The sequence below is a fragment of the Podarcis muralis genome, chromosome 1, assembly GCF_964188315.1.
Source record: "Podarcis muralis chromosome 1, rPodMur119.hap1.1, whole genome shotgun sequence".
Lineage (NCBI taxonomy): Eukaryota > Metazoa > Chordata > Lepidosauria > Squamata > Lacertidae > Podarcis > Podarcis muralis.
The window spans coordinates 64,806,907-64,950,048 of record NC_135655.1 but is presented as its reverse complement, the minus strand read 5'-3'; the positions used below and the strand labels follow the sequence as shown (position 1 = coordinate 64,950,048).

At 42.2% G+C, this 143,142-nt stretch overlaps 5 protein-coding genes and 1 non-coding gene across 13 annotated transcripts in view; 1 reads left to right on the top strand and 5 right to left on the bottom strand.

Annotated features, from left to right (window-relative positions):
• Positions 1-31,317, top strand: part of CSTF3 (cleavage stimulation factor subunit 3) — a 54,488-nt gene extending 23,171 nt beyond the window's left edge. Inside the window, exons 1-19 of one of the 2 annotated variants that reach the window (XM_028730422.2) lie at positions 1,058-1,741; positions 14,787-14,819; positions 17,042-17,139; positions 18,686-18,752; positions 18,849-18,883; positions 18,989-19,115; positions 20,826-20,903; positions 21,089-21,251; positions 21,889-21,998; positions 22,586-22,702; positions 22,874-22,948; positions 23,770-23,913; positions 23,999-24,101; positions 25,494-25,563; positions 26,992-27,187; positions 28,459-28,612; positions 28,924-29,018; positions 29,166-29,226; positions 30,600-31,317. In XM_028730422.2, the coding sequence (XP_028586255.1) occupies positions 1,694-1,741; positions 14,787-14,819; positions 17,042-17,139; positions 18,686-18,752; positions 18,849-18,883; positions 18,989-19,115; positions 20,826-20,903; positions 21,089-21,251; positions 21,889-21,998; positions 22,586-22,702; positions 22,874-22,948; positions 23,770-23,913; positions 23,999-24,101; positions 25,494-25,563; positions 26,992-27,187; positions 28,459-28,612; positions 28,924-29,018; positions 29,166-29,226; positions 30,600-30,802 (1,977 nt within the window). In that variant the 5' untranslated portion in view covers positions 1,058-1,693 and the 3' untranslated portion in view covers positions 30,803-31,317. Of the gene's footprint in view, positions 1-1,057; positions 1,742-14,786; positions 14,820-17,041; positions 17,140-18,685; positions 18,753-18,848; positions 18,884-18,988; positions 19,116-20,825; positions 20,904-21,088; positions 21,252-21,888; positions 21,999-22,585; positions 22,703-22,873; positions 22,949-23,769; positions 23,914-23,998; positions 24,102-25,493; positions 25,564-26,991; positions 27,188-28,458; positions 28,613-28,923; positions 29,019-29,165; positions 29,227-30,599 lie in introns of those variants that run through there. The other variant, XM_028730413.2, reaches the window with a different exon arrangement.
• A 1,991-nt stretch (positions 31,318-33,308) lies between these two features.
• On the bottom strand, positions 33,309-55,332 carry TCP11L1 (t-complex 11 like 1). Of its 4 annotated transcripts, none has more exons than XM_028730381.2 (12): positions 54,837-55,332; positions 53,958-54,005; positions 50,388-50,506; positions 48,293-48,452; positions 46,787-46,919; positions 45,844-45,964; positions 44,000-44,220; positions 42,826-42,962; positions 41,833-42,020; positions 40,898-41,079; positions 40,086-40,258; positions 33,309-39,424 (listed from the first exon to the last, which is right to left on the bottom strand). In XM_028730381.2, the coding sequence occupies exons 4-12, from the start codon at positions 48,444-48,446 to the stop codon at positions 39,213-39,215; spliced, it is 1,521 nt and encodes a 506-aa protein (XP_028586214.2). In that variant the 5' UTR covers positions 48,447-48,452; positions 50,388-50,506; positions 53,958-54,005; positions 54,837-55,332; the 3' UTR covers positions 33,309-39,212. The 4 variants fall into 4 exon arrangements, with proteins under 4 accessions (XP_028586214.2, XP_028586222.2, XP_028586196.2 ...); XM_028730389.2 differs by having other exon boundaries at positions 50,388-50,479; XM_028730363.2 differs by lacking the exon at positions 53,958-54,005 and having other exon boundaries at positions 50,388-50,479.
• A 4,419-nt stretch (positions 55,333-59,751) lies between these two features.
• On the bottom strand, positions 59,752-71,085 carry DEPDC7 (DEP domain containing 7). 2 transcript variants are annotated; one of them, XM_028730330.2, is made up of 9 exons: positions 70,956-71,085; positions 68,423-68,816; positions 64,591-64,721; positions 63,119-63,308; positions 62,521-62,735; positions 62,144-62,286; positions 61,196-61,321; positions 61,022-61,100; positions 59,752-60,131 (listed from the first exon to the last, which is right to left on the bottom strand). In XM_028730330.2, exons 1-9 carry the CDS (start codon positions 71,026-71,028, stop codon positions 59,911-59,913), a joined length of 1,572 nt encoding a protein of 523 aa, XP_028586163.2. In that variant the 5' UTR covers positions 71,029-71,085; the 3' UTR covers positions 59,752-59,910. The 2 variants fall into 2 exon arrangements, with proteins under 2 accessions (XP_028586163.2, XP_028586172.2); XM_028730339.2 differs by lacking the exon at positions 61,022-61,100.
• A 6,420-nt stretch (positions 71,086-77,505) lies between these two features.
• Positions 77,506-124,209, bottom strand: QSER1 (glutamine and serine rich 1). Its single transcript, XM_028730306.2, has 13 exons — positions 122,990-124,209; positions 105,683-105,786; positions 104,785-104,946; positions 98,732-102,370; positions 97,278-97,549; positions 95,915-96,031; positions 94,292-94,425; positions 87,590-87,792; positions 86,251-86,388; positions 85,608-85,705; positions 85,025-85,177; positions 83,357-83,452; positions 77,506-81,884 (listed from the first exon to the last, which is right to left on the bottom strand). The coding sequence occupies exons 1-13, from the start codon at positions 123,754-123,756 to the stop codon at positions 81,744-81,746; spliced, it is 6,024 nt and encodes a 2,007-aa protein (XP_028586139.2). The 5' UTR covers positions 123,757-124,209; the 3' UTR covers positions 77,506-81,743.
• A 328-nt stretch (positions 124,210-124,537) lies between these two features.
• On the bottom strand, positions 124,538-137,295 carry PRRG4 (proline rich and Gla domain 4). 3 transcript variants are annotated; one of them, XM_077930070.1, is made up of 6 exons: positions 137,128-137,295; positions 135,516-135,625; positions 130,905-131,113; positions 128,012-128,060; positions 126,578-126,713; positions 124,538-125,320 (listed from the first exon to the last, which is right to left on the bottom strand). In XM_077930070.1, the coding sequence occupies exons 1-6, from the start codon at positions 137,250-137,252 to the stop codon at positions 125,104-125,106; spliced, it is 846 nt and encodes a 281-aa protein (XP_077786196.1). In that variant the 5' UTR covers positions 137,253-137,295; the 3' UTR covers positions 124,538-125,103. The 3 variants fall into 3 exon arrangements, with proteins under 3 accessions (XP_077786196.1, XP_077786198.1, XP_077786200.1); XM_077930072.1 differs by having other exon boundaries at positions 130,950-131,113; positions 137,128-137,293; XM_077930074.1 differs by having other exon boundaries at positions 136,995-137,292.
• On the bottom strand, positions 133,952-134,101 carry LOC114585752 (U12 minor spliceosomal RNA). The gene has a single exon (XR_003703979.2). It is a non-coding gene; the product is annotated as a U12 minor spliceosomal RNA (small nuclear RNA).
• Positions 137,296-143,142: the final 5,847 nt, after the last annotated feature.

The window sequence follows — 143,142 nt, the reverse complement described above, 5'->3', positions numbered from 1 at the left end:
GCTTTTCTTTTTCTTTTTTTAAAAAAGATGTTTATTGTTAGTATTGCTAATAATTGGTCTCCGTATTTGAGGACTAGAAACTGCTCGATCTTGGCAGCAATTTATTTTGGTTAGATGATCAGCAATTCCACATTTGGATTCTTTTAAGAATTCTTGGCGTAGAACTTCATTTCTTGCCATCACATTCCTCAGTTCTTTAGACAAACAGCTATCTGCCCAACATGTTCTGTAGCGAAAGTAGATGCAAATAATTCATTCAGTTTCTCTGCAGTCGTCTTTTCCTCCTTTAGTACATGCTCGGCCCACGTTTCTTCAGCCCTATTATCGCAGCTGGTAAAACTAGATTAGCAGGCTTTTGAAACAATACAAAATCTGCTTAATGGAGTGAAAGTGGGATGTGTGTATTTGTTATTCTATAAACTTGACTTCAGTAAATTTTACCTGGGTGGTTTGCAAGATTATAAAAACAAATCAATGATAAAAGCAAAATAATAAGAACAATAATAATTATTATTAATAAAGTAATAATAAAATGGCATAAGCAGCAAATTCATCTTTTACACTGCATTCACATGGGGGGAGGAAAGTTGTTTTTTTCTCCTCTTAATGTTTTGAACTTAAAGCAGGTTGCAGTAAGAAGTGTGGACAGAAGAGAGGGCAACAATATAAGATATATATGATATCTTTATTGTCATTGTCCCTTGCAGAACAATGAAATTGAAAAACTACATAAAACATTCAAAAACCCCTAAAAACTCTGAACCCCATTTTAAAATACACTATACTATAAAGACCCCTTATGCTGCGTTTAGAACCAGAATTGCATTTGCGTAGAAACTGTTTCTCAGGCGGCTAGTCCTGGCCTTTATAACCCTATACCTTCTTCCAGAAGGCAGAAGCTGAAAGAGATAATTTCCGGGGTGCGTACTATCCTGCGCTATCTCTAACAGAGTTATAAAGAGGAGATTTTACAGACTTGGGACAGTGGTATAGCATAAGGCACAGGAATTGTAATGGCAGGGGAGAGATCTGATATTTGATGAAAACTACAGCAGAAAAGTAATGTGCATGAGGAAGAATCCACAAACAGGTGTAGCCTAGTTCAGAAGGGTAGATAAAGTTAAATATAAGAACAATAAACTTGGAATTTGTGTGGAGCGTGTACCCAGAAGAGAAGGAGAAGGCCAGAAATGGGAGAAGGGAAGGCTAGCTCGGAAAGGGATCTAGCCATCAAAATAATACTATTTTCAGAAGCCAGGTGGTTTAACTTGTTTTGCATAATGCCCAAATGTGAAGTTGCTTTAGTTCAGGAGTACAGCTGTACTTTGAAATGGGGAGAGAAATTCAGCATAGTGCTATGGCAATCCTGTCAGCCCAAGATTTTCAGCTTGCAGATGGAACATCCACCCTCCCCCTTTCCCCCTGTACGCTGTTCTGGAGATTCGCCCAATTCTTCCCCTCCTCCCCTGCAAATTTCAGGGCACACAGGAAGAAGAGAAAGAGAAAAAAGCCCGTTGTGCTGGTCGAAGTCTTTGCACAGAATTTTGCTGATGGGACTAGTTAGTTGAATCCCAGCCACATTGAAAAGAGGACATTACATTTAAAACACTTGCAGGAAATGGAGACTGCAATTTTGCAAAGTTCTATATTGTATGTCCAACTGAAAATCAGTGGGACATAACCAACTGTGCATATGTGTAATATTTCAGGGAAGAAGCAGGACCCAAAGAACTGCTTACAGGTGAGTGCAAGGGTTTGCACACACTGGTGGATATATATTTTTAAGAGTACTCCCACTCCCCCAAGTGGCAAATTACAAATTGCTTTGGGAAGGCCCCTTGGTACTTAAAACTCATTCACCATGGAGCATGCAGGCTGCTGTTTTCAGAAAGCATATGCACAAAGCGCATTAGCTACAGAGAATTAGTTGCATGGTTTGTTAGTCTGGCCAAACTCTATTGCAGGGGTCAGCAACCTTTTTCAGCCGTTGCCGGACTATATTTTGAAAAAATAAATGAACGAATTCCTATGCCCCATAAATAACCCAGAGACGCATTTTAAATAAAAGCACACATTCCACTCTTGTAAAAACACCAGGCAGGCCCCACATATAACCCAGAGATGCATTTTAAATAAAAGGACACATTCTACTCATGTAAAAACACGCTGATTCCCGGACCATCTGCAGGCCGGATTGAGAAGGTGATTGGGCCACATCCGGCCCCTGGGCCTTAGGTTGCCTACCCCTGCTGTATTGCTTTTCTGAATAGCCAAGTCGATAGAGGCAAATATTTATTTGTGCAAAAGCAGAAATGTGATTTTTAAAAGATAAGGTTTTTAGAAGTCAATGAAATTTCAACAGCATAACTTTTTAAAGTGCAAACACAAAAAAGCTTTTTAACTCATTTTGTTTTTATAGTATTAAGTAATTATTCCTCAAATAGAGAGGGGGGTGTCCTGCTGTAGGACTTAGAAACTAAGAAGACACAAGGGAAAGGGATTGCAGGGACAAGGTACAGGAGGAAAAGCACTTCTTCAAGGCCAATGCAAAGTGGTGAGCAGCAAGCATTTATTTCCATTGTGTTTATTTGGCTGTAGTAAAAGCTCAAGAGTGGTTTCCAAAAATAATACATTTCATAGTTCTGTAAAAGCCCCACACCCATAGCAGCTTGAGGATGATGATGATGATGATATAATAAAAAATTACACTCCACCCATCAGACTGGAGTGCTCCAGACTGGGTGGCTTCCAACATAATATAAAAACAGTGAGACATCAAACATTAACAATTCCTGCTACATGACTGCCTTCAGATGTCTTCAGAAAGTTGTGTAATTGTTTATCAGTTTGACATCTGATGGGAGGATGCTCTACGGAGTGGACACAACTACCAAGAAGGCCCTCTTCCTGGTTCCCTGTAACTTCTCGCAGTGAGGGAGCTGCTAGAAGGCCCTCGGAACTGGACCTCGGTGTCTGAGCCGAACGATGGGGGTGGAGATTCTCCTTCAGATATAAAAGTTTGATAGAAGACTGGGGAGTGGGAGCAGTGAATTTCTGATAAAAGTCCAGAATCCTTAATATACAAATGAAAGTTGGGTGGGGTTTAGTCCCTATGTCCTATGACGTTTTTTGGAAAAGGTAGAAACCTAGTTCTATTGGTGCTTTCAAATGGAGAAAGGATCATTTTCAGTATACAGAAAGGCATCCAAAAGGGGAAAGGATTGGGGAGGGTGTATGGGGAAATGTGATACAGACCCCTAAAGTGTAAATTGATCATTACTTCTTCTGACCCAGTAATAAAATAGGCTGTATATGTGAAGCTGTTTACCAAGCTTCATTGCTGTGCTTAAAGCTGCTTCATTTCCAAGCATGTTGAAGGCTTCTGTTTCCTTTGGTTTAATATCTGCTTGTCTTCCTAAGATTTTCCTGATTGAATACCCCCTTTGTGTACCTCTGAATTCTAGGGTATGTCTTCACCTGGGAGAGGTATTCTATACCAATAGCAAGCTCTAAATACACACACTGAGAGCCACAATAGACTTCTGTTTCTACTGAACTTGTTCTCTCCCTGACTCCCAACATCTCACTTCTCCATCTGCTTTTGGTCCTTCTCTCAAAAGCGTTTTGAATCTTCTTTGATCTCTTTGTGAAAGATATAGAGCATGTTTGCGTCTTTTGCTCCTGTGCCCCAAAGACAAATTTCTACTGAATTTCTGTTCACCTTGAACTGCTTGTAGCTATAGCACTTCACAAATAATAGCATATATCTAATCAGCACACTACCTGCCTGGTGCCCGGATATGTTGATTTCTACCATATTCTTAACATACCCTCTAAAAATGTGTTTTGCCTATGTGAGGTGCATTGTTAACCACTACAGGTAGGTAGTAACCTCATCCTTTTGCCCATTTCATAAGAGAAACAAAACTAATATAAAAGAACAAATGTTCAGTGTGCCTTTCAATGTTTGCTCAAATTATTGTCTCTCTGTGTTGAATTAGTGGAACCTTTGACCAGTGTTGACAGATGGGTTCCAAGCTTCTCATTTAGAAGACATTTCTGATCTTCCATGCCATGGCTAACACATGGCTCATCCACACATCCCAAGTAATTTTGAGTAGTCCAGAAAAGTCACCAATAACCTGGCTGCAGTTTTAAAAAAGTAAATGGGTGGTGCTGTTCTCTCCCCCCCCCCAATTGCGGAGAAAGGTGGCACCTCTATCTTTTTACTAAAGGGCCCCTTCTGCCCCCTGGGATGGCACTGTTCTTAAAAGGTTGTCGCCATTGTTAGGTCTTAGAAGGCTAGAAAACAGGAAGAAGACCTAACAGTGGTGTCACACCAAAGAAGGGGCCTTTCTCCAATGGCAAGAAGAGGCAGGAAAGTGCTGGGGCAGGGAGAGCAAGAGCACTGCTAAGTGAATGTGTGTTTTTGTCTGCTGCTGAGTCCACCCTTCCCCTGCTCTGTGTGCACCTGTGTGCAGGCTGTCTATCTCCTGTTGAGTGGATGAATATGTAAGTGGCATGCCTGCCTTCCCTGGCTGCTGAGGGTACGTATATGTGCCTCTGAATCGGGCTTGGGTTGGCAGCCCCCTAGTCTTCTGCTGAATTACCACAGGAGGACTAAACACATGTAACAATTTCCCCACCAGTCTGTAAACCTGCATATACATCACACATGCAGAGCCTAAGCATAAATAGCTTTTATGTTGGTAAACAGTTTTACTTGTGCTGAACTCACATAGTTTGGAATACAACTACACAGTTCCCTCAAAATAAATAGCATGTCATTCTTGGTGTCATTTTGCTTTTTGTTGCATTTAGAGTTTACAAACAAATCTTGGTTAATTTTTACATTTCCACAAGGGTCAAAGTAGGTTTTAAAACTCTAGGTGTGTAAAACTTACCCTTCACTTTTCTCCCTTGGCCAGTATTCCTGACTGGGTTATCGCCAGCCTATAACTCCTTAAATGGCAGACTATTTTTTGGATGCTTTTGAAAATGAGTATCTATAAGAAGCTCAGACCCTCTAAATTATAATATTGCTTACAGTGAGTGCTAAATTGCCTGAAAACAGAGTCTTGTGTGGGAAATCTTCAGATCATAACGATAAGCATTCTCTCCCCCCCTCTCGTCAAGCCTCTCTCTTACTGTTTGAGATGACTATTGCCATCAGACTAAAGTCCTTAAATGGTCTTCCCAATATACATTATTCTTTAGATAATCATTCTCTTGTTTCCTGAAAGGGACACATTCTGCTGTGAAATTTATACAGATTCATACACTAATCTCCGTCATCCTTTTCGATTGACTAGTTCGTAAGATGACGTTGGATTCTATTTGTAGTGACAGAATTCTTAAATTTATGCCTGCACAATGTGGTGTTGAACACTGCCAAAGGAAGAGAAGACCTAGAAAGTTAACTGGCCTGGCTCCAAAAAACGGCTCCAGCAAAAATAGAGAATGCCAGAAAATAACAGTCAGCCACTTCAAAAATGTCCAAATTTACATGATGTCAAGCTCTTGAGTTGGGACACCTTTAAGATAAGTGTTCCATGCAAACAGAGAGATTGAAGTTGATGCTGTTCTCAGGTAGATAGAAGGGCAAGCCATCTGACTATATCGCAATTCTGTAGACTTGATTTTTAAAAATGGATGGAGTTTCCATTATAGAATTAATCTCCATGGTTCAGTAAAAGAAAAAGAAAAGGTTGTTGTGTTTTTTGTTTTTTGCTTGTTTTGGATGCTGCAAAGAAAATGACGTTTGCATTAAAACTGAAGAGATAACATGCACAGTTTGGAAGGAAATCCAAGTCAAGATGCTATGTAGGTGAAGTTATAGTAAGAAAACCATGTTCTTATTACGGAAAAGTGTCCTAAATTGGCAGGATGAATAGAAGGTTGCATTAAGAAACAAGGAAAACTTAAAAGATCACACAGAAATACAGTATTGGCAATGAAAATGCTTCTGAGAAGACTTTTCCAAAACAGCCAAACCGTAACTTATAACCATTACTCTACCATAATGTAGAGAATGCAGAATAACAGTTGTTTGCCAAGTTCATAAACAAGTGTGCTATGTTAGTTGCATAATTTTTTGGTGGTTTTTCTTTTTAAAACTTGCAGTAGAGAAAATTATTGGTTTTCATTAACTCTCCATAAAGTACTTAGAAACTTGTCATAACTTTATCCTCCTACTATCCTATCTCTGTCTACTAATCATTGTTCCTTTGATAATAAGTCTATTATTCCCTGAAAGGGACACATTTTACTGTGAAATTTATGCAGATTCTCATACCAACCTATTCCCAGCTACTGAAAGACATCCAAAATTATCTGGGAGTATAGTCAGTCTAATGCTGTCCTGGATTATTTAAGACTTGACAGTAATCAGCTTGAATTGTGATTGTGCCCAAAAAGAGTAGTTCAGACACTGGAGCATTGGTGAAATGTGCTCTCGATTATCTTTCCCACACTTGAAAGCGGGCCAGAATCGTCATACACACATTGAAGAAGATAAGGAACAAAATAGGATCCTACAGTGACCATTGCAAGTGGGTTGACAGTTTTTAGTTTCTTGGTTCTTATTGAGAGGAATGAAAGAACCACTCTGCCAAATCATGGCTTGTAGCCAGCACTCTAGCCAGGCCAAATGAAGTCTCAAACTCAAGTGGCATTCATCAGTCAAATTTCAGATGGTTCTTGTCATACAGCCAAGTACATATTTTTTTACACTGTGCATGGGTGAAGAGACATCAGAGTGCTGATGTTCTTGATTTTGTACTTGAGCTGCAACTCCCAAATGAATATCAATATTACAGAAAGCTGAAAACTGCTAAGAATGAAGACATCCTGGGTCAATTAAACCATTCATCACTAAAAACAATTCAGCTGGCTTTGGAGAAGCAACAGCAATTGGGAAGGAGTTGCTGTTATCACAGCTAGTGTTATAGAGATTATTGTGCAGAGTTCTGTGCTCTTTGGTATGAATTGAGACTCAGTGGTACTCTTACTCCCATTTTCTGGCTCCAGCTCTGCGAAAATTCTAATCAGAAAATGGTGGGGAAGGACACATAGCAAAAATCATGTCAGTGGCTAATAAGCCAACTTCCTATATTGGTAGCCAATTAGGCTATTGACTGAATAGCTTTCAAAGTGGATGAGTATGTCTTCAAAGCTTTATGGGATCCTTTTGGGTTCACGAGCGCTGAGGGATTGATAGTCTTAACAAGGACAGAAAATCTATTTAGTCTATTGCCTTTGTTAGCTAAACATAGTTGGAAGTACATTGCTTTGGAAGTACTGCATCCAGTGATCTAGTGGGTTTCAAATTGCAAAGCAGTACCATGGCGAAGTTGTGGAAGACCAATAAGACTTGTGGGATTTCGTAGGTGCTAGTGAGAAAGAACCATCTCCCTCATCTGTTCAGTGGAACACAACCTTTTTGGATACTCCCCTGTCTCTTCTTATCTGTTCACTGGAAAACAAAACTGCTTATTCAGACTATCATATATCAGTCTTAAATATTCTGCTAGAAATTTATTTACATCAGCCCCCTCCCTTTCCCCCACTATGGAACTCGCCATACATGGGTTCCTACATCGTCTCCTCCTCAAGATGCTGACCAGAAGCAAACAGACTTGGCTTGAGTGAGGTTTCTGCATCATGCGCCTTCAGGTCATTGTTTTCTGACAGGGCTAGAAAGATACTCTTAAAAGGCCAAGTGCAAGCTCAGCTCTTCAGGTGGTAAAACAGTGGCCATGTTCACAGACTAGCAACAGTGCTGTGTGTTTCCTTATAGTGATGCTCTGTGCGGAACCTCCAGGTAGCACGAATGCTGGGAAAGCCAGTTTACATGGTTTTGATTTTCTGCATGGAACAACTGATACACTAGTAATACATAAGTATATTTGTGTTCTTACTCTCTTAGCCTGTGAACCAAAATGTCCTGCCATCCCAACTATCCTTCGTAAGCTGCAAGCAAGATTTTCATCAAGGATTAACTTTAAACCTTTTATTATTCCATAAAATTCATATGCCACTTGATGGTTAAAACACCTCAAAGCAGTTTCCAAAACTTCCGTTTCAAAGTTTTTTACAGATGAAGCAGAGAAAGAGCCTAACTTTTTGACATAAGCAAACAGCACAGCACAGCCAGTGGCTAACCTCTGACAAACGGTTGCAGTTGTCTTAAAATTTATGATTGCTGATTTTACCACCATATTGTTACTCTGCCACTTTTTTTGCTTGTCCAATAGGCCTGTTCTTCGTGGCCAACTGATTTCAAACTGTAAATATGACTAGATTTTCAAGAGCTTCATAGAATGCAGGTCTGCTGTTCAAAGGAAGAAGCCAAATTGTACTGGGCATATCCAAGTCTTATGGATCCTGACTTTCAGTAACACGTTAATATTTGAAAACAAAATATAGAGGCTCAATTCACCCATTTATGTAGCAGCCACTCAATGGGAAGTCAAAGCAATCCCAGCTATGTGGCAGGTGTACTTTTATGATATACACATTCACTGTATTCACAACTTACATTATTGGATTGCATTGCATTTTTTTTTAAAAAAAGATTGCACGTAGTCCTAAAGAAGTCATCTTTAATACGTCTCAGAGGCTGTTGTTGGAAGAAATGCTATATTTCCCTCAAATTTTCTGTGTATCAAAATAGACTCTCTCTGCATGTAGCCTGAAATTGATTTCCATTGATAAACTCAATGAATCTGATTGAGTGTGAATTGTCAAAAGGTGTCTAAAACTAGATCTAATAATTTATCAGAATTGCAGTTAGTTTGGAAAAAAATGCAATCAAATTTCTGAACTATTTTTTTTTTAGAATAAGGTTTTTCCCCAGAACAGATGCTTAAATGCCTGTGCCAAGAATGGATTCAGGCCACAAGGTGAACACAGTTTACATACTATCCTTATTTATTCTAGTATCAACATGAGCCTAAAGAAGAGGAACACTAGAACATTCGTTCAGCTTTTCTTGAGATGTATGCATTGTAATTGGTTCTGCGAGGCTGCTATCTTTTGCATCCTGATCTATGGGACTTGTTTCTCAATATACACATATAGACTTGCACAGGAAAACCTTGCATATTTTGAATACGTTTCAAGCAGGTCACATGGAAATACCTGCACTTATAATTAATAATATTATCCCTGGATGCAAATCATACCTGAAATGTATTTGAATTTTCTTTCTGTGGATTGACACTGCTTTCAATTTTTTCTCTGGCTGTGTTGATCATTATTAATTTATCATATTTATTTTATCGGGGCTTTTCTGTAGTACTTTGTTTCCTAGCCTGGATTAATATTAGTAAGCAATAAGAATAATTAAGAAGGTAACTCAGACTACGAGCAGGGAGCAAAGTTGGTTACATCTAGATCCACAAGTTTACCTTTAATTATAGCGTTTCATTTTTACATAAAGCAGCTTTTTAGTTGCTTCAGATACACAGTTGCTAATTCATTTTCTTTTCAAGGATCCAAATAAAACTTTCCTGACATGTTAAAATAAAATAAAATAAAAAGTATCCAAATCTCTGACGGAGGATTTTCTCTCTCCACCTTCTTCCCTAACCACTGTCATTCCACTGAAATTTGCCATGATCTCTTTAGTAATTCTTTGTTTCCTGAGATGGCAGACTTTCTATCCCAATACCTTCCTAAATATAAATAATATGTTCTTGTTTCTTACTTTTTGTGCTTCTTACTTTTCGCCACATTGACTTCTGCTCTGGGCAGCTTCAGGAACAATATGGGAGGTGGGAGGTGACAGTGCGGGAAGGAGGTACAGTATATATATTTTACAAAGCCCCAATGTGTAAGCAGAAAATGGTACAGCCATTTGAGTCCTGACCTATTTAGCTAAATATTAGAAGCCATGTCTGGCAAATCTAGCCTCAAATACATTTTTGTAGTAACAAAGAGATGGAACCAATATAATGTTGAACAAAAGGAACCTGCATCTTCTCTTTGTTAACAATGATCTATAGACTCGGTGCTAAGATACTGGTTAGTTTGTAATCAAACTCCTGCTGCCTTTAAGTTTTACAGAATAGCTTTAATAACATGGGGAGGGGGGTGTTGTTAGCAAAACAACACCTCTGTCTTCAGGGCTTAAAATAAGGTATCTAAACTAGTCAGTGAACTTTAGTCTCATATTTCTCAAACAGTAGCTTCCCATGCCTCCTGGCAGACTCTTTTAGGAGCTGAAAAGAATTTCAAAAGCAGCTTGTAATACAGGTTTTACTGTTTGGGGGTGGGGCCAAAAATCCACAAGGCAGCTGCTAGCCATTGCAAGACAGAACTGTCCTGGTCCTGTTTCTTGTTCCCAGAATCTGATAATTAGAAGACAGATAAGATGGTTCAGTTTAGTTATCATGACATTGGTAGGTGCATCCTTCATTCTTTTTTCATAAGCTGTCTGAAGTCTATCACTAACTCTAGTGATGTATTAAAAAATGAACACTAAAAAAAAAAAAAGGCTACATTTGGTTGTTCTACATTGGCTGTAATATGCAGAAATCTTTTCTCCCACACACAAAGCTTTTTAACGGTGAGCCATGATTAAATTAGGAAGTGTTCAGTGGAGCAAGCCAAGTTAAAAATTGGTTTATGATCCTGGTTTGTTCCAAAGCTGGTAACCATAGTTTCCTGTTTGGGATGAAATGGGAAGCAGTGGCTGAAGACTTCTTGATTTAATCATGGCTCACTGTAAAAGGATTGCACGTACAGGCAGAAATCTCAATCATCCAAACCAGGTCATTGTGCCACAAGTATTTTTAAACAGTGGAATGACACAGATTTCTTATTCCACTGTTTGCAACAAGATATGAGAAAGTGGAAATAGAAAAGTTTTCATATATAATGACATAAAAGCTGACATGTTTATAAAGACCAAAGGAATTCAATAGTAAAAATAGCATACCCTCATTTATGCTTCAACTAAATATTAGTGTAATATATGTTCATAAGAAATACATTTGTACTGGCCTCAGCTATGGTTGTAAAATGAAACTTTTTTGGGTGTATAAAGGTATATTGTATAATCACACTGAGGCTTACAAAGCCTGTTAGACACAAAGGGACTTCTGTAATATGAGACACTGTGTGTCTTAAAACAGTGTCTTGCTATGGTCTTGCACAATTACCATTCATGTCAATGGCCTGTTGTCTTCCACCTTGTTCCAGAGAGAGATATATAAAAAAATGGTGAATGATATCTTTTTGTGCCCCTGTAAATTGGATGCAAGAGAGTTAGAATGTATGCTTCCTTGAGTTATTTTTTCCCCTTCACATCTTAATTCAGCCTCTCTTGCTCAAGAATGAGCAAGGATTTAATTTAAAATGGACAATTGAAATCTAAGGCTTTTCTACTTTCTCTGTTGAAAACATTCAGCATGGGAAATGTCACAAGGAAAGACATGCAAGTTTGGGGCCTTTACAGCTCCTTATTTTTAGGAAGAAATGTGCAGCTGGTGATTGTGTGGTGGACAAATACTTGTTACTGGGGAAAGCCTATTCTTCCCCCAGCTAGCAATGAAATTGAGAATACAGTGTGGAAGATATTTTAACTGGTGTCATTGGTACAAAACAGTGCCTACCTGTCCAGTGAGTGATAGAAATCTCTGGTGCTGCTACATGCACCATTTTATAAACTGTTTTTAAGTTTAATTCTTTGTTTTTAAAAGATTAATGGCAGAGGATGAGTATTCTGTGGCTATATCACTATAGCAGGGAGTCATTCATCTAGCGTCTAGAACAGTGGTTCCCAACCTTTTTTTGGCCATGACCCACATAAGCACCTCTAAAATTCTTATCCCCCCCCCCCGTGACATATACTTCTTATTATTCAAAAAGTGAACTCCTATTCACGCGGAGGAAGCCTAAAAGGCCATTCACTGTTAATAACTCATTATCGAATTGCCCCCCTTAAAAATCAAATTGCCCTCCATGGGGCGTGTGACCCATGTTGGGAACCATGGGTCTAGAACATAGAACATGCAAAGTGTCACAGGATCAGTCCCCAGCATCTTCAGCGTCTTGCTACAAACATGGGAAATTAATGCCAGTCAATGTGTGGTCTGATTCTGTATAGGGTAGATGCTTGTGCTCTAATCCCCCATGCAAACTGGAGAAATCATTAAAGTTCCTCCTTCCTTCCACAGCAACACCTTTCCATTTAATGAACCTTTTGCTATTTCTCTTCTCCTTGTCTCTCAAGGATAAGCACACTTCCCTTCTGATGCTGGAGTAGACATCTACCCTTGTAAGCAATTTAGTGAACAGGGTTATGCTATGCAGCACCCCACAGTGAAGCTAAATAATTTCCTTCCATTATAAGTGGGATATTCTTACATGTGCTGGATCAGGAGCAGCAAGAGTTTAGTGTTACCTTGTAAATACCCTCTAGATTAGAAGATGGTAGCCTGCTCCCACCCCAAATTACTAGCCTACGGGAGGCTGGCAGAAAAGGTGCAGAGAGCTGTATTTCAATGCTGGACATGGATGAAGGGGCTTCCTCCTCTAGCAGCCCACTTGGCTACTATACTGAGCTCAGCGGATGAATGGAGCACTCTATGTTTCAACTGATGGACTCACCTGCATGCAGTTCCTGGTCACCTGTGGTTGCCAGGGAAGTGTTCAGATGCAATAATGGTTTAGTGCTAAGGGAGAAAAAAGTTTTGCTGTCTGGAAAGGCTCAATAGAGACTTTGCAGCCCCTCTTGGTTTTGTGCCAGCTTTGCCCGTCAGTGGTAGTACAGACAGAAGCACCCCACATGTCTGGACTATGATGATCAGAAGAACTGAAACAGTGCACCTGCTGATCCTGAATATTGCAGCCCTGTAGATGTACTTTAGAAATCAGATATGTAAAGCAATATAAACTTACCAACTCATGGGGATCTTTGCAGACTGAGTTGGAATGCAGAGACATGGGTGAAAAAATACAAGCACTTACAGTGACTTTGAACATTTCATTGCTGAACAGCAACAGGCTGCATAAGTTCCTAGTGCTTCATATTCATTTACAGCAGGGGTTGTCAACCTGGTCCCTACCACCCACTAGTGGGCTTTTCAGGATTCCAGGTGGGCGGTAGGGGGTTCTACGGCACAAGCTGAATCCTCCTTCCATAGAGCACTGGTGGGCAGTAAGGAAATTTTAACATCAAGAAAGATGCATTAGTGGGCGGTGGGTATAAAAAGGTTGACTACCCCTGATTTACAGCTGTGTTCCATCTACAATGTAGCCTTTGCTTCAGATAGTGCAGGCTTCACTGCAGAACCTTTGTTTCAGGTGTGACATTGCACAAATGCCGGAGACTTGGGCACCCTATTCTTGCCTAAGTAATATCCAAGTTGCTATTAGACTGGGTTTCAGTCCCCATGGTCTGCTTTTGAGTCCTGATTCTAAATTTTTATTATTTAATTCCTTTACAAAAGGAACTAGTGCTTGGAAGCAAATAAGGAGAGATTCCTCTCTTCCGAAGAGACAGTATTGGAATTGTGGCTAAATTGGACAGTGCATAGCAATGTGTTATTGTTCACCTGTACTGTGGAATGGAAGCCCACAACTGCAGGGTGCATGCGACCCTCACTATATATTATGTACCTTGTTTGGAAGTTTATCACTAATATGACCACAGTGTCACCTGGAGAAAAAATAAAGCACCCAAATAGTGGCTTTCAAATTTTGTTTCTTCAGGGAATCCATTCCATGTACATTTGTCTGCTAAGAAAATCCCATCTGTTGGAAACTTAACACCAGCTAGGCCTTTTAGACATCATCACAGTTGTTCTATGACCACTGAAATTATGCTCTGCAGCTGGGGAAAATCTGTAATGGAAAACCTACTTCATGGAGGAAACCATTCAGAGCAATCACACTGTTCTTTTGAAACAAAGTTTGAAAACTACTGCAGGAGGACAGAGTACTCTTGAACTCAGGTCCTACCTTCCAGCTTCCTACTGACATCTGGTTGGCCACTGTGAGAACAGGGTGCTGGACTTGATGGGCCACTGGCTTGATGCAGCAGGCTCTTGTGTTCTTACTGCCATAAATGGGTGCCCTGTAAGCTTTAGGTAAAGCATTCATTTTTGACAAGCTTCGATGGCTGCTTGTGCAAGAAGTATTGCATCAAACACATAGCTAGACATACATAAATGTTATCAAAACCAACTCCATACCGAATGAAATGCACATAAAGGGTTTTAGTATGTAAATGGTTTATGTCTTGTTTGTAAGAAGAGTTCCAGTTGTTTCAGGAAAGCAGTATTATCCTTTTAAAAAGTGGTGGTGCGGGATTCATCAAATTGAAGAATATTTTGCAGTTAATGATGAAAAGGAAGTCCTAGAGCACCAAACCTACTAAAGCTAGATCAGGGTGCAGAACCCTCACCCCAAGGACTACATTCTCATAGGCAATCTCTGGTGGTGGCAGGCCAGTCCTCGGAGGGGCAGTGGGGAGAGGCAAATGTGTGTGGGGCAACGAATGAAATTCTTAACTTGGTGCAGTAGGCTACATATCAGCCACACACAAGCCAGGAATGCATACACACGCCTAAACTATTAGTCGTAATTGAAGGACACATTCCAGGCAAAAGCACTTGAGGAGGGTTAGCTGAGCAGTGCCTGTGTGGGGAGGAGCCCAAAGGAGTCTCAAGAGACCACGAGCTGGAGGTTCCCCATCCTGACTTAAATAATAATGTAGAATGTTTTTACTTCTTTAGTGCAAGATTGACCTAACCGTTTGAGTTTTGTTTGTTTTACAGATAAAAGCAAAAAACTATGACAAAGTAGAAAAGGTGAGTGTATAAGTATGGCCTATGCTTTAAATAGATTTGGAAGGAAGAATAAATACATGGATCATCTATTCTCCCTTGTTAAGTGATGTGGAAAAGTCAGTCTTAAGCTTGCAAACAGCTAATTTATCCTAGCATTTGCCTTGGAAATTAAGTATAAAGTGTCTGCCACTTTGTGGCAAAAGGCAAGAAACTTGGAAAGAAGAAGACACACACACACACACACACACACCCCTTCCCATTTCTAACATCTGCTTGAAGACCCATTTTCCACAAGAAGGTTTTGGGGCCATGGCCTAGTGGCGGCTCCCACATGAGTACCTCAAAAAGAGATTGGGCCACCCCTAGCCTTGTGACTTCAAAACCACTTACATGCAGGTGCCATTTGTGAGAACCACATGGGGTTCTCTGCCCTCCATATGGGTGCTGTCTATGTGGCCACCACAGTTAATGCAATCTGGCAAGTCTTTTTCAAGATACTACACCAGGCATCCCCAGTCTGCAGCCCTCCAGATGTTTTGGCCTACAACTCCCATGATCCCTACTAACAGGACCAGTGGTCAGGGATGATGGGAATTGTAATCCAAAACATCTGGAGGGCTGAAGTTTGGGGGTGCCTGTACTCATGCAAATTGTAGCAACTACACAAACATTTCCCACGTGGAGATGCCAGACACTGCCTCTGTGTGTGTGATGCCAGTCTGCAAGCTAACATTCTTGTGGCACTCATAAGGGAACTACCATTAAGTATGAATTGAGTCTGTATTTTTGCCCTCGTGAAGGGAATGGACATTCCACAGTGGGGAAGCCACCTTTGAAAAGGCCATTTCATTCACTATATCACATGAGGCTGCTTCACTCACTTGGCGAGGGGCATTCTGGGAAAAGTCTCTGAAGAAGATTATAGGATCCAGGCAGGTCAGAATGGGTGGAGGGAATCCCTCAGGTAACCAGGCCCCAAGCCACTTAGGACCTCAAAGTTTTACAGCAGTGTTATGAATCAAGCCTGGAAATGGACTGGAAGCTAGTGTAGATGGCAAAGTACTGGCATAGTATGATCAGAATCACCAGTCCCAGTTTGTGATCTTGCTGCCCTATATTGGACCAGCAGAATTTTTCAAAGCAGCCTCACATATTGCAGTAATCCAAATGGGAGGTTAGCAAAGCACAGCTGTCTGTCTAGGTAAGATTGCAGTTGATATGTCACCTTCAGCAGATAAAAGGCACTCTTTGCCACTGAGGCCACCTCTGCGTTCAGTGACATGATCGATCTAGGAGCAGCCCAAACGACAAGCCTCGGAAGCTGGCTTTGGTCTGCCCTCCATGGGCCACTTTTTACAGGTAGAAGGAATGCCTACCTGTCAATCACCTGATGTTATATATGACACTGGATGATTCAGATTTCAAAGGAAGAATCAAAGCTGACTCAGAAGTGTGCTCCTGATTCTTCCCTTCTTCCTTTGCAGCCTGACTTTCACTTAAGATGGAGCTGAAAAGGATTATTCTTTCATTCCAATCCTGGTTTGAGTTCAAGATGGGGTTGTAAAGGTTTCTACCACAGGCTTTGTCTGCACTCAGAGTCAGGAGCTCTATTCTGGAGCTCACAAGTGAAGCCAATCCCAGTTGAGCTTGCATTTATTATGAAATTTTTAAAGCACCACTTACCAAAGAACAATTGGGAGCACACTTTTAAGGCTCCTGATCATTCCTTTGCAGCAGCAGTTTTACCTGCCTCAATCCCTGCTTTAGGGGGAGTGCAACTCTCTCCAGAACAGGTTTAAAACCACTCAGATAAATGGATGAACCACTTAGTAAAGTCATTCCTCCTTGTATGCTCATCTGCTGTTATGCTCATATTTCCCAGTCCCACTTAGTCCTTTCAGCTGTGATCCAAAGTTTATTTACTGCTCCTACACACAGTAATTCAGAGGTTTTCAGGGAATTTATCTGTGCTTCAATATGTGGAAAGTGGCAATGTCAAAACAAAGGTACACCACTATGCCAAACAGAGGATGCATGAATTGCAAGGTTCTCGTACTGGATGGATGCATTTCAGAGTTTTGACAGCATCCTTACCTTTACATTAAGACTTGGCTGTTATTCCTGAGACTGTGCCTGTCTGTCTTAAAAGGAATGCAGACCGAACCTTTGTTTGTTCAAGCTCCAAAGTGCCTCCTGATATCTATTCATGGATTCCTGTTGTTGTTTTTCTTCATTGTGACTAGCTGTTTCAGAGGTGCCTTATGAAAGTTTTACACATTGACTTATGGAAGTGCTACCTTTCGTATGTGCGAGAAACCAAAGGGAAGCTACCTAGTTATAAGTAAGTAAATGCTGTTTGTGTTAGCTTCTTTTTTTATTGCAATCTAATTCCTTTTTCAGTTAAGGATGAAGCAGGACCACAGTCTCCCAAGTTAGCTTCTCATTTAAAGTAATAATTAGACAACTTCTGCCTGTGTAGACCTGCCCATGTAGCAAGGTGAAGCAACCTCCACCAAGACAGGGGTTGGTAAAGGCAGGAACTGATGCCTGAAAGGTTCAGCAGGACATTTAAAAGTGTTGGCTCCAGTGGGGGGTCACGTGGGGACACCCAACATCGAATGTTGTCCTAGATGACCTAGTGCCATAAATTTGGGTCAGCACTGACTCCTACATGGTATTCTTTGTCATTGTATATATGCCTCTTGAGTCCTTCCAGTTGATATGCCGACAAAGTGGCACTTCTGAAGCAGCCTTACACAAGATATCAGAAAGATCTGTTGCTTTTTTCCACTGATCTACTAATCCAAAGAAGGCGTAATTGTCACAGCTGTTTCTGATTCCCCTCCCACTGACAAGTTTTGTTTATTTGATTTAGTTACGAAATTTCTAGACTGCTCTTCATCACACACAGCAATTGCAGGGCAAGTTCTCAAATAATATAAAATTACATCATAAACCTAAAACAGCAATAAAATACAATCACTAAGAGGCCAATTGTCAGTAAAACATAGCCAGTGCAGGATAAACCTGAGACTTTGGGTAAACTCTGCTAATTTCCTCCCAAAGCCAGGAAATACAAGTATGCTTTCACTTGGCACCAGAAACCTAAGTAAGTTCTTACCATCTGCACTTTCAGGGAGAGAATTCTATAGTCAGAGCAACACAGTGCCACAACAAACCATGCCTGGTGCCATTTTTATTTACTCTTTTAAGTATTTTTTCCAATCACATCCCATGTAAGAAGCTTAACAACAATAAGGGTTGTACAACTAAAAACAAAACCAGTTATTTAGGATCCTGTGCCAACTGCATAAACCCAGAGAAAGAACAATAAGAGCAACATTTACAGGATAGTATCCCCTCATATAAACAGGCATGTATTGCATTTCTTTCAAAATATTAAAAGGATGACAAGGAACCATTAGTGAGCTTTGGGTAAGTCAACCAGCTACAAATCCACCTAAGACTTACCTCATCCAGCCCACATTTTACCAGCTTCTCCACAAAAATATCATGGGGGACTGTCAAAATCAAGGTACATTACGTCCACAGTATTCCCCTGATCCACCAAGTGAAATGAGATTCATCTGGCATCCTTTTCTAAGTCCTCACAGACCAACCATTTTCTGTTCTAGGACCTCAAGCTGACCAGTCAGTAGTTACCTGGGTCTTCTCTCACCCCTGGAGATTTGAATTCCTCTAAAATAGCTAGATGCTCCCTTACCACCTCTTTTTTATCTTAGACTGCAGCTCCCTCCTTGCATAATTTGTTCTGTTATCACTAGGTTGAGCACTGCTTATTAAGATTGTAGTTTAAAACTGTACTTTTTGTAATTTTAATAGTAATTTTACCATGTGGCTCTAATAGTGTATGTGTTTTGCTCCAGAGAAAAAATGGCTCAGGCATATGACTTTGCTCTGGATAAAATTGGCATGGAAATAATGTCGTACCAGGTATGTTTCTTTTCTCATTAAATATTTATTTGTGTTGTTTGATTATAGCTAAAAACTAAATGTTCACTGCTCTGATTCTGTATATTTTTACATTAGATCTGGGTGGATTACATCAATTTTTTGAAAGGCGTGTAAGTACAAAAATCTGCCTGCTCTCTTAATTAATGCAGTGTTAATATTCGTACAGGTTGCAGTATGTAATTGCTGGTATGTTACTGTCTTGCCTCACAATTTAGTGAAGCAGTAGGATCCTACGCAGAAAACCAGAGGATAACTGCTGTGCGCAGGGTATATCAACGGGGCTGTGTGAACCCAATGATCAACATCGAGCAACTCTGGCGAGATTATAACAAATATGAAGAGGTAAATAAAAAGATGCCTGGTGTTCAAACAAGATTTAGCTATTTTCCTCGACCTGCAGCAGTGAGGTTACTTGAATAGCCTCTCCGCAAGCCCCTTCTATTGCAAGTGTAGACCTCTGAAAAACATTGTGAAGGGTGGACAGAAGGAGCAGGACAATAAAGTCTTCTTCTGTAAGCAGCACAAACCTGCGTCTCAAAATTGCTGGGACTTTCTGTTTGTTTGCCGGTACACTTTTGCCCCAATTCTAGGTGGATGAGGCTACTCCCATTGCCTTAAGGATGCTGGGTCCTCCAGCCATCTTTAGATTCTTCATCTGATGGCGTTCTTTGTACAGTGGGAAGGACCATCTCCCAGTGCCAGGAACAAGAGAATGAGGAGCTCCAGTGCACTGACTTGGGAGACCTGTGCCTATCATTTCATGGATACTTTAGTTGGGATTCCTGCATTGCGGGGGGTTGGGCTAGATGATCCTTGGCATCTCTTCCAACTATAAAATTCTATGATTGTATATGCTTAATACCACTGGGCTGCAGATCATAGGATTGTCTCCTACTGAAACAGCAACTTTACCCTCTTTGAGCAGGACCCTAATCCAAATGACGAAGTGTTTTCCCATTTTGTCTAGCAGAATAAAATTGTACATAACATAATAACAATAACCCCTCCACACACATTGTTGAAAAGGTTGCTTAATCAGCCAAAGGCCTGGGAGAAGAAGAATGTTTCCGGCACATGCCTAAAGATACGTAATGAAGGTGCCAGGCAAGCCTTTGTGGGGACAGCATCCCAAAAACAGGGAGCCATTGCAGAAAAAGCCTGTTCTCAAGTTCCATCCTCCAGACCTCTTGTGGAGGAAGCACACAAAGAAGGGCCTCAGGTGATGATTGCAAGGACTGGGTCAGTTCATATGGGCAGAGGCAGTCCTTGAGGTCTTCAGCCATTTAAGGCAGGCTTCCTTAAACTCGACCCTCCAGATGTTTTTTGAGACTACAATTCCCATCATCCCTGACCACTGGTCCTGCTAGCTAGGGATCATGGGAGCTGTAGGCCAAAAAACATCTGGAGGGCCAAGTTTGAGGAAGCCTGATTTAAGGCTTTATAGGTCAAAACAAGCACTTTGAATTGGGCCCAGAAACCAATTGGCAGCTAGTGTGGTCAGGCCAGGATTGGTGCTATAAATAAAAAAGCCCAAACACTTAAAAGATAAAACAATTAAAAACAATCAGAGTAAGGCCAACCCCACAGTAGACAGCATTAAGGGGGCATCCCTTGCCTTTGCTCTCCCACTGAAGTGGCTCTTCCCAAAGGGAGCCCAGCTTTTATTCCACCAGCCCAGCTAAATGCCCAGCTGGGATTGAAGTTTCAGGTGTTGCTGGGAGCTGCCAAGTCAGGGCTTCCAGAGGCAAGAAAGCTCAGGAATCCCCCTGGGCAGCAGCAGGCAGCTAGTTCCCCCTTCAATGTTCCTGGGAGTCCTCCCTTTCCCACACAGGGGTGCTGTGCATTCAGAAACCCCCACAGCAGCCCAGCTTTTATTTCACCACTTACTTGGGTATAAGTACGAAGTGACAGCTTTCCAGTGCAATTCTATGTTGATTAATGCTATCTAAGTCTCAGTGAGTTCTATGATGCTTACAATGAGGAAGCATGCATGGGATTGCAAGCCTACAGTGGTCCTGGGCAGGGCTTCACTTCTTGTTTTCTGTCTTCCAGGGAATAAACATCCACTTAGCTAAGAAAATGATTGAAGATCGCAGTAGAGATTATATGAACGCTAGACGTGTGGCTAAGGTACAAGCTCCCGGTTGTTTTGTTCCCCTTTTGTCTTGATTTAATACAGCATGAATATTTGTTGCATGCTTGAGCTGCAGCCGATTACGAAGTGGAGTTGATAAAAGGAGTAACTTTAAATATAAAGTTTTGTTTCGAAGCCCACCTTAACGAAACCTCTTCTCTGTTTCTTCCTGTCTCTACAGGAATATGAAACTGTGATGAAAGGTCTGGACCGCAATGCTCCTTCGGTCCCACCCCAAAATACTCCCCAAGAAGCTCAGCAGGTAGACATGTGGAAGAAATATATTCAGTGGGAAAAGAGCAACCCTCTACGTACTGAAGACCAAACCCTTATAACAAAGAGAGGTGACTGTACATTTTTGTTGTGCTCCTTAGAAATAGTGCAAAGATCACCATAGTAATTAAGTTGTGCTGATGTTACTTTGGGGTGCAGGACTCTTACAAAATATACAAACCTAGCTGCCTGGACTGTGTACTTAAATCCCATTGATTGCAGTGGGCTTCGTTGCACTTTGCTTTTCTCCAGAAAGAAAAGTTTATACTTAGATATTCCTAGCACTCCATAGGTAGATAATTTGCAAAAGGAACCTGTTGGTGCCTCTTGAAACAGTAGACATAAACTCTCATGGCTCAGGGTGAAAAAACATTTGAAATCTTATAAAAAGAACATCATGTTGGTCCTTTTGCCATTCAAGGGCATGTATAATGAGACTTTCCTGTGAGGAGAAAGCTCAGCGTTTTTTGACCACCAACAGTTTCAAAGTCAGCATTTTATTAGCTGGAGAGTGGTCAGGAATTATATCTCTGGAAATCTCTAAAGATGTTGATAGGGCATAGAATTGAAGAGATCATGTGGGTGGCTCTTTAAGAGACCTGCATTTTTGGTTACATTTGTGAATCATTGGTAGAAATGCATCAGTGATTCAATTTGTAAGGTTCCACCCACTAGGAATCTTAATCTTGTTTCAATGTCTTCCCATAGTGATGTTTGCATATGAACAATGCCTGTTGGTGCTGGGACATCATCCAGATATTTGGTATGAAGCTGCACAATATCTCGAGCAATCCAGCAAACTACTAGCTGAGAAAGGGGTAAGAGAAGACAGTAAGAAATCCTGCATTTTATGTACAGCATTTAAACATATCTATAGTTGGTACTAAACTAAATAAGTTGAACTTGGGTCTATTGAGATCCGTGTGAAGTTAGTCATGATTAAGTCAAGTCACAATTTCAGTGACGACTAAATGCAGCTAATTTAATCTGGATCCAGCCTATGTTTTCATTTGTTTGTTTTGTGGGACCTTGTTATTTGACAATGAAGTGGTGAATTCTATCAAAGTTGTATGGGATCATAAGCAAAAATATATCATCCCATTTTTAAATTGTGGGAGATCTTTAAAATAGAAAATAAAAATACCAAGTCCATACCAAGTAATTAAGTATTCTGAATTTACCATGTTGCTAAACTATATTCAATTTTTGCAATTAGCATGTGAAGTGAAATTGCATGTTTCTAATAAGATCCATTATTGTAGCTGCTGAGTTCTTGCTACAAGGTAACCCACTTGGGTTTACAATATTCCTGTAGAGCTGTTAATGAGCACAGAACTGAAAACTCTTTTTATTTTTCATACTAGTCCTACAGTTAGTTGATTTTCTCATATTTTCTCGATTCCAGGACATGAACAATGCTAAACTGTTTAGTGATGAAGCTGCAAATATTTATGAACGAGCAATCAGCACTTTACTAAAAAAGAACATGCTTCTTTATTTTGCATATGCAGATTATGAAGAGGTGAGTCCTTAGGTGAAATTCTTTCAATCTCCAGTTCAACCAGCTTCTTCTTTCTTGTGCATAATCTTGATTGGAGAACTTAATCTTGGCAAATTCAAATAAGCAGGTCTGGTAATAATTTTGAGCATAAACTAGTTAAACTAAACATGGGCTTTTTTTGTATTTTTTCAGAGTCGGATGAAATATGAGAAGGTGCACAGCATATATAATCGGCTCTTAGCTATTGAAGATATTGATCCCACTTTGGTATGTTTAGTCTTCATTGTTTCACCTTGTTGAGATGACTACAGTGGTACCTCGGGTTAAGTACTTAATTCTTTCCAGAGGTCCGTTCTTAACCTGAAACTGTTCTTAACCTGAAGCACCACTTTAGCTAATGGGGCCTCCCGCTGCTGCTGCGCCGCTGGAGCACAATTTCTGTTCTCATCTTGAAGCAAAGTTCTTAATCTGAGGTAATATTTCTGAGTTAGTGGAGTCTGTAACCTGAAGCGTATATAACCTGAGGTACCACTGTATAGGATAAAAAGTTGTGTATTTCTCTTTGGTCAGTTCCTAAAGTATTCCAGTTGAAAACGTATAGATAATGTCAGTCACATTTTCAATTTTTGTTATCAGTTGCCTTTTTTCTTCCAATTTTTTTTGGTACATTATTCAGCTGTTTTGCCATATCTGAGGTGTATAATTTGTGACTTGGTAAAATTTGAAAGATTTCATGTTGTAATCTGTTTCCAACCTTCCACTTAATTGAAAATAATTATGAGCAGAACTGTTGTTGACAATAAGAATGGCCTTGCTCACAAATAACAGCAAGCCAAACTTAGGAATGAGCAAGCATTCTGTTGCTTAGAGGGGGGAATGTGTGGCCTCTTTGCACCTCCGCTGGTTCTGCTGCTGTGGCCCTACTTAGAACTAACCATGGTTTGGCTTAGGGTGGTATTCAGACCTGGGCTCATGTTTTGTCTCATTTGAAACAAATCAAGAGTCACAACTATGCTTTAGAAGCCATGTCTTTAATATGGTGGTGACTTCTAAAAGGTGTTCCTACCTTTTCCACCTATATGTTTCAGGTATATATTCAGTATATGAAGTTTGCAAGGCGAGCAGAGGGCATAAAATCAGGCAGGATGATATTTAAGAAGGCACGAGAAGATGCCCGGACCCGTCATCATGTCTATGTTACGGCTGCTCTCATGGAGTATTATTGCAGCAAGGTATTATTGCAACACAGTGAATGAAACTTTTGCTTCAGCCTCTGGATTCTTCTGTCTACAACTAATAACGTTTTGAAATCTGCAGGACAAGTCAGTGGCCTTTAAGATTTTTGAGTTGGGGCTAAAGAAATATGGAGACATTCCAGAATACGTCTTGGCATATATTGATTATCTTTCTCATCTCAATGGTAAGTTTTGGGAGCTGGGATAATTCATTACACTGGACTCTGGGATTATAACTTTTTTCAAGACAAAAACCTTCTTTACCTGAAATTGAGCAGTTTGTTTGGAATGGACCTGTGAAAATTCAGAATTCGTTTACCACTGATATTGGTGGCATCCCTCCATATTATATCATCAGTGAGCAGATGGGACTTCGCTGCTCATTGTTTTGCATACTGCTTGCTTTGTCAGGTCTTTAGCCAATAATGTGTTGGGGAAAACTGACTTCAAGAGTGTGTAGATGGATGTTGATGCATCGTAATGTATAGCTTATATGTAGATAATTTGTATAGAATTGTGGCTAAGAATGTGAGCCGAGAACCTTCAATTCAAATTTCTCCCCACTCAGTAGTAATTGTAGGCAGGCTGCTATTTCCCCAGCTCTTCTCTCCATCAGTAAAATCAGGGTGATAGTGGGAGACACCCAACATTGCATGAGTGGATTTCTACTCCCCTTGCTCTCCTCTTTGCTGAAGTCCTCCACAATATCAAAATTCTCCTCTGGAGGGTTGGGTGAAATTAAAAGCAAACACCTGAGAACAGTCAAATCTCACAACTGTTCTCCAACTGGGTTAGCTTCGGACTTGTGCTGTGAGGAGTTCCACTTGCTTTTTGGGAAGGTGGCCAGGGCTTTCCTTCTTCCCTCTGCAGCCCTCTGAAAATCTGTTCTGGAGGTTTGTAGCAACCTCCAGAGGAACACAGGAGGTATGGGGCAATTGGTGAAAGGGAAAGGGGCAACTGGTGAAAATCATCACCACCACCTTTCGAGGAACATTTTGTGTATGGATGGAGTCTTGCTGTTTGCAGGCAGGAAACTCAGATCCAGTCCATAGACTGTTAATTTGAGTGAGAACTTCAGATTGAAAAATCAGCAGCCTGCAAGAACACAAAGGGGACAAAAAACCAATGGCCAGTATTGTCCTAAGCAGCTGCTTCTTGTTTAGTACTTAAGTGTGCTGCTGCTGCTGCCATCAATTTTTAAACAGAGTATTTAATTCTTATTTTATGGTTCTGATTGTTTTAATTCATTTTAGTGTTGTTTTAATTCATTTTATACCTACCTCTCAGCTGCAGTTGTAATTTGTGGGTGTGTCTTCTGCAGAGTAGAAGTGAGACTTCCGTAGCTTTTTCTAAAGCCTTTTTTCCATGTGTCTCTTCTCCCTGAGATTACTTTAGCAATAATGAAATTGGGGTCGCAAATTGGGTTTTTCATCTTTCACAGGAATTGAAATTATGTCAAGATATTGTCTCCCCCCCCCCCCCCCGTTTTTTAAAATATATATTTCCAGTTTTTAAAAAAATATATATATTTAAAGCTTGTTTTCATCTTTCTTTTTTAATACTTTTTTTTAAAATAGAGGATAATAATACAAGAGTCCTGTTTGAACGAGTATTAACCTCAGGGAGCCTCCCACCTGAGAAATCTGGGTAAGCTTCGCCAAAGCTCCATTCCAAGTCGTCTGCTTTGCTGTACGTGACAACCCTTGTACAACATAGATATTATCACAGATTAATGAGGGGATGGTTGTTGCAGCCTGTACTGCCATTTTCGTCCTAAATAAGGAGCCAGCTGCTGAGAGAGAGAAGCCAGAGATTGTAAGAATTTTCTATGGAGTTCATTCCTTGGATGCCAGAACGTGCTCTCATCTCCATTGTGAAGATAACTGCTATATGGAGTGTTGTTGGAAAGTAGATTTGGCCAATATAGAATATAGACTCAGAGCACTTGGGGCATTTTTGCTTGCATGCATACACACAGGGGCTCAGATCTATACCTCCCTCCTGCTTTCGTTCCATGTTTACCCACGGAGATCGTCTCTCTTTGGCAAATGCCCTCCACAGCCTCATAGCCAACTCTGTGCTGCCTGAAGCCTATTCCAGGAAAAGTAGAATTTGGGAATTATGTAAGTGGTAGCTAGACATTTATCCGCTGTTACCATTTTTGTTTGTCAGTATCAGGTAGTAGTTTCTCCCAGCAACGACAGCTTCCAGTTACAGTGCAGTGTCATGCGGTTTTTGCATGCAGCTTTTTTCTTTCTACATTATGCCTCTAAGGACTCTCTCTCCTGTGCCCTTGGTGCAGAGGGGGCAAGCACGCCAACTGGTTGCCTCTAGCTTTCAACCTGAAGCACCTAGTGAGCGGCACCAGCAACAGGGAACCAGTTCCTTTGCCTGGCACTCCTTGCCAGGGCTGCATGTACAATGCATACAGATGGTCTGCAGGCCCCTTTACCAATTCCCAGCTGTTTGGCACTGTAAACCACCTAGGAGTGAACCAGTGGGCTCCTTGCATAGAGTGTGTGTGTGTGACTGAGGAAGTGGGGAAGTGTGTGTGTGTGTGTGCGAGAGAGAGAGAGAGAGAGCGCGAGCAGGGAAGCGGGGAAAGATCTGTGCATGTTTCTGTGTCCATGAGTGGGGATAAGATTGGGGAGCAGGAGAGAGGGAGTCCAGACCCTACCTACTATCAGCATGCAGCTTATGAGTCGCTGGTTTGCTGCCCTGGATGTACACAGACTGGCCATTGCTGCCTTCTAGGGTGCCCTCTGGGTACAAAGCAGATGTATCTGCTATGGCTTCTGGTTGTAGAATAAAGACAAGATAGTTGACTGGCAGCTGCCCACAATTCCCTTCTCCATCAGCTAGAATGGTTTTCTTGCCAACATAGAATTGGATATCCGGGGTAGCAAGCCACTGGAAAGAGCAGATGAGGGGGTTCCTTAGTCAGTGGGCAAGCAGCTGGCTTGCAGTGGATCGGGCCTGCTGGTTGCTGTTGCAAGTGATTGCACTTATTGTAGGCCATGTCTGCTGAGCATGTTTTCTTTTGAACATTTGTTCTCTTTCTGTCTTTTCTTTCAGAGAGATATGGGCCCGATTTTTAGCTTTTGAGAGTAATATTGGTGACCTGGCTAGCATACTTAAAGTGGAGAAACGGAGGTTTACAGCCTTCAAGGAGGAATATGAGGGCAAAGAAACAGCTCTACTAGTAGACAGATACAAGTTCATGGATCTGTACCCCTGCTCTGCCAGTGAACTCAAAGCTCTTGGTTATAAGGTATGGAGATGATGACATTCCAGGATGTTTAGTTGGAGAGGGAATGCAGTTCCATAGCATTGCTACTTGCATACCTTCAGTGCCGCTTTAAAAATGTTAAAAACCCGTAACTCTCCTAAGCCTTTAGATGTCCATTCAAGCACAAGCAAAAACACCTTCTCTTTGTTTGGAATTACTATTCATTTCTGTTTCTTTTTTACTGTTTTTGTCACCATGTAGAGAACAGTTCATATTATTCCAAATTGGTGGCTATTTATAATTGATAAGCTATTTGTGGGCAGTAGCTCCCATCACAGAATCACAGAGTTGGAAGGGAGTTGGGAGATTATGCTGTCCAACCCCCTGCTCAATGATGGATATACAATGTAGGATGCAACTACCACATCCCTGACAGATGGCCATTCAGCCTCTGCTTAAATAATCTCCAGCCAAGAAGGTCCCACCACCTCCTGAAGCAGTCTGTTCCACTCTCCACATGGCAGGTGCGATTTTCTTTCTCATGTTGAGAAGAGAAAGATTGCCATTTTGGAAAATCGCATCAGCTGCATAGTATATGGTTTAACACTTCATAGCAGTGCTTGTGTGGAACAAATTAAACCACCTCCATGTGGTACTTGTAAGGTGAAGTCCAGCTCAACAGAAGATGTTAAAAAGCCAGCATTAAATCTATTCCAAGTTTTACTCCATTCAGGTTCTAGACTGCTGCCTGCTTTAAAAAGTATCACTGACCACATCCTTCCCATGTGACCCCAGCTCAAAATACTCTTAGCTAGTTGCCTGCCTACGTCTTTACATATGAAGTGCTGGTGCATTGATCTTACTGTTTCCTAGCCAAGTTCCTAAATCAATATGGAGCTAGTTTCTTGCTCTATCTGTTATGTTTCAAGTTTTTGATTCTGTAAATTGGAATTTAATAATGCATTGCCTGTATTTTTAATATTTTGCATTGTTTATTGTAAATAATTCTAGGCAAACTTTTATTACAAAGGTGGTTGATAAATTTTAAAATTATGAGCCGACGGAAAACTTCTCTTTCATAAAATTGGGCAGGGTTTGGTCTGGTGTCCATAGTTGCTTTATGCAAACAGAGATGCTACTCTGGACCAGCCTATGTTGAGCATTATGGGATCCCCTCCTGCTTGTGAGCTTCCCATAGGCACTCAGTTGGTCACACGATAAACATTATGCTGGACTATAGATCAGCCCTTGGATTGATCCAGCAGAGCTGCTCTCATGCTATTGATGCTTCTTCTCATGCTGTGAACTTCCAGGATGTGTCTCGGGCAAAGCTGTCAACCATAATTCCAGATCCTGTTGTGGCTCCTTCAATAGTGCCTGTGCTAAAAGATGAAGCGGACAGAAAACCAGAGTATCCAAAACCAGATACCCAGCAGATGATTCCATTTCAGCCAAGACATTTAGCACGTAAGCGAATATCGAGTCATGTAAATGTGAAATAGAAGTCCACCTTATTCTGATTAGCTGTTTCTTTTAAAAGCTTCAATTCATTCAGTTCATTCTCATTTGGGCACACAACTAGAATGTTTTATACCCTTCCAATTCTCTGCGAAACTGGAAAGTACAATAAACAAAAGTTTGAGGTTTTGGTTGGTTCTTGTATAGTGCTTGCAAGGTCAGTTACATCAACCAAAGGAACTCCCATCAGCATGCAGTTGACTCTCCTTAGCTGTAAGAGCCATGAAGACTTAAATGTGTTTTGTTTTATTATTTACTAGCTCCAGGTTTGCATCCAGTCCCTGGTGGTGTCTTTCCAGTCCCGCCTGCTGCTGTAGTTCTAATGAAGCTTCTCCCACCTCCCGTGTGTTTTCAGGTTGGTCATGAGATCCTGAAATGGTTTAATGACTTTGCAATCTGGTTGTGTTTTGCTTCAATGCATTAAACATTTCATTTGCTTTTGTCTCACTGGTTTTTACCATAGCGTTTCCTGTTAAATGGTCCATCTTTTTTTCTCTTGCAGGGCCCCTTTGTGCAAGTGGATGAACTCATGGAGATTATCAGGAGATGCAAACTCCCAGACAGTAAGTTGCTTTTGTCCTTTAAAATGCATGGTTGCATCACTAGACTATACTACTTCACTTAAACTCTGAAGTCTTGGGGGTGGCTATTTGAGGTATTGACAATCAACACTATTTAAGGTTAATGACATTGCTGTATGTGTGTACTCAAATTAGCCAAAATAGTATTTTTTCTAATTTTCAGGACAGTGAGTAAATATTTAGCGGCTTCTGTAACTACTGTTAATAGAGAACTCTGTCTTGAAGTCCACAGGATTAAAAGCAAAAGGAAGTGGATGTAAGACGGAAGCTGAAATTACAAAGCCATGCTTTTTTTAATATATGTGTGACTCACTGGCTATATGGTTCTAACAACCACCCCATAAAAGATAAAAGTAGGATTTTGCACCCATAATGACACAGGAATATTCTGTTGTTGAAATCAACAGAACTGAAGATATTTGTGGAATTAATTCAACACTCACTTTTGTTAACTGTGCTGTTTTTTATTTATTTTCAACAATAACCACTTCGCATTTTCAGTAGCAAATTTGTTTCTGCATGGTTGGCACCTGTTGAAGGGTGAATACTACAATTTGAAGTTGAGGCCCACATTTGTCAACACAAAATGGACACACACGCAACTTCTTGGTGCAAGTCAGTTATCCCTATAGACAGTGCTTTTTTCTGGGGGGACGCATACCCCTAAACATTTTGTGAATCTAAGTTTGGCCTCATTGAGGGGCAGTATTTCAATATGAGTAGGAAAATGAAAGTACCCCTAAACTTTTATTTTTAAAGAAAAAAAGCACTGCCTTTAGATGTGCCTTTGAGCTTTAGTGTGTAATGTCAAAGAGATGGGCATACTTTGAATAAATCAGCAAGCAAGGGCTATAGCAGATAATTATATACCACAATATTCAAATGTGTGTTTCAAGTATAGCTCTTCATCAACGCAAAATCTAATGTAAACCCGCAATATTCAATCCCCCAGTGGAATATCATTTCATAACCTAATTGGTTTGCTAGAGGATGTTGCTCTAGTTCTAATATTAAAAGATTACATCGGTACTTGGCCTTTGTAAAGAGCTGTACTTGAAAAACATGACACTTGCATAATTTGAGTATACTTATTGAAAGCACACCAGTGGCTTGTTCTTCTGTGATCTTATTTGAAACAAGAATTTCAAAATGAAATATTTTCCAAAAGCCATTCTCATCTGTTTCCTGCTAAACATTTTTTAATTGCCCTGTGAGTTATTAAATGGAGGGCTAGTATGGACAATTTAATGCACAAATAATAAAATTAATGAAGCATATAATGGTCGGCACTGTCATAATTCTTCAGCCCACATAATTCTTTCTAACAACAACTATTTTTCTTCCCTGTTCTAAAGCTGTGGATGAAGCTGTGCGAATCATTACTGGGGGACTGCCAGACTTAACAATGGAAGGGAATGGACCTTTGGAAAATAATGCCCTTCTTAATAAATCTGTAAAAAGACCAAATGAAGATTCAGATGACGATGAAGAAAAAGGATCAGTGGTTCCTCCAATTCACGACATTTACAGAGCACGACAGCAAAAGCGAATCCGATGAGACATGTTGCAGTCACAATGATGAAGGCTAAAGGACTTGTAACAATTGTTTTCCTTCTACAAAATCAAATGTTTAAAAGGGATTGAAGTTTCTAACAAGCATCTTGCAACTGAGGTTGTTTTATTACTGTGGTGCCTCTTTTTTACCAGCTGATTCTTCATCAGAAAAGAAAAGGGCAGGTGAATTTTACAACAAGCAAATTTGAGCTCCAGGTTTTGAACACAATTTGTGCAGAATGTCTGAATTGCATTTGGTTGCTCTTCACATGTGTATCCCCATCTTACCACTTGAAATCTTGCAGGGGTCCTGACAGTTTTATTTTAAAAACTGGATAGCATAAAAATTGTGAAATATTTTAAATTCACACCTCTGGAAAACGAAGTTGTTCTCAGTTTGCTCATTTAGTGTCTGTCCTGCCTTATTCTTTGTTTTTATTTATGGCAGAATGAATGGAAACTGTTTTTTGTAGTTTAAAATGGAAGAACATTCCTTTCCAATAAAGGATCTCTCCATAACGTCATGCCTCATACCACTTTATTTCTAGCACATGGGGATAGAGAGGGGTGACAGCTCTTTCCTACCTTTTTGTTTGCAGTTTGTCTTTCCTTCCCCTCCCACTATAGGCAGTAGTGGTGGGGAGTTAAGTACACCAAGCTCCAGGATTCCTCCTGTGGAGAAGGCAAAGGAACAAGGGAACCCAAAATTCCCCACACCACTGGCAGAACTTGCCCAAGATGTACCAGACAGCCTCTGACAACCTGGGTACAGTTGCTTTGATGGGGCTCCCTTCTGGATACTGGCGTACCCCTTGCAGCTGGCCTTCTAACAGCTTTATTAACTTACTGCAGTGCAATTTATTATTCAGAAAATTCGTATCAACATACATGACAAACAAAGCAAATGCCCAGGATGTCATTATTTCATGTTATAAATATTAGTAGTGGCTGATCTGCAGCAAGAGCCCTCTTTACATCTGATTCAGCTAAGGGCTGAGCCTTCATGACAGCACTGTAGTCATGGCAAATTTTATTATATGCTTTCCTAGGGTAGCTTCCATGAATTAAAATGCAGTATATGGGTTTGCCTCCTTCTAAAAGGCTATTTGATATATTGGTCTTAAATAAAATTTTCAGTGCAGTCTACAATAAAATCTACAGTAAACGAAAGAGAAACAATTAGGTAAATCATGATTTCGTTTGTCTGTGGACCAATTTCCTTGTTTTTGAAGGCTTGGCCATTTTTTAAAACATGGCAACAGTGACATTGCTCCTAAGAAGCAATATTGTTGAAACAAAGCACTCACGGCTGTTGAGATTTAGCTACAGTGAACCCCTAAATGTTCTTCCAAACTGGGAATATACTGCCTTTCTAGCAAGGTACCAAAGCCTTTTACAGTTTTAAAAACTGTCTTGGGGAGAATGGTTGTAATCCAGACAACCATGTCAGCAAGAACCGGTTTAATTCTACCGCGTGGCAATTAACACCCTGAGACAAACCGCTGCATTCAGAATGCTACAAGCAGTTGATTTTTACAAATTCCAGCTGGACCTGAACTGATCTGAATGAACCAGACTAAGGTACGTTCTGAAGCTTAGTTATCCACCAGCTTCTTGCCTTCTCAAAAAAAGCATTAGAATATATTTAAATGCAATTTTATACTGGAATTTCTAAAAGTGTAATGGATGCAGAAAGGGATGAAATTATGGGGATACATGTACTGGGGATTATTGCAAGGTCACGTGCCGTATCCAGCCACATTCAAACAGAACGCTACCCATCCTACAGGTCCTTAGACACCCAGGGGCCAGTAATAGCCAACACACAGGTGTGCTCTTGAGGTTACAAATACAGTGGTACCTCAGGGTTACAAACTTAATTTGTTCTGGAGGTCCATCCTTATCCCAAAACCGTTCTTAACCTGAGGCACGCTTTTGCTAATGGGGCCTCCCACTGACACCGTGCCACCGCCGCACAATTTCCGTTCTCATTCTGGGGCAAAGTTCTCAACCCGAGGTACTACTTCCGGGTTAGCAGAGTTTGTAACCGGAAGTGTTTGTAACCCGAGGTACCACTGTAACCACCTCCTTATGTGGCAAGTGGCACTGCTTCTCACGTAATCTACTAGCTAAAATAACTCAATGGCAATAATGCATACACAGTAACAGATGGCATGGGGGAGTCCACATCACTCACCTGCTTCTGGTTGTGTCACTGCTGCATACCAGAACAGAGGGACAAGGCAGAGGTCTCCTATCTCACTGTCCTCGCAAATCTCTTTATACCAGTATGCAGCGGCACTGCAACAGAAGGTGAGCACTGCAGTCCAACCAACCCAACCACTGCTCCGCATACCAGTAGTTCTTGTAGAATTGCACTTTAAGCTATAGCTCTTTCTTCCAGGACTTGAACACATACATAGATATTAAGGGGGAATTAAAAAGATAAAATACTTGCCTGCAACAAGTAATGAAAGGAGCAAAAACTGCATACAGACCAGAAAGAAGAATGGCGGGCAATCGCTGTTTATCTGTAACTGCAACATGTAAAGTACACACAAAAATTTATCACAGATGAGTTACAGTCTCACATTAGTGGTGCATAGATGAAGTAAACAGCAGCAACATAAAACACATAAGAAAAACAGTAACAATATCACATTAACAGCTTCAAGGAAATACAAGTCAGACAATATTAGAAGAACTTATTGTTGCAAATTATCAAGCAGCACTCTTTTCTTTAAATGGTCAGATGTGTAGGAAGCTAAGCATAAAGGAACAATGTGACTAATATAACAGAGGAATAATTATTTTACTTTGGCAATTCTAGACCCAAGAGGTACAACCTAGCCAAAGTTAAGCACAGTGAAGTCTATATCAATGGGAGAGGTGACTGTTTTTTGTTGGGTTGTAGTCAATGTTGTTCCATGTTAAGAACACTGATTTGATACTTTGTGGTAGCCCAGGGCATCTTATCTACTCATCTATCTCCTGAGTTGGAGTGAGCCTTGCCAGGTTTAGGCCTCACCAGCGTGACAAACACATTGGGAAGGAGGAGGAGGAGATCTAAGCATTCCTTAATCTGTCCTGCCTTTACTGCAAGCTGCACATGTCTTTGCTTTCTGCTTCTATGTCCTTCTATTCTGACTTTCTTCAGGCTTGTTTGTTGTTTTCCTTCTCTTTTTCTTGTCCTAAGAGAGACAGAGAGTGGCTGGCTGGCTGGCTGGCTGCTTGACCAAGCATCTGATTGCATTCAGAAGTGTCTGAGGCATTTATGGTGAGTGCCATTTGTCTCTCATCCCCAGTCGCCATATTTGTCTGCTGGAGCAATGGTTTGCATCCCAAGGGAAATGCAGGAAGTGGCCCCTGTTGACCTTCCCAATAAAAAAGCAGCTGCCAGAGGGGAAGCAGGCCCTGGACTGCTCCTTCTGGCGTTCCATGGAGGACACAGAGCAGCTCGGAATGCCCAGAAGATTGGAAGCACCTTGGCAGAGTGTCAAAAGCTGGCAGGAGAGGGGGTTCCTTTAGAATAGCTCCTGGCCTCACTTTCCCACATCCCAGAGGCAGAGAGGTTCACCCAATTCTGGATCTGCAAGGCCAAAATGCTGACCTGTCAAGGCCCATTTGGTGCAGCTGGGCTACATGGCACTGCCGCTACAAGAAGTGAGGGAACCTGCTGTGAATATTCTGAGGAACCTGAGCTGGGCAGCCTGGGGTAAACAATGGATTAAGGGCCCTGGACCAGGAGGTGGGGTGCTAATGGCTTCCCTCCTTGCTTGGGGACCATCTTGACTGAGTTCTGGAAGACCTGCTACTCAGGATACTTACAAATTCTTGGGGTGGGGTTCAGGATTTTTTGTTGGGGGGTCAAGATTTAACTTTTGAGATACTAATTTTGCTGTTTTTGATAAAGTGGCACCTCTGGTTAAGAACTTAATTCGTTCCTGAGGTCCATTCTTAACCTGAAACAGTTCTTAACCTGAGGTACCACTTTAGCTAATGGGGCCTCCTGCTGCCGCCGCCATCGCACGATTTCTGTTCTCATCCTGAATCAATGTTCTTAACCCAAGGTACTATTTCTGGGTTAGCAGAGTCTGTAACCTGAAGTGTCTGTAACCTGAAGCGTCTGTAACCCGAGGTACCACTGTACTGATTGATTATTTTTTTAAATCTTTCGATTATGTTGTGTACATTTTATTTATCACTCATGGCTACTTTTGTTATGTTTGCAGTTATGTAATTATTTTCATGTAAACTGCTTTGAGAATGGTTTTAACTATGGATAGGCAGCATACAAATAAACAATGATAATGATAAATCTAGTTGAAGTGCTGTTTGCACCTCTCACAGGTGTGACCAAGTTACCTGACCCAAAGCCAGTGACTAGATAAGTTCCAGTTCCTGTTCCATTTACATCTGTGACCAAGGATGAGTGGAACTCTCTGCTGAAGTACAAAAAATATGCTTGTTTTGGCTAACAAGTTTTATGTTCTACTTCTTGACATTACAGAACTGCTGAAAGTACCTTCCTGTTGCTAATCTACTCTGCCACACTTTACACCTGAAAGATGGTCATGCACAATTTGGAGATGCCACTGAGACATGTCTAGATTTCACCCTGTGCACCTGAGCTCCAAAAAAACAACTGGTTCATCTAGGGACACTTCTGGACACAGTAAGAGGGTTTATCCCCTCAGCATTGGACAGAGTAATCTGAATTAAAGCAGCCACCAGAAGTCCCTTAAAAGCAAAAAAAAGTGGTCATTATGCAGCTGTCCCATGCCTTTGGGTGTGCATATCAGCATCACAAGCACCACCTTGGGCAAAGCTCCATGCCAAGCCATCACAGTGGGTGCTACTGCCTTAGAAGCACTCACCAGTGACTGGTGACAGCAGAAAGACACCATCACCTCACGATTCCACATCATCTCTGCCTGGCGGACAAATAGCCACAGCTTATGTAAAGGCACTCCCCCTGAAGATCCAACTCGAGCCATCATCACACTGGATGACAGCCTGCTGGGCTGGGTCTCTGTCAACATCTTTCAATTCAGGCCCTGTGGTCTCCTGTGAAGGTAGCCTATTTTGGGGTGGGGGGGGGGTGTCAACTAGCTCAAACTCACAACAGCCTACCTGGTGATTCAGCACATCTCCCCTCAGTTTTGCCTTATTCACATCATTTTGTGCATAGACAATGCTACAGACAAATCATATTTGAACAGGCAGGGAGGCAGAACAGGGAAAGACCCGCAGTAAGAAGCATCCCTCCTTACTGCAGAGAGATTTGAGGCAGACAGATTCCCTTTTCGTGTCCTTTCAGCTGCCCACTCTGGGGCACAGGGTTTCCACATCCATCCTTGCTAGGTGGGCTAAGGCTTGCATTGTCTTTGCATACAAAATTCAAAAGATTCCAATACCAAAAAATGTGGCAGTGAATTCCACAAGGGCTGCAGCCTTTCCACCAGTGCTCCTTTAGAGCAGTGCTCCCCAACCTTGGGCCTCCAGCTGTTTTTGGACTACAATTCCCATCATCCTTGATCACTGGTCTTGCTAGCGAGGGATGATGGGAGTTGTAGTCCAAAAACAGCTGGAGGCCCAAGGTTGGGGAACACTGCTTTAGAGGATATCTGTAAAGCAGATATGAGTGTAGCCCCAAAAACCTTTTGTCAAACACTATAAAATTGACAAGTATGTCATTTAAAAGTATGTCAATTTTACAGTAAATTGACAAGCATGTCTCAGCTGAGGTTGAGGCTGTCCTTCAGCAGATCTTCCCAGATCAACTGTCAAGGTCCTGCCCAAACTGGGATTAGCCATTTTATGTCCCAACCAGACAGGCTCACTCCCGCTATGAGTGCAATTTGCACCTGCCTGAAATACAGGTCTCCATAGTGTGAGTGAGCTAGTTAAGGGCCACACCCATATTCAATGAGTGTAATAAAATTTGAGAGTTGATTGGAAGTATCACTTTGTTGGGATTAGGTTGGCTGCGTAATTATCAAGCCTTGCTTTCAAGGCAAACTTACTCCTGTTGCGGTTCTACTTTTGGGGAGGGACGATTGTATGTTTGTCCTTGTTACTGTTCTATTTCATAACCATTTGAATTTCAGTGCCTGCTTTCCACTTGTCGAGTCCATAGACTGAGGAATGCTGGGAGCTCCGCCCCCTTCCCAAGACATTTGTCTTGCCTTTGCTGCATTGGTGGGTCCTAAAACCCATCCTCACAGACTCACTCAAACCTCATAGATCTACGTTTCAGGTAGGTGCCAACCACAGTTTTTCACAGAGGAAAACCTTTTAGCCCTATACCTTTGCCGTATATCCAGACATCACGAGCATCACATTTCAAACACAATGGACCGAATAGTTAAAGAGAACCTCTTTTAAAAAAAACCCATAAACAGAGGAAGTTTCATCAAATAATGATGGGTGGGGGCTGGTCTGCTTTACAGCAATTCTATTATTCAGAGAGATTACTTAAGCACTAATGTAGAGGCTTTTATCTTTGTTCCCTTTTAAGATTAAAACAGCTACTAAACATTCAGGAAGCATACTGTGCATTGTGGCTTTTCAACCAAAAGCAATTTCAAAAGCCAATTCACAGAATTATTTTTGCCTCCCATATTTGTGACTCAACATACACATCCATGTCTCTGATGTTAGAAAACTTTTAACAAGAGAGCCGACCTAAGAAACAGTTAATGTCCTCAAGTATCCAATAAGTCACATGTTTATGAACTCCTGAAAAAAACACTTGTTTTAAAACCTAGCAGAAAGTTTTCTATAAACTCCATGGGACATTAAAGGTAGTCCACTTCCTACTATAAATTTAAAATCACTAACATTCAAATAAAAGTATTGCATCCAAGTCCAGCAAGGGGGATGCGACGGGCAGAGGGAAACTTCCTGCCTGTGGGTTGTCTGCTGGATCAGGCCTTCCAAAGGCTACTCTATGAGGTAAAAGGGTGGGGAGGAAGAATCCACCATGATCAGTGCCAGCAATCTCTCTGCAAGCACACATAGAATCATAGAATAGAATCATAGAGTTGGAATAGACCACAAGGGCCATTGAGTCCAACCCCCTGCCAAGCATGCTAAGCTGTAGGCTCATAATGTACAACTATGTACATAGAGCACTTGGATTGGGGACACAGTATTATATTACTAAGCTAGGAGCTAGCCCAACTTCTCACCTAAATCACAGGCTTTTATCATATGTAGATAAATTCCAGAATGAACTTAAATGGATACTCCATTATCCAACTTTTTCAGATATCCAAAGTTTTCCTCACCTATATTAGCATTTCATGCCTCCAGCAATACAGGAGGAAGAAATTCCCTCATCAGACTTTTTGTTTTCACTTCGAAAGGAGAAACAATATATAGAGTCTACAGAATGTGAATACTGCAGTAGAGAAGAACCAGAAAATACTCTACAAAAATATAGTTATATACGCTTTTGGTAGAATATCTGCAGTTCAGAATAAAATACTTTAGGGGGAAAAACCTGGCTGGCAGAAGGACTTAAGAGTGTTGCAGACTGCATATAAAGTGCTTTAACTACCAATATCCAAGTTTTGAGTATCTGGAAACTGAAGTTACCTATACAATTTTTGGGATGATCTTCAGAACTATTTAAAACTTTATATAGAAAGAGAAGTTTACTAGCCCCTTTTGCACCAGTGTACATGCTAATAGGATAATTTCAACATCTAACATTTTAGTCTTACCCCCAAGCCCATATTTCAAAAGTCAATACACCATCAGTTCTTACTTGCTTTGAATTAGTAAGTACTAAACTGGTGTATTTTCATGTACCTTTTACATCACCTGATGTATCCACTCACCACTCAACCATCGCTACTGTATTAGTGAAAGATTTCCAGCAAAGCTGTTGCCCAAGGATTGTAAGCTTTCTACAACACATACAGTTGACCACCCTGATCCAAATAACAGTGATCCATGTAAAGAAGCACACTTGCATACACAGCAGCCAGAAGGACCAGGATGGGATGGGAGCAGCACATCTCTGCACTAGTCCAATGGCTGACTGGCATTGGCTTCGAGCAGTTATTAAACTTGGGTGAAAGCAGGGGGAAGTGAACATTTAAATCCTGGAACTTCTCGCTCTACCTCCAACACACAAGTGCCTAAATAAAACTGTGCTGTGTTGAATTTTACTTAAGTTCCTAAACAGGACTGGTCTGTGTTTGAGGGGGTCTGGTGGGGAATAGGGGATACCAAGACAGACTGTGGGGATCCCCAGGAAACAACTGGGGTCTGAAAGAGGCCTCTGTTTCCCAACCCTCATCATTCTGACAGAAAGCATGAGTGCAACAGCCTTCTCCTGCCCTATCTTCTTTAGGGCAGCATACCAATGAGTCTGACATCTTCCCAGTTTTGCTCACAGATAGCTAAGATGAGTCTTCTTCATTCAGTATTTTGCTGAGAACTGCGTCATAGTAAGGACTGAAGACCATCTTGTTGTAGTCAACAAGGCGAACGTACTTGATAGCAATTTCCTCCAGCTCTTTCTGAATAGGGCCTAATCCACCAGGAATGGCAGGAAGAGATTTCTGATGGCCAGAAGCAAGGTAGCTCTCCAGAAACGACTGGATTCTTGAATCTTGAGAAGGGAAGTAAATTATTAGTAAGACTTACTGAAAGATCCAAAATTCTTCTTTTGGTAATACACATCAAATAGGCCCATAATGGTGCTTTATTTTCATTTTCATACAACCGTCTTATTGCAATCACAGACAGAACAAAATCTGCTCCTGCCGCTTCCCTTTACAGGATCCAGCACTTAAGCATAGTTTCCCATTACATGAAAACTTTGAAACTGGCTTTTAGCTTCCAAACAAGACAGAGTCATTCAACCAAGGTTTAATGTTGGTTTAATACCTTGGCTTGTTTTGAAGCCATTAGTCATGGTTTCAGGATATGCATATAATAAGAAGCTATGGTTCAGTCCTGGCTTGCTTTTGCAGCTCAAGAAAGGGAGGAATGAAGCAGCAAGAAAGGGGCTGCCTACAAGTGCATACTGTTCGTGCATATCCTGGCTCTTGAAACCAGGATTTTTGGCTTAGTCTTATGATGCGCACATGCAGCCAATACAATCTCTCATCTCAAAACGAGTGCATTCACCCATTTGAAGCATTACTATCCCCTTCACTTTACAAAAATAAGATATACCCATGTCCTCAAATGTTATGTTTGACTTAGACATGCAGAACAATGGATTTTGCACAAGGGAAAAGAGCAGTCATCTGATCTGCAAAGCATACCTATCAGTTTGCACACAGTGTTATTAGGCTTGGCCACAGCCTGGATCTGTCCTTTAAGCTCCGTCTCCTTCTCAAGTGTGAAAGGTGTGAATCCATGTTGGGAAAGGCAGCTATTAACTTCAGCACAAATCTTTTCACTTATGACAGCCAATGCTTCACTCAAGTTGAAGGAGCTAGAAAAAGATGATCAAAATTCTAATATGTTTTAACAGCTCATAAGCAACATGGAATTGAACTGACAGGTTAGCTAATGTATGCCAATCAAACATGAGCTATATGGGTAAAAACCTTACAGACTGAGGAAACATTACTGGAGGAATCATCACACACCAACCACTTCCTTTTTAAAGAGGGAATTTGAGTTCTCAAAGAAACAAGCGGGTGTGTCTATATTGGGGGGGGGGGTGTCAGCAATTTCCTAGACACAACTGGGAGCTACATTAAGAAAAATTCAGACTCATAACTCTTCAGAATGCATATGTTTAAATGTTCTCCACACAAGAAACTACCTATAACCCTTTCCCATTCTGTTTTATTTCTTACATGTGAGAGTATCAGGAGATTCCCACAGCCCTGTAATCTGAAGTGATATAATCAAAGGTTACTCCAAATGTGAAGATTAGAATTATCCGAAAGGCTAATTATTCTTCATAATGGAAATTCCTCATAATTTCTAAAGCCTTTTACTACTTGGAGAAGTAGAGAAGAATGTGCAAGTCTCCTTTCAAAACAGGCCCAAGATCTAGTTGAAACTGACGTCTATATCATTCTGCATCACCCTATAAAGGGCCTCAAAGGCGCACGATACTCACGGGAGGTGTAGACCTGTCAGCAGTACCCGGATAACCATTTTGAGATTGGCCGTAAATGCTGGCAAGCCTGAAAGCGCTGTGCCTGCAGCATTGAATGTTACCAGAAGAATCGCTCCAGTTAAAATAAGCTGGTCCAGTTCCAGCTGCATTTCCTGGAAGCGGCTCTGGTCCATTAGCACAGTCTGGGGGAAATTTTTTTTTAACACAACAGAGGATAGTAAATTCAGAATGCAGGGAAGAAGGCAAGATGATGTAATAGTTATACAGTGTAAGCTCTCAACGTTCATTTCCTAGTTCAAGAGACTGTCTGGTGAAGGAGACAGTGCTTCTAAAGATAACGGCAGCACCCTCACCTCAATCCTCTGGTCTAGCCAGGTGCTGTACTAAGTATCCTTGCAAGAACAGCCGATCCACCCAAGCCTCAGCAAAACATGTCAGGTTAGCCCTTTCATCCATGATAAGATTGCAGATGAGCATAGACCTCTTCCAGACTGACTAACAGCTCCACTTGACAAGAGGACTCAGTGTATAAGCGACCAGGAACTTCTGGATGAGCAGAGGGCCCAAAAAGAGCTGACAAAGACCAAACGCCAAGACCTCTAGCCCAGATGGTAGTCAGCCTCTCCATTTAAACTATGCCTCCCCGCTGCCCACAACCACTGAGGATGAGGCAGCATTATGGTAGCTGCCTGCCACACACAAGCACATCTTGACACCATCAGCCAAACGCACTGTATGCAGCATAAAGATTAGGTTCAAAGACAATAATCTAAAGACCAACAACAACAAGCACATCCCACACTACCACACAATCCCATACTCATCCCCATCCTTCGCATTCAAAGGGGCTTGCCCAAGCGAGTTCAAGTGTATGTCTGAATGCACCCTACCAATCCAAACATTGTTATAGTAACTGCAGAGAAGCAAATAGTTACCTCTGGAAAGGGCTTTTGCAGATGATCCCATTTGAGGAGCTTAAGGTATGCATGATTCTGTACAGCAACAGGACAGAGCACAGGAGCAGTACTGGTAGACGTGGCACCATGATCAATAGCAGGCACCATTCTGGATCTCAGGTCATCTGCAGCTTCTTGCAGCCACTCAGTGACGAAATCTAAGGAATCTGTTTTGAGGGAGAAACCAGACCATTTCCTCATCAACCCATTTTCCTGCCTATCCATTTGAAATATTTTTATACCGCCCTTGGTCAAAACTGATTGCACGGAATGGTTTGCGTGATATATGAACAAAATAAAAACAATCAAAACAGTTTAAAACAAAAGACATGAAAACAGCTGACAAATAAGATGAGCAGGTGCAAGATGTGAAACAATACTTAAAATGCCTAGGGGAATAGAGAGGTCTCTCATCATCACATCTAAAGTATTTCATACTTGGAGCTATGAAAAAGCCATCTCCCTACTTCGGATCAGCGTCACCTCCAATGTGAAAGAAATTTAGGGAAGGGTGTCGGTTCTTAGGGAAGATGGCCTTAAGAGTGAAGACATGTTGAATAATTCTACCCAAGGGCCTATTGTTTCTGGATTTTCAGCTGACTGAATTTTTTTAGCTGGTTAATAATTTGGCTTTAAAAACTGAAATAGATATCCAGACATTTGCACTCTGAATGTTTATTTTTATTAGCACTGCTCATTCCCCCCTAATACAGTTATGCTAAAACTGCAATATTTAAACTGCATTGCATGCTCCCATTCATGGCACTGAGAAACACCCAAAGTTTATGCAGAAGGACCTCCCATATACAGCTCATCAGACATAAGCCCCACTGAGTTCAGTAAGCTTTCTGCCGTTCATGGGGAGTTATTTTGGCATAATTATCAAATTAAGGACTGAATCAGCTTAATAAATTTGTCTTTTAATAAACAAAAAGCAGATCATTTAGCAATGCAAAATAACAAAAACCATACTTGGTTGTTTCTCATAAAGTTCCTGAAACTTCTTCCTTTCATATTCAACTGACTGCTGCATTAAATGTGGCCTTATGCTGGTGACAGCAAAATTAGCCATGTCCATTTTCATCAAGTCCAACACAGAAAAAATCTCTCTGCAAAATCAAGAAGACATTTCAAGCAGGTGTGTGTAGTTATTTAAGGACATTTATAAATCGTTTAATTTTTTTTTAAAAAAAATCAAAGCAGTGCACAGTATTTTAAAAAACGGTATCAATAAGAAATACAGCATGTCTAAATGTCTGCAGTAAATCAAATCACATGCCCTCAAAATTTGCAATATTTATCAAATGTAAAAGAAGGAGATAAAACAAATGAAAAAGTGAAGAGCTAAGGGGGCAAATCATATTTAAGTAATCTAACTGAAGAACTATGTGGGGAGAACTAGGAACAATCCCCCTTTAAAGAACAGGAAGAAATACAGTGCTTTCTAGAGAACAATTCTGTTAGCATATGTATTAAAATTACCTTGCTAACAGAAATTACCAATTCTGTTAGCATATGCTAAAAATTACCTTTAGGAGTTTTTCAGATCACTATCGCCCAATTCTTGCTTAGATGATAAGCCTGAGACAGCTTCCGACTGCAGTCGGGGCTTACATGAATTAATGCTCATCTTTACAAAAACAAAGAGCCCCCTCCCATACAGAAATTACAATGTCAGGCAGAAGGCCGGACTAGAATACTTTCCCATGCATCTGGTATCCAATGTGGAGAAAAAAATCTTTCTCCTCCTTTCCCTTCCCCTTCATCATTGAGGAACATACAAGCAAAATATGAATGCCCACCTCAGTCTGACATGTCAACTAAAGCTGTAGGGAGGGATAGACATAAATGCCACATTTTGTGTGCATTTAGGAGTATACATGGTTTTATTTACTTTCTAAACTAGCTGGGGAGGGAAAGCCCACTTGCAATGAATGCCTCTATAAAAGTAGTCTTGGGGAAAAATATTCCATATTATTCACTATTCTTGCACTTGCATTTTCACCAGTAACTTCTCCATCAAACAATCACGAACACACACATGTATTATTTCATTGCTACATGCATAATTTTTGTATTCTGCCAATGGTTATCAAAAACATTCAAAGTATTTTTCCATAGGCAGACACTGATTTAATGTGAGTACCTGAACAGGGGAACAATTTCATGAATGTCTTTCAGCTTCTTAATTTCCTCGTCTCTAGCTGGAGCACAGAGCGTTCCCATCATTCCAATAATGAACTCTGCCAACTTTGAAATGTCAAGGGCACCATTCTCTGCCTCCTGTTTTATCAGCTCCAGGTCTAGAGCTTCGGTAATCTGATTTCTTAATCTAGTATGGCCAGGCAGCAAAAAAGACAAAAGCGTCTGAAAGAAAGCAATGTTCCTTTGTTAGCTCATAGCAGTATTATGTTGCTGTATCAATCAACACTATTCCAAAGTGAATTAACAGTTGCAGCAATATTGTGTTACTAGGAAAAGTAAAATAAGGTCAAATCATTAACAGTTTTCATAGAAGTTTTCATTCACTTTGTACAGAAGAACTGTTTCGGGGTTCTATCCAATGAAGGAATCCCATGTATACAAGGATTTCTGCTTGCTCAAGAACATCCCCTTCCTCTCCTCCATCCCCCCACCAGTCTATTGCAGGGCTTTTTCCAACCCCCTGGAGCATATTTGGAGGATGGAATGTGGGGAGACGGAGGGGTAGTTCCATTCTGAAAGTGGAAGCCCTTGCACAAACAGGATGACTTTGCTGGATGCAACCCTTGGTTTCTGGAGCAGGGGGTTAACTCTGGTGCTTATGTGTGTACGCATGCATAAGCTCCAGTGTATTGAAGGGTGACAAATTCTGCTCCATTTTATATCCTTAAACTCACGTCTGATGCTTCCATTGTGCAAAGTGGTGTCAAGGAGGGACATCAGCAGGGAAACAGGGGGTGTGAGAAAGGGTACTTAACCTGTTCTTCAACTGCCACTTTGCTGAAATTTTAGAATGATTATTTCCATCACAAACATGGGTCTGAAACAGAGATGGGGTTGCAGATTGCAAGGGGGAAACTGTAAGAGAGGGTAGGATTAAGCTCTGCTTCTCTTGCTGCCGCTTCTTCCCTGCAAATCTCCTTCTACTGACCTCACTTTGCAGAGGAGAAGCAGTGTGCAGGTTCTGAAGATACGCGGAGACACAATGAGTAGTTCCAGCACAGATGTTAAAGGGGCTAGGGAAGAGGAATGAAATGCCTCAGTCAATCAAGTGGCAGACTGTGACCGATATAATTTTTCACTAGCGACAGGTTGTAAATTGGATTACGAGACAACAGAAACTGTTTGCCATACTGATTCCAGAGCACAGTGGGGCAGGGCTTAAGGCTATGAGTCATTATGGAAGCACTGCAAAGCTATCCAAAGGATTCAGGTGTTGCCTGCCACCAGTCCATGCCCTTATGAAACAGGGTCAACGCTGAAGACAGGACACTAGACTAAAGATGCCACTGGTCTAAGAAAATAGGACCTGCCTTGATAGATCAGGCCAATTAATTTATCTAGTCTTGTACATTGGCTCCAGCAGTACCCAATCAAACGCATTTGTGAAGCTCGAACAGGACATGAGGATCTCTAGTTGTCTAAATCAAAGATGCTTCTGATCATGCCTCATCATATATTTACAACTCTTTGCAGATATTAGCAGACAACATAGATGAAGTCCATCTGGAAGATAATATAATTACTTGGACTTTCAAAAAGCTTTTGACAAAGCACCTGCCAAAGGAACTTAGCAGTCGCAGGAAAGCAGGGCAGAACCTTTTTATGGGCTGGCTACTAGTTAGAAAACAGGAAGCAAAGAGAAGGAAGAAATGTACTGGGAGCAGGAAAGAGTGTAGGTCTCTGAAGACCTGTACTGGGATTCACACAGTTGCAACTACCCTTAAACAATGTAGAATCATGTATGGACAAGAAGTATGCTTATGGAAATACATTAGCCCCTCTTACCTCTTTGATCTCTCCCACAAGTTTAATTGCATGATCATATGACGGTGGATCTTCCTTTAGCTGTGTTTCCAGGCAATCCCAAAAAGCTTTGTGGACAATATCCCTTACTCTTCTTTCAAGGCTGAGAAGCAACACAACAGGAGAAGAAAACTGAAATGGTAATTCTAACACAAAGCCAAGTACAATGAGCTTGTGACGCTTCGAGGGGGGGGGGGAACCATCACTAGCAGTTAGATGGTTACTTGAAATGTCCAACATTACAGTTGATGAAAATACATTGGTAGAGAACAAGATAATTCACTGCGTCCAAGAGGAAGTTCTAGCTCAAAAGGAACATGTAAGGGAGACTCTGTCGCCAAAATGGGATGAAAAGGATAGGGGATGTAGCTGCCAGAAGGGCTGGAAGGTTTTGAGAACTCCCTCCATAGATAATATGCAAAACAGCTTCCTAAATGAGTTGTGTGGTGAATGTGGAAATTTGAATCATAGCTGATTATGTGTGTATTCTGATGTAAGCATTCTATCTCCTCCTATGGCAGGAATGCTCTTAACAGACTTTATGTAGAAACATGAACATAACGTTCCCTGACTACATATAGGATATAACACTTGAGCTAGATGTACAATGCTAACCTTCATGGCTAGATGAGCCTGTTGCTGATGGCCTCGGGGGAAAGGATGTGGTTCACAGGGTGAGGAGGATCCCATGCATTTGGTTCATGGCAAACAGAATATGGTGTATCCACTGTTAACAAGCTTATGTTCTCTTAACAAATGCCTGGCCAGCCACAAGATTTTCTGTATTTCTCACTTCCATGTAAAAACAGTGAGATGTTTTTAACTGATTTTTTGCCTACCCCTGGATCCACTAGTTGCCTTTTCGTACAGCAAAAATTATATTTTTGTTTTAAACTTTTTAGGCCTGTGACAATAGACATATTACCTGTTTTCTGGCAATTCGGCTGGCTTAATCTGGAAGCCTCCATTGACGACAATTTCATGGGCCAACACCATGTTGGTAACTCCTTTTGCCGTTTCCATTAGCTCCTCCACTGACACAAACTGAGGAGGGCTGGCTGTAAGGCAATGAAATATACTTCAGCAAAATGTCCCATTAATTTTAAAAAATGGTAAATTAACAAAGATGACTGTTCCCATCTCACTGAGCATGGCCTGTATTATTTTAAAGTTTACAGTACCTAAGAATTGATAAGGATGGACAATCGAAGATACCACTGGAAATAGTAGAAGTAAATGTCCACTATGTTTCAAGAATGTCCTCAAAAAAGATAAGCTATCTAATGGTGCATCTCAACCTTTCCCAATGTGGTGACTTCCAGATATGGTTGGCCTGCAATTCCCATCATCCCTGACTGGCTGGGGCTGATGGGAGTTGGTCCAACAAGATCTGGAGGGCACCAGGGTAGGGAAGGCTGCCATGTTCAGTCTCTAACCATCCTGTGGAGTTTGTATGCTACCATCATGTTTGAAGCTGCACAAAGAAGTGGGCTGTTTACAGGTCATTCTGTGCAATTCCGTGCCTGTAAAATTCAAAGATGAAGAGAAGGAATATGCTTCTCCTCACCAAGCCTTCTGAGAAAGGAAGGTATGGTCACAAAAAGGGGAAAGTGAAAGCTGTCAGATGGGCAGAATTTGTGCTACAATAACGTCAAAGAGGAAAATTGGAAAGGAGGGCTATTAAAGGGAAACAAAAGATATAGCCCTTCATCAATGTGTGAGGTATGTTGAATTCACGACATTGGAAGCAACCAAAAACTTTGGCATTTGAGGAAGAAACAGAAAGGAAAAGCTGCAAGATTTCCAGCTTCAGGAAATCAAAATTGAGATTGGACTACAAATAAGCATGGGGCAGTTTTCTATTAATGTGCCCCAGTAATGCTAGGATTCTCACTTGTGCAATGAGATTCCTGAAGTGCAGCCGCTTGAAATAGATGATTCTCGGGGTCCCTTACAACACTACAATTCTGTGATTCCATGACTTTCACACCCTCTCCTTGCATGTACCCTCCCCAAAACTGCTCAAGAGATTTGGGGAAACCATTAGAACAGATTTAGGGGGCATGTGGGAGTAGGACGGGATAAAACATTCAATTGCTCAAGTAGAAGTCCTTGCGTTCACAGAACATTCACGTAGCACTACTTTGGATACAACCCACAATTCTAACATTGGGTGTCAATCCAATGTCTTATTTCCTCCCCATGCATTGGAGTATGTGGTGCAATATCACAAAGTGAGGTAGAAAGCCTGGCTCAACATTACTACTTGTTTAATAAATACGTTTTATTGAATAAAAAAACATACTGTTCAGAAAATGCTCCATTTATAGTGAGAAAATTACCTTGGTGTACAGAACACAGAGAGAGAACTCCTGGAGGGTATTTTGGTTCTGAAGAGGGAAGTCAGGTTTGAATTAGTAATTTTGCTTACCTTGAGGTGTATTGCCTCTGCTGGGACTTGGCGTATTCTGTCGAATCTTTTTTCTGGAAGACTGTTCGGAGTTATCCAAGTTGTCCTGCTGATTATCTTCTGATTTACCTGATGTTCCTTCACTTGTATCTGGCCTGCCTGGGTCCTGGGACATTCTCAGCTTTTTGGATTAAGAAGAAATAAATTAAACCAATACACACACTCCCACTGAGGCCAAATTCTCTGCTAAATCCTGCATCTAATTCAGTTAGTCCAACTAGGATTCTACCTAAGAATTTTGAGGGGAAATTCTCTGAAATTGGGGGGAAGGGGAGAAATATGTACTGTACAGAAGTTACACCTATTTATTTAAAAACACTTGAATAAAATAACACTGTTTCAATATTGACAATGTTGCCTGGAGACGTTTGGGTAACAATCAACTAACAAGGATTATAGATAATCATCATCATCATCATCATAGCAGCAACTGTAATTTCAAATACAGAAAGATAGTAGCTCTGACATCATGGCATATTAAGAGCTGTGATATAGGCTGGAAAATAATCCCTTTCCCAAAGTACATGGTATTATAACCTTAATTAGTAACATAATTAATAGATATAATACCAGGCAAATAAGGCAGTTTTAAAGTTATAATTAACTTTTCTCAGGTGGCTATATTTGACGAAGCATAAATGTATATGCATATAAAATACATGCATGCGTGATAAAATTATTTGGGTCTGGTTAAAGTATGTTAACATTTTTCAACAATTTCCTGGGTTTTGTCACCTTTTTAATTTTGTGAAATGTAACCATATAAGGAAATGTATGCTACTGAACAATCACAACAAAAATACTATTCAAGTAATGCTTTTTAATTAATTTGCATGTAACATTTAAACCATATTAGAACTACATTAAGTGTACTTAATTGATTCAACCTATTCCCAATAAAATATTTGACTTCAAATAGTTATGAGTATACTGGGGGGGGGGTGGACTTTGATGTGTTCATACAGTTTTGCTTACTAAATATAAGTCATACATGCTAAGGGAGTTCCCCATCAATTTAGGGCACCAGAAAACTTTCCCAGAAATGTTTCTAGAATATTTCTGGTTTTAACTTTTCGTTTCAGAAAATGTTCTGTTTTCAGACTTTAGCAATGGCTTTTGTAAAAAACCAAAAAAAAAAAAAAACCCCAAAAAACTCTGGCCCCTATGATTACTGCTAGAACATTAATTCACCTAAAAGGCAGTAAGTGATGAAACAAGAGACCTTTGCTATCCAATGATGTGAAGATGTGCAATTGCCACCACAGATCACACACATTTACCAAACTAACATCATCTCAAACAGAACACAGACTATGGGAAGCAGTTCACACTTTCAGCATCAAGTCGCTGAGCAATGAGACAAGTGATGCTGATGGATATGAAGATCTGTCTTTCATCTCCCCAGGAAATGCTGATATGAATCAGATACTGCCTCTCATCGCTTAAGACTACAAAACAAAATCCATCCCAGTAAAGACCATCTGGGATATGCAAAGCTGGCTGATTGCCTGGTTAGCTAGTCTAGAAGGGAAGCCTCTAAATCAGCAAAATGGACAAAGGAAAGGAAGAACAAAGAAGAAATGCCTCACGCAATTCTTACTATAAATTTTTTTTAAGAAGAATTGCTCAGCGGTAGCAAATGGGATTTGAGCAGTCTGGGTGGGGCGGGAAATCTGACCTTTTGAGTCTATAATCCTATATAGGCATTCAGGATCATATTATAATTGCATGAGGCTGGAAAACACATGCCTGCCCCTTAGATGCCATTACCCCAGCCTCTCCACAATGCCATTCATGTTAGTGGAGTCACATCAGCATTCCAAATGCATGAGATGGATCTCCAAGCGCTCAAGGTTCCAGCTCATGGGGCCACTTGGAAGGGTGTCACCACCCCCCAGGAGCACCCTGCAAAACAGGGCAGGCAGGGTGACTGATCACAGTCCCACTCCCCAGCCTCATGTGATCATAGGCACATGATCCTGAGGGCATGCACTAGATGATGGTAGCCTCTTTGCCATATAAATGAATTGTCACATAAATGAACTGTCACACTTACTTCTCACTTAATGTCCTTGGACCAAGCCTTCAGGGTGTAAGAAAAGGGCAGAGAGCCAGCGAAGCAGTGGGGCGAGACTACAGCTTCAAGTTCTGCAAAGCCAAACAGAAGCAAGAGGTCTGTAAGAAAGCCATCACAACAGAGTTAGGTTCCACAGCAGCAAATACAAAACGCCAGTAACAAAGGGCAGATTTGCAAATAAGCACAGGAATCTGGCATCCCAAGCCTCCCAAATCTCTTACATGGAAGGAGGCCCTACTTGTTTAGATACAATTTATACATAAATAGGCTTGTGACTGATCACAGGAATTTAAAGGCAGGCTGTCACAGCAGTATCCTTCCCATATGACATTTTCCTGCAGTCACACTGCTATTTTCATTATACTGTACTGTCTGCTGTGTGTAGAAAAAAATCCTAGTTATTTTGTATTCACAATGCCTCTTTCGAACTCACTGGCATCATTTGAAAAGCATTTGGAATCCACTAGGCATTCTGTCAAGTTTACTTCAACACAAGTGACACTGAGTTAATTAACATTCAGAAATATATCTCATAATAACACATCAAACATTAAAATGCTTCCCTATACAGGGCTGCCTTCAGATATCTTCTAAAAGTTGAGTAGTTACTCATCTCTTTGACATTCTGATGCAAAGGAAAGTTAGAATTTTCTCAGGATTCATCTTCTTGAGTTTTGACACAAACACAAGTTTCCCAAACCCAGAAGACCCAAAGTATGTATGACTGATATAACCCAGCATCGACACCTGTTTGTATATTTAATATATTATTCACATTCTAGACAAAACTTCTAAAATAAATAGAAACATTAGAGCAGACAGAGTTTTCAATGAAGGCAGAATTGTGTCTGGACTTCTACCAGTGCTGCCTTCAGTTTTTCGAAGTAAGTGTTGGTTAATAGTTTATGGATTAAGCAAAGAGCTTCAACAAATAGAACAAAACAAGACACTTTGCTAGATTATAGTGTACCATGTTGCTATTTTCTCACCCCAGCTTTGGAAACAGATGACTGTATAGGAAATGAGGGATTTAAATAACCGGTTTTCCACTCTAATAATTAAAATTAAACATCCCTAACTATACCCATGATTTACACATATTTACGGTTTGCACTAAGCTCCCTGGTGTCATATGTAGTTTAATGGCTCGGCTGTCCATAAATTGCCAAATTAAAAAAGGAAGCAACCTACAATGCACTGGATTCTTCTGAGCGCATTCAACAGCAGAACTATGCCTGTGTGACCAACTCCAGCCAAGTAGTTCTACAGCCTCTGACATCATGGAGTCTTTTAGCATATGCTCGTGAAAAAGAATCCAAAATAGCAACATCCCCATCAAGAAGGCTGATTTCTCAGACACCGAGAGACAAGCTAGATATGAAAATGGCAGATCCAACATGGATCCTGCCAACTCCATATGAAGTGGTGGAGTGGCAACTGAATGGAAGCAGGGATATGTGGGTTGGGAAAACTAACTCCCCCTCCCAGTAAAAACTGCTGTACATCTGCTGCTTTTCTCCAGCACGATTTATTTTGGTTCAGAGTCTCACTGAGAGGAAAACAATAATGGCAGTTCATTGGACAAAAAAAAAAAGATGGGGAGAGTCACATTTACCATCCCTCTGACCACTTTTACATATGGGTTCTATGACAGTAAAGATTTGGGTAACCGAGACGGTAAAACCTGTTTGGGTTCTACCACCTCAGACTACAGACTATATGACTGAATCCTTTTCCTTACACACACACAAAAAAAGATTTCCTTCACTAAATGTCAGGGAGATGAGTTCTAGCCGAGGTTTCTTCCTAACATGCTTGCCTTTATCATGCGAAATATGCTACAGTACTTCTACAGACACTTCCATCATTTTCCTTTCCCATTCAGTTCTCATCTCAACACTTACTTCCTTTTAATCCTGATATCATTTCCCCATATGATCCTCCCCACTTGTTATCATCGCTTTCCCAGATTGCCCTCTCTTTACTTTCTTCAGAAGTTCTTTGGTGGTCCCTTTCCCCATCATTCTTAGACCCACCTCATTTTTTTCACTCAATCTTTTCTTTTCTATTTTAGCATTTCCAACTTCACTTTGGTTTTGTGTGTTTTCCTCCTTTTAATGCAGTAGCCTTTGTGCTGTAATGACCCTTAAAGGTTTATGAACCGCTTGCCAGCACAGGTGAGAAGTATTTAATCAGCGAAGTGGTTGAGTCTGCCTCTAGAAGTATGTGTTTGCACCTGCTTGTGTTTAGACTAATGAATAAACCTGATTGATGTGTGGCGGGCTTGCGCATCCTTGAGTTTATTTCACAGAACTTCTGAGAAGCAACCACCATAGCCTTCCCTAGAAACCACAGGGTTTAATTTCAGACAGGACTTCACAGCTTCAGAACCTTGGGCAGTGTGACGCTCACACTAAAAATATGCTAATCATTATAATGACTTATTCCATAACAATGAGCCTATGCAACCAGCAGATATGCATTGAAAAATGACATCCATGTCAAAAGGCTATAATTTCCAGCTAGGTTTGCACCCTGCCACCTCCCAATTAAGGGGTTTCTGAACAGAAGGCAGCAAAGGAGAATGAGAGAAACAGAGCAATACAGATCAATGAGACAGAATTCCTCTTTGATGTCTTCCAAACTTTGCAGCCAAGTTTTAACAGCACTGTTTACAGCAGGGGTGGAGTACATTGTTTCCCAAGAAAATGCTCCCCCCCCCCCCACCACCATCACACAGAAAAAAAATGGCACAGCACTGATTTAAATCAATGAAGTTCAAACCAGGTGGCTTTACAGGCATAAAAAGAAAAACTGAGGCTTCCTCCCCACTCACTTTTTCTACCATCATGCACACATCCTCATATGAATGTAGACAAGTGCTTGGAAATAAAGCAGCAAAATTTTAAAGTTTTGTATAGTCCCCATTATCAAAAAGTTTCCTTAGCACACATCAAAACAGGTTATTATAGTGTTAGAGCATGTCTTGCCCTAAAGCATATTCATAAAATGCATATATATTATCTTGTTTGGATTTTATTTACACCACAGCATGACTATGCAGTTTCCTAAAAGTCTGCATGAAACTCTAAAAAGATGACTACCCAGACAAGCATGTAATGTTGAGGTTAAGAACTAGAAAAACGGATGTGAGTAAAGTGCCAGCTATTTCAGTTAAACTATATATTTCCCAATGTGACACATAAAAAATTCTCAGTGGGCACAGACAAAGCTTTGAACAACTCAGAGAAAGTAAAAATAAGGGATATCAGAGAACTGGTGTATTTCTTTCTGGGGAGCTGCAGAGTTATGAAATAAAATATATCCATTATATTCCAAAACCAGGAAAATCTTTAGATATAGGATTAGAACAATAATATCCATTTAGCAAATGAAAGACTGTTGCTGCAATCCTGTATTTGGGGGGGGGGGCACCTCGGTCCTAGGGGGCAAATGTCATCCTCCAAGCATCCTCCAAGCATCCCTTGGGACGCTCACCACACCACACCCCCTCCCCAGGGGACCCCCACCACTGGCCCTGCTCCATACCCTTCTTTCCTGGTTGGAACGCACCCTTGAATTCTCCACCCTGCCTGGCTGGGAGAATAGAGAGAGAGGTTTATGAATGTGTGTAGAAACCAGCCGACTATACAAAGGTAAAACTGAACAGTTGTTGCTCTTGCCACTTTGTCCTCTGGCCCTGCCCACCACTTACATGCGGCCCCTGGTAGGAAGTGGCGGAGGAAGGGGGTGCGGGGGCTGCAGTCGCCCTGGGTGTCATGGGGGGGGGGTTTGACAAAATGAGTTTGAGGGAAAGGCAGAGGAGAGGCTACAAGGGTTGGAGAGGCTCGCCCCGCCCCCGAGCAGCTAGCTATGCCGCTGCTGGGAGGCTGCCCAGAAGGGAAGGCAGGCCTTGATAATGCATGCATGCCTACCTAGCAGTAAAGTCCCACTGTGCTAGTGGAGCTCATTTCCGGACAGGCGCGCATCGGGAACTGACTGGAAATCGGCTGATTTTGACAGCCCTTCAAAACAAACTCATGCTTTACGGATGTTAACCCTTGACGAATGCTTCAGGCAGGGTAGACACGGTGGAATTTCCCCGCTCTCTCCATGCATGCTGATAAGCAATGCGATCCCTTCCGATTTAATCGGGATTAATGGCCCACACAGGACAAGGGTTGTGCTCTCTCCCGCATCCCCGTCGCGACCCCGGCCCGGGACCCCGATGCAGCCGAATAACAAGCAGCGCCAGTTCTGCTGCAGCGCCCGCAGGCGCAGGGACAGGGGCAGAGTTTGCGGCTCTCTGGGGCACCAAAATCCGACCCCACCACCCCCCAGCCCTGGTGCAGACAGGGATGGCAAGGGGTGGGGAGGGGGACCGGGCTGCAGGGGGAAGAAGACCCACCATTCCGCAGCCCCGCTTACCCGAAAGGGAGGCTTCGAGCGCAGGAAGACAGCAACTTTTTTGCACCCGGTCTCCGGAAAGCGAGTCCGGGCGGCGGGGGGCGGGAAAGGGCGCGGCCCCTCAACGCCAGCGCCACTAGCGGGAACTCCTCGCAATCCCCGTCGTCGTCCTCTTCCTCCTCCTCCTCACAGGCAGCCGGGAGCCTGCAGAGGGCAGGGGGAAGCAGGCGGCTCCTCACAGGGCGCCGCCATGTCTGAGCTCTCCCTCGCTAAAGCGGCAGCGGCAGCGGCTCAAAGCAAAGCGCGAGGAGCCCTAATGGGCAGCTGCGGGAGGAGGGAGGGAGGAGCGCGCGCGTGCCTGCGATAACAATACGCACGATAGCTGTCAATCAAGAGACGAGGTTGTTGGCGGAAGGCGTGAGGGGCTAAAGGCTCTTCCCTCCCCACCCCCGGGCCTTTTTTCTGTTCCAGAACTTCCGCTGCTGCATCCAGGCTTTTCCCACTGTACGTGTGCATGGAGGGAGGGGAGCGCCGTGCCGCACAAAAGCCCCACCACCGTATGCACACATACAGAGGCAGGGCTGAGTACTATTATGACGGCTTTTATTTTAAACCGCCGATAAACCTCGAAACAATGAACTGAGAGCCTAACGCCATGCGGACGACTGGCACGGGGCGTGCTGGAAACGCCTCCCTGCAAACAGGTTTCTAAGCATGCACGCTGTTCAAGAGGCAGCCTTTGTTTGGCTCTCTCGCACAGCCGTCCTGCAAAATAGGTTGCTGGTCAATGTCCGAAAGGGATCAGTCGGGCCAGCTGGTCAGGTGCATTGCAGCCCCGGGCATGTTTACTTGGGAATGCCGTCCTGCTGTGTTAACTTGCTCCCCAAGCTCCCTAGGGTACATGGCTTGGGGGGGGGGGGACGAAGACAAAAGAATGGCGTATGCACCCCAGTCACTGAATGGTGAGAGATTTCAAGGGTGCCCGCACCTATCTCGTGTTTGGTTTCTTTAAAATAAAATTAAAGTCACCTGAGATTCTGGCGTCGTTACGATAAACGGTTTTATTTACAGGCTGGCGCTGAGCATCATTTGGACTCTCAGCATCAGAGCGCCAAATAAAACTGCTCATTAGGTTTCAGGGGGGCGGTGGCTTCACAATGCCTTAGTACTGGATCCTCCCAGAGCGCAGAATCGGGCCTCTGGGTACTTTCAGCAGCAGGTGTGGGGTGTATGGGGAGCTGAGCTCCGGTGTCTAAATGATGCCTCCTTAATAAAAGAGGGTAGTTGATCGCCCTGCCAGCGCTATCAGTTACCTCGGGAAATTATGCTGCTTCCATTAACCCTCTCCTGACCAAACTACCTACAATCAATAATTAAAGCTATGAAGGAGCCCTTTAGATGACATCATTCTAGACTAACCAATACAAATATGCAACAACAAAAGCAGATACAACAAAATGCTATATAAAAACAATAGAAATCAACAAAAGCAACATACAATGCACTCAGTAAAAGTAGGAAAATAGAAAAGAAGAGGGGGCCTTCCTGAAAGATAGCCTATAACTACCAATAATAATAATAATAAGCTAGACGACGGCAATTAAATAGCTGGGCAAAGAAATGATTTGGAGAGATATACACTGTGTCACCACAGATAAAGTTTATTCCCTAGTCACCACCTACCTAACCTCCAATTGAAAACATGAGTGAATGCTGAGTGGGAAGCAAAACAGAACACATGTGAATAAATTCACATTGTGAGAATAAATCTACATTGTTCTGCAGAGGCAACTGACAGGGATCATATCACCTTATGTTTATTCTTGGAATAATCAAACTTGGGGAGAGTGAGTAGGGAAATTATATTCTTCCCTCTATAAAATGTTTACTTCCAAGAGCACAGGTCTGTTGCTGTCATTTTGCTGGAAGGATCCTGAACGTGTTTAGGAGACATATGAAATGCATAGGAATCCTTAATCCTCAATATCACTTCTATTTTTCTAGAAAAAGAGGTGTTGGGAATCAACATGAACACCTCCCTTGTTCTCTTATAATGGCAATGGCTCTCACCTGAGAGATACCGGAACTGATTTCTGGCAATTTCTGGCTGAAAAGAGCCCTGCTCAATATGTATTTCATCTAGGTAGGAGGGTTAACATTATAAACCTTTATCAGATTCAAGTGCCTTATTTCTGTTCCCTTATAATCCCTGCAGATCTGTGACTGATGGCTCACTTCTACTTGGACAATTCCCTACAGCTCAGAATTGGTTGCCATCCAGAACAGAACATTAGTCCAGGGGGAAACAATGAGAGCTTAGACAAAACAAGTAAGATATCTTCAGAAAGTGATAGTACCTGTAAAATCAGTTTATTCTGTGCTTACCTCTGAAAAAAAACTAAGGAACATCAAATAAACCATTAAAAACATCGCCTGAAAAGGGACACATCCACAATTTTACTATTTATATAAAGAGAGATCACTTAAATCCCAGGAGGAAACAAGTCAGGAAACTGGGGGGGTGGGGGAGGAAGAGAGATAAATGTAGCTTCAGTACTACAGTACTCGCAAAGCATTATAATCAGCCATTTGAGCAAAAGGCAAAAATGGAAGCCAAAGCTGAAAATGATACCATCAGGCGAGAAAGCCAGCCATGGAAAAAAGCAGTCAGTGAAGCAGAAGACAGCACCTAGCAATAGAAACTGGATCCAGATTAGTCCAACCCAACACACCTAACTTCAGCCGCACTCTGCAGTCACTAGTCACATGAGTACCTAACCCTTGGACATATTGTCTTGTCAGGTTACTATGGGATGGTCCTATCTTGCAGCAGTGACTTGAAACCAGACAGCACTTTTATCCCTTTGATTTTTGCGCCCAATAGGTTGTTTCCCAAGCCCTTATTTTAGCAATCAGAGAGCCAACCACATAATAATGCACCACCCTGGTGTGTGCTATACTGCACGGCTCTCCTGTGCCTTGGTGTGGCTTTGTCTCTGATTGAGTCCAAGTACCATAAACCTGCTGTACCTTTCCACTCCCCCTGCCCACACTTGGAGTGGGGCTTCCATCACAGATTGCCAATGCAATCTGTTATAAGGAATTGCTCTTTGAGAAACAAAACCAAAGCATAGTTGGCCATCCAGAAACTATACATTATGAACTATATACATGAAGGCCAATGGTTAAGCATATGCCTTATTTGGAACCATTTCCAAATAAGGCAGCAGCATTTAATTTCTTATCAGCAGAAATGCATTAAAAGCAGTCTACCCCCATTTATTTTTGGTTCCTCTTTGCACTATTTATGCTCCCATGCGCAGAAAATTAGCAAGTAACTATTTAAGCCTAGAATGCCAAGTAGTATGGTAGGGCCTATACTTCAAAGCCTATCTACTGGCACAGATAAATCCAATATGCCACATTATGGTGGGAATAACACAATTAAAGGAGTGAGAAATATTAAAGCGGAGCTTTGCATTTCTTTCGGCTGCCTATTATGGAGCCAATTGCAACAGTAAATAAAAACGGGTTCAGTGGTGGTAGTCTCCTGAGGAGCGAACCTTTATGTTGGAAAGTTTTGCTCACCCTTGGCCAGTTTATTAGCTTCAGGTCCCTATTGTTCAACAGAATGGAAAACATCTACCAACGAGCATTCTTTGCACTGATACAATTCTTGTCGTGTCCATGTAAGGGCAGAAGTGGTGGTATGGCAGTAATGATGATTTACAACTGCCCTCTAAATCCAAGAAGGTTCACAGAAACCTCCATTAGGTTTCTACCACAGATTTATGTAGATGTTCCATGGACCAAGACAGTGTTTTGTTTTTTTAAAAACAACAACTGTAGATTCCAGATCACCATCAGCTGTACTTTTAGATCTATCAGCAGAGAAGGCAGTAACAGTGACTTCATGCATATCCCTAACTCTCTTGGCATCCAAGTACAAGGGTAATTTACACAACCCTGGAGTATATGATTCAGTCCTTATTTTCCAAGCAGGTACTTAATCCCTCTGGATTGTGTTGTGCCACTGACAAAGCAATCACTGGGACTCACTGCCCTGGGCATAAGCAACTTTTCAGCATGCCACTATCAAATACAATTAAGCTGAGGTGTTCGCAAGGATCATATGAACTGGCCTGTACACAAGACATGTCCTACAAAAACAAACATGCTTTTTCTAACAAGCCCTATTTTTTACGTTTACTGTGAACCCCACTGAATTCAATGGAGTTTATGCCCAAGTGGACCAACGGAAGATTGCTGCTGCTCACCTTTGTGGAGGATTATTTGTTCTTCAGAGTTCAATAAACATGAACATAAGATTAGACACAATCACAGGTATTTACACAATTGGCAAGTGACTGCCATGCACTGTTAATTCAAGACCAACTTGGCCTAAAAATATCCTTTTGAATTATATACACAATACATGGAACCTAACAAAGGGACAATATGAATTGACTCTCTATAGCAAGAAGACTGGTATTGATGAACTGGAAAAATAAAAATGCAACTCCCTTCAACAAATGGATTGAAGGTATTTATAAACTCACAACACGTGAACAAGTCACATACAAACGTAGACTTGTCATGGACAAATAACAATCTTGTAATAATTTATGGGCGTATATATACAGTGTGTGTGTGTGTGTGTGTATCTTTTACACGGGAAGACACCCGAGGACACCAAAACCTGCATATATATATATATATATATCCAACAGCCTTGTGTTACACGGAGAAACCATGTGGTTGTTATAGTCCAGTGGCAGTGAGCTCTGACAATCAGGAGCAAAAATTATATTCACCAAATAGTCTAGTTTTCAGGAGCTTCCAATAGTGTTTGAACAAAGCTAAACACTCATACACTGGCCTAAACTTTCCTCCCCACCCCAGTTGTTTTTTTAAAATCAAGAATACATCTGAACAATTAAGATTTAAATAGAAGCTTTAATTATTTTTAAATAATGTTATTACATGGGGACTCCATATTACAAAACCACTTTTATTTAAGTACAATACAAAAAAATTAAAAAGATACAAAATAAGTGCTTCCAAAAGTTATTAGTATCCTAGTATCCTTCTAGAGCTAAAGTTCGACACCTCCATCAGTACCTCTGTCATGAAAATACTGCAAAAAGATAGCTGGATTACTAGCATAGAATTGATCAAGCAACCTCTTCCGCTCTTTGGCAGAGAGGCTGGAGTCCTCATCAATAGATTTTAGCAAAGATACAAGTTCCTTTTTTGTAGTCTTCTTTGCACTGTGGTGATACTCACTTTTGTCAAGTTGCTGGCAGAAAGTATATCCTAAAAAGCAAGCATGAAAAACCATTCATAAAAGTATAGTGGTAACTCTTGTCATTGATACACAGTATTCTCATATCCATAATCAATAGAGCAGAGGCATGGGGAGCCTCTGGCCTGCCAGGGATCCTAATTTGGCTTGTGAAGGTGAAGTCATTTCCCTTCACCCATGCCCACATGGCCCCACACCTTCTGAGCTGAGCTGAGCTGATCCCTGCCACAACAGGAACACATTCTCATGTTTCCCTCATACTTAAGTTATCAGATGTAACATGACAACAGGCCACTGACAGATGGGGAGCCCTACCTACCTAGCAAAGTGACATGTGGGGGGTGAGGCCTCAGAATTTACCCCCCTCCTAAGCTGGATCCTGTTCCCCACCCTTGCCCTATATCACTCTGGAAGGTAGTCCAGTATTACCCCCATTTTACAGATAAAGGACGTAGGCTGAATATCTTGCTTAAGACCACCTAGTAATCTCATGGCTAAAGAAATTGGGACCAGGGATTTCCCACTCATGCTCTTGACCATCTCACAACTGCTTTCATCTCAGTCTACTTAATTAGCTGCATTTCATAGAACCACATTGCTGAATGGGCCCCAATGCATCACTAACCCAACCCATGCTTTACCAAGTTTCGTTATCACTATGTTCAAATAAATGGTGGAGTCAATTAAGATTTTTCCAGGTTTTGCCAGAGGTTTCTTTAGAAGTGATTCAAAAACAGGGATGTGGAAACTTGTGGCCCTCCAGATGTTGCTGTACTTCAGCTCCTATCAGTCCTAGCCAGCATGGCCAACGGTCAGGTCTGATGAGAGCTGTAGTCAGCAACAGGTAGAGGGCCACCGATTCCCCAGCCAAGGACTTAAATGTTATTAAATACATGGTTACCTGTATTCAGGTTGGAATCTTTCCCCTGCTGTATAGCCACAAGCTTGTCACTAACCATTTTATGCAACGTCCCTGGGATCTTGGAGAAAAGCAACAGCTTCTTTTAGTCATTAAAATTTAGGAAGATAATTCAGTAACAAGCCACAGCAGGGGAACAAGGTTTAAGGCACTTACCTTTAATACATCTTTCTGGTAGTCCACCAAAAACAAAATTAGAAGGTCAGTTTTTCCTTTAGATAAATTTTTATTGTTGACTATGGCTTTGGAGAAAGTTCTTTTCACAACCATCCGGTTGTCGCTCTACAAAATAGGGGGGAAATGATTAAAGGAGTGTTTCCCTGCTTACTTACTCTGTTTTCAAACACAAGTTTCCTATAGTTTGCTTTGTAAGGCTACAGAAAGTTATGTGAATGCAAGTTACTTAATTTGTGAAGAAAGCCTAATAGAGTTCAGTACAGCTTATGCATAAGTCTGCTTAAAATCATCCCAATATTATTGTTATTGGTCATTTAGGGGTTGTATCCAACACTGTGCACAGAGTTCCCATTGTGCAAGTGGACTTTTCCTTCCTCTCCTTTCCTTCCACACCTTCAGAATCTGCTCCAGGGGCTCCCTCCAGCCCTCTGGAGCAGATTTTGAGGGTGCACAGGGGACAGGAAAGGGGAAATAATATGCTAGCAGAATACTCACACTGGAAACGACCCATTATTTTTTATCATTATTAACTATTATAATTGCTTACTATTGTTATTAACCATTATTTCTTACCTACTCTGTCATAAGGTCCCAGCTCAGATTTAAAATATATAGAAAATATTAAAGTAAATTAAAACAATGTTCTGTCTGGTGGTGTAGAAACTGCTGCAGTGTGACTCTTTGATCCATTGGTCAGCAGCACCGGAAACCCAAGGTCACGTGGGAGGAACTCGTATTGTGGCTCCTTCCCACTTCAGAGCTTCAGTTTCTCAAAAGGACGGTGCCACCATGGGAAGGAATCATGGCATGGGCTCCCACCATAGCAATCTCATATTTCCAACATTAACCTAGTGGCACTGCTCTGCTCCAAAGACTGTCATGTCATTGAAGGTTACATTAGAAGGGGCCCTAAGTGATCACACTTGCCTCTGCTTGGATCTTAAGATCAGAATTCTGAGCAATAATAGCCATGAAGTAGAGTAGTCTCCTGAACTCCTCTCTTCTTGTACTATCCAGTAACTTCAAGTAGAGCTGAATCGCTTCCAAAGCTTGATCAGTTTTCCCATTAACTGGAACAAAGAAGAACGATGGAGTTTATGACTAACACCCAACATTACTGTTCTCTTTAAATACCGACAATTCCCCATCACCACAAACTTGTCAAGTTTGCCAATAAAAGCACAGTTACCATTGAGCTATACAGTACAGTATGCATTTTACAAGAGTTTTCACTCCACATGTCTGTATACATTGATAAAGAATGTAGCTAGTCATCTAGAAATTTGGAAGCCAATTGCACTTACCTAGCAGCTCTGCAATGCCCAGGTGGATTTCAGGTGCATGACTTAACAGTGGTTCCTTCTTTTGGCTATAGTATCTACCAATGGTATCAAACAGCAGCAGCTTCCCAAAATGTACTTTGTCAGGCTGTTCAGGCAAATTACGGCTCACATCAACCACCATCGGATCTGGCAGATACTCCAGACAGTCTATTGCTGCCGACAGCCATTCATCCGTCCTAGAAAATGAAAATTCCTATGTCTCTATTTTCAAAGTCATGGGCCCTACTCCAGGTAAAGTCTATCCATAACCAAGGCCCATTGAAATCATAACAGCTTAGGGCCAAAGCTAGGTGTGACCTGAGAGATGAAGGAAAGATCTTCAGTGGTGGCATTTAAGAAAAAGATCAAAGCACCTTGTGGGTGGGATGGGAGGTGAATACAGTTTAAATGGGAACTGCAGCACAGAGGCAGGAAAAGTAACCCTTCCAGCACACTATTTTCTTGGTCCAAACCCTCCCCCTTCCCCCCAAAATAAACATGCCTCTAAAGATGCTATTTGCCCTGCAGGTAAAAGTAAACTCAGCTTCTTGTGTTCCTGTTCATCAACATACATACTTACTGAGAGTCTCCGAATGCTTTCAGAATTTCCCGGTCCAGGTAGTTTCTTGTGATGTTACATTCAGACTCTTGCTTTGTTTGTGGAAATTTAGATCCTGCCTTCTGGTACTCAAGTAAAGAGTCAAGAAGTGGAAGATCTATAAGCTGCAGGAGGCGGGTAATTGTTTGCTCTCTCCAGACTTCGTTAATAACTAGAAGCACAATTCAAATGCCAAGATCCAGTTAGCTAAAGTTATTTAGGGGTCAAGGAGTAATTTGCTATTGCAGTATTTGTCTTTTAGCCTAAGAGACTTAATACTTCACTGAAAGAACACTTAAGCGACCTGCTTCCTTATTAATGCATTATCAACTTACAAGTGTACTTTATCAGGGTAAAAGGAAGGTGACCAACAGCAATTTATGCAGGGAACAGCAAGCATTTGGACATAGCCAACATGCTTTACATTTTTTCCTGTGGAACTTGCGAATGATCTTTGCTGCACAGGGAATCCAATCACATAAATCATGCTAATAAGGATGCGTAAAGAAAGGAGGCCTTGTTGAAGACTTTAGAGTTGGAACAATGGATTCCTTAGCTTCAAGAGCCTCTGCCACATTCAAGGATTCCAAAACTGAAAAGCAAGAACTTGTCTGCTTGCTGCATTTTCTAATCAGGACTAAATTTTCAACTGCAGAAAAACAACCCTAATTTTGGGTTTTCCCATCAAAGAAGATGAAATAGTGGCAGCAACACATCCAAGCCTTCTTAAAACCAGCTAAATTTTAAAGGTAATGAAAAGCTTTGAACACTTGCACTACTGGTGGCTAAGCTTTAAATCTGAGTTTTAAACTGAATTTCATTTTAAAAAATAATAATTTGAAATAGTTTTTATTGTTTTATGATGCACTTATTTTATTTGTTGCTTTGTAAGCCATCCAGGGAACTTCTATTCTGGGGTGGCTACATAATAAATGTAATACATAAGTTTTTTAGCCACTACAAGTAAAAAATGTGAGGCAATGCCATTTTCAAAACCACCACAGTCAGTCCTTCCCTTTATAGATTGGGATAGTTTTGCTATCTGTAGTCTAAAGAGCTTGGGGAGAGAAGGCAGACAGCAGCACATCACTGGATAAGCAAATGGCTGGGGTTGATGGAAGTTGTGGTCCAAAACACACCATGGGTACTGAGCTGGTGAGGGCTTGTCTATACTGATCATCACCAGGCCCTCCAGCTTAACTTCACAAACTTCTATTCCCTGTGACAGTTGTGGGTCAGTGTCAGAGGCTGGCCTTGCACGATTTCTCAGGATGGGGAGACAATAGGCATCTGCTGTAAGTCAAGAAAATACACTCCACAATGTATTCCTTTTATTCTAAGCACTGTATTTGGTAGTGGAAAGGAGCTAAATTTGCAAGTTCCCACCAGTTTAAAACAAGGCATCCATTCCTTCCCTTGGGTGCAAGCAATTATGATGTTTGCGCATCACTTACCTTGGTGAGAAAAGTTTGGAGAGTTATTTACTTGAGAAGAACTAACAGACGTTAGACTCAAGTTTTCCAAGAGATCCTCCAAGCTTCCTGATTTCACTGGTGTTATGCTAAGTAATGCTCTTTTCTCCTGTCTGAAGAAAGAAAAATGAATGATTCAAGTTATCTGCTCATCAGCCAGAAAGGTCCTGGTAGCAATAGTCTCTACAAGTAAGCTTTGAATTCATGACTACTCAACTGAAGGACAAAAATACAAACATTCCGCTTCAAACATAAAAATGAACCAAAGAGATACATGCTCAAGATAACTGAATACACATTAGTGTCCCTTATGTTAATCACCTCCTGGCAAATAGAAGGGGGAGAAATGGATGCAGTGAGAGATTTTACTTTCTTGGGCTCCATGATCACTGCAGATGGTGACAGCAGTCACAAAATTAAAAGACGCCTGCTTCTTAGGAGAAAAGCAATGACAAACCTAGACAGCATCTTAAAAAGCAGAGACATCACCTTGCCAACAAAGGTCCGTATAGTAAAAGCTATGGTTTTCCCAGTAGTGATGTATGGAAGTGAGAGCTCGACCATAAAGAAGGCTGATCGCCAAAGAATTGATGCTTTTGAATTATGGTGCTGGAGGAGACTCTTGAGAGTCCCATGGACTGCAAGAAGATCAAACCTATCCATTCTGAAGGAAATCAGCCCTGAGTGCTCACTGGAAGGACAGATCCTGAAGCTGAGGCTCCAATACTTTGGCCACCTCATGAGAAGAGAAGACTCCCTGGAAAAGACCCTGATGTTGGGAAAGATGGAGGGCACAAGGAGAAGGGGACGACAGAGGACGAGCTGGTTGGACAGTGTTCTCGAAGCTACCAGCATGAGTTTGACCAAACTGCGGGAGGCAGTGGAAGACAGAAGTGCCTGGCGTGCTCTGGTCCATGGGGTCACGAAGAGTCGGACACGACTAAATGACTAAACAACAACAACATGTTAATTGACCTGTCATAAGGGTATCAAAACCAATCTGTTACAATCCCAATCCCATTTGCCTAGTTCTATTTCAGTAGGATCTATTTCTGTGTAGAAATGGTCAAGATTGTGCTGTTAGGCCTGTTCTTCTAAGAAGTTTGATATAATGGACATATTTAACTGTGACTGCATTACTTGAAGCTGTGATGTAACATATTGAGCTAATACACACAGCCCCAGCCCCGTGTTTATAAATACTTATGGTTGGCCACTATTGCTGAGGTTGAGCCCCATTTATGTTTGCGGTGTCCAATTAAGAACTGCCATTAAAAATGTGATATTTACAATGTGTCACTGATGTAAATTGTGTATTAGTTCATGCGCTTCAAAAAACTAAATATAAAGTGCTACTGCATTGGGGGCGGGGAGGGAATGGTAACTAGCAATCCTGTTTTTGCACCTGTAATCCAGGTTCCAGGAGCCATTTGGCTCCTAGCTTTTCTATCTCAGTTTCCAACACTGCTTCTAAGGGGCCAGGCTATGTGTACTCAAAGTAAGTCCTACTAAGTTCCATAGGATTTACTCCCCAGCAAAGGTGCTTAGGTGTGATGTCTAAGGCAACCCTACTTCCAGTTTAGTGGGAACAAGCACCACTGAATTCAAATGAACTTGTTTCTATCTGGCTATATACAGATTGCACTGTAAAGCACAACCAAGTAATATTCAGCATCTTTCACAAGGGTTGTGCACATTGCACCCAAATGAGGCCTCTCAGTTCTCTTGTCAACAGGTTTAATTTTAATTAAGGGCACACCACACATTTAAAGCATATGCCTTCCCCCAAATAATACTGGGAACTGTCATTTCCCTCTCACAAAAGATACATTTCCCAGCATTCTCAACAAACCAGTTCCCAGGATTCTTTGGGAGAAGGCATTGGATGTGGTTTAAATGAATCGTATGCTTTTATCCTAAGAGTAAGAAGCATGTTAGTCATCTTACATTACACACAAAAGCTCACATCCTTACATTCTACTTTGGTGTCCACCCTTGGTTCCATTCTCAAAAGACACTAACACATTTCGAATGTCCACTTCACCCATATAATAATAGACCAAAAGAACAACTCTTCCTGTTATCATAATTAGTCCACGTGAGTGAGTCTTCAGCATGTGCCTTCAGATACATCACTCTCTCATCAGCTGGAATGATACAAACAAAATCCTATCCAAGAATTGTACTTGATTCAATGGAAATTAGTCATACTAATTTGACAATGACAGAGTTGAAGTGTAAATTGGGTTGTTTTTATTTTATGTATTTTGTGTTTTTTATATTGTGATTTTCTCCTGTGAGCCACCTGAGACCTGTGGGTATAGGGCAGTAAATAAATTTTAGGAGGAGGGGGCGAGGAGGAGGAGGAGGAGGAGGAGGAGGAGGAGAAGAAGAAGAAGAAGAAGAAGAAGAAGAAGAAGAAGAAGAAGAAGAAGAAGAAGAAGAAATTGACCCCCCTCTCTCTAGCTGGGACTATTATGCAAGCTACTTGCAACTTTCATGGTCACTTTTGGATTTAAAAAATAACACCATAATCAGCTGTTTTGGGGTGGGGGGGACATGCTGGTATTCAGTTCCTGCTACATTGAAATCAGTTCCTGCTACATTGAAATCTACAATTTCTCCATTGACTTCTATAGGCAGCTCTACCTTCTATCCCTGGGGACATTTAAAAACACAGATTTATAACCACGTGAACCTGCCTGCCTGGCAAGATCTTCACTGGAGGCTCTTGTCTAAATGCAGAGACAGAGCCCATTTGATGGTGGCATCCCACAGTGGAACACTTTCCAGAAACACTTGGCTGGTAACTAGTTCCTAGTGTGCTAGTTTCATTACCAGGTGCCTAAAGCTTTTAAATTGGCCAAAAAGCCTTCTTACACTAGGCAACTAATTTTGCTGCTATAGCCTTTTTGTTTCTGTTCAGCTTTTTGCTTTTACTGACTTTATTGTCCTTTTACTTATCTTTGTTTTAAAGGACAACTTTGTCCATTAAAGTGATATCATCAGCCAATGTGGGAGCTTTACGCTGAAAGGCAAAATATACATTTAAAAGAGACAGACATAGACATCCAGCAAGGATGGAAACTAGCTTCAATTCCAGCACCCCTTGGTTGGATGAGAACTACTAAAAATTGGTGCATGCTTAATTCCCAGGGCATCCTGAATTCAAGGCTGTGCTCACACATCCTTAGTCAGATGGCCAATAGCAGCACCAATCACCTTGTCTTTCTGACAAGCGGGAGGAGTCGACTGTCCCTTTCCACATCCACAGAGGCACCTGGCCAGATAGTGACAGTGACATGTATAGAGTTGGTGCCCAAAGTTGCAGATCAAAGCAAAGTCCACTATGAGTTCAGTTAAAGTAGATCTTCCTCAGTTGTTGACTGTGGAACAACTTATGCTTACCATTTTTCCTTCCATAGACAAGACATCCTCCCTCCTAACCTTTTAAGCTGCATACGCAGTTATTTGGATTGCAGCCCACATAGAGAATTAAGTTCTATTGACTTTAGGGCCATTCAAGAAGGATTTGCTTTTATTTATTTATATGTATGTATGTATGTATCTGTGTGTGTGTGTGTGTGTGTGTGTGTGTGTGTGTGTGTATTACCTTGGATGTGCAGCTATATCCACAGCAGCAGCAAATGAGCACACAAGATAGGACTGCCAGGCTCCCGTCTTACAATTAGAAAGTCCCAATTAATACTGAAACACTCAAGTTCAAAGTAAGTCTGATTAGGGTTAGGCTGCTTTCAAGATAGAACAACAAGAAAACATGGCAAATATATTCAGCACTTCATTTGGTACTAACCTTTGATGCACAGTCCGGCCGTACTCTTTTCCAAACGGACTGTCCATTTGGTTACACGCATTTGGAAACCTGTAGAGGCTGCAGCTGCTATCTTCGAACACAGACCGTTTGTCTTTTCCAAAGACTCTGGTAGAAACGGCTTCAAACACTTTGTAGTCCATCAGTGCCTGACACACTCTCACAACTTTAGTCCGGGAAATATCTACATCGCCAAAGTATTTGTTCTGCAGAAGGTGGGCATAGACGACGTCTACTGCATCGGAACCAATAAAACAGTCGTTAAAAGATTTCAGGTTCTGACGCCGCTTTTTCACTTCAACTTGGCTCTGAAGTGCGTTGATAATGCTGCTCCAGACATATGTGGCTCCAAATGGTCTCTGTGCCAAGCTGAAACCTAAACACGCAATGCAAGAGATGTATTTCAGTGAGTTTTCTGGAAGCAGATTATGGACCTACCCAATATTTATAGGAGTCACTTCCAAAAGTGTGCATCATTTCCCATGGAAATATTGGTGGAGCCCTTTTACTGGCAACTTTAGCTAACAAGGTCTCTAGCGCAGGGATGGGAAATCTTTTGCCTGCCAGGTGGAGTGGGACTCCATCTCCCATAAACTTCAGTCAGTATTGTCAATGGTCAGGGATGATGGACTCTGGGGCTCCAACATCTGGGGAAGGACAGAGGCTCCCCAACCCTGCTCTAAGGTTTGACTCAAGGGAATATAACAGTTATGTCCCCGTAACTATAAAAATGCTATCAGTTAGCAGGGCTGGGAAAGATTTCTCTCTGCCAGAGACAGAGACCCTATAAAGCAGCTATCAGTCAATTACTGACAATATTGGGAATCTTCATTTTCTCACTGAGAAACTTTTGTGGGATACTTTTTGTGGGAGAGTCTTGCCCACACCTGCCCTAGATTCTTCTAGACAAGGCTGCCATTTCAAATTCCTGAGGTGGGGGAGGGAAAGAGAAAGAAGGTATTTTACAGGTGACCATGATTCTTCACAAGATTGTAAAAGCTCTTGTATCCACTCAGGATTAAAGTTGCAGAGAGAGAGAGAGATGTATTTTGAAAGCATGTGTTATGGTTACTACTTGTACTTTATAATTACAGCAAAGCCATCAGCACAGAACGGTCTTTTTTATTATTAAAACAAATGCCTGAGACACACACACCTGGTACATTCACCCATCAAATTTTTATGCCTATGACCATAATGTTTATAGTCAAGTACTGGAGGATGCAAAGGCTGCCCCAGAACACCTAAATCTACTGGTACTGTCCGTATCAGACCAGTAAACTCAAATGCCTGAGTAGTTCTGCCGAGATAAAAAAAAAAAGTTCCTTTTTAAAAACAAAATATCTACCATACCATAGCCAACAGCGCTACAGCTTTTCTAATTCTTGTTGCCAAATAGACCCCAGGGAAAGCTTTGTTTGCTAACAACATTGGAGTCAAGGCTGCCTCCCAGAAGACTACCCAAACTGGGAGGAAAGTATTTCCTCTCCTGGAAGACAGTCCACAAGAGACCAGCTCCTGCAGATTTACATATATGAACTTCCATAGGGATCGCACAGCCAGCGTGAATTTGATCACACTTAAACAGCAATTTATCCACGGCTATATATTAAGAAGGAACCCAATATGCTGATGAATAGCGCCTCCGGCTTTTGGCAAGCAGTTCAGTTACGAGAGACAGAACAGACCTTTTGCAGGAAGCGAGGGAATGAAAGCACTTTATGAAATTAATGTAGAAATGTGAGTAAGTAAAGCAAGCTGGAAGAGCTTCCTCTGTCGAGGAAAGGCTTCTTGCATATTACCCAGCGACTCCAGCCAACCTGAAGAAACAGGCCACCAGCTCTAACCACACACATACAGAGAGAGATAGCTTGCCCAGCGGCAGGTCCGGAAACAGCAAACCTACCAGAGCTGGGAGGAGGCAAGTCCACGCCATCCTAGCCTTTAGGCACATTAATTAACATTTTTAACCTCTTATATGTGTTTGTGAGAAGGGGTGGAGGAGTTATTAGTTTGTTTTGTTCTTGTTTTTATTATGCGTTTTTCTGCTGCGATCCGCCCTGAGATCAGTATACAAGGGCAGTATACAAATTTATAACAAAATAGGATTCTGCCGGAGCTACTGGACCCCTCCAGAATAAGAGCAAAACAACAACAACGCTCTGTTGACCGCCCGGCTGACCTTCCAACAGGGCTAAGGCCAACCATCTCCCAGAAAAGAGGAGATAGCCGTCGAAGGGAGAAGATACGGGGTTGCATCAGAGCAACCGCGGCGGGTCGGGCCAAAGGTCCATCCGTCGGTCAGACCCGGGCGCTGCCTCCACCTGCGGCCGGTGAGAGAAAGCGCCTTCCGCCCGCCCCACGGGGCGAAATTGGAGGGGCGAGGGCGCGAGATAGGCGACTCTGCATATGACTTTATAGGAGCCGACCCTTAACAGCGCCCACGGAACCCACCTGCCTTAGGAGGCGCTTTGCCCCGCATAACATAATAAGAAGCCCCGAACCCGCAGCCTACCTGGAGGCTTGTTAGCCGGACTGTACACCGCGCAGAGATTCAAAGCCGCCGCCTTCTCCTTCACGCTGGCCATAGCGCCGGCCGGTTTCTGCCTCGGCGTCCCCGGGAATGAGCGGAGCAGCCCGGCCACCTCGCGGAGGGGAAATAGGCGGCGCTCGCACGCAAGCGCTGCTCCCATTGGCTCGCGTTGGCGGCGGGGGCGGAGCCCGCCCTCTACTTTAATAAGCCGAACTGCAACCGCGGGGCGTTTGGCCGCCACGGCGAAGACAACGGTGCGCTCACCAGAGCTTCCCTAAAGGGAGTTGCTCTGTTCATGGGGTGCTTTGCAGAGGACGCTCCCACCCACACAAAGGCTCCCGTTTCTCCCTGTAGCTCTAGGGAGAAACCAAGAGTGAGCCACCTTCTTTATCAGGCTTCCTCAACCTCGGCCCTCCAGATGTTTTGAGACTACAATTCCCATCATCCCTGACCACTGGTCCTGCTAGTTAGGGATCATGGGAGTTGTAGGCCAAAAACATCTGGACGGCCCAGGTTGAGGAAGCCTGTTCTATATGTTTGCATTGCATACACGGGTTTAGAGGGGAGTGGGGTCAGCTCACATCTGCCCGCTGGCTTGCCTGTGAACAAGGAACACCCCTTTTTGGCACTTGAGGCAAACCTCAAAATGGCGCCCCATCCTCTCCCCACTAGGGAAGAAGGGTGAGTGAATATCTGCATCAAGAACAAGGGGGCAGGGAATAATAATGATTTGCATTGGGATCTGTGGCCTGCCGTCTGAGGCGATTGCCTCACCTCACCTAATGGGTGGACTGGTCCTGATTGGTGGAAAGGTCTGAAAGAAAGAGCAGTAGTGGACTTTGGGCTCTCAAATTTCAGCAGCACCTTATGCAATGCTAAGATTTGGCACCCCTCACCTCCCTGGCTCTGTTCTGTGATGTTGTGACACCCCCTGCAGCCTCCAGTGCAACTGCACTGGTCACGCTACATAAAACCTCCTCTGGAAGGTTGGTCAGTGTGCAGGTTTCCATGTGGATTTCAGGCTGAGTGCAAGTAAGGGGAAGGTGAGGGGCTATTACTTGGGCTCCTGCTTATAAGGGTCCCAGTAGGCCTTTGCCTGTGGTGTAGGGTAGTCTCTGCATTGTAGCCATGCCTCCTCCTGGTTAGCCCCTCTTCTTTATAAAGGTCTCAGGTAGCGGGGCATGTGAGGGTATGTTCCCTGCTCTTTGCAAGTTACGATCTTGGTGGTGGGAGCATTTTACCCTCATCAAATTCATGTTAACCAAAAGTCTCCTATTGCTCGTGGTCTCAGATGTTCCATTTCACAAGTCTGTGCACCCTGAAACCTATATATGTTTACTCATAAGCAAATCCTGCTTTGTACTAAGTGTGGAAGGGGTTGCAGTTCTGCCAGCCAGATCCTATGCAATGTTATACACACCTAACTGTGAAAAGAGCTCAGCTGGTAGCAGCCTATGCAAAAATATGCAAACTTTGATTGTTGAGATAGAATACCTTTATTATTATACTAATATCTCACTTTTCCTCTCCAAGTAGCTCAAAGTGGGCTATAAACCCTAGTCCCCCAGGTTGGTCCTAAATACACTACTCCTGGAAATTTTGAGCTGAAAAAGACCTAAAGGTGCGGATAATGGTATTGGGACAGATTTAATTCTACTTGGAATGTAGTCTACAAATTTACAGAGTTTATATCAATGTTGTTTTAATGTGTCCAGAGAACGCTGGGAACTGTTATGTTGCAATATTCACCTCAGAATATCACAATCACTATGGATTCTGGAGAGAGGGAATGCCTTTTTAGTATGCCCACATAATCTAATCTGAGGCAAAGCTCAGCCATGGACCTTGTCTCGTTCCTTTTTCTATTTTAAATTGATTCGTTATCACCTGGTTAATAATTAATTTTGTATTCTGTTCTGTATATACAGCTTTTATCCCTTTTATAAACTTTTCTCCATATTCCATTTCTTCCATCACTTTCTTCATAAAATCCCAAGATATATTATCAAACGCTTTTTCTGCATTTATAAATATCATTGCTGTTTTTTTCTCATTTCTTACTTCTAGATATTCTATTACATTTAAAATATTTCTTATATTATCTTTCATCTGTCTACCTGAAAGGAATCCCACTTGGATATATATAAATATTTAAGACCTTTTTCAGTCTATTAGCTAAAATATTAGCAAATATATTGTAGTCAAGAGGTAAAGTACCTTTGAGCACATAATGAGACTGTTTCCTCTTTTAGTGTATTGGTGTAGCTTAGTCCCCACAGTTGTTTGACCAGGGAACATTACCTTCAAGGTGACTTTTAGCCAAACTACAGTACTTCAAGCTATCAGAGTCAAGCGTTGTCATACATGCTGCAGTCATAGGCAATGACTAGCTGGTCTGTGTCTTTCATTTCTAAAGGGCCCTCTCCCATCTGCTTTGTAACAATCTCTAATGCACATATACCGGAGTCAAACATGTTTACACCTGATCATATCCACAAACTCAGCTTCTTATAGGGCACAGAGTAGCAAAAAAGAAAGAAAAAGCCCTGATAAAGTTGTTCATTATCATAACCAGGGCAATTTCTGTCCCAAATCAAAGTCTGATGTTTGTTGGCTAAGAGTCTCAGTGATTGAAAGTAGCAACATGCTTGTGGCTAATCAGTTGTGATAATGGGATATTTGGACATGCTGTGCAATCTGGGCCTATTCCTAAACGTTATTAAAAACTGGAATTCAAACAACTTGCAGAACAATGAGGTTTTGAGTTTTGACAATTTTACTGTTGGGGAGTTGATGAAATAAAATTACACATCAGCAACTGAGCCTCTGTAAAATTTTGAATGATTCAGGATGTTTATGCCTACCATACCAAATTTATAGACATAAGTAGCAGCATAGCAGCATAGCAACATGTACAATACACTGTTAATCAAAGAACATACTGAAAAAAATTATCTGCTTGGTACGCCAGAACATTCAGATCTAGGCCAGCACACAATGAACCAAATGAGTTGAGGTCACACTAATCTTTGTTTTATTTTGTTAGATGAAAAACGGATATCAGTGCAATTGTAGTATGTTGCTTCAGAAGCATGAACCACTATTTTCAGAAAGAATTAATTTTATCTTGTGATAATTCAGCCAGGTCCATTTATATGAATGTGTGTATTTGTTTTGTTATGCTCATCAATGTCATTTAAACCAAAAGGGCAACACTGGTATTAACAAGGGGCTTTCCACAAGGCCTATTTTTTTTTTTAAATGCCCCTTCTTTTAGATTGCTGCTCAGGAAAGATATTCATTTATTGTAATCCAGGAGATTTTTCTATATAAGCACAAAATAATTAATATGTAAGTGTCTTATGAGCTTCAGGCACCAACTTAAGACTTGGTGATTTCAGCACACCTCTTTATGAAACTGATTTGTTTTTTAAACCTTTGTCAGATGACCCATTTTTGTATTGATTATCCTTAATGCATTTTTGCTTTATTTTATATTGTTTTGATTTTAATGGAGACCCTGTAAACTACATATTGTATTGGCCTGAAAATAAGCTGCACTTCCCCCCCCCCAAATCTGATCATGAAAAGTTAAAGTGCAGCTTATATTCGCAACCTTATGCCATCGGCAGAGTGGTGCGGCTCCACCCCCTGGAAGCAGCCCAGGAGCATGGGGCAACGGCGCCCGTCCCATCCACGGCTCCCAAGCCGCCAAATTTTAAAGGTGCCGCCTATTTGCAGGTTTGGCTTATATTCCTGCCAATACTCTGCAATTTCTAAAATCCATTGTTAACTTTGGGCTTTTCAGATGTTTGATGGGGTGAGCTGAGCTCTTCTAAATGTAACTAGGGTAAGAAACAGTGACATGACAAACTGCGCAGCAGAGGCTGTGCACAAACTATACCTTTTAGAGCACATTCCAAGCATATTCGTTCCCTTGAAGAATTCTGGGCACTGTGGTTTGTTAAGGGCTGCTGGGATTTGCTACTCTGTGGGGTAAACTACAATGCCCAGAATTCACTGAGGGAAAGAATTATGATTGCTTTAATGGTATAATGGGTACTAATGGGTACTACACACCCAAAGAGAGATATCGTAGGTCTTAGGGAAGGCAGGAGTGGGGAGCAAAGCAACCTTGGTATCTGACCCCTAGGAAGTCCCTTGCAAGGGAAACTAGGCAATTAAAATAGATTTGCAGAGGTTTAATATACTAACACTGCAGTCCTATACACTCTGTACTGGGATTACACTAGAACTCAAGAGGGTACACTTTTGAGCAGACATACAGTATATATGTGCTGCAAAAGGTTTGGGCTGGCCATGCTTGTGGAAAGGGTGAGGGTGAAATAGCAAAGGTCAGGTCGCAATCTGGCCCAGATGCACAACCATGTGTTAATTGTGCCTTGCCAGTGGTGTGACAGACAGGGAATTACCTTGTGAATTGCCCTGAGACCTATGATGAAGGGCGGTATGCAAGTCTAAAATAAAATAAAAAAGCAAGCAAGCAGGATTTTCTTTCACAGCGGGAATAAATTTTGGAGTGACATGGTAACTGATGGGATCTTCCTTGCTCTGGCAAGTGATTGAGATGATGTTTGTGTCAGATTAGCACAAACTGAGAAAGAAAATAATCAAGCAGAGGTTAAATACTACTTTTCTTTTCTTGGATAGGCTTCCTATTTCATGCTAACATTAAGAAAAAGTTAAGAAAATGGCTCAATTCAGGCAGTACGTCTAGATTTTGTTCATGCAGAATAGTTCGCCACATCACAAGTTACTGTAGTCTTCGCTATATATTTTTTAATTTAGTGTTTGGAGCAGCACTGATGTTTCACTTTATATTAGTATGAGTTGCTTCTTTGGATCCTGTGTGTTGATCTTGGATTATACCGAATGGTTATTTACCATAAATATTTCATAAACATTCCAGTTATTTTTTAATGACTCCTCATCTGCATCTTTCTCCAACCTATGAACAATGGCTCCATTCAATCAAAATGAAGCCATTCTGAAGAGACCAGCACATGGAATACATAAACAATTGCTTATGAAAATGTGCTCTGTGCCCATTATCCTTGAAGACACAAGTAGACTTTCAGCATATAGGTCACATATACTGAAAATAAATAAAATCCACACAAGTTAATACGACAGAAACACAGAATGCTTATTTATTTTGCATAGTTTAGGCCTGCCCTTCATCATGTGATCTCAGTGTACATTACAATATAATTAAAATAAGAATTCCAAACAAGTTCAGTCATGAAAACCTCCAGACTTGCAGCAGTAGCGAACATCCCAAAAATCTCCAGGCAAAAATAGGTACATATTTGCCTAGTACCAAAAACACTGGAAATATTGGTGCCAGTTGGGTTTCCAGGAGGAAAGAATTCCACAGGTGTGGAACTACCACAGGGAAGCCCCTATCTCATATATAAGTGCAATTTTATCACATAAAAGCAGCAAATGTTATAAATTGCTCTGCTTCCAACATGACTTATACAGTGCAGTCATTCAAGCACTATGTGAAATAAATTAGCTTGGATCCTTATAACCCCATGAATGGGAACTCTGCTCAAGGATTGTTTCTGCTGGCACCCGGTTTCCACCAATTGCCCCTTCATCTCCCTGCGTACCCCTAAAATCTGCTAAAGTGTTGTGGGCCCAGTTCAAGGGAGAAGGTGCTAGCCACAATCATCTAGCCACTTTTACCAGTGGGAACTTTCCTGAATCAAAAGCCTTTCCACTAACAGAAGTAAAGCTCGGAATCCAAACCAGTGGTTGATTGAAATACTGATGAGTAGGCTGAGTTTTCCAAAGTAACAAACCATGACTGAATTTCTGTAATATAAACAATGAAAGTGTGGGGTGGGTGGGTGGGTGCTACATTGAAAAAAGCCACCAAAAACAAGACATTTCATGTCATTTGGAGCTTCTTGAGGCTATACCCCTTTTAAAAAATAAACGTGTGCAGCTGAGACAAAAATGGCCACAACTATAATAGATATTAATGGCTTAGCAAACTCAGGTGCTGAGTTAAAATGGTTATGTAACTCAAAATGGGGCTACTGATGAATAATGGGAACGTTTGCACAAATAGAAAAAAAAAATCTTAAGCAGGTGAAACTAACGGTTGCAACACTCTCCCCCCAAAAAACCACCTCGTTGAGGAAGTGGTCATGCCTTCATTTCCTGCCAATTCTTGAACCACAGCATATGCAGCAGCAGTTTCTCTCCTATGTTTTGAAACTGCGCCCTACCCTTCCACCTTATAGGAATTCTGAGTTTCCAATGGCAACTTACAATGTGGCACAGCTAAATTATGTGTGAAAAGTAGGGAAATCGGCTATATGTGCATGCATGCAAGTGTTACATATATGTGAAGACTGTGGCCACCATTTGGTCTCCAAAAGACTCATATTTGAAGCATTATACTAACGGAGTACTTTGCAAATTTACAAAGCCGCTTGCCTTAGTCACTCCCAATTCTTTCAGTTTAATGTTTTCAAGCTTAATAAACCACTAAACAGCATTTTGAAAAAGTGTCTTTACTTTAATGAGCTTAGTAACATCAAATCAACAATACAAAAATGTGATTTCTTTTTCTTAGCTTTATACATTATTGTGGACCACCTGAAAACTGGACTAAAAAAGCACCTCTCATTAGTCCTGGCCTAAATGTTTGCAGTACATAAAAGGATAGATATTACTATGCGTTTTGTGAATGAAATGTGAACATTAACTTAAATAGCATAGATATATAGAAGGAAGTGCACTGTGTAATACTACAAAAATGTATGTTAGTGTAGGATGAAAAATGTTAAATTGCAATTAACAAATCTGAAGTTACTATACACTGATTTTCAATGTCCTAGTTTGGGCTTGTTTAAATTATTTAAACTATTTAAATTATTTTAAATAGTAGTAAAATTTTAAATATTTAAAATATATTTCCTCTATGAATACCTGTTTATTGGAAGACAGTTTGAGTTTCCTTTTTAACATATATTACTTAAAGCAAAAGGAAAATGATACAATGTTCTGTTAAAGAAGGCTGTACAATCCAGTTGTATCACTTTTGATGCAAACAGAGGCTTAAAAGGAGAAGAAAAAAAATCAATGATATACATCATTTAGAGATGTGGAAACAAATGTTTGTTGGATTACCAATATGCAGGTGCAAGTATTTAGTGTAGCACAGTGTTATCGATTTGTTTGGTTGCCCCCACTGATAAATTAAAAAAGAATGAGAACTTCATGTTTATACATTTGAGTGGGTACTGAATATTTGGAAATCACATGCACATCTGTAGCCAGCCAATTCCACATTCTTGCAGTATTATGAGAATGCAGAGACGCAAGTGACGAGTGTGTATCCTATTGAAATCAGCTACATCACAATCCTAAATACAAAGTGGAAGAAAGTCTGAACGGTTTCAACATACATTGTATTTAGGTGAGGTTTCAGGTGCTCAAATCCTATAACTCTACTTATTGTAAGAGCACTGGCAATTCTCCAAAGCATATCCAGCACTCTCTCAAAATTGCTACTTGCAGGGGGGGTGTCCTTGGAAGGAAGAAAACACAAGGCGGTTGTCTAAGACGAGTAACGTTCAATTTTTATCCCAGAATATTTAGAAAATATCTCTGAGCAAATAACCGTATTTCTCAAGTAACGTTGCTGTTACTCTGCACCTTTATAGCTACAAAACCTATACCCTGAATGCAACAAATACACAATTATTGCTACAACGAAGGCAAATTTCTTCAATCTGTTGGTATAAGATGCCTAAAATCTTCGCTAACATTTTATTTTATTTTCCCAATGGCATTTCATTCTCCTAAACTTGCTTAATTTTGGATACATAAAACACTGTCTGCCTAGCATGGTGATGTTCTCTGTTGTTTACAGGAACCATGGAATATGCTCAAAACTAATTAGAGGCGTCTCAATTAAGAGAGAAATGATAGTGTGCAATTGTGCCTAGGAATACACCCAGGCCCCTACAGCTGCAGACCTTTTCCTGTGCCACAGAGTCACAAAAGACATTGTGTGTGTTCCAAGATGTCCACACTTCATGTGGGACAGTGATTAGGCCTAATAGGCCTCACCAATGCTCAACATGAAGTTGCGTACCCTAGAACAGACACTCCTTGCAACGTACAGGCATTTCTTGAAACACAGGGAGGGCAAACAGGTTGATGCAAGAGTTCTCTGAGGGCAGGAAGTTGAACACCCATCTAGCAATACAAAACTGTCTTTTCCGTTCTACTCCCATATTCCTGAGAAAGTTTCTTATTTATCATTCGCTTGATAAAGTTGTCACCGACTCGGCACGAACCTCCCAATTACTCAGAAGTAAGCTGCAATGATTTAAACGAGACTTAGTCCTAGGTAAGTGGGCATAGGCTTTCATCCTGGGTCTACAACATGGGGCAACCCCAGCTCTTTTGTTTAACTATTGAACCAATATATGTGTAAGCTTGTGTTGAGATGTATATTGCTTTGCTGTAGAAGAACACATTTTGTTTTTGCACTTTGAACCTTCAGTGACTGGTTCTTAAGTATTTCAATTCTAAAATGAGAAGTACGGTAGTTATCTTCCTCCAGCTGAGCAGGCTATTTACATGATGGCCCCAAGGAGATTGCATCTACATTATAAAAAGACTTTCAAATATCTTCCTAACACAACATACTCTCACAGAGCAATGCTACAAAAGAAAGTCTCAGAAGTTCTACAGGGCTTGGATAAGCAGGTAAAAGACTGCAGCCTTAATTATGAGTGAAGATGTACATTTGTTTGCAGGGAGTATGTATATATGCTGAGGTTTCCAAGATAATTCAGCAGTATTACGCTTCTTTGTTTGCAGGTAAGATTCATGCCTGAAATGTTTCTAGGAAGAGGGTCAAGATGCAGCCCTAACACTGGTATGAGTCCAGACCATTAGTTCTTCTACAGAACTAGCAGAGATACAGCAAAATCACAGTCACAGTAATACAACTTGGCTTTTTTCAAGGCAAGTGCAGTATGAAGATATTTTAAGACAAATATCAACAAGAAATTTACCAAAATTTTCATTGCATCCCCCCCCATCAGAAAAAACGAAGTACCACCACATCCTACAATATAAAAACCTTTTGAAACTGCAGAGGTAAACCAACATAATAGGTATCAAGATCAAAAATGTTGTCCTTTGATATTTTGAAATCCTAGTTTAATTCATGATCACAGCCTTTCATTATTCTTTTACAAATCTAAGGTGCAATGAACATATGTACAACTAAAGAAAATACACCATGCTACATACAAGAATATCCTGATTGGCTAGTGAATGAAGAATCCTGCTTTCTTGGCTGAAATTAAGGCACTAAGTGGCAGTGAAAGGACAAATGAATTATATATATATATATATTTATGTATATATATTATCTGACAAAAGTACAATACGTTTAGTCCTTTTACAAGCAGAGGACTTACACATTTTGAATCCAAGACTGAGGTAAGGCATTCTGTTGGCAGATGAAGAAATTTTCCTACTGATCAGAGTTTAACACATTTGTAGTCTAAGTGGGACTACTGGTCCTACTGATTAAAAAAATAACCCAGCTGAGAAAGACAACTACAAAAGAACGTCTGAGGATTTGAAAAGGCACCAAGAAGCAAACAGTTCTGCCATTACCAATTTTTAAAAAAATGTCAGCTGTGTTTAACACTGCATATATAGTCTATCCAATCATCAGTCTTCGGTATCCAGAAGAGAAATGTAGTAGCTATTCAATGAAAATTTCAATTATTCATGTTATTTTAGTAAGAAATTTATTTTCATTCATCAGAAAATAAAATGCAGTGTTTAAACACAACTTAACTTATAAAGCAAACTTATAAAGTCTAGTATGTCTTATTCCTGGTTAACACTGGAGGAAACCTGTATAAACAAAAGGATCTTAAGATATAGTTTACAATATGAAATTAATATATAAAAATGAACAGAATTTACTGAAAACCATGAAAAGTGTATTACAAAGATACACAAAACAATTGTAAGCCACAATATTTTCTCTGTGAAAAATACAACTATTTGTGAGATAAAATGTACAACTGATTTCTTTCCAAAGGGAAAAAAAGCACAGTATAAAGAAAAATACGTTTTTCTTCAAAATAAAAAATGGGGGAAATAGTTAAAGTCATTGTTTTTCATTACAATATAATTTGACACAAAATAGCCGTCAAAGGATTGCACCAACTCCATGTTCAGCCTCCTGAACATAACAGCAGTAAAAGGAGTCCATAAAGCAGAAGGATAATTCTGAATTTGTGATGGCGATTATTCATGTACAGAATTTCATGTCATATTAGCTCTGTTTGCAAAATGTAGAAGACTCTACTTGATCAGACAAATGTAAATATTTGTTTACCACCTAGACTCTTCCTAGTGTACAGAGCCAGAAAAAGCCATGGTATTTTCACCGTAGCCCAAAAATATATATTTAGTGCATGCTTTGATCATTTCAAAAATAAACCTGTCATTTCAATACAAGAGTTTACAAAATAGAAAAAAAAATCATTCTTCAGATTAAAAATGCAGTGAGGTTCATTTGTAGTTCCATTTTCATGGCAGCATAATTTTTCCACGGAACCAAGAACACCACAGATTCCTCAGACTCAGAATAGTCTGGCATGACCAGATTAACCAGAGCTTCTCTGACCTTTCAGTTTCTCATGATGAGTGCTATAGAGGAAACAAATGTAACATTTGGGACAGTGTCCGTTATGAACATTTCTGCTGTACATGATTCAAAAGTTCACCAAACTTCTCAAAGAGGTCTTCTACCCATTTCATATTTTTCATGCATTGCTGTACAATCTCCTCCTGGCCTAGATCTGCACTCTTCTTTTGAACGGAAGAAATCTATTGAGGAGCAATGGAAGCAGGAGATTAGTTTGCAGGTATCTATTCATTCTCAATACTCTCAGAAGTCAGAGGTCTTATGTTTTAGTGGATTTATTCAGCCACCCACAAACCACCTGTGACCAAGGGGCAACCTCATAAACAAAATACAATGCACTGATACTAATGAACTTCCTTGTGCAGCCAAATACGTTCCTTGGCTGAAGCTCTGTTTCTGTACTCATGAAAAACCTACAATATTATTTAACGACTTTACACTCCCTGCAGGTATGCAGCTTGCGAGTACTTCTGGACCCAGTGCTGTCGCTTGAGGCTCAAGGTGGCCTCGGTGGTGCAGAGTGCCTTCCATTGGCTTTGGCCAGGTTGCTTACCAGGGCAAGATGGTTTGACCATATAATACCAATCCTAGCCCGACTGCATTGGCTGCCAATGATTTTCTGGGCCCAATTCAACCTGCTGGTTTTGACCTATAAAGCCTTAAACAGCTCAAGACTACACTACCTCTCTCTCTATATGAAGCAACTGGGACCCTGTAATCATCATCGGAGGCCCTTCTTCACGTGCCCCATCCACAAGAGGGCAGGAACACGAGATTAGGCAATTTCTGCGGTGGCTCCCCACTTGTGGAACACGCTCCCCAGGAAGGCTTGCCTGGCACTTCATTATATATCTTTAGGCACCAAGCAAAAACATTCCTCTTCTTTCGGGCCTTTGGCTAATTATACAATCTATGGCCTTTTAAACTCTGTGTGTGTGTGTGTGGTGGCAGGGAGTACTGATTTTGTTTGTTACTATGGTATGCATTTTTATATTGCAACCCTGTATAAAAGTAACTAAATACCATAAATAAAACTGGCAAGTTTTTCTATTGTCTGAGCTACCTGCATTCATTTCAATCCACAGAAATTGTTCAATGACTTAAGAAGCTTTCAGAATAACCTTAACGTTTCCTGTTCACAAAAGCTCTTGAAAACCCCATATTTTTAGATTTAAATCTAAAAATCACAGTAGGCTCGATATAACGCTTGCGATGCAAAGAGTTTTAAGAAAACGAAACTGCAGATAGGAAACCTTTTGTAACATATTCCAAAACCGAGTTGAAGGGAAGTCAACTATTGTTGTGTGATTTAGTTATTTAGTTATTGTAAGTTTAACTTGTTGGTGTTTTATGATATGTAATGTTTTTCTTCTTTTTTGTTGTTTTTTTGTGTTTTGTTTGTCTTTTTTGTTGCTTTAATGTTTGGTGTTGCATAATGAATTTGAAACTAATAAAAATTAAATTTAAAAAAGAAAAGAAAACCCCATATTACTGTAACCAACAAATCTTAGTATTTTAACTAGTATAACTTCCACAGCATTTTTATTTATTTTATTTCAGAATTTATGAACTACTCCTAGATTTATAGATAAATGTGACAGAATCAGATATAAAAAACTAAAAAATTGCTATCATCAACTTGATAAAAACTGACCTCAACTTTACACCTCAGAAACATGTGGTATTTGTAATGATGGAGTGAGTGATATAAAGAGCACAATGATATCTTTTCTGGATCTACAGCAAACTCCTGCAGAGAAAAATAGTTTTTATTAGCCATGAAGTTAACTATGAACTGATGAGTTTATTGGTACCAATAATTATTCCAACCACTCAGAGATAATATGCACTTGTGAATACATTCATCCACACAAGGCCTGGGTCTAGATCAGGGGTCTGCAACCTTTAAGACAAAAAGAGCCACTTGGACCCGTTTCCGAAGGAAAAAAAACTGGGAGCTGCTGACCCCTGGTCTAGATTAATCCTTCAGTTTGAAAATGGAACTGAGATCCAGCAGAGACTCTTGCAAAGGGGGTTGAGGGAGGCACTGCTCGTTTTATTTCACCTTCCCACTGCAGTCCCTGTGCATCCTCCCACATTGTTCCAGTGGCGGTTCCACCCTCCACAGCAGCTTTTCACGGGACACAGGGGAACTGGCAAAAATAACCCAGTTCCTGTGAATGGAGTTCACCCTTCCCAGTTTATAATGGGAGCCCCGGTTTAGTGCCAGCTAACACTACCCTGCAATTCTGCCCAGTAAAGCTTAACAGGGCTCGGGATGTCGATTTCATGCCCTTTAAGTTTTACCCAGTCTGATGATGATGCCTGGGTCCTCCTCCCTCTGATGTGCTTCTCAGATATCACAATGGATGAACAGGTGAATGCTGGTTTCTTGTTCACTCTTGGATTCTATTTTCTCTTAAGCATTCACCCTCTTGCACTGAATTCCCTCTGTCCAAACATCACTGTGCAGCTGCCTTCAGTTTGCTGCTGCTGCAACTCCCCCATCTCCCCAACATTTTTCTCTCTCCCACTTCAGATAGGCAAATTGCAGACTACTTATTTCTGTTTGCTATATTGATAAAAAAAACCCTTTCAGGAAATGTCTTCCATCATTTCCACCTGGGTACCTTAGGATGGCATTCAACGAAAGCAGTTCAGTGGGGAAAATATTTGCCAGATAGTTAAATGTCTAGGGCTCACAGATTTAGAACAGAGATTCGGAGAACCACTGCAGTTGCTTACATACAGTATTAACATGTTTTGATACAGGTTGAAGTCAAATGTGAAAGCTACTATGTAGGGGGTTAAAAAGGCAACAAGGAAGCCATAAATAAAATTGTCAATATTATCAGCCATAATGGCAGACCTGGAACCATCAGAGATGCTTACAGTAAATCTGACTGCACATCAGCTTAGAAGTCCCACTTGAGTTCAGTGGGGCTTACCTACTCTCAGGGTAGGTGCATGTAGAACCAAATAAAAAAGGGGGCGGGTAGTTCAGTACTTTTGTGTGACGGCTCATTCGCAAGGAAAATGAATACCTCCTGTTGTGAAATCTTTCCTTCAGAGAGCCCCTTTTCTATTCTCTACTTCAACATATTTACTTTTTTAAGAATACAATTTCTTACTGGGCTTCAAAGGAAATGAAACAAGTAAAATATTTTTTTAACAGCTGTTAAACAATTTATGAACAACTGAAAAGCATAAAGTTTAGTACCGCATTTAGATAATGCATGTAAAGATGATTCTAGTAAAGATATTAATATTCCATTAAAAATATAACAGCAAACCACCCCCAAACACTTTAAAAAACACATACCTGTGCTAATTTTGAGGCTGCTTTAGAAATCCTCAGTGTTTTCTTGTTATAAGCTTTGCCATTCATTTTGATTCTAGGAATTACACTCACTCCAGTTTTTGTTTTAGAATCTCGATTGATTACGGTCAGTTCAGGGAAGCTTTCCAAAGCAGCCTTAGAAGAGAGCAAAAAGGCAGAAATATACAGTCTGTGCAGGATTCCACTACGTCAAATTAATAAGCAACAAATTTTATTAGAATTCTTTGATAAAATAAGTCTTTAAAAGAATGCAGGAGCAATTACTGTTATTCGAGTTCTTAAAAATATATTCAGTTAATCCTGTTCAGGTGATTTACCCAATTAAGGTAAGATATAGTTTCATATTATGCTAACTGGTGTTTACAGGAAGTCTCCCTTTCATCTGAAAATGCAGGATTATAGCTGGGCAATTTTTATCTGAAGGGATAAAAATATATACAAGAAATCCAATAGGAATTTGCACTGATGTTTTATTTGCTTTGTATGATTAGACATCACTTCCCAAAAGATCTCAAGCAATTTAAGAGCAGTAAATAATTAATAAAACCATTTTAACTATCAATACCTTGAGTGAACGCTCCAAGCTCAATTTGGACAGCAGCCTTTTTCTATTGTCGTTTAGCATGCCATCAATTTTTCTCATATGAGGCAAAAGCAGCTCATCTGAAAAAGCAGAACACAATATATGATACTTCAAAGCAAAGCAAGCACTGGCCAAAAGCAGAAAGAGGTAAGAAAAAGGGTCACGAACAAGCTCAGTAAAATATACCCAGACGACTCAAACAAGTTAATCTGTATTTATAATCTATATTTCAACCTATTTTGTATTTTATATATTGGAGTTTACTGTATACAGCTTAGATAATCAGTTTGAAGCAGTATCTAAACAAGCAAGAACTCTTGCTTTTCTAGAGGGGAGGATTGAGGGATGTGAGTATAGAAACCTGACTTTTGCATGACTGGAATTAGCCTACAATACAAAGAGTCAAATCTGCCCTCCCCTCTTTGCCTCTGGCCCCTCCCACCATTGACATGTGGCCCCTCCCCTAGAAGGCTGCCCCTACCAGTGATCTACAGACTACCATTTGGGACCCCTGAACTCTAAATGCTTGTGATCTCAAGCTGATGTCTTATCCGTTCCTTGAACAAAGATATCATACGGGAAACAGAAATAAGCTACACAAAGTGAAAGGTTGAACACACTGTACCATTGCTCCTCTCCAACGCCAGCATAGTATCTGGATCCAAGGCAATACTAACAAGCAGTTCCATGTAGCTCCTAAATGTTTCTTTCATAGCTCTGGTGTTCAAAAAACGAGCAATGATAGGAGCTGGAGGTGCAGTGTCTGAAATACAGTATCAGAAATACAAATATATTGTTCCAATTGCATTTTGTTTACAGGCCTAGAAATTCATTACGATTCTGGTGACCTCTAGTGACCATTCAAAGAAATACATTATGCATTATTTTAGTAAGGACTGAAGTGTTAAGATCCTTAACAGTTGAAAAAAAGCTTCAAATAATTTAAACAAGAACAAAATATGGATTCTTACTGGATTAGTTATAAGCTGAAAAATAGTGCTTAGGAGGAGTTTTTATGATTATACTGCATTCAAATTCAAGCTTAAACTTTTTCTTCATTTTGGAAAATTAGCATCCTTTGCTTTGAAAACCTAAATGAAAGATTTGAAAATAACATGGCTGCTACAGAAGAATTAACCAATGCCCAAACACACTGCAAGTGCCACTTAAAATTAAATGTTAAAGAAGTCGTTCCTAATAAGGACAGTGGAGTGGAGACTTGGGAGAAACCTTTCTGCCTGACAGAAATTGCCAAAGGTCAAACCAATCCAGAGTGTGTTACCAACCCTATAGCCAACATGGCCTGCCTCATCTCTTAGATGCCTACGTATTCTTGAGCATGCTGTCTGCAAAGAGTTGCAAATGTGTTGGCGTTCCATGTGACTGGGCTTCCTGACCATGCGGGGTGCTTATACATGTATGCATGTAAGCATCCCTTCAGACACTGAGCTGTAATGTTGGTAACGTTGAGCTGGGTCCAAGAGGTGCAGCCCCTGTTCCCTCCTCCATATGCAAAGTAAATGCGTGCTGGCAATGTCTGCATAAGACTCCACTCATCCCACGTTATGAAGCAATATAAAAAAAGTTGCCCTCTTCAAAAATGGTGGCTTTGAAATGTTCACAATTACCATGCAACAAAACAGCAAATGACATTTTGTGACGCAATGAATTTTTGTTCTACTAAAAGGGGGGAGGAAAAGCAGCACCAAAAGCAAGAGAAGTCATGAAAGAGGCTGAGCCTCAAAGTGGTGCCAGTAATCTTTATAAAATATAGTTTTTGCAAAATAAAGTCCAATGTGTTTTGGTTAAAAGCAACCTTCTTCAGGGCACTTATTAAGAATGAGGTTTTCCTATCAAGTTAGCAGCTCTCCACCAAGTTTTGCTGAGATATTTGCAAAGCTTATTAATTTTTTTTGAAGATATTACATAATCAGAACACCTAGTTTTGACATTGTGGCACTTACCTTCCTCGTCACTCTGGAGTTGAGGGGCAGGGGGCAATTCTTCTTTCCATGTTTTCCGTTTCTTTGGTGGTGGTTCTGCCTTTATCTTTGGCTGCTTAGCTTTGGGTTTCACTACAGAAACTTTTGTTGTTGCAGGTGTAGTTTTTGATGCTGGAGGCTCAGGAGATTTGTTGATGCTAGTGCTTGGCTTACAATGGACAGGCCTACAAATTGAAAGCAAAAGTAAATGAAAGGAACTATTGTGAGTATCAGTTTCACCTTTATAAACTGAATTAACCTCATTTAGGTTATTCATTAATTTAACCTCCATTATTCTCTCTGCATTAATGCCTTTATGGACTTTTACTCCATTTTCACCTGCAGACAAGCACAATTGTTTAAATGATCTACTACTGGGAAAGATCCACTGCAACATGAGCAGACTGTTAGGATATTTCCGTTCCACCTTAAAAAGGGAGCAGGCTTTGAGAGTCACAGAGTCTGCGCATGTCCTAGTCACGGGATGTTTATGTTTGCTGTTTCCTTTCGATTTCAGTCGGTCGGAGTCACTGACTCAGAACGGTCATGTTTTTCCTTTGTTCTGTTCAACGCTAAATAAAGTCTGTAAATTATGCTCTCTTCTGCGGTGCAAGCTTTCTGGCTGTGGTTTCTGCTGATAAAGAACAGTGTGCACAAGCCTGGAATGTGGCAATCTATTTCTGAGGCTTTGTGTCGCTAACTGCTGGATCTGCCTGGCTACGGGAGATCGATGGACGTTCGGCAGCCGGCTTGGGGCCATGATGGACTATATCTCCCTGGCAGTTTCCCAACAACAAGGTTATGGGCCCAGATTCACAGCACCTACAGGAGAGTAAAGCTGCAACAGACTGCGTTTGAGAGGTATGAAGTGGGAAAAGCAAAAGAAAGGGAGGCTTTTCTGTTTTACCTCGGACGGAGCCTTTGAACTCCGGCAAGGCTAAATTGGCCTGGGAGCCGTGCCAAAAGAGTTCGTGATTAATGGCTGCCAAGATAAGGAGTCTCTGAAGTTAAAAAAGGCTCACGGCTCAAGTAAAAAGCTGGAATGGAGTTTTTCCACGCTTTTGAAGCTTCAGAGGCCACTGAGTGCCCAAAGTTAAATGGGCAGAATTATGAAACCTGGGCAAAATGGTGTGAGAGTTTGCTGCGTCAGTTTAGGGTGTGGCATACCGTGAGTGAGGCCCCCCCAGTTCCTCTGACAGAGAGATGGAAAGCCGATGATTCGAAGGCGATTGACGTAATAGTCTTATCCGTATCTCTTGAGGAAATTAAGACGCTGGCTGGCAACACCACTGCACGTGGAATGTGGTATGCTTTGATGAAAGCTCACAAGTCAGTCATCCCAGCCCAGAGTTTGACTGCATCGGAGGTCCTGGCTGTTTCCCAGAATGCGAGTGAATGCAGGGATGCTGAGGGCACCGGTTGCAAGCTGCAGGGGGAGCAGACTGTGATGTCATCCCAGGCAGCATTCCAGCCTCCAGGGGGAGCCAAGGAGTCGGCAGCTGAGAGCTCTGTTTCTCGTGAGAACCAAGGTCATCGCCTTTGCAGAGGCCGGAAAGGCAAAGGTAAACAGGCGTCTGCAGATGGCCAGGAGGGAAGGGAGGGTGAAGAGCCCGCGCCAGGGAAAAACAAAGCTATGTTTGCTGGCACAGCTTCACCAAAGGCTAAAGGCACGTCTGCTGACCAGAAGCAGGGGGGCAAGCTGCAAAAGCCCACGCCAGTGGAAGACAAAGCTATGTCTGCTGGCACAGCTTCACCAAAGGCTAAAGGCACGTCTGCTGGCCAGGAGCAGCAGGGGGGCAAGCTGCAAAAGCCCAAGTCAGTGGAAAACAAGGGTTTGCTTGCTGTAAAGACTGCTCCAACAGCCAAAGGCAGGTTTATTATCGATTCAGGTGCCAGCCGCCACATCTCGAAGGATCGCCACCTGTTTATCTCCTTCAAGCCTCAGGAAGGTGAGATCCACCTGGCTGATGGAAGGACGTTGCAAATTGCAGGAGAAGGGACTGTGAAACTTGCAAGTTTGCATACAACCATCAGTAATGTTCTGTATGTTCCTGGAGCTGCAAGCAATTTGTTGAGCGTCCCGCAGCTTACTGGACGTGGTTTTCAGATTTCCTTCAAGAGGAGCATCTGTGTCATCAGTAAAGGCAAAGAGGACTATTTGCATGCAAAGTTTATGGATGGTTTGTTCCATATAACTTATGAGGACACTGCTGTTGTATCTAATGCTGATTCTTGTTGTGTTGCACAAACTAACAAAGTTCTTCATGCAGGTTGCATTCATGAAGCGCATCGAAGGTTTGGTCACCTCTCTTGGAAGGCACTGGCCAAGATGCCAGAGGTGGTTGAAGGTTTGAACATCAAACCCTGTAAATTTCACATGAAATGTGTATCTTGTGCAGAGAACAAGGTGAAGGTTGCTCCAAAAGGCAAAGAGTCTAGCAGGCAGGCTTCCAAGCCCTACCAGCTAGTGCACGCAGACCTGGTTGGGCCACTTACGCCCTCTTTGGGAGGAGCAAGGTTCTTCATGGTTCTAATTGATTCTTTTTCTAGGTACATTCATGTGTTTTTGCTCGAACAGAAATCGCAAGCGTTTCCTAAGTTTAAGGCATTCTGTGCTTGGCTGGAGAATGCTCACGGTAAACGTATCGGCTGTCTGTTTACCGATCGCGGCGGGGAATTCACTTCTCAGCAGTTTGAAGCTTTCCTGACTGAGAAGGGAATCCAGCATGACATGTCAACCCCCAGATCGCCATGGATGAATGGGCTTGCGGAGAGAGCAAATCAAACATTGCTGCAAGGAATGAAAACTTTGTTGCATGATGCCAATCTCCCTGATAAGTTTTGGGGGGAAGCTTTGGGGAATCTGGTTTACTCCGTTAATCGCAGATTGTCATCACCCATAGGTTGTACCCCCTATGAGAAGATGTTTGGCAAGAAACCCAACACCAAACACATGAGAATTTTTGGTTCTGACATGTGGGTACGCACCCCACAAACCAACAGGCTTGGGAAGCGTGGGGCACATGGTTTGTTCATGGGGTACGAAAAAGGTGCATACAGGGTATGGATGACTAACTCTAAATCCATTAAGTTCACAAGGAGTGTTGAGTACAATCCTAAGTGGGGGGAAAATGTGGGAATTTTCCAGAGTTACCCAGAGGAGGATGAAGGTGATGTCAAGCAAGCAGCTAAAGCTGAGGAAGCTGCTGAGGATGATGATGATGATGATGATGATGATGATGATCAGAGTTCGGATTCCAGTTCAGTGGGCGGCGCTGCTGCTGATGTCAGTGAGAGTGATGACACAGCAGACTACAAGAGTGCAAAGGCCTCAGTCAGACCATCTGATGCGTCTGACAATGAACTGGAAGAACCACTGTTCACCATTGGTCATTTTTCTCCTAAGAAAGAGGAGATGAGTCCAGAAGACTTGCGTCTAGTACGTAGGTCTGAAAGGGCGACCAAAGGCAGACCTCCTAAGAGATTTGCTGATGAGTTTGCTAAGACTGCAACTGCTGTTCTTAGTAGCTCAGAGAAGGTGTGGGAACCTTCAAGCTTCAAAGAGGTTCAGGAGTTAACCTCTAAAGATGCTGAGCCTTGGCTTAATGCCATGAAGGCTGAAGTTGATTCCTTGAACAGGAACCAAACTTGGGAGCTGGTACCGGTAGTCCCAGGTATGAGACTGGTTGGCAGCAAATGGGTCTTCAAGGCCAAGACAGACCAGAATGGCAAGGTTGTCAGACACAAAGCCAGATTGGTTGCCAGAGGTTTTTCACAGGTACCAGGACAGGATTACCACGAGACCTACTCACCCACCGTCAAATATGAGAGCATTCGGCTGATGCTCAAGATTGCTGCGGAGGAGAAACTGCATGTTTCCCACCACGACATTAATACAGCTTTTTTGTACGGGATTTTGAACGAGGAGCTGTTTATGCTTCCACCTGACGGGATGCAGATACAGAAGGGAATGGTCTGTAAACTGCGGAAATCCTTATATGGTCTCAAGCAGAGTGCTAGGTGTTGGAACACAAAACTCACTGAAACGTTGCTTTCTCTAGGTTTTCACCAGGGCAAAGCTGATCCATGTGTGTTTGTCAAGGAGGAGGGGCAAAACAAACTGTATTGTTTATGTTTTGTTGATGATCTTCTGATGTTTTGGAAGAATCAGGCTTTCTATCAAAGCACCCTAGCTCAACTGAAGGAGCACTTTGACATGAAGGATCTTGGTGAGGTATCCAACTATCTTTCTCTGCAGGTGGAGAAGGACCAAGCAGGTAATTTTCTGGTACACCAAACACAGAAAATTGCTGATGTATTAACCAGGTTGAATTTGGTTGATGCAAACCCAGCAGACACACCGATGGTGACAGGTTACCAGGTAGACAGTACTGCTGAAGCGTTTTCTGACACAACGCTATACAGATGCGTTCTAGGCAAGCTGAATTTCATTGCCAGATGTTCAAGACCTGACATAGCTGTAAGCTGTAATCTGCTTAGCAGACATGCCAACAATCCTACGGTTCAGGATTGGAAAGCTCTGAAGCGCATAGCCCGCTATTTGAAAGGGACTATGCACTACAGGCTGAGGTTCACCAGTCAGAAGACTGGAGGTCTTGAAATCTTTGCAGATGCAAGTTTTGGAAGTGACACCACAGATGGTACAAGCACTTCTGGAGTATGCTACATGTACAACCACTGCCTGTTTGACTGGTTGTGCAAGAAGCAAACAACAGTGAGCCTAAGTTCCTGTGAAGCAGAACTCAATGCTCTGTCATTTTCACTCATGGATTGTGAATGGTTGATGCAACTGTTTAAGGACATCAGGGTTTCTGTGAAATGTCCTATACAAGTGTATCAAGACAATAGATCGTGTTTGGCTTTGCTGAACTCCGAGAGTTGCAAGCAAAGAACCAAGTACTTGCAGATTAAGCTACATCGTGCAAGAGAGTGTATTCAAAAGGGACTGATTCGGGTGTCCTACATGGCAGGAAATGAAATTCCTGCTGATCTGTTGTCTAAGGTTGTTAACAGAGAACAACATAAGGTTTATGTACAAAGGTTGCAATTGAGTGAACCACGGGTACAACAGGTTACACGAAAAGGGGGAGGATGTTAGGATATTTCCGTTCCACCTTAAAAAGGGAGCAGGCTTTGAGAGTCACAGAGTCTGCGCATGTCCTAGTCACGGGATGTTTATGTTTGCTGTTTCCTTTCGATCTCAGTCGGTCGGAGTCACTGACTCAGAACGGTCATGTTTTTCCTTTGTTCTGTTCAACGCTAAATAAAGTCTGTAAATTATGCTCTCTTCTGCGGTGCAAGCTTTCTGGCTGTGGTTTCTGCTGATAAAGAACAGTGTGCACAAGCCTGGAATGTGGCAATCTATTTCTGAGGCTTTGTGTCGCTAACTGCTGGATCTGCCTGGCTACGGGAGATCGATGGACGTTCGGCAGCCGGCTTGGGGCCATGATGGACTATATCTCCCTGGCAGTTTCCCTGGCAGTTTCTCTTCTGCTCATGCAACAGGGCTTCTCCTTCTCGTCCTCCCCCGGACTCTGCACCCACCCAAAAAACAAATCTGCTCCAGAAGGGCGGAGCAGCTGATTTTGAGAGCACAGTGAGAGGAACTGGATGAGGAAGAAGTCCTGTTGCAAAGCAGGTTTCCATTGTGCAAGTGAGTGGTCATGATTAGATATAGCACACCAGTTCTGAATGTGTTGTTAGCTGGTAATCTGATGTGTTCAAATTTACTCATGCATATGCCAGGTTGCTCCCACCCAACCATTAGATGCTGAAAGACTAACTAGTAGAATTTTGTGAATGGGAGAAAGGAGGAATGTCGCTTCTCATTTAACAGCAAGCAAGCTCCACAGAAGGAACTAAGAGGAAACCCAAAGAATGACACTAATCTGAAAAATATTGGCTGGGGAAAAATGTATCTATGAACATCATCACACAACTATGGTTTAGAGCACTGCCAATGGGCTGCAGAGAGTCTTAGGGTCATGTGCTCATCATAATTCATTTTGTAATTCAATTCAGCCATAAGGCAGCTTACAACATGAAAAGATTCACATAATTATAAACATAAGTAGTCATAAACAATAAACAAAGCACATCAAAAAGCAGCCAACCATAACAAACCATAAGATCCAAAAATAAAGATCCAGAAATTAGTAGCAATAACAGCAACAAAAGACCCCCAAAGCAATACTCCAACCCCAGAGTCTGTTCAGCAGCCTCAGCTTTCGTAGCTAGAGTCTGTCAGGGACCCTCCTTCCCAAACCAGGTGGAAAAAGGCTAGTAAAGCAGGGAGCAGGTCTTCCAGGACTCAGAGCCAAGATGCTCCCGTTCTGTTCTCCATTGTACACAAGGAGAGTGAAAGTTCCATATTCTCTTTTACCTAAACCTCAGTTCCCAAAGTTTGTACATAATGGGAAACAATGGTTTAGTCAAAAGTGAGCAAAGATACTTTTCCCCCGCCTCTTATACATGGAAGAGAACCATGCATGCCCAAAGTGTGTAATTACGCAAACCAGTCCATGTTTTCAGTCTATTCTATTTGTTGCAACTACAAATAAATATTATGGATGTCTGCTTTAAAAAAATACAAAATATTTCTATTAAAATCTACAAATGTTAAAGCTTTTCTATTTGACACTTTATTTTATCAAAATAAAATACCTTGCAGACGGCACAGGCTTATTTCTGGGTCTCTTGGAACACACTCTGACATACTCTTTCTTGTTTGTATTTTCTATAAACTTCACGTATACTCTTTTGTACTTTGATTTTGCATCTCCAAAATACCCAAGATACTGCAACGAGAAAAAACACAGACATAGTACATGCAGATTATTGCACTCAATTTTGCACAGGATAATTTATATTTAAGTTTAAATAATGGGTTGCATCCAGATATAAGTGTGAGCACAAGGCATCTAGGCCTGCTGAGGGTCCTCCAGGAAAGGGCTGGGATGTAACATGGGGGAGCTGAAGTAGGTGGGAACTAAGCCCAAGAGAGGCAGTGTAATAATGCACAGCCAAAGAGAGAGAGAGAGAGAGAGAGAGAGAGAGAGAGAGCGCTAACATTATTTTAGGCTGCATCAATAGAAATATAGTGTCCTGATCAAGGGCACTATTCTGTCTTGGTCAGACCTCACCTGGAGTACTGCGTCCCAATTTTGGGTACCACAATTTAAGCAGGCTGTTGACCAGTGAGAACATATGCAGGAGGGCAACCAAGATGATCAAGGGTCTGGAAGCCATGGCTATTTTATTTATTTATATTAAATTTGTATACCACCCTTCATCTGTAGATATCAGGGTGGTTCAGAATATAAAAAAATACAATATGAGGAATGGTTGAGGAAAATGGGTATGTTTAGCTGGTAAAGAAGAGAGTGAGAGAAGATATCATAGTCATCTTCAAATATCTAAAGGGCTGTCACATGGAAGAGGGAAGAAGCTTGTTCCCTCCTGCTCCAGAGGCTAGGACCCAAACCAATGGATTCAGGAGATTCTGACTAAACATCAGGAAAATTTTTGATGGTAAGAGCTCTTGGTCAGTGGAACAGATTCATACAAGAGGTGATGGACTCTTCTCCTTTGGAGGTTTTTAAGCAGAGACTGGATAGCCATCTGTCATGCATGATCTGGTTGAGATTCCTGCATTGCAGGGAGTTGGACTAGATGTTCCTCGGGATCCCCTCCAATGCTATGGGTAGAGTTTTCACTTGTGAAAAGTCTTGATGCAACCAATAAATAGAGTTAAGCTTATCACACACTCCAAGTTAAAAGAATCAGCATATAAAACTTAGATCATGTCTTCATCGCTAAGTAAGAAGAATGTCTAATAGGTTACTCTTTTATAAGCACATCCTTTAGCCTGAAGGTTTCGGTAGAATTCAACACACCAGTTTAGCTCAAAGGCACATAATATGTAATGTGCCTGGCCTGTGTTTCTGAAGCTTAAGGCATTAGGTGCTCATTTATAGTTGGGAGAATTAGAAATGATCCTTCGGTGGGGGAATAAAAGACCCAGTGGCCTTTCAAGTGGTTTCTGATTATTACAGTTAGTAACCACACATTACCTGATTTGCATGTCACAGCACGTTATGGCCGCCATGAACAAGGAGTGGAACAAGCAATGAATGCCTGCGAAGGGGAGAAGGAGGAGGTGGCAGCATGAACACTCCTTTCTGCCAGCCGTAGTCTATGAAAGAACTTCTATTATCATAGTGACTACAATGTCACAGGGTTCTTTGTTGCTGAGTACCAAGATTAATGTGGAATCCTTGTACGTACACTGTTAGTAGCTGTGAACTCTCTCTGTCCATCTCGCACTTCAGGAACAAACTTCTGCAACAAAGCTTTTTGAACCTTCCAGATGGCTGGAGGCTCCGTTCCTGTTTTTAAAGCGACCTGCAAGGGTTAAAAAGAAAAGAAAAGCAACCATGTCATTTAGTTTTATGCAGCTGAAGTGATTAGTTCCAACTGCACCCTATCTTCATGAGTTTGTATATTTTACACAGTATTTTATGTTTTCCATAGCAGCTCTCAACACATACTGTAATGATGGCAAATTCCTACTTGAAGGTCAAACTGAAGGGTGTGGGCCTTCCCAAGCATATAAATTAAGACCTTTGGCCCTCAAAATATTGCTAGACTACAACTCCCATCATCCCTATTGACTATGCTGGCTGGGGCCAATGGGAATGGGAGACCAACAGCATCTAATAGACCACAGCAGGTTTGCCACCCCTGGTATACATGAACATAATATTTCTCATGGGAAAACCCAGCACTACATCCACTGCACCACACTACCACAAGCCCCTCTTCCATTATTTTGAAGTCGTGACAACTAAACAGCAAATGGAAATATCTCATATTTGTGATCTTTCCAGTGAACTGCCCTGAGACCTACGGGTATAGGACGGTATATAAATTCAATAAAATAAAATAAAATAAAATAAAAACATACACACATCTCCTGCAATGTAATGTTTTAATAAGGCCATTTGAAAATGCTGTAAAATTATATAGAACTATCAAAACCCAACCAAACAGTATTTACTGCAGATCTGAATACAGCAGAACCTCGGGTTACGTTACCCTTGGGTAGCGTAAACTTCAGGTTGCGAAAGCAGCAAACCCGGAAGTGTTTCACCACTCAGCATGCGCAGAAGCGGTCTCTCTGGTTGCGAAAACTTCAGGATACGGCTGGACCTCTGAAATGTATCCCGTTCGCAACCAGAGGTACCACTGTACAAGCAAACAACAATGAGAATTGTCATATCTGCCCCAGAGATGATATTGAGTTAACAAGTTGTTTTGAGGGTGGGCTGCTGTTTTCTTCTGGTTTAATGGCCAATTTCAAACCATGGTCTATCAACTTAGATATCAAGCAAAACCAGTTGAATTTCCTAAACAATGTTTTAGTAGGATCTCAATTTGTGTCTCCATGTAACAAGCAATCATAAGATTGAAAAGTAATACATATGCATTTAGAAACGCTAGTCCCTTGTTATCAGAAAAGATTTGTACATATTTACAGTAAAGTACCAAAAAGCTACAAGATACCAAGAAAAGGTATCTTACACATGGCAGGAAATACTCTTTGATCAGTGTGTTCTCTTAAATTGCTCAAAGCAAAATTATTGATTACCTTTAGTAATTCTATATCTTCAATCTTCACTACAAATTCATCACGTTCTCTGTACACGCCCTCGCCTCCACTTTCTCCGTCGTCGTCCTCAATATATCCTTCTATTGCAGCAGTTGCCTGTGTTTTTGCTAAGTGTTCTGTAAGAACTCTGCCCATCTCATGTTGCACTAAACACATTTTCACCTGAGAATCTGCCACAGAACTAGTTGTTTCGGAAGATTCCTTCCTTACGACAGTATTGGTGGTGGCATTAGATAAAGTCTTGATGATTTCTGAAGTAAAAAACCAAGCATTTTTTCATATTTCAATTAACGACTGTTTTCAGCTTATCGTAAGCCACTTAAAAATTGTTCCCGAGTAGAACAAAATGCTAGTTCCACTGATGACATTAGGAGGATCCCCTATCTGAAATCCTAGGCTACTGTATGTCTAACATATTTACTTTTCATTAAAAATTAGTGCAGCATACCAGAAAAAGACTGAAGCTTCAACACCATCCCCCAAAAGAAAACAAGGAACCCTCAAATTTGAAAGGTTTGCTGCTTTGAAAGGTTTGCTGCTATGGAAGAAATTGGATCCTCAGGGTGCTAAAAGGGAATGCAAACAGACAAGACCACACCCATCTTTTAATATGTATGATAAATGTGTTGTGGTAAACCTAAGGTGGACTGGGATTTTTCAAAGTTGAATTTGTCTCTTAACACACAATCAAGAGCTTAGCTTTGTGGAGACACTTTCAAAGGTAAGACTGGGACACAAAATATTCATCTTAAAATAAAAAGGACAGTTACTTAATAAAAAGGACAGATATTGACTTATTTATCTTGTGCTGCATAGGATATGGCTCATTGTGTTACTGTTTATGCACCGTTAACAGGGAAAATAAACTTTTTTTATAAAAAGAAGCTTAGGCATTAAAATGACCCTTAAGAAGAGAATGATTGTGTAAAGTCACAAACATATTACAACATTTTTAAGCTTTCAGAATGAATTTATATCAAACCAAATTAAATCAGGCCTATAGGTTGTATCCAACACAGCTTACACTGCGGACTTTTGTGCATAAAAACATACCTTCCTCTTCTGGCTTCTCCAGCCCCTGTGCTGGAGAAATCTTATCCAGAGGGGTAGGGGATCCTCTAGAACAGAGTTTGGGGTTGTGTGGTGGGAGGAAGCACTGTTGCATGAGTGGAACTGTTTGCACAGCACTGGACAAAAACCATTGTTTCCCAATATAGATAATGGAATGTGGCAACGCTTACAACCATTTTCAAAAAAGCTAAATATCCAGGTATATTTTCACCTGTCAGGATCCTGCTTTGCCTAAATAACAGTGAAATATAAATATCTGTCTACAGCATTTGGGATAAGCAAGAGCAAATCATTTGAATCTTTTACTTAAGTTATTTTAAAACCAGATCCACATATCCAATTGTGAACAAAATAATCTTTACCTGATTTTTTCTTTTTATCAGAAGCATCGTCCAAAGTTGACAATGCAGAAGTGATGCACTTTTGAAGATCCTGGTTAGCCCCTACAGAATCTTCATCAGAAGAAAACGATGGCAATGCTTCTGAATTTTTCTTCAGTTCTTCCTCACCCTTTCTGTTTGAACATTCAGTGCTGCTCTCAAGTGAGGCAGAAGGTGCTGCTGCTGCCAAGTGAGGTTTTGAAAGTGGATGTGGACAAGGTGCTCTAACAACAGGAGTAACAGGTCTCCGCACACGACTAGGAACACGCACAGCAGGAGCTGAAAACTGTTGCCTGGGTCCACCTTTTAAGAAATCTAAAAAAGATGCAATGAATCCTGTTCTGACTTCTGGTTGTTTTTCTTCCACCTCTTTTATTTTTTGCCTCATTTTCTCTTGATGCTGGTAAGTTTCATGGCAGCTTTCAGGAGCAGGGGAATATGGCAAGGCTGCATCAGTTCCTCTTGAATTCTGACGTTTGCACTGTCCACTTCGCTTCAATTGCTTCTGGTGCATGCCATCTTCGTTGGCAGTTTTAAGCTGATTTTGTCCCCTGTCCTTTTGCTTCTGAAGTTCCTCTTGTGACAAATCTTGGCTTTTGCCTTCAGCTCTGCTGCCATTTTCATCACCTGGTTGTTGCATAGATATTGGCTGCAGTGGAACTTTAGTTTTGCTTCCTATCACAGTGTTGTCACTTTCCATGTTAAAAACACCATGGGGTGCGGCACTCTCATTTCGAGCCCTACCACTTAAAACAAGATCTATATCTTTTACATTTATTGTACTATCCATATGAATACCGTTTTTATCTTCGCATTCATTATCAATGCCAGACTGCTGCTTAACTAAGCCAGGAACCTGTTCGTGCCTCTGTTCAAGCTCTGAGGTAGCAACTCTACTAGGAATGCTGTGATCAGGAGTCTCAAGGTGTTGTTGCTCAAGGCTCCTATTTTTTGGCTGCATTGTAGGCACTGCTGTTAGGTTTAGTGTAACATGGCCTCCATTTAAAGAAACATTGTTTATGTTCAGTGGCTTTCCAACAGTTGATGAGTTGTTGAAGCTAGAAGTCACGTGTCTGACATCCATTGTCTGGAACTGAGACTTAGAATTGTCCCCATTTTCAACTGACTGGATATTTTCTTCATTAGCCGTAGATTTGGCAAATTCAGAGGTTGTTCCTACACAAGCTGCAGCTGTTGCTGCCAATATATCTTCCACATTAGACAGTATATTCCTCTCATCGTTGAGAAGCATAGACTCTGGAAAACATACAGAACTAAGGGAAACAAACTGATTCTTAGATTCATGATCTGGCCGGACAAAATTCTCTTTCAATGTAAAGTGTTGCTGTAGTGGCTTTGATGGTTCAGAAATGTTCATTTTCATAACTTCAGAGTTCTGAGAATGAAGCTGCTGCTGAGAATGTCCTCCATTACTCTGAATCATATGACCATCTATGTGAAGGAATGGGTGAGTCACCTGCTGAGAACCCTGAAGACGCTGCTGGACTTGTGAAGAACCTTTCGTGTGGCCCAAGCCAGATTGTAGTATTGACTGCTGAAGCATTTGCAAATCACAGGCAGATTCTAGAAGTACCTGTGCACCAGGCAAACACAGCTGCTGGCCATGTCTTATGGCTTGACTGTGAAGCTGTGGTGGTGTGCTCATGACTTGGCCCTGTTGCTCTGATGCTTTCGCTTCATGTACTTTATGCAGAAGAGAATGCTGCTGGCTGAGTTCTTTAGAATCCACATTTACTTGGCTTGTTGGCAATAAATTAGCTGCCTTTTTAATATCATGGCTTCCTACGTTAGTGATATGGCCAATTTGCTGGGTGAGCTGTGCCACAGAACTAATCATTCTTTCGTCTTTTTTTGATCCCTGAAAAGTAAGCCCAACAACTTGATCTTCAAGACGGGAGTTACTCCTGATTACACTTTGAGAATACCTATTATCTGCTTTGGAAACTTTGTAATTTGTATCCTGAGCATTAACTTCATCATCGGTTAGCCTCTGAGTGGAGGAATCCAAAGATGTTTGCTGTTGCAATGCCTGCATATCTTGCATTGGGAACTGTTCATCTTGCTTACACGTTTGATATAAGTTAGGGTCAGATTCCCTTTTGATGTATAACTTAGTATCTGAGGAAGACCTGTTGTTCTGCAATGCCTGTGAATGAGCTGGCATTGCAAAAGAAGTTGACTGGACAACAGGCAAAAACTTTTGAGACTGCGGAGAAGATGGCTCTTGTGCCTGAGAATGTAAAGAAATATAGTTCTGGGGAGGGCTCGAGGCTGACAAGTTCTGAACATGTGGAGAAGAATATGGAAGAGATGGCGACGTTAATGTTGTGTATGTTTCTGAAGGACTAACCACTGACAAAACCTGTGATTGAGATGAATAGCTACCTTGGGATCTGCTAATGGTTGACAAACCCTGAGAATGACTAGAAGAGTAATTTTGAGATTGGCTGACTGACGAAAGATCCGTTTGCCCAGAGTAACTGCCATTTGAAATAGAACTTAATACCTGTTGATCAGAAGAATAGCTTAGTGTCTGGCTATCTGAAGTAATTGCCTGTGATTGCCCAGGAAAAGCAAGTGTTTTGTACAGTGGTGGCAGCTTCTCAACCTTGATGGCTGAGAATACCTGTGCATGACTGACCGGTGGCACATTCTGCGATTGCGTTGAAACATAGTTTTGTGATTGGCTTACTGACAAGAGGCTTGGAAGCTGTGCTGTAGAATAGATTTGTGCTTGACCTGCTATTACAGAATTCTGGCTCTGTGCAGTTTTGGAAAAGCTTTGCGTCTGCACAGTAGGGGCAATGCTTTGTGGCTTAGGAGTCTTTGTTGATCTTGGTGGCTGCTTCGTAGAGCAGTGTTTTGCTTTTGTAGTGGAAACAGATGGAAAACCAGGTGATGGAATCGCTGATGTGTATGACTGAGCAAGTTCTACTGAAACTTGAGAGGTCTTTTGCTGGGGTCTCCCATTGCTCACCTGAGTAGAATCATCGACTGGGCTACAAGATAGGGAAGACTGACGGGATGTATCCTGAAAATCATTTCCACTTGCACTTGATAAATAGTTGTGTAAGGAATGCTGTGAACCAGTCAGTTGTGCCTGAACAGACTGTGTGCTCGAAGGCCGCTGATGGTGCTTAATAACACTACATTCTCGCTGCAGGGTTCTTTCAATTGAGGCAGTGGAACCAGTAAACAGAGGTGAACTATATACTTGTGGAGCCTGCTGAGCTCCTCCAAGTGATGAAGGCAACAAACTGAACTGTGGCTGCAAGAGATGGGGTGCAGACTCTTGAGCAGAGCGGTATGTTGAAGACTGTGGTGGTATGCTGGTACTTAACACAGAACCGCCCAGGCGCTCAAAGGCCAGTGCTGTGGGAACTGTGCTCTGGGATGTCTTGATCTGCAATAAAGGGTCATGAGCACTAAGAAGACCATTTGATGTCGGACTGAAAGTTGCATCTTGAAGTGTTAGAGAAGGAGTAGCAGCAAAGTTTCTACTGCTGAAAGTGTTAGGATGCTGATAGGCTGAAGTTGGTGGAAACGTCCCAGAAGCTGGCAAGGCTCCAGTAACAAAAAGCTCGGTTGACGAATGCATGCCTGTTTTAAAAAAAGGGGGAAAAGACACAGATAAAAAAGGGGAGTGACTACTCAATAGTGAAATAAGAACATACGTAACCATTTTATTCCATCTTGGACATAATAAGAATTATTTAACCACTGCATTTGGAACCAGAAAAACTTATATTCTATTAATATAAAAGAGGATGGTGAAATAATTTGTCTTCCTGGAATTTGTTTTGGGTAGCCTCTGCTATCCTCCTACTAAGCTTGTATATATGGTGACAATTCAGGGACAAGTGGCTGCAAACTAAACATAATCCATGTTAAGATTAATATATTACTGTGCAATAAATCTGGCAATCTGAAAGAGGTTATAGAGCCTGTTTTTGGTAAGACTGTACTCTGGATCAGGAGCACTGGGGTGGGGGGTGTTTATTGATCTGATACTTTCCCTGGATATTAAAGTGGTGCAGTCGCAATAAGCACTTTTTAAAAAAAACCAGATCCACTGTTGAGCCACTGTTGGGACGCGGGTGGTGCTGCGGGTTAAACCACAGAGCCTAGGACTTGCCAATCAGAAGGTTGGCAGTTCAAATCCCCGTGACGGGGTGAGCTCCCGTTGCTCGGTCCCTGCTCCTGCCCACCTAGCAGTTCAAAAGCACATCAAAGTGCAAGTAGATAAATAGGTACCGCTCCGGCGGGAAGGTAAATGCGTTTCCGTGCGCTGCTCTGGTTCACCAGAAGCGGCTTAGTCATGCTGGCCACATGACCCGGAAGCTGTCTGCAGACAAACGCCGGCTCCCTCGGCCAATAAAGCGAGATGAGCGCCGCAACCCCAGAGTCGGTCACAACTGGAGCTAATGGTCAGGGGTCCCTTTACCTTTACCTTACTGTTGAGCCAATTAAAAGTCTTTTCTGGAGAAATCAGTACTGTCTTAGTTAACCACATGCTAGCACCTCCAGGCCAGACTGTTGTAAAGCTTTCTACGTGAGGCTGCCTTTAATGATAGTTCAGAAACTACAAATGGTTTAAAATAAGGATCCAGAATGTTATATAGGACACAGAGGTTGCAGTGTATTATTCTAATTATGCATCAACCATATTTGCTGACTGTTTCAAGACTCAATTTAAATTGCTTGTTTAATCTTTAAAGCTCTAAAAATATTGGAGCCATGTTAATTTAGGGTCCACTGCTCCCAGCTGAGTCTGTTTGTCACTTGAGATCTGTATCTGAGGCTCTCATGGTCCCACCCTTATGTGACATTATGCTCAATTAACAGGAAGGTTCTTGAGACAGAGCCTTTCCAATAGAGGCACTGAGACTGTGAAATGCTCCCTGCCTCCTTGAAATACATTGGGATTCTTCTTTTAAATTTTACTTTGCTAATTTGTTGTGTTTTAAAAATATTCTAATCTACTGCTTTTATTATTTCTTATTGTGTTACTATTATTTATTTTATGTTGGAGAAATACAAATAAATTTATTAAAATAGCCACCAATATATTCAATTTAAAACTACACTGAAGTCAATACAAACTCCTTGTATTCTATCTAGGCTCAGTTTGCAAAACTCTCCCACCGCCATAAAAAAATCGACCCAATTTCAAAGAATGTTCCATTTCAAAGAATGTCACAACTGATTTAATAGAACTAATCTTGAATTCCTGACCTCTTTTTCAAGAGAACAATATGCTAGGACTTTTGTTTTAGCTAATGCTTTAAATGTGACCTGTGACACATATACAACAAATTCCTGTCTAGTTTTAGGGTTTTTATGTGTTTTATCAACATATAGTTAAATGGCATTAGGTCTTTCGGAGTTTCTGATGTGCTTCTTATTACCATGCAAGTTCTTCAATAAATACAATATTGTATTTATACATTATTGTTCACAGGGGAGAGAGACTGCAACCATGATGGTCCCTGCTAACAAGTGTGCAACTATGTTAGCAAGCCACTGATTTTTTTGCTAGGTTTTTGCAATGCAAACTTATAGGTCGAAGACATCAAGGACTTCTGACTGCATACAGACACACCATCAGCCCTGACAGCCCACATGCTAAACTGACCCAAGACTAATATTTTCATAGAAGTTCAATTACCAGTTTTGTCCTGCAAGGAAGTTAGACCAGTTTTGCAGGAAGAGATCCAACGTTAAGTGTTTATAACTGGATTATATACTGATTAAAGAGCAATACCTAGTCACAAATAGAAGTTAGGCACAAATGCAGTACCTTTGAAGCAAATATGGTTGTCAAAATAGATGTTTATTAAAGACTTAAAACAATTAAAATGAAAATATTTCCCTAGAAATGCAAAACAAAATGGGAAAAAATTTAAAACAAACATTCTCTCTTAATTTCTCTATGATACTAATATTTCATATATTTATTTACTTATCTATAGAGGAACAACAGACTTAAGTTTTGAAAATTAGGAAAATGTCACCTGGCTGCCATGTTGGAGCTCTGAACTGTGGCAAGAGAGAAGTTCCTGAAGAAACAGCCTGAGCATTGCGGGATTCAATTGCAGAGAGAAAATTCATAACTGATGTATCTTTAGTGTTGTTATTGCTGCTGTGCATAGTGTTATCAAAAATCCCAGAAAGGCCTGGAACAAACAAATCATATATGAGTCTGAGCACAAAAAACTACACATTACACACTATGCTGCACATTTAAGTGTGCAGCCATACACTCAATGGACATGTAACTCAACCATAAGACTTGCAGGCTAATCTTGGGTAAATTACGATCTCTCAGTCAAACAAGGAATTAATAGGGGAAGAAAGACAGAAGAATGTATTGAGATACTGGGATAATGGAAGTGGAGATTATCTAAATAAACTTCAAATGTATGTGAATTGTAGCACCATCAGTTTCAACATAAATTAAATGCTCATCTTTTAACTTGCATTTTTTAAAGATTGAACAGTCCGCATGAACAGCCCTTGACATCTAAATGTAATTAGCATAAGAATAGTGAGCAGATTATCTGTAGCTGTGCCTTTAAAATAGCTGTACATTTCACTCTCCTTCCAAAAAAAGGTTCACACTTCAGAAATTTGACAGCTAGTCATGCAGGTAAGGTGGTGACAGGGAAACAGAAATTACTTAAAACATTAATTTATGAAATGTTTTTTAAAAACATTTTTATTTGATGAAGTGCATAATAGCACTACCAGAATAGTGCAAATGATAATGCACGTTCCTCAAAACATTCTCCTTTATCTATCCTTGTGAGCATCTAAGTCATCTGCTAGAAGTGTGCTGGAAATTTATAACTGATTTTATACAAAACTGAGAAACATATCCATTTAAACTGAAGATTCACAGAGAATTATTACCGGCGGGTAGGGAAGTAGTGGCGTATGCAGGAAGCTGGTGGGAAGTTGTATATGTTTGCCTGTGAAAATCTGTTTCGGATGAATGCCCTCCTCCATAGCTTAAACTGGGGGGAAAGTAAAAGTTGTAAGACGTAAAATTAGTGAAAACAACAACGTGACAGCGAAAATCACATAAAAAGGGATAAAGCAAAATAACCTCAAAAGAACATGAACTTTAGCGATTCAGGAGTTACTGATCTGTGGCCGCGCCAATTCTTTACACAATATCAATGTGCATCAACAAACCGATCCAAGAAAGCTGATTTCGTTTACCAAACCAACAAAATAACTTTTAAAATATTAACATATCAAAACAGAGATTTGTTTCCTTGACTTATTTTTTCTTCCTAGACACATATGAGCAGTATCCATAGCTATATTTTTGGATTGAAGTTGTCTTGAGTTCTGGAGACCTCAATCACATAAAATGTTTGCAGAGCTTCTCCGAGTTCAAATAAAATTATAAAATGTGTACAGGACAGGGCAGCGTGTGTGGTTCTGAAATTTGGGGAGGGTTTTTCTTTTTTGAATTTGCTTGCTTGATGTTCTCCTTGGGAGGGCTGTGCCCCAGAAGCCCTAGTGGACCACCTCCCACTACTTAAGCTTTCCCCCCCTCCGCCAACCCTGAAGACTGGGTAGGTTGGAGAAGGGTGATGGTCTCCACATTTGTTTTGAATGCCTCTAAAGTGCAGTGCAGCTGCAAGAGGATCCTTGCTTTCTTCCTCCAATTCCAAGGTGGGGGAAGAAGTTGAGGATCCACCACACTTGCCAGAGCACAGTGGCCCTCTTGACACTGATATGAACCTCTTCCACATTCCCTTCATGATTGTCTGGCCTCCCATGTCAGAGGTGAAACAAACAAGAGGAAGTGGTGACTATGCACAGAGTAAAGGTAAAGAGACCCCTGACCGTTTTCCAGTCGTGGATGACTCTGGGGTTGTGGTGCTCATCTCGCTTTACTGGCCGAGGGAGCCGGCGTACAGCTTCCGGGCCATGTGGCCAGCATGACTAAGCCGCTTCTGGCGAACCAGAGCAGCACACGGAAATGCCGTTTTACCTTCCCACCAGAGTGGTACCTATTTATCTATTTGCACTTTGATGTGCATTCAAACTGCTAGGTGGGCAGGAGCAGGGACTGAGCAATGGGAGGTCACCCCCTCACGGGGATTCGAACCGCCGACCTTCTGATCAGCAAGCCCTATGCTCTGTGTTTTAGACCACAGTGCCACCTGTGTCCCTATGCACAGAGTAGGCTCCTGTTAAGAAATGCAAACATGAAAATATACCAGGACAGGTTTGTTTTGGTGGTGGTGGGGACTGCATACCCACCACCTGAAAATAATGCTACATGAAAGATGTAATGGTTAGATGTGGGCTGTATGTTGCCCAACCAAAACATAGTACAGTGGTACCCCGCAAGACGAACGCCTCGCGAGACGAAAAACTCGCAAAACGAAAGGTTTTTTCGTTTTCGAGTTGCCTCGCAAGACGAATTTCCCTATGGGCTTGCTTGCTTCGCAAAACGAAGCTTGCCCAGGGGACAGCGGGTCTTCTCTTTTGAAGCAAGGGGCGGCGGGGAGAAGCGATCTTCTCCCCGCAGCCCCAGGTCCGGGGACAGCGGGAAGCGCTTCCCGCTGCCCCCGGACCTCTTTTGAAGCAAGGGGCTGCGGGGAGATCGCTTCTCCCCACCTCCCCTTCCTTCAAAAGAGGTCCGGGGACAGCGGGAAGCACTTCCTGCTGCCCCCGGACCTCTTTTGAAGCAAGGGGCTGCGGGGAGATCGCTTCTCCCGGTGCTCCGAAGCCGGGCGGGGGGGGAGGGAACACCTGCCCCCACCGCCCGGCTTCGGAACGCTGCCCCGAAGCGGGGCGGGGGGGGGGGGCGGGAACACCTGCCCCAACCGCCCCGCTTCAGAACGCTGCCCCGAAGCGGGGCGGGGGGGCGGGAACACCTGCCCCAACCGCCCCGCTTCAGAACGCTGCCCCGAAGCGGGGCGGGGGGGGCGGGAACACCTGCCCCAGCCGCCCCGCTTCGGAACGCTGCTCCGAAGCGGGGCGGGGGGCGGGAACACCTGCCCCAGCCGCCCCGCTTCGGAACGCTGCCCCGAAGAGGGGCGGGGGGGCGGGAACACCTGCCCCAGCCGCCCCGCTTCGGAACGCTGCCCCGAAGCGGGGCGGGGGGGCGGGAACACCTGCCCCAGCCGCCCCGCTTCGGAACGCTGCCCCGAAGCGGGGCGGGGGGGCGGGAACACCTGCCCCAGCCGCCCCGCTTCGGAACGCTGCTCCGAAGCGGGGCGGGGGGGCGGGAACCTCTCACCCCACCGCCAGGCATCGGAACGAGGTCCTGGACCTCTTCTGAAGGCAGGCGGGGGCAAAAGTCTTTGCTCCCCCCGCCTGCCTTCCCGGGACAGCGGAGACTTCTCCGCTGCCCCGGGCGATCTTAAAATGCTGGCGGGCGGGAGCGAAGCGTTCGCTGCCGACCCCCAGCATTTTAAAATCTCCTCGGGGCAGCGGAGACTTCGCTCCCGCCCGCCAGCATTTTAAAATCGCCCCGGGACAGCAGGGGCTTTTAAAATGCTGGCGGTCGGCAGCAAAGCCCTCCTGTCCCCGGAGCTTGCGGGGCGGGAGGTGGGAAGAAGGGCTTTTCTTCCCACCGCCAGCCTTCAGAACAGCCTTCTGAAGGCTGGCAGTGGGAAGAAAAGCCCTTGTCCCCCCCCCCCCAGCCTTCAGAAGAGGTCGGGGGACAGACTGTCCCCGGACCTGGTCTGAAGGCGGTTTCCCTAGGAACGCATTAATTGATTTTCAATGCATTCCTATGGGAAACCGTGCATCGCAAGACGAAAAAACCGCAAGACGAAGAGACTTGCGGAACGAATTAATTTCGTCTTGCGAGGCACCACTGTATTTACTGAAGAATGATCCTTAGTTCTCAACTTTTAATAGCGATAATTTTAGTGGCAATTAAAAATGTCAAATTTGTGTTACAAAGGAGCAAAAGCAAGTTATGTTAAGAAAAATACTTAAGTTTCTTTTAAAATCTGTTACAATTTGAATGTAACCATAAATAATGTACGTTTAATGTGAAATGGTATTATTGATATATTATTGTGGCAGGAACATGCATGTCATACAAAAGAAAAGGAGCTATTATAAACTATGCAGTATCTTTTGGCTATGACACCAGTACTGAGCTGCTGGAATCACTCTACCTTGAAAATCTATACTGTACACTAAAAGACACATGTTGGACTATTATAAACATCTTAAACAAGTGCTTAGCCATTCTACTACTTTATGCACAATTTCAAAAAATACAAATTTAGTATTTTTCCACTTCCTTTAGGTGCTGCCTAACTAATGTTTAACAATAAACAAGAGAATGTTATGGGAACCTCCAATGTTAGCAGAAGGGTCAAAACCACATTATTATTAAAATAACATGTACTTTGCTAGAAAGAGCTAACAGAATTGCACCAGCATCTCAACTTGCATTCTTTCTCAAAACTATTGTACTCCACAAAACTTATACAGTATTTCCAGTAAACATTTGGAGCAGCTATATGCAAACAACCAAAACAAGAGAACATAAACAGCTTCACCAATGGAAGGAGCAACTTCCATCCTCAATGAATGAATGCAGAGGCTTGAGCAGAGAATTTATGAGACTCTGGACTGCATTGTATACATTACATATTATTTGGCATTACAGACTCGATCTAGAGTCGTGTGAATTTTAACTGTTCTGGGAAATGTAACTGCATCTTCCTCTCAACTGTGGCCACTAAAAATCCTCAGCAAATGCTTGTGTTGCGGCACAGATCTCTGCAATGGGAAGAGGAATCTGAAAACCAGGCAGAGGCAGGTGGAAGAAGCATCACTGAAGTAAATCTACATTTAAAGAAGATAATATTATCTTTGAAAACTTTTTTAAAATTAGTCATCTCTTTTATATCCCCACTCTTAAAAAAGGTAAAGGTACCCCTGCCCGTACGGGCCAGTCTTGCCAGACTCTAGGGTTGTGCGGCCATCTCACTCAAGAGGCCGGGGGCCAGCGCTGTCCGCACACACTTCCGGGTCACGTGGCCAGCGTGACAAGCTGCATCTGGCGAGCCAGCGCAGCACACGGAACGCCGTTTACCTTCCCGCTGGTAAGCGGTCCCTATTTATCTACTTGCACCCGGGGGTGCTTTCGAACTGCTAGGTTGGCAGGCGCTGGGACCGAACGACGGGAGCGCACCCCGCCGCGGGGATTCAAACTGCCGACCTTGCGATCGGCAAGCCCTAGGCGCTGAGGCTTTAACCCACAGCGCCACCCGCGTCCCCACTCTTTACATCAGCTAATAAAACTAAGAAATCCAAAGCAGACACACCCTGAAGAAAAATCTACATTGTCATATCAGGAATCTGCTGAATTTGATAGTTAGTTCAGTTACAAAAATGATACAAGAGGTAGCGGGGGGTGGGTTGGGGGGTAGAACAGCCTACAGAGGCATTAACCTGCAGAGCAAACCAACAGTAAAAAAAGAGCAGAAGTTCTGCAGGATGAAGCCTCCAGTGGCTTTTTTTTTTTTAAAGAGAGAGAGAGGGAGAGAGAGAGAGAATTGTTGGGCTGCTATTAGGAAGAAAGTTTATGTAGAAGCCCCCTATACAGTGGTACCTCTGGTTGCCCGTTTGCAACATGAAAAGAGCGCAACCCGCAGCAGCGCATCTGCGCATATGCAGGTCACAATTCGCCACTTCTGTGCATGCGCATGTCATTTTGCGCATCTGCGCATGCGTGAGCGGCAAAACCTGGAAGTAACTCTTTTCGGTACTTCCGGGTCGCCGTGGGACGTAACCTGAAAGAACGTAACATGAAGCGGACATAACCAGAGGCATGACTATACTTCCCTTTCTTACACTGATGGCAACAGAAGCCACTCACATCTAAGAAAAACAAAGGGCTTATGTCACCCATCTGGGTCCGTAGGGAGGCAAGACCCCCCCCTCCAATTTAATTCTGGATTAGAAAGGAAAAGAACATTTCTCAGCTTCACTACTCACAATTTGCACCATCTGCCAGCACTCTCCAGACATGTGCTCGTTATTGTCAGTGAGCATCTGAGGAACAACAATGTTCTGAAACTGACATGGATTTGAGGATACCCCCTCAAACTAAAACATTTAACACTCTGGTTAAGAGTGACAGAAGCACTATTATCAATCTAAACCAGAGTTTAATTTTAATTTAAGTAAAGCTGCAATCCAAATCATACCAGTTCACTCTAAGAAAACAAACTTTGGATTGTGCTTCAACTAAGGGAGAGGAAAAAAGTAACCTTTTGTTTAGCATCACTTGCTGATTGTATTGGTGCTGAACAGAAGATATGTAACAAAGCCACAGAAAGCTCAGTTGTTAGGTTGACTTGCCTTTCAATAGCCTGAGGGAAGAAAACTGTAAAAAAAGGCATCAGGGCTAACTAAGGGACTGGGTAGAAAGTATTATTACAGATATTCCATTAGCCCAGTCCAACTGAAGGCAAGTCATACTGTCATCCAGATTGTTTTTAGTTATGTAAAACCAGGCTAACACAGTATACAATCATACCTTGGCGCCCAAACGCCTTGGGAATTGAACGTTCCGACTCCCAAACGATCGAAAACTGGAATTGAGTGTTCCGGTTTTCGAACATTATGTTGGAAGCCGAATGTCCGACGGGGCTTCCGATTGGCTGCAGGAGCCTCCTGCAGCCAATCAGAAGCCACGCTTTGGAAGTCGAACATTTTGGAAGTCGAACAGACTTCCAGAATGGATTCTGTTTGACTTCCGAGGTACAACTGTATAGTACATTTGTACCATCATTTTATGAAGAATTGTATGTATCAGTGACAGTGTACCACTGATATGTCCTGACAAGCTTTTTTAAAGACCCACCACCCTGCTAAACAAATTTAGCTCTGCCAAACCACATTGGCTTCGGTGGTGCTGAGTTCACAGCACTCCAGAAACTGGAAGGAGTGTACTGGTATGTTCCAATGCTTTGCCAGAACTCTTAAAAAAACCAAAACAGATCAGGTCAGATCAAAGTGCTTCTTTCCATTTCTGGCATGTTCTGATCTGCTCTCAATGGCAATGGTTTGTTTGGTGCCATCGCTACTCATGGAACTGATGAAGGATAAGACTCGCTCTCTCAGGCAGAAGTGGTAGCTGGATGACTTCATGTGTACACTCTTTTTCCCAGTCGCTAGTACTCCAGAAGAGCAGCAGTGTGCTCAGAAGGACCAGCCTCATGGGGAACTAAGGTGATGGATGCTCTCTCCTACTGCCCTCAATCCTTTCCCATCCTGTATGTCTCCAGGAGCTGGCTGTGAGATTTAAAAAGCAGCAATCTTGATGAGCATCATTAATTGTGTGTGTGTTCTTTAAAAGGCAACTGAGAAGGCAGGCAGTATTAAATTAATGGTGAGGGGTAATTGGGAATTCATTTTCTATTCATTTTCTATTCAGTTAATTAATTTCAGTTCCTTTATGTCATAGGATTTTGAGCACCTTTGTCATGTGACCCCCGTCATGTGGTAACAAAGCAATACAGAACTAAAAAAACCAGCCAGCCATTCCTGCTCTACAGCAAATATGACTCCCTTGGGCATGCAAATGAATATCTGCAGCCAGTTGCTCTGTCAATATCTCCAATAATTAACGTAACAAAGGGCAGGAACAGCTTTTCTGAAGAATTCTTTTGGTAAGGTAGGCCCACAGGATAAATTCTACTAAGAAGCTGATGACCAAGCAATTGAAATGATGGTGTCTCAGACAAATCTTAAAGAACAAAAGAAAGGCTTGTCAAAAGAAAGGCTTGTGGAGGCTATACCTGGCAAAAAAAACAACCACACATTTGATTTATTTACAGAAGACACTGATTTCCAGGAAGAGAAATGAATGGACTTATTCTTTAAAGATGGCAATGTCATCTAAACAATGATCAGAAGCAAGGAATGAGTACATTATTTTTATTTTTGCTACACGGTTGTTTCTGCTCTACCCACAGCAATGCTTTGATTCTGAGAATAGAACATATGCTACTAACGACATATATATTTCTGCACTAAATTTGAGAATACCATTGAGGTGGTGGCAAAGCCTTACCCCAGCACCAGTGCCTAGGGCAGGCTTCCTCAACCTCAGCCCTCCAGATGTTTTTGGCCTACAACTCCCATGATCCCTAGCTAGCATGACCAGTGGTCAGGGGTGATGGGAATTGTAGTCTCAAAACACCTGGAGGGTCGGGGTTGAGGAAGCCTGGCCCAGGGCTACTGCCAGGCTTTACCCGTCTCTCACTATCATGCCAAACTATATATATGCTCCTCCCATAGGATGAATTAACTATTATCTGTCATACATTTTGGGAAAATATACAGCATATTAGGCTCAAATAACTTGCTGTTGTCCCTATGTACACCAAGATGGAATAAAATACAGGGTAACCAATAGTTCACAAACATGCTGTGAAATATGATTTATGGTCACCTCAGAAAACCAATACAAACTATATCTATATCTATATCTTCTATATCTATGTACATAGGCGCCGACTCCATGGGGCTTGAGGGGGCCTGAGCCCCCTCAAAAATTCGTTTGGGGGGGCTCCGCCCCCCCAATAATCTCCGGCGCCCCTCCAGCAGAGCGCCATCGCCGCCCCTCCCCCAGCCCAAAATGCACAGGGAGGGGCGGGCTGCATGCCTCCTGCCCTCCCTCCCGAGCAAAAGCTCCACCCAATTTCCTTTGGAGCTGATTAATAGGCGCAGCACGCTCTCCCCTATTCGCTCACGAGGAGGCGGCGCCACTTTATTTGCATATTCATGAGCTTATTTATTATTCATGAGCTTTCCCGCCCCCCCCCCAATATTTTTTATAAGTCCGCGTCCCTGTCTATGTATGGTGGTACCTCAGGTTACATACGCTTCAGGTTACAGACTCTGCTGACACAGAAATAGTACCTTGGGTTAAGAACTTTGCTTCAGGATGAGAACAGAAATTGCCTGGTGGCAGCGAGAGACCCCATTAGCTAAAGTGTTGCTTCAGGTTAAGAACAGTTTCAGGTTAAGAACAGACCTCCGGAACAAATTAAGTACTTAACCCGAGGTACCACTGTATACACACAGAGAGAACAAAGCATGCCCAGATAATTTCAAAAGGGTGCTTAACTCTAATGTAGTTTTCAAGATCTTGTCCATCTCTACTGCATCTAAAAACAGTGCAATTTCCTGCCTCAATACAACTCGATACAACTCGCATGCCACTAGACAACTAAAGTGCACAGCTTTCTAGAATACCACAAAACAAATACATGATGGCAATACATATGAGCCTATTACAGTGGTACCTCAGGTTACAGATGCTTCAGGTTACAGATGCTTCAGGTTGCAGACGCTTCAGGTTACAGACTCCGCTAACCCATAAATAGTACCTCGGGTTAAGAACTTTACTTCAGGATGAGAACAGAAATTGCGCGGTGGCAGCAGCAGCAGCAAAAGGAGGCCCCATTAGCTAAAGTGGTACCTCAGGTTAAGAAGAGTTTCAGGTTAAGGACGGACCTCCAGAACGAATTAAGTTCTTGACCAGAGGTACCACTGTACAGCTCAGCACACATAAGCAGGGTCATGGGAGGTATACTATACAGTGGTACCTCAGGTTAAGTACTTAATTCGTTCCGGAGGTCCGTTCTTAACCTGAAACTGTTCTTAACCTGAAGCACCTCTTTAGCTAATGGGTCCTCTCGCTGCCGCCATGCAATTTCTGTTCTCATCCTGAAGCAAAGTTCTTAACCCGAGCTACTATTTCTGTGTTAGCAGAGTCTGTAACCTAAAGCGTATGTAACCTGAGGTACCACTGTACAGGTGTTTTTGCAAGATAATAAACAAATTCAGCAAAAGCAAAGGAATTGCAAGTTTGGAAAGCCTATCTATAACTGGTTAACAAAGAGTAAAAAAGACAATTGGAAAAGCAGAGAAAGAATCTAGAACCAGTACATAACTGATACCACTTTTAATGGTACTCTTATTTTAATGAACAATTTCAAGAAAAACAACAACACATGGCCAAGAGAAAAAACGTTTTTAAGCAAAAGCCAGCTAAAGGGGTCTTATTCTGCTGCATATGAAACTGTGCGTATATTCTCCACATCCACTAGGTAAGTACTAAGATATGGCATTCTGGCAGATTTTGCACTATATAATTTGGAGCAAGTTCACTTAGTTTTCAGCACTTACAATCTGCCCAAAGTACAAATTTTGGATGACCCCACTATTATTATGGGCTATTGCACACAGACAATGGGAACAATGACAGCGCCAAATTTAATTCATATTAGACCTGTTGCCTCTAGCCTTGCAAAAATTAAGTTGGCAAAATCCATCAGGAAATGATTTATTCTGTAACAATCTGAAAGCTACAAAGCAAAAAGGCCAAAGGCCCTTAAATATATTTACAAAGTGTCCAGAAGACTAGCAATCTGACACGCGTTTCATGAAGTAGTCGGGCGATCTTGATTTTCTCAGCTCCCTATTTCCTGCAACTCAGTCCCTATTCACCTCTGAGTTCAGGCAACCCCATCCATGCTGAATATTTTGCATGTTACCAAGGCACAGGAAAGAAACCTCAACAAACAAAACACCAATGTAGTGTTCTGAATAGCGCGTCAAACTTGGACGAGAGGGGCCTGGGGTTGAATGGCACTATTTTAGTTGAGTCCAGTAACCATCCCTTAGACTAGCATATCTCAAAGGATTGTTGTGAGAATAACCACTTAAGAGACCCTGAGTTCCCTGGAAGGAACATGTTAGATAAATCATTAAATAAAATCTCTGAAATAAAATCTAGCTGCCTTATTCACCAGAATCACCAATCTCTGTAGTAAATGCCTGAGACCACTGACAGGAGGAATTCTTGTTTAGAAATAAGGTAAAACCATGCATACAGTGACTTATGTAGCTTCTCCACATATGTGTTTATTATATGATGCACAGCAGGCATATATAATTTTTAATTTACAATTTTAGTTTCTCCTCTCAACTTCACATGGGATGTGAAATTGCTAGAACATACGTAAATAAGAGAACTAAGAAGACAGATTCTGTAGAAGTCATGCATTCAAAAGCATTGTTTTTTTTAAAAAAATAAAGAACAAACAGATGTATTAGCTTGTTCAAAAAACAAACAAAAACAAGATTTCTGGTGACATTTGACTCTGCTCCATTGTCATTCATATGAAGAAACAGCACTTCAAATCTCATCATCCACAAGATCTTGCATGATCAAGTCTGTTTTCTCTGTCTTTTGGATACTAGACTTCAAAATTTGCCAAGCAAAGCTATAAATGATGCCCACTGTACTTTTTTTTAACAGACATCTCTGTCTGCAAAGCATAACTAGAGTGAGTGACAGAAAAAACAAACATTTACTTATCTTGGAGTCCCAACCATACTGCACAAATGGTAATTTGCACTGTACTTAGAGATCTAGATTCTATGCTTAGTAAGTAGAGCAGAACCATTTCTGTCTGTAAATATCAATACCACTAAAAAGCCAAGGAAAAAATCCCCAGGATGTCTTAGGATGTCTCCACAGCCCTTAGGATGTCTTACTCTTTAAGGGCAAGTAACAGCACACAGGTAACCTCAATGTGGCACCAGACCCTGTATCTGCCACACAGAGCTTTGAGGAAATGCTTATGGTGCCTGCTGCCATAATGATGTTATTTTAATATCAGCATAAGTATCAAATTGTGACCACATCTTGTGTTGCTGATAGGACTCTTAAGCCCAATCTTATGTACATGAATAGTACAATGCAAATAGTAGTAGGCAGCTACTAAAATGCTCTATTATCTCAGGGCACAACAGGTAGTAGTGTTCACCACATGTGATATATTTGGATACACAGGAAGTAAATATTATCTTCTGTGTAAACAAACCAGTATTTCATTGAATTGTCAGCTCTCATAATGTACACTCTGTCATCTAGATTAAAGAAAGTCAAACTGCTTTAAACTTGAAGCACATTCTCCACAGCTGATTTGCAAAAAACCAAAACCCCACCCAGATCTGATTATCTCCTAGTTACTCTCAGCAGCCAAATCACAGCTGCTTCTCATCAACATCATCACTCCCTTCTAAGATGGGACCTGCCCATGAATGCTAAGCTTTCTCAGGTGTCTTTGGTGAAGGACTTCATTAAAAAAAATTTTTAAGTCTAAGAACACAGTGCTGCCTGGATCACATCTTTTAGGTTTGTTGGCATTTTCAAAAGAACTCTTGAAAGGTCAGTGAGACAGGAATCACCCTTGCAGAAGCAATGCTGGTTCTCCTTCAGCAACACTTGATCTTCTAAATATTAGTTTAAAGGTAAAGTTAAAGGACCCCTGACAGTTAAGTCCAGTTGTGAACGACTCTGGGATTGTGGCGCTCATCTCGCTTTACTGGCCGAGGGAGCCGATGTTTGTCTGCAGACAGTTTTTCCAAGTCATGTGGCCAGCATGACTAAGCTGCTTCTGGAGAAACCAGAGCAGTGCACGGAAATGCCGTTTACCTTCCCGCCAGAGCGGTACCTATTTATCTACTTGCACTTTGACATGCTTTCAAACTGCTAAGTTGGCAGGAGCTGGGACCAAGCAATGGGAGCTCACCCTGTCGCGGGGACTCGAACCGCCGACCTTCTGATCGGCAAGCCCTAGGTTCTGTGGTTTAACCCACAGCGCCACCCGCGTCCCTAATAATAATAATATATTAGTTTATTCTATTTTTAAAGAATGCTTAGCTGAATTCCCAAGGTTTAAAAAGTATAATAAAACATCACCAATACCTAACAGGTGCACACACACCCCCGCCCACAAAAAAAAAAGCCAGCTTAAAAAAACACAATCATACTCAGTAGCCATGAATGTTGACTCTTACCTGGAAAAGAAAAAAATGGAAAACCAGGGGCAATGCAAAAACCAGGGTAGGGGCAAATAGAACAACTTGCTATAAGAGGGCATGGCCGGCCCATAAAATGGATCGATCCTATTAGGACAGGAAAGTATCTTATAACATCTTGTTGCATGTCACACTTTCCCCCCTCTTAATATGGAGTTCAGGTAGTCAACTCTCTATCAGTTTTAATATGACACAGGATCACCCCAAAATAGTGATTTGTATGTACTTACAGGACTTCCTTGCTACATGTTAGCATATGAATGTATATACAGGCACCCCCCCACACACACTTATGCACATTCTACTTGCATGTGGCCATGGGAAATAAATAAATAATTCAATTCATACGCAGAAATGAGAGAGCTGGAGAGTCCTCATGGCTCTCATGGAGACCCCACCTGGAGCTCAAAGCGGATGTCAGTGAGGGCAGAGGAAGCCCCACAAAGACCAGAGGGGTGGTGGGACTTTCTTTTGTTTACACTGCTCAGCCTCCCCACTTCACAGCTGGGGGGGGGTAGCGCAGCTGCTGCTGCTTTTCTATGCATCCTCCAGCCGGCCCCAGAGCTTAATAATAATAATAATAATTTGTACCCCACCCATCTGACTGTGTTTCCCCAGCCACTTTGGGCGGCTTCCAGCGTGTATTAAAAAAAGCTTCTATTCCAGTTGTGGCTATTTTTGGTACAATATTTTTGATCTGGATTGGAGAGAGAGTGGCAGAGGGAGCATTTAAAAGGTGTTTAGGCAGTCCTCCCCTCTTACGTGACTTCACTTATGGGGGGGTTGGAATGTAAACCCAAAGTAAGTGGGGAGGTGCTTGTATTAAAATAATTTTGACAGTCATGTGACTAGTAATGTGAGGTAAGAATATTCTCGAGAATGAGAATAGTCTTAAGAATATTCTCTGCTAGAAAATTCTCTCGGATAATATTCTCCACAAACTAAATTCTAATGTAAGAACCAGTTTCACCACCCACATTTAAAAAATCTAGTAAATAATAAATCAAGCTGTGATATTACAGTGGTGCCCTGCAAGACGAATGCCTCGCAAGACGGAAAACCCGCTAGACGAAAGGGTTTTCCGTTTCGGAGGCGCTTTGCAAGACGAATTTCCCTATGGGCTTGCTTCGCAAGACAAAAATGTCTTGCGAGTCTTGCCATTTTTTTCCTGCTCCCCCCCCTTTTTCTAAGCCGCTAAGCCGTTAATAGCCTTTTAACAGCTTAGCCGCTAACCCTTTAATAGCCGCTAAGCCGCTAAATCGCTAATAGCGCTAATCCGCTTAGCCACTAATGGGGTTGCTTCGCAAGACGAAAAAACCGCTAGACGAAGAGAATCGCGGAACGGATTCTTTTCGTCTTGCGAGGCACCACTGCACTGAATTTACTTGTATCAAACCTTAACATGCCAATTGCATTTTTTGACTTGTCCTATAACATGTACATGTTCTAGCGGAAGAATAAAATATGACCTTATTGCTCCAATAGTGAAATGGATAATGTTATTAGAATCGGACACACCAAGGTGGTTTGAGGTTGGGTGGTTGAGTCATTTAAAGAACTAGAAGATCACTTTGAAAAAGTGATGCCTTTGAGCCCCCTTATAAAGCAAGAAGAGAAATAGATGAAAGAGGCAGTTAAGAAAAGAAATGGCATTGCAGCCAATTCACTTTGCTGCAAATATCCTTGATCTAAAGTATAATGACGTTCATTTATCACGAAATGAACAAATTCAAGGTACTGAGTTGATCTCAAAATATCAGCAAGTGCACCAAATGATGCACAAGATATTTTGGCAGAGCTGGCAGTATATCGTGCTAAGGAAGATTTTTTTTAGCAAGTCATACGTATTGAAAAAAGTGGATACAGTGGTTTGGTGGAAGGGACCATGCTTTGGTTCAAAGCTTAGCCGAGTGGCTGTGGACATTTTAAATATGCCACCAACAACAGCTGCAACAGAACGTAGCTTCAGTACTTATGGACTTAGCCTATTCCTTTTTGCTGAATGAATTACTATAGACAGAGCAGGAAAGCTTACATATGTAGCTCATAACTTAAAACTCCTAGAAGAGAAGAAAACACAGCTTCTGACAAGCTCATTGAATTTTACACAACCATCAACTTCGTTTTATGATCTCGCAGATGATCGGTGTGGAAGTGAAAGCTCTGTTACCAGTGGAGACGAAGATGGTGACTTATCCTCTTAAGATGTTTGAGGAGTCAAAAGAATATTCTCGAGAATTTAACATCACTACATGTGACCTGCAGAACACTGAGGACATAGAGGAAATAAAATATAGAATAACTTGTCTCTCTGGAAAGGCAACCTCTGGGTTCACTTTGAACCCTACAAGCAAGAACTCCTATATATGTTGTCACATGCTATTTTTTGAGGGGTGGGAGGCAGGCATGCGGGCAATCACACCTATGCTAAAATCCTAGATTTCTCTACTCTCTTTTACAAACTGCAGCCACTTTACTCCAGAGAATGAAAAATGGGCCTAATGGAAGCAAAAGCTAGGCAGATTGTATTAGTAAACCAGAAGAGACATAGAATATTAGGGGCGAAGGGGGGAATGAAAAAGCGGGGAGGAATTGCTCACATCTCATGCTGCTTATAGAAGGTTATGGAATTGCATGGAATTGGACTGTACAGGATTCAGATGGAATAAAAGAATGTTATCCAGAACCACTCGCCTCCTTCATAAGATAGTAAAATGCTTAGGGTTGGAGCTACCAATCAACCCCCAAACTGAGCTCCCTTAACACCATATAGCAAGCATGGGAAGACATGAGGGGCAAGGTGACCTTCCTCCCTAGAGGTCTGAATAGTGCTACATGGTCCAGCTTGGGTGGTTCTTTGAACAGGAGCACTTCTCTTAAGAGCCGAAAATATACTACATTTTTTGTGGTGTCCCACTTGCTCCCTATAACTGCAAAGATGCTGGCCCCATGCTTACTGTTGAAGGCAAAACAGGACCATGAGCAAGCCAGAATATATGCAAACACACATTTCCTTCCCCAAAAGGTGAAATCCTCCTCAAAAGGGGACAGAGGACTGCATCAGTGCATTGCCCTCATGTTATGGAATGTAGGCTACATGAATACAGCTTTTCTGTATTCCATCTATCTGTCTCAAGAGACAATGGAGTGTGCTTCTGGGGGGGAAGTAAAGCTGCTCTGTTAGCAGGACTGAAGTGACCTCCACAGGGCAAAAGCCTTGTATGTGTACGGAGGTCTTGGGCTGCACAGATGACAAGACCCCATTCTCGGCCTTGCTGATGTGGTCCGCCAAAGGAAAGCAGGGCAAATACTCCAGTTTTTTTTGCAGGGTTTTACTCCTTAGCTTTTTATTCTCCTGAAAATATCCCATAACCATAAGTTTAGGACAGGAGTTTTCCTACTCTAAGATGGGCTACCTTCCAAGGTTGACAGGCCTCACATCTGCCACTCACATGCAGCATGTGAAGAAAACAACTTCTTGACCATTAGACCCACTATTGGTCTCATCCGCTCAATCCACATGAGCCTGTCTTCACATGTGGGAAAGCCCCTAACTCACAAAGGGTTTGAGATCCATCAGCTACCCCTCACTTGGTTTATCTTGCCAGTTGAAGCTGTTCCCTGGTGTGGCTGCTATCGCCTGCCGACAGCTTCTGGGAGCCACAGGTGAGAGCTGAGTGCAGGATAGGGATCAAAAGTGGACAAACCTCTCCAGAAGAAACACAACATGTCCCCCACCATAGGTACTACCCCTCCCCTAACACCCCTGCTCAGTTACCCTTCCGCTTTGGGGCCCTTGAAGCAAGAAATCTGTACATATTTCCCCCTCAATTTGCCCTTACCTATCATCAGGCAAGTGACTTAAAGAAGAGTTATTACATGGCCCTGGCTATGGGAGTGAGAGCCCCTGATGAGAAAAAGCATGCAGCACATGACAAGGCACTTGCCAACTTTTATCTCATCAGCTTTTACCATCTCCATGATCTTTTGAGCCTGGGCATCAACAATGAAAATTCTCTTGTGGGGAAAGGCTGTACAGTGGTACCTCGGGTTAAGTACTTAATTCGTTCCGGAGGTCCGCACTTAACCTGAAACTGTTCTTAACCTGAAGCACCACTTTAGCTAATGGGGCCTCCTGCTGCTGCCGCACCGCCGGAGCATGATTTCTGTTCTCATCCTGAAGCAAAGTTCTTAACCCGAGGTACTATTTCTGGGTTAGCGGAGTCTGTAACCTGAAGCATATGTAACCTGAAGCATATGTAACCCGAGGTACCACTGTAGTTTAATAGAAGAGCATCTGCTTTGGACACAGAAAGTCCCAGGTTTAATCTCCAGGTATGACTGGGAGAGAAAGAAGGGAGAGAAGCCTGGCGGCTTAAGATGAAATCATCCAGAGTTAGCAATGCCCATCCCCAATTGCCAACTCTGCGCTTTCAACCTCCAAAGCACACGGTATTGTTCTTCACACTCCTTCCCTCTGTAAACTGTGCAGTTTAACAAATTGTGCCACACCTTTAAAGCCTCGCTCTGCTCACTAGGATTGACTGTATACATATGGGGGTGGGGGAGCCTTCCCCACTTTCCTCCAAAGATCTCAAAAACGACACACGCAAAAAGTTGATACAGTATGAGATGGGCTTCCCCTAGGCAACGTAAAAAGTAAACACGAACTCTTGAACTCCAACATGCCTGGTGAACGCGCGCGCGCGCACACACACACCCCTTGGGAGCAGGAGACGAAAAGCAGGGCAACTTTCCCCGCTTTCTTAGTAGTTTAAATGCACTTTAATGGGGGAGGGGGGTGAAGGGAAAAGGAGGACTAATTTTGGAATGCGTGGCTTCCCTCTTCCCACGCCGAGGGGAAGAAAGAAAAAACGCTCCAAGTTGCAGAAAGCGTGATTTTATAGGAGAGAGAAAATGAGAAGCGTGGCTTGGGGATTGCATGGCAGCCCCGAATCACCCTCGCGCCCCCCGCCCCGGTCCTCTCCTACACCACGGAGCCGCCTCCCTCGCCCTCCACCGGCTCTTATTGCCCCTTAGCTGCTCGCCCTCCCAGCCTCCTTCCCCTCGCGACACCCGCCTCCAAACCCCAACGGCGCCCTGGGCCCCCGCAGCGCCGGAGAAGGGCTGCCCGCCGCCGCTTTCTCCTTTCGGGAGGAGGGAAGCCTCCCCAAGCGCCGGCGCCTCCGCCGCTTCGAGGAGCGGCGGGCACGCCCCGCGGGCGCGAGGGGCACCGGAGGCCTCGTCCCAATCCCCGGCCTTTCCTGGCGCAGCCCCCGCAGCAGGCGAGCCGCCGGCTGCAGAGCGGACCCTCCTTACCTGGCCTTGAGGCTGCTGGCGCCCCGCTCGTAGGCCCAGGCGGAGGGCGGCGGCGAGGACGCGGCGGCGGCGGCGACCGAAGCCAGCGGGTCGGGGTAGCTGGGGGTCGCCGGGTAGTTCCTGTCCATCATCGGAGCGGGAAAGGAGGGGACGCCGCGGCTCCGCGCGGGGCCTGGGCGCGCGGGGAGAAGGGAAAGGGGGCGGAGGCGGGCGGGCTGCTTGGCGGCGGCGGCTGCAGCTGCAAGGACCGAGCGGGTGGGAGCGACTCCCCCCCCTTCACTCTCGCAGGAGGAGGAGGAGGAGGGCGGCAGCGGCGGCGGCCACCCCCGACGCGGCCCTCCCCTCGGTTTCCGCCGCGAGGGGCGGGAGGGCGGCTCGTAATTAGGGGAGCGGCGGCTGCAAGCAGCCCAGCCGAAGACCCATGTTGGGCTGCTGCTGCTGCTTACCAGGATGTCCCTCCCACCCCCGCCACAGTTTACTGGGGCTCCAGAGCACGGGAAGCAGCAGCTGCTGCTGCCGCCGCCGCCGAGGATCCGTAATCGTAGCAGCGGCGGCGGGAGAAGGAAGGGAGGAAGGAGTGAGCTTGGCCTACAGAGCGGAACCGGGAAAGGCGGCGCGTCAGAATGCGGGCAATAACCGAGGAGCCCTAAATACGGACAAGCTTCGGGGTAGCCGAAGCCTGGTATGGCGACTGGGGATTGCATTCTTCGGATGGGCTGCAGTAAGGACCCGTGTTGGCCGCCGTGCGGTGGGGAATGCTTTGCCATCTTTTTGTGTGCAGGTGAAAATGGTTTTCCGTGACTGAGCTAGAAGTTCTGGAGCCACGCGGACACTCCTTCCTCAGATTTTTTTTTCCTCCCTCGTGCACTGTTTTAGCTTGTATGCCTACCAGTTTACAAAACTGTCAATGTTTAAAGCTGTCGACGTGAGAAGTGTCATACACGTGTCTCATCCAGGAAGCCAAGATTAGCTGTTTCTGCTTGCAGAGTGTACATACTGGAGAGCCTCCGGTTTGTTGTTGTGGGTAATGTGTAAAATGTCCCCAAAGTTCATACAGTTTCCAGGGGGTGGGTGTGAACTGTTTCTCTGCTTTGGAATGTAGGTCAAACGCTGGAACAGAATATTGTACATGCTTCTTTTCTGAAAACAGGACATGCACTGTTCCTCCCCCCATGGCAGTAGCTATTTCACGTTTCCCTTAGTGGCTTAGCTCCTTTGGTTAAAATTGCTTCCAGAAATAGAGAAGACACTTGTGTAAGTATTCTGCAACAAATATACCTGCACTTATAAACTGTATGCAAATCTACGGTTAATTCAGTGGCTTCAATGTAAGTTTTAATAAATCCGCCTCATGTTAATTAGCTAACCAATACCAGGACTGTGTTGTGAATGGCCACTGCTAATAGCATGTTTTCTCTCAGCTTCCATTCTTCTTCCTTCCCCCCTAATGTACCTGTAACTTGGGGTAATACTTGAGGCCTATTTCATCGGATGCATGAAGATTCATGATTTAATGCACACTGAGAGGCAAATGAGGAGGAAGCACCATTCAATTAAAGATCTGTTATTGCTAGTTTAAAAAACACAGTTTAAGTTGTTCAGAGTTAGAGAAACATTCCATTTATATTATGTTACTAGCTCTTCCTTTTATTGTGGTTAAAACTAGTTCAAAGCAAGGATCCTGTGCTTATTCATATTATCATTCCCACTTTATTACCAATCTGAATTGGTGTTTTTTTTAATTTAAAAAATGCAGCTTTTAAAAAAAATTGATAATGAAAGTGCTAAGTTGGTGAGAGACAGAAAGGCTGGCAAATCAATGCACTGATTGCACCAATTGGCTCAGAATGCATCAGAGGAGTTCACTACAGTTCTTAGCACCTAAAATGAAGCATAACAAAAGGAGTCGTTCATCCTTAGCCATCAGCACATTGCTTAAGGGTGCATTCCTTGTTCACCTGACACACTTCACTTCCTCTCAGGCACACTGAAGAGCTGTATCCCTTTCACCCTGTGAAAGACTCCTGAAGTAAGCACAGTGCTGCAGCATTTCAGCTAGACAGCTTCTTCTCTCCAAGTTAATTCTCAAGCATTCTACAAGCCCCGTTTCTTAATTAAACAGGAAGAGAGAGAGACTTCTTGAATGCCCTAAGCCCTCTTGAAGGGCCTGGATATGGCGGCGGTGGAACTTCACAATTGCCGCTTTGTGCTACTGCTTGTTCATAAGTTGGCAACCCACTGTGTTCTGTGCATGGAGAGAGAGGGTTTAAGGAAATCTCTTCGTGTCTTTGAAAGATGATGGAAGAGTTACGCCTCCTGTAGCTTCTATCCCTAAAATAAAAGCAAAACTTTTAAGAATGGCAGAGTGGTGATTAAGTATAAGAGTCCAAAACTTCATTTGAGAGAAGAACCTGAACTACACTTTCTTGGGAGTACAGTGTTTTCAGTGGCTAGTGTCTGCCGCTCAGAGAACAAGGTGGCATAGAATGGGAGTACAGTATCCACTTGTGCTGGTATAGTTCCCTAACCCCATTTTACTAAAGCATATGGATCAGCACTGGACAAGGGCACATCACCTCTGAAGAATTAAAAGAGTACATATGTCACGGACAAATGTAGGACGGGGCTGTGTGTGCTGATGTCACAGGTGCCAGCACTGCCACCTTCCCGCATCACAATTCGTAACAATTGCACTGAGGGACAATTTGTCAGGAGCTCTGGAGAGCTGCTGGCAGTCAGTATTCTGAGCTAGATGAATCAATGGTATGAATCAGTATAAGGCTGTTTCTCTTCGTTATTCCCTGTCATTGTTCCTGGCTCCAGATTTTGCCTTTATCTTTCCCACAAACCTCAGCAATTAGCTTTGCCCACTGATCTTCATGCTCTTCCATGGTCATAACAATTTCATATACCTTACTTCCATCCAAATCTCCATATATTAGGATACAGCAGGATTATTTTTAAAAATCTATTAGTTCTGAAGGATTCAACTGTTCAAGTCAAAATCCATAGATTATTTGGTAAGTCATACCCTATTCCCATTTTTTTCTCTTAAGTCCCAAGGCATATCACCTTGGGACAGGTGACGGCAAGGCTGTCTCCTGGGGACAGCCATTCCAGCAGTGGGAGAGCTGGGAAGCAGAGCTCACTCCATTGAATCTGCTGTGACAGGACAGCTCCATCAGGCCTCATCTCTCCTCAGTTGTCATCTGTGGGCAGCCATTCCATCATACTGCCTCAGTGGGAGAAATAGGAAGCAGGGCTCCTTCATGAACTGCCTGTCCCTGAGCTGCGCCAGCTGTTCATTATTTCCCTTGTATGTTTTGAGTTTGTAAGTCTCCCAAGTAGAGACTGCCTTGTTTTTATTGTGTGTAAGCCACTCTGGGAGCTTTTTTGGCTAACAGCAGGGTACAAATGCTTCAGATAAATATCTGCACAGCACAAACCCAAATGGGACAAAATGCAGTAAACATACAGCACACATATATACCGCACCCATAATTTTTTTGGGAGGGGGTACAGAAACTTCCATGTCAAACTTGAATACACTGAACAAAGTATTGGAAATTACAAAACTTATTTTCTTACCGTGGTAGATGTCTTTGTTTGCACTTCTTTTGGCAGAGAAAATAAATAAGTAACCCAGTTATGATCAACAGTACTCCAATTGCGACCAAGCCAGTCAAAAGTCCCATAACATCAATCTTCCGCATTGCTTGCTCTTCTGTATAGAATCAGAATTACTGAGTATATTCTTGATCTACCCTAGGTCACACTATGCCGTAAAAAAAAAAAAAGTGTCTTGTAAAGGTAAAGGTAAAGGTACCCCTGCCCGTACGGGCCAGTCTTGCCAGACTCTAGGGTTGTGCGCTCATCTCACTCTATAGGCCGGGAGCCAGTGCTGTCCGCAGACACTTCCGGGTCACGTGGCCAGCGTGACAAGCTGCATCTGGCGAGCCAGCGCAGCACATGGAACACCGTTTACCTTCCCGCTAGTAAGCGGTCCCTATTTATCTACTTGCACCCGAAGGTGCTTTCGAACTGCTAGGTTGGCAGGCGCTGGGACCGAACGACAGGAGCGCACCCCGCCGCAGGGATTCGAACCGCCGACCTTTTGATCGGCAAGTCCTAGGTGCTGAGGCTTTAACCCACAGCGCCACCTGCGTCCCATTAAGTGTCTTGTAACTATTCCTAAATTATCCCACCTCCCCATAGCTGCCTAAGTCCCCTCCTCTCCAGGGTCTTTCCCAAGCAATGTAAGACACTGGTTGTGTGAAGCTATCTTCACCCTTTTCATGCCTCTCCTGGTTCTGGAAGACCAGGGGAGAGAAAGATGCTTGTTACAAGGGGAGGGGCAGACACCGATGCCTCTTTAACAACCGGAATAATCCCTGCCTCTTGGCCTCCCTCCTCTCCTGCTTCAGCTTCTGCCTCTCATCAGAATTAGATCAGACTTCTCTCTGCCACAGACTCCCCCAGCTCACTAAGCCCTGTTACATCTTCCGCTTCCGACACCACCTCACCCCTGTCTTCTCCCTCTTCTCCATCCTACCACTACTTCTTGGGCTCTGAACCTTCTTCCCACCATTCCTGTGCGCCCAACTAGTCCATGACACTGGAGGAGGTTGGGATGAAGCAGAGGTGTCTCTCCACCCAGCCCTGCCCAGTTACACCAACAAGGAATGCCCCAATGTAAATGGCAGGTGGGCAGAGGCCCCACTGGCAGGAGTCAGCAGGACTCCTTGAAGTGGGGCATTTCAGGGTTGGGGGAGGGTGGAACTGGGCCAGCAAAGGATCCACTCAACCTTGAGCCAGCTCTGCTGCCATTATGTAATGGCAATAGACCTAGGGGATGTCATAGCAAGAAGGCATTTTTCCTTGTGGCCAGCAGAAGTAGTGGTACTGTGGTTGTGACAGTGCTGCTCTGCCAGGCAGAGTGAGTGTGGGTTTGGATGGTGGGTTAAAAGTATCTGCAATATAAAACAAAAATAGAAACCACGAAGACCTGTGATTTTGGCTTACCTTGATATCTGCCACGACCCTCCATGGTATATTTCTCCCAAAATAATATCTGAGATAGTAAAGAAAAACAATGTAATTGAGGTAAAATCTCTAGCAGCAATTAAAAACAAAAACTGCCCCCCCAAAACCCAGTTAAGAATTTAACTTTGGTTGAAGTTACAAGAGTCGCACTGATTAACTCTGGGTGGAATTTGGTTAAGGAAGTTTTAAGACCTGCCTTAATACCAATATTAATTATCAGTACAGTGGTACCTCAGGTTAAGTACTTAATTCGTTCTGGAGGTCCGTTCTTAACCTGAAACTGTTCTTAACCTGAAGCACCACTTTAGCTAATGGGGCCTCCTGCTGTTGCCGTGCTGCCAGAACACGATTTCTGCTCTCATCCTGAAGCAAAGTTCTTAACCCGAGGTAATATTTCTGGGTTAGCGGAGTCTGTAACTTGAAGAGTATGTAACCCGAGGTACCACTGTATATATAAATTGGACTGAGAGAAAGGCAACAAGCTGTGCATAATACAAGACGGAAATAAAGCACTTCATTAGCCCCGCTGGTAATTGGCTTGTACTGCAAGTTCTAGTTATTGATAAATACTTACTCATGCTGGTATAAGTGAATACTTACTAGAATATGATTCTTAAGCATGTTTGCTACAACTGTCTGAGGCGGATTCCCACCCCCACCCCGTGACTAGCATATTCAGCTGCATGTCACATGGATTTAAAAGGACTCCCTTCAAAAGACTGAAGCCTAAGTACATCATGCAGCAGCAAGTTCCCCGAGAAGCCATTTGATGAGACATGCATACATTTACAGTGCATGCACACAATATGTTTATTTTTAATTTTTTATAGTGGAACCTCTGCTTTATGAATACTATTTTGCTTCTGGGCATAGCTTCCAGTTTGACAGGCTGTCCTTAAGCTTATTGGTGCTCCCAAGCTTTGACGTGCTAATATGGACAACTAACTCAGAGCTACTCTGCAACTCAGAAACAGCAATTTCTAAAAATATAAGAATAATGAGTGACCAATGTCTGATGCAAAATAAAGCAATGCATACACTCTTACCATAGGAACATTCACCACAATTAAGGCCAAAGAGCACATAAAAGATGGCATATAATTTACCCCCAAATCAGAAGCTCAACTACGCAAACCTTAATTGGCCCCATGGTAAACCGCAGAGAGGGAGATTTTCCCTCCCTCTCCTTCTTGTGAACTTAAAAAAGACACGTTTTTCCCTGCGAAAGGAATAATGCTTGCTGTTTTGTCACAAATCAAGCCTGAACCTTAAAATATTATATTGGTAAAGAAAAAGCAGTTTATAGTGCATACACGCCATACATTTAAAGTGCATCATGTGCAAAGAATAATTGGAACTGCAGGTGCTGAGAATTCATAGAATCGTAGAATTGTAGAGTTGGAAGGGACCCTGATGGTCATCTAGTCCAACCCCCGCAGTGCAGGAATCTTTGCCCAATGTAGGGCTCAAACCCATGACCCTGAAATTAAAAATCTCCTGCTCTACTGTCTGAGCTTTCCCAGCAGAAGGGTTGCTGTGTGGTATAAACTATAGTTCCCAGGTTTCCTGGGATAAAAAATGTGATTTAAATGTAGCTTGTGTATGCAGTATTAACCTAAAACTTACAGTTCTGCTGCAAACTAGTGGATTTAAATGATAACTAGTAACAGTACATGTTGGCCTGCCTATGAGGAGGTGTAAAATAGGCAGCATAAGAAGCATAAGTGCTCCACCCTCCTCTGTCTCTGGGGGAGAAGTGGTGTTGGTTTCCATTGAGATCTCGCAAAATCTCGCTGGAAAACAGTGCTGCTTCTTTGCTGGTAGTGGGGTGAGCCTGCCAGGGTGGCACTTTTCAGCTTCCCTGGTAGAGGTGGGGGCAGAGCGGCAGCACAGCAAGTACGTAGTTTCCCATTTTGCCTTTGGTGGCAAGACCAGACAAGCTACCATTGAACTTGCCTTCAATTATTATTATTATTATTATTTAAAGAAAAAAACTATGCACATATGGAAAAGCTTCTCCACACAGCGCACGTCAAGAAACTCTACTACGTTAGAAACATTTCCTTGATGATTCTCCTGTGAAATGCATCATCCAGCCCCATTTACCGAAAAAGTTAACAACAGCATGGCTAATCCCAAGGCTGCCCCCATCCATTTTGTGGAGATATGAGTGTACCCATCCTAATAACAGTAGCACATAAAGCCTAGTGTGAGTACAGCACCAAACAGTGAGGGAAATGGAATTTGGCTTGTAAATTCTTCTACAAACAGTTAATGAGCTAGCTCAGCCCTCCTCAACCTGTTGCCCGCCAGACATTTTGGACTACAACTCTCAATTAGCCTCAGCCAGTATGGCCTATGGCAGGGGTAGGCAAACTAAGGCCCAGAGGCCAGATCCAGCCCAACTGCCTTCTAAATCTGGCGCGCGGACGGTCCGGGAATCAGCGTGTTTTTACATGAGTAGAATGTGTCCTTTTATTTAAAATGCACCTCTGTGTTATTTGTGGGGCACAGGAATTCGTTCAATTCCCCCCCCCCCAAAAAAAAATAGTCCGACCCCCCACAAGGTCTGAGGGACAGTGGACCGGCCCCCTAATGAAAAAGTTTGCTGATCCGTAGCCTGTGGTCAGGGATTCAGGGAGTTGGAATCCAAAGCAACCAATTGGAGAAGGCTGATTACTTTCCCCCTCTGCATAATGGCTCAGACAACGGTTCAGAAAGACTAGACCTGGGCTAGGCACAACCCTTTCAATCCTAGGAGCAGTAAAAAATAATAATAATAATAAATACAATTTCACCCATAAGCACAATGGGTTCTGTGCCCTTTCTCAAATGATAAATATGTACACATGATGTACTCCTAAGCATTGACCTTAGAAATATCTCCTTTATAGGCCACCAAAAGTAAAGCAATTACTGTTTTTTCTTGGTCTCCAAAAATTTCTCTTGCTTCCTCGAAATTGCAGTATTCTTCATTGCATTCCCTTTCAAGATTCCCTGGGGTTACTAGTTCAAAGTCAAATCTGTTGTATAGAAGGTGTCGTCCAATGAATAAATTGGCTTCCTCTGTTGAGATGAACACTGAAAAAATAATTAAAGCAACATTTATATTAAATATATAAACATGGCCTTTAAGAAAATGCACTGGAATGCAAACACACTGGTGGAAAATTTCCATTCACAGATACTTTAAAGACACACCAAGTAGAGTCCCTTGATTATAGTCACATGGAAGAAGTCACATATGAATCAGCAGAGCTGATTCAAAATATTTCACAACCACATTTTCTAACCACCTATGTTTGCTCAAGTCACACTAGGAGGCTGCGTGATCCCAGTGGCTCACACATTACTTCATATTATTGCGAAAACAGCAGCAGATCATATTTGAGTATTACATAGGCCTTAAAAATGGAACCCCTTTTATCATTTTGTCATCATGGTTTAGTCTAGGGGTCAGCAAACTTTTTCAGCAGGGGGCCGCTTCACTGTCCCTCAGACCTTGTGAGGGGGGGCTGGACTATATTTTTTGGGGGGAGGGGAATGAACGAATTCCTATGCCCCACAAATAACCCAGAGATGCATTTTAAATAAAAAGACACATTCTACTCATGTAAAAACACGCTGATTCCCAGACCGTCTGCGGGCCGGATTTAGAAGGCAATTGGGTCGGATCTGGCCCCCGGGCCTTAGTTTGCCTACTCATGGTTTAGCCTTTATAGGTGAAAAGGTTATCCAATGCTGAATGCCATACTGCAGCGAACTGGAGCTATATAAAGCACTTGCACATAATCTACTCAAGGAAATAACGGCTGGGCTCAAATCAAACACAGGGTTTCCCAAGGCTATGTTTGGTTAATGGCATCCACTAGTCAGCTTTAGTGGGTGAGCCTCTAGGGTGGAATCTACACACATACAAAAAAACGCTGTGAAAATACTTTTTTAAAAATAACATTTTGAAAAATACATTGAATTTGGCATAGCTGTTACCATCAAGTGTCACATTTGTATACTGCACTTTACAACACATTTTAAACGTTTTATTTGCAGCTGTATAGCTGAGTCCCAGGTGACAGAACCTTTGATGATGTGACCATGATGGTTGCCCTAGCTTTGTAGGCTCTGGCCTCACTGAAACTCTTGCAGAAGCCAGCAGGAAAAGGCTACTGGTATTCAACTCAACCACCTCTGCTTCTCCTTGTTTGTTTCTTAAGCCTTTCTCCAGATTTTCTATTTGCCCCAGATTCCTGATTACCTGCCCCTTGCCCTGTAATCTGACTCTCAGTTATCTCAGTAATGCTTCTATCTAATCCTGCTTGTGTCAAGACTAGACTGAATTCACTCCTGTGTCTAACTGTGAAGTTTCATCCCCAGCGCTGATGCTGTGAGGTTGTGTCAGGTGCTACTGCTTCAGGGATTCTGTGGGGGCCACTGAGTAAAAAACTTGTTTATACTGACACCCCAAAACCACATCCATCTTCTTGTCCACAGTGGGTGGCTGCAAAGTGAAAAATTCGGCCCACTCCAAAATATGTTATTATTGGGTGCTTGTAGAAAACCTGTGGTCTCTTTCAGTATCTTTTCGAAGGATTGCATCAATTGCAATCACCCTAGAACCTTACTATTTAATAACAGAAAAGTGTTGTGGGTAGTATAAATCATGCCATGGTAGATACAAAGACAATCTGCCACAGATGTCAGTAAAATTGAAACTACTCTCATGGTTTTTCTCAAGGGAACCAGCAGAGTCCCACAAACTGTTGTATATCCCTAGTTTCTGAAAAAGGAGCTCCACTAACAAAATACTTTAATCTGAGGATCACATGACAGGAAAGAAGAGGGACGTGGGTGGCGCTGTGGGTTAAACCACAGAGCCTAGGACTTGCCGATCAGAAGGTCGGTGGTTCAAATCCCTGCGACAGGGTGAGCTCCCGTCGCTCGGTCCCTGCTCCTGCCAACCTAGCAGTTTGAAAGCACGTCAAAGTGCAAGTAGATAAATAGGTACCGCTCTGGTGGGAAGGTAAACGGCGTTTCCGTGTGCTGCTCTGGTTCGCCAGAAGTGTCTTAGTCATGCTGGCCACATGACCCGGAAGCTGTACGCCGGCTCCCTTGGCCAATAAAGCGAGATGAATGCCGTAACCCCAGAGTCGGCTACGACTGGACCTAATGGTCAGGGGTCCCTTCACCTTTAAGTTTGTAACATGCACACATTTAACTTGTGCACATTCAGATTCATACGCTCGGCAAACAATTAAAAATAAAAGTAAAAAGAGGGCGGGCGCCTGGGGAAAAGGACTTTGGCAATCCCACTTACCATTGAACCCGATGTGTATTGACTATATGTGATTTTGGTTCTAGGTGCAATCCCTGGAATGTAACCCTTGCCTAAGTTGCAGGCTTGTTGTCTTCTTAACAACAGTGGATTATATTTCAAAACAGAAATCTTTAGCCAGTAGCCTAAGAAAAACCTGAAGAAGAACTTTTGAGAGCCACAATCATTGTTCAGCCCCAGATAATATACACAAGTTACTTATGAAACTATGACAGTGATGTCACTTTGAGCCATATTAGAGGTGTTCAGGATGAAGAAGTTATAAACAGCCTTTAGAAGCCAGAACAGAGGTACGTGTCAAAGGGAGTAAACCTTTCCAGGTGAGGTGGGACTGAAATGTGTCAAGTTAAGTTGAAACAATGTGGGGAGCTTGAGAGGAGCCTGAGGGCAGGTTGAATACGAACAACTTTAACAGGAAAATGACTTCATAAAATGACATTTCCCTGTAATTCTTCCATGGTTACTAATACTTATAAATGTATGTTTGTTTATTTATTTATTTATTGTATATGAGTTACCGTCGATGAAACCCAACTAAAATATTAAAAGAAAGTAACTTTTTTTCAACCATTTCAGTAGGGAAGGGTCGGGCAGATCAAAGCACCCAGGCATCCTGCTAAGTAGGCGGGTCACCATAGGGACGACCTGTACCCATTCAAAAATTCCTCTCACATTAGCAGTGAGGACCCGGGCGTCATCCCGGATCATTATTTTCCTTACTCATAAGTTTAAGGCATTTATAAATGTATGTTTAGGTGGTAAAAGCACACACGAATATATATAGCCAGATGAAATCCATTAATTTAAAAGTGATATATTTCTAATTGACCATGGTAGAATTGCAGTGAATCCTCCGGAGGACATTTTTCTGCAAAATAAAATAAAATATAGCATAACTCATCGTGAATTCTGTGGGAGCAAGCAAGGGGAAGAAAGCAAGAGGATGGAGACCCTGTGCCCTTGGGAGTGGATAATTCCACCTGCATTGTTCCATCCCTTAGCCCTTGAGCCTTCATAAGGGAACTACTCTGTTTCTGGTCTTATGCATACAAACGTTCATGGGGGTGGGTTGCTTGGCACTAATGCCATTAGTTTGGGGCTATCGGGGGTTGTGGAAGTGTTGGACATTGTTAGCTAGCTTATTTGAACACGGTACACTTACTTTTTTTTGGTGTATTTTAAATGAGCTGTTAATTGTCAAATTGCTCATCTTACTTTGCAATATTTTGTTGTTGTTGTTGTTGTTACTGTACTATTGTATTTAGACTGTTCTAGAATCATTGGATTGTAGAGTTGGAAGGACCCAACCCCCTACCCGCAGCCATCCCTGGTTAACAGATGCACCAACCAAGCATGTCCAAAGTCCGTTTCGGGGCCCCGCTGGTCGGTTTAATCTGGCCCCTGTGACAGTTTATTTCCTGGGGTAAGATCCTAAAAAAAAGCTCAACAACCTCAATCCTAAAAAAGGTCAACAACTTTGGTTGGCCCTTATGGCCCTTCACTTCATCAAATCTGGCCCTCTTTGAAAAAAGTTTGGACACCACTGCACCAACCCATTGCACCACAGAGGTCTTGGTTTTCTATGAACTACATTGAGCAGAAATCTATTTGTGGGATATGTGGTAGATAAATAGAAAGATACTTGTCACTATGGCTGTTGAAGTTTGGCAGGTGCTTGGTATAGCCACTGATTAAGGATGGGCTTGGGGAATTCCAGATTCAGCTTGCGTTGCAGTTCGGGGTGATCTGGCAAATCACCAGGTGTGGCCATATTGCTGGCTGCATGGGGCCAACCAGAAGCAATTCTGGCCTATGGTTTCCAACAAAACATGTTAGTATGGGGCAATTGCCTGGGTGGGGTGCAGTTTAAAACGCAGAACAATGTGCATTTAAGATTGTTGTTCTATGACTATTGATTGTTGCAATAAATTCTTTTGATTTCATACACCCCACAGGAATGACTTACTTCTTGAACTATCTTGACAATAGTATCTGGATGATTCCCCTCCTCCACCCGTACGCGCAATTAGACCCTTTTTAATGAAGGAAGAGTAAAACTTTAGTGAACAAATTATAATTTTGGATTATAATTTTGGATTGGGAAGAGAATCTCAGCTGTGTTTAGAAGCTATAGCTTATGCATAAAGTTACCTTCTTTCACTGCATCCGATTCCTTCAGTTGTCTTGAGCAGTGAGGAAATGCAAGCAATGTTAGCACCAGCTGAAGGAGCAAAATGTAAAAAAAGAACATAACCCGGTACCTGTAATAAAAAAAAAAGTTACCAAATTAATAATATTTTTAAAATTGTTAATGGATAAATTGCAGGCAGACTTCAAAAAAAATTGGCTGCAGTGAACATCATTCACAAGTCGCTACAAGACATTTAGATGAAAGTTGCTTTAGATTAGGCTGCAGGCCTCCCATAAAACCAGTCTAGCATGTACCTCATCTTGGTTGCATAATAATAATTACATGGATTGTTCTCAGCAATTGAAACCAACAATTTCAGCATCAGGGGGGAAAAATACATGATAACATAAGTTAGGTCCTACTTCATGTGTCCGTGCATCCTTTCGATCACCAGCACATTCCCCCCACATGTAGAATCTTGTCAAGGACAACATTCCAAACTGATTACACGGAGCTTCAGCATGACAGAAACTAGACATGTGCTTTTACTATGATATTGACCAGGGTTCAGAGAGCTCCTTCTGGGCACCATCAAGGGTTTGTTCAAACAGTAAGATCCCCCCTCCCCACGCTACTTCTCTCCCTTCAAAACTAGGCTATGTGGTACCATGTGACTGAAACGCCCCTTATGGGCTTGAAGGGCTCTTGCTCCAGAAATGCAAAAAAGTTTTTTTGAAAAAATTCTCCTGCTCCAGAAATGCATTTTTTTTCCCTCCTGCGCCAGAAAGCCCTCGCTTGGACTGGCCAGGCTAGTCGCGCTGTTCTTTGGCTCCTTGCCAGTAGGCACAATAGCTCTTGCTCAGCATCTCGGGGGGGGGGGGGCAGTTTAGCCGGACGAAACTGAGCCGCTGTCAAAAAAACAATGACTGTGGCGCACCCGATACCAACTCCAGCAGCCCTCTCTTCCCAGAAGCGCACCTCGAATTCCACCCCACTTCCCCTTCGATGTTCAAATGGCCGGCTGCCTCTGTTGTGGACACACAGTTTTTAGCCTTTTGACTTTTGTTATGCGTACATAAGCAAAACCCAGCGCCCTGGGAATCTTGGGCTGAAGGTATTCTCGAGCAAAACTGTGCGCAAACTTCAAGTTCATGGCGCGCTGCGATTGATGGCACCCGCTGCCACTTCCTGCTTCTTTAAACTAATGAAAGTGAAGCCCCCCTCCCCCGCCAGCCCCAAACCATCGTAACAAGTTGAGGGGCAGATCTAACAGCCGATATTGCGGAAGATCAAGACCAACGTAGAAATACAGAAAGCGTAAGCGGAGAAGGCACGTTGCTCGGGTCACGAAGGTGCCATAGGGTGTGGGCTCCAGTAATTTTCCCTCCCTCCCTTCGCCTCCCCTCGGAAGAACTGGCAGCTTCATCCATGTCCTTAAACTCGCAGATCTCTGCGTCTTTATGCTCCTCGAAACCTATCCCGCTTTCGCGATCGCCTACCTGTTGAGTTCAAATCCCAAATGCTCCCAAAGCTCTCCGTCCGCGCCACTCCAGCCTGGCTTTTCTCAGAGGTACCGATCGCTTCTCTTCGGGAGCACTCGGAGTGGGAGACGGCGGTATGAGATCATATTACCTGCTTTTGTAGCCTCCCACCTGAATCCCGGGCGGGCTCAGGAATAAAAGGAGAGAGGACTCGGTCGCGGCAGAAGACAGCGCATATTTAAATCGGCTAATTAGCATACTGAGTGAACATCCCATTCAACATGTCCGTGTTGAATATCCCCGTCTTCCTTAGACATCCTCATTCCTCTTCCCCGTTCGCGACAGTATGAGTCACACACAGCTCCTTTCGGCACCCATCCATCTGATTCTAGGAAATTGTCCTTAAGTGGGAAAAGGATTTGAGTTTTGGTTTGCTATTTGTGCGGTGGAGCTGCAAATGCGTTCGAGGATTACTGAAAGAAAGGCCCTTCCTGTCCACTTTGGTCAAGGGTGATTTTATTGTAATGTCATGAGCAATGAGGCAGGTCAGTACAGTGGTACCTCTAGATGCGAACCGGATCCGTTCCGGAGCCCCTTTCGCATCTAGAAGCAAACGTAACTAGCAACAGCACGACTGCGCATGCGCGTGTCGCTTTTCGCCGCTTCTGCGCATGCGTGTGACGTCATTTTGAGCATCTGCGCAGTAATGCGCTCCCATAACTCAAACCCCTCAACTTGAAGCGTATTCAACCCGAGGTATGACTGTAGTTTCTTTGTATATGAGCTAGCTAGTTGAGGGGTTATTTATATTATTTTGAGGAAAGCCTACCATGCCAACGGAACTTGAGATATGCTGCCAGCAGGAAAGTACACTGCAGGAACGTCCCAGATGTTTACTCTGCCCACGGCTATGCTCCCTGCTCTTGCCCTTTTGAGAACACTTTCTACAGATACCTGAAAGGATCTGCGCTTAATTGTTCTTGGTGCCATTTGTGACGATGCTAAGAAACTTCTTTTCTGAGAGAAGCAAATTGTTTGAAGGAACTGGTATCCATATCCTAGACAAGTGACCACAATGGCATAATTATTTGGCAAGGTTAAAATTTTGTCCACTAGTTGCCTGGACATTACATATCAGTGCCAAAGGCCAGCAGCCTGCTCTAAGGGTGGCCAACTAGATGCCTGTGGGAAACCTGCAATCAGGAGCGGAGAACCAGACCACTCTTCTCTACTGATGTTTCCCACATCCAGCCTCCAGCCATGAAGACAGAGCCTAGTAGCCTCCATGAATTTGTCTCATTCTCTTTTAAAGTCATCCAGGTTGGTGGCCATCCCAGCCTCTTGTGGAATGGAATTCTATAGCTCAACTATGCACTGCATGAAGAAGTACGTTCTTTCATTTGCCCTGCCTCTTCCAACATTCAGCTTCATTGGGCGTCCACAAATTCTGGTGTTTTGAGAGAGGAAGGACTTCTCTTTCTACTTTCTGTTCCAAAAATAATTCTATAAAATGTCACCTCTTATTCACCTTTTCTCGAAACTAAAAAGCCTCAAACGCTGCAACCTTCCCTAATAAAGGAGTCATTCCACCCTGTTGATTGTCTTGGTTGCTCTTTTCTGCCCCTTTTCCAACTCTACAATGTCCCTTTTGAGGTGAGGCAACCAGAACTGTTCACAGTATTCCAACTGTGGTCCCACAATAGATTTGCATAACAGCATTACGATATTGGAGTTTTTATATTCAATTCATTTCCTAACTATCCCAAGCATGGAATTTGCCGCACACAGGATTTCCAGTGAACTATCCGCTGGGGTACATCAAGGTCTCTTGTTCCTGGGCCGTAACTGCCAGTTCAGACCCTATGAATGTGTACGTGAAATTAAGATTTTTTTACCTCGACATGCATCACGTTACACTTGATCATACTGAATAGCATCCATAACAACTGTCTTTTGTCATCCCCTTTTGATCACATAGGTCAACAGTGTGTTTTGCTCACTTTAGAGCAGGGACACACACACACGTGCACAGACGGGCCATGAGTCTGGTGCCGTGTTGCAGTGCCCTCCCCTTGCAGTATCTTCTCTTCCATCCTGTATTTTTGTAATGGAATGTGCATGGGACAGCTCAGATTTGCCTAAGCTTGTTATCACTATGCACTGTCTTCACTATTGCCCAAAGGTTTTTGCTAGGCTTCCCTTATGCACAGTACCAGGAACTTGCTGATTCAAGTCTGCCCAGTGTTGGCAAGCTCCAGCTGAATGTTGTAAACAGTACAGTGGGATTACAATCATTGGCACATTGTCTCTTCAACTTCCCTACCCTTTTAAAGAAGCAAAACATATATATATATATATATATATATATATATATATATATATATATATATATATATATTTGGCCATCTTTGGTTAGGAAACTGATGCCCTCTAGTGAGATTTGACAGCAGTTGCATTTGGTTGCTTTTGTTGCATTCTAAGGGTTTATTTGCAAGGCTCCTTCTTCTGCCTTTTTATCTAACTTGTGTTTTAATCTACTCCTGTGATTACAGTGCAATGGACATTCCGTCTTCCAGATTAAACTACAATAAGATTATTAAACCCGACTCGGCAAGCACCAAGTTTAGTGTATGATACCACACTTCACTTATCGATACATATTTATAATATTAATAAGGTTTAAACTGGTAGGTGAATACTTTTGGAAAATTCTGTTCCACCTTTAGTTGCAGACATGGAACTGTTGCATGTCACATGTCTGTTTACATACCAGCACAGCTTGCTGGGAACTTCCGCTGTGTGTATAGCTTTTGCTTCTCTCTGTCTCTCTGAGAAGACAAAGAGAGAGACGACATGTTTCTTTGTCCTTATTTATGATTAATACATCCGTAGTTGTAGTATGCTTCCAGAAGCCTCACGCCTATTCTGTGTGCACAGTTTGCTTGGCTGATATAGTGTGCCCTGGCTTTGAAGCCTGGGTCGCTGACTTACGTCGGAGCAGAGGCCGATGGGTTTTCCCAGCAGGACGGCCGAAGGAGACGACCCAGCTGGGGCTAGCCAGCTGGCCTTGCGACCCTCTGCATGCTGACAGATACTACAGTTTCTGGCACTACTTTGCATTCAGGAGAGCTCATATAGCACATTATTATTAATGATGATGATGATGATGACTTATATACTGCCCTTCATCATAAGATGTTAGTGCGGTTCACAAGATAAAAAATACAAGGTCAAATTAATAGTTAAAACAAAACAACAATACAATACAATACAATACAATACAATACAATACAATACAATACAACCCCCCCTCTCACAAACACATTTAAAAGGCTGTAGAATACTAATCAGCTCCGTATAGTCATAAATTAACCAGTTTTTACAAAGACAGCCTAAATCTCCAATGTCCTCTCATCTAAAGAAAACTGAACCTGGTAACGCTGCGCCTGGAAATTCAAGCAGAAAGTACCAACAGATGGTTGTAGCCAGCTAAGTTCTCTGCAGAGTACACCCGTTGTAACTAATGGACCGAAATTAGTCATGCCCATTAATTGAAATTGATCTGCTCTTAGTATGACCAGCAGTGGATACAAACCAGAATCTATAATGCCACCTGGTTTGCTGTTTTGTGGGAAACTACATCAGTAAATCAATTTAAATTAATGTACATGTCAACAGATTTAGTAGGTGTTTTGTGGGATTACTAATGGCTGTATGCTGCTATTATTTCCAGATTGTCCATGCAAGATTCAGACTGTATTGCTGGACTTGACAGGAGAGTTGTGCTACATTAGATCTGTTTATATGCTGTAAAGCACTTTGCACACCTAGGGCACAGTTTTGGAGAAGGACAGCAGTAGCTGATATAATATTTGATGCATCTGTGAGATTTGTGCTATGAATCCTATTATTTGATTCATCAAATTTTATTTATTTATTCACTGCCCAAGTAGACAGAGGACGATATGACTCACTGCATTTAGCAGCATCACCAAACTTGTCTTTCCTGGTTGACGGCTTTTTGCAAACATAATTTCTATTACAGCTGTTCTGTAGATAGTTGCGTAATAATTTTCTGTTTGCATTTGTGTTGTTTATCTGGCTGTTCTCCCTTACTAACTTTTTCTGATTTTCAGAATCTGATATCTACGTGCGCGCGCGCACACACACACACACACTTGCAGTACAGAAGCCAAGCCATCAAAAATGCTGAATTGATACTAAGTGTGTGGAATAAGGTTTACTGTGATTTTTGGCATGATCTGTACCTCTGTAGTTGAAAACAGGTGGTGACCTTACAGTTATCACTATCTTATGTGGGGTTGTTTTTTTATGATGCTGGAATTGGTTCCAAGTTCCTAGTTCCTTCTTCAACAAAGAGCTCAGTGAATATCCTAAATATTTTATTTGACCCTGCATCACAGAATATGAATTATCATGCATCATCACCGGGAAACTCTGCCTTTTGAAAAAGGTTTTTGCAAAAAGTGTTATTTTTGCACAAAGCACATAAAACCTCAGTGCATAGTTATGAATAAGGGAACTATAGCTGTGCACCCCAAAATAAGCATTGGACTACCCCAATGACACATCCATTTGGTCCTGGTTCATGTACCATTGTAACTTATTGCCTTTTTGCACTATATATTTCATTTTTATACTTAAAGTGAGGTTATGGCAGGCAGCTCCAAATTCTGTGCTGTATTTAGTGATCAAACCTTTCTTTCCTGCCAGCTCTATACTGGCACCTTTGCAACCAAATAGGCATATTGGAAACTACCTCCCGCACATACTTCCTGTGTTGGGGAATCCCTGCATAGGAAATGAGAATAAAGTGAAGGCGAAGATGTTTCAACTAGTTCAAAACTGGCAAATTTTTGTACTGTAGAGGCAGTACTAAGAGTGTGCTCCCAGCACACTATCCAAGCTGTTGAGGTCTCATTTCCTTTCCACCCATATAAGACATATGTAGCACCTCAGTCTAGGTTATTTATAATTTGTTTCCCCTATAGTTCCATTTCTAACTAAGATGTATGATTAAGATAAATGAGAAAATATTTTGACATGTATCCAAATGTGTTTGTACAGTACATAAAGTGCAAGTGCCCCCCCATCCTGTGCCATTCCAGAGGCCCCCCTGACCCTCAAAAGCAGCTTTTCAGAAGCACAGGGAGGTGGGGCCAGGCAGGTGCAGAAAAGCCCTATGGTACATTTTAGGACATGGAAGTTAAAACAATTTTTTTTTTTGAAAAATAAGAAGAATGCAGTCGTGCACATGTCTATTCAGAAATTTACCTCCAAAGAGACTTACTGCTTTTCAGTTCAATGTGGCTTACAGGTAAGTTTGTATAGGATTGCTGCCTATACATACTTCTCTCGATGCAGGATTAATTTAGAAAATTATTTCAACTAAAAACTCCCTGTATGTATAGATATAACGCTAATGAAGAATTATTTTAATTAATTTTGAAAGCCATAATAGGAAATTAACTTGCCTCCCACATTCTTAATGAAGAAATAAAGCAACTAATTTCATTGCTGTTAGAGGAGCAATCTACTCCTTCACATATCAGAAAATTAATGTAACATATTCACTCAGCCAAACAACATTTCTGAATTTCCCCACCGGAACTCTGAACACTTTTATTCCGAGAATAAATTTATGAAAAAAACAGCAGTCAGCATAAAATTTTCTGGCTTCAGCTTCTTAAGACCTCCATACTGATTGATTCTGATCCCAATAAATCTTCATTCTGACATGGGCTCCTTGTATGTGCTATTCTTGCTGTATCTATTCAGAATAAGAAAGGATGTAAAATCATACGTTCTTGCTTCTTACTACAATATGTGGAAATCATTGCTCCAGGATCCTGCACTGGTAACCTCGAGGCTAGATTACTGTAATGCAGTGGGGCTGCCACTCAGTCTGGTTTGAAAGCTCCAGCTGGTACAAAATGCTGCAGCCAGATTGCTGATGGGAGCTTCTGGTTGAGAACATGTGACGCCATTGAGCTTCACTGGCTGCCTATCTGATACTAGGCCAGGTTCAAGATTCTTGTTTCGATTTACAAAGCCCTGAACCACTTGGTTCCAGAGATTGCCTGAAGCCTTATATTCCAGCTTGATCACTGTGATTATCTGCAAGAGCATCTTTGGTCATTCCCTG

Bases quoted from the DNA above. Each gene is read 5' to 3' on its own strand.
- TCP11L1 (XM_028730381.2), bottom strand. From the start codon at position 48,446: ATGTCCCAGGACCCAGGCAGGCCAGATACAAGTGAAGGAACATCAGGT. The intron at 42,963-43,999 runs GTACTCACATTA...TTGATTTTGCAG, and splicing joins GAAATTGTTCCCCTGTTCAG to AGAGATTTTTTCTGTGTTGG. The intron at 40,259-40,897 runs GTGAGTATCGTG...ATCTTTTTCTAG, and splicing joins CTGACAGGTCTACACCTCCC to CTCCTTCAACTTGAGTGAAG.
- DEPDC7 (XM_028730330.2), bottom strand. From the start codon at position 71,028: ATGGCCAGCGTGAAGGAGAAGGCGGCGGCTTTGAATCTCTGCGCGGTG. The intron at 63,309-64,590 runs GTAAGTGATGCG...TTGTGCTTCTAG, and splicing joins TCCAAACTTTTCTCACCAAG to TTATTAACGAAGTCTGGAGA. The intron at 61,101-61,195 runs GTAAGTGCCTTA...CTTTTCTCCAAG, and splicing joins ACCAGAAAGATGTATTAAAG to ATCCCAGGGACGTTGCATAA.
- QSER1 (XM_028730306.2), bottom strand. From the start codon at position 123,756: ATGGCAAAGCATTCCCCACCGCACGGCGGCCAACACGGGTCCTTACTG. The intron at 85,706-86,250 runs GTACAGTGTGTT...CTGCTTTTTCAG, and splicing joins GGCGTTGGAGAGGAGCAATG to ATGAGCTGCTTTTGCCTCAT. The intron at 83,453-85,024 runs GTATGTGTTTTT...TTTTCTCTGCAG, and splicing joins CAGCCTCAAAATTAGCACAG to GAGTTTGCTGTAGATCCAGA.
- PRRG4 (XM_077930070.1), bottom strand. From the start codon at position 137,252: ATGGGATGTTCACTCAGTATGCTAATTAGCCGATTTAAATATGCGCTG. The intron at 126,714-128,011 runs GTAAGCCAAAAT...GATTCTATACAG, and splicing joins GGGTCGTGGCAGATATCAAG to AAGAGCAAGCAATGCGGAAG. The intron at 125,321-126,577 runs GTAAGAAAATAA...CTTTTATTTTAG, and splicing joins AAACAAAGACATCTACCACG to GGATAGAAGCTACAGGAGGC.